Raw genomic sequence first — 122,466 nt, forward strand, 5'->3', positions numbered from 1 at the left:
TTTACTTGTACATATCTATCCTATTCATTTTATTTTGTTGGTATGTTTGGTTTTGTTCTCTGTCTCCCCCTTTTAGACCGTGAGCCCACTGCTGGGTAGGGACTGCCTCTATGTGTTGCCAATCTGTACTTCCCAAGCGCTTAGTACAGTGCTCTGCACATAGTAAGCGCTCAATAAATACGATTGATTGATTGATTGATTGATTAAAAGGGGGAGACAGAGAACAAAACCAAACATACTAACAAAATAAAATAAATAGCACTTTGCATATGGTAAGTGCTTAACAAATACCACAATTATGACCATTATTATTGTTAGGGTGCAGCCAGGAGGGTTGTCTCTGGGACACAAACCCCGGGGGGTGAAATTGTTTGAGGGAAGGGAAGAGATGCAGGTGGGGACTGCAGGTTTTCTCCATGGTTACAGAGCCCCCCTGGTTCCAAATTAGAGGGTTAGCCTGGGCGGTCTACAGGGGCTTGGGCGCCTGGGGAAGAGTGAGTACACATTCTCAGCGGTTTAGTCTTGGTGTGAGGCTGGAGTTCAGCAAAGCAGGTGGCTTCTCAGCGTGGCCCAGCGGAAAAAGCCTGGATCTGGGAGTAGGAAGACCTGGGTTCTAATCTCCAATCAACCAATCAATCGTATTTATTGAGCGCTTACTATGTGCAGAGCACTGTACTAAGCGCTTGGGAAGTACAAATTGGCAACACATAGAGACAGTCCCTACCCAACAGTGGGCTCACAGTCTAAAAGGGGGAGACAGAGAACAGAACCAAACATACCAACAAAATAAAATAAATAGGATAGAAATGTACAAGTAAAATAAATAAATAAATAAATAAATAGAGTAATAAATATGTACAACCATATATACATATATACAGGTGCTGTGGGGAAGGGAAGGAGGTAAGATGGGGGGATGGAGAGGGGGACGAGGGGGAGAGGAAGGAAGGGGCTCAGTCTGGGAAGGCCTCCTGGTGGAGGTGAGCTCTCAGCAGGGCCTTGAAGGGAGGAAGAGAGCTAGCTTGGCGGAGGGGCAGAATCCACTCCACTCCACTCCACCACTTACTTGATGTGTGGCCCTGGGCAAGTCATTTTACTTTTCTATGCCTCAGATCCCTCATCTGCGAAATGAGCATTCAGTGCCTTTCCTCCCTCCTACCTAGACTGTGATCCTCACGTGGGACCTAATTATCTTGTATCTACCACAGTGCTTAGTACAGTGCTTAGAGAAGCAGCGTGGCTCAGTGGAAAAGCCCACTGTGAGCCCACTGTTGGGTAGGGACTGTCTCTATATGTTGCCAATTTGTACTTCCCAAGCGCTTAGTACAGTGCTCTGCACATAGTAAGCGCTCAATAAGTGCGATTGATGATGATGATGATGAAAAAGCATGGGGTTGGGAGTCAGAGGTCATGGGTTCTAATCCGACTCTGCCACTTATCAGCTGTGTGACTTTGGGCAAGTCACTTAACTTCTCTGTGCCTCAGTTACCTCATCTGGAAAATGGGGATTAAGACTGAGAGCCCCATGTGGGACAACCTGATTACGTTGTATCTCCCCCAGTGCTTAGAACAGTGCTTGGCACATAGTAAGCGCCTAACAAATACCAAAATTATTATTATTACAGTGCTTGGCAGAGAGTAAGTGTTTAACAAATAACTGATTATTATTCTTTCTGCAAACAATTGTCATGTCAGTTTGTCATTTACAGAAATATGAGGTTACTTCAGCAAATGGTGAATTAAAATACCATGACAATATCATCTGCTATAATACAAGGCCAAGGTACCAAGGGGTTGGTTTTGTCAGGGTTGCAGAGGACTACAGAGGATAAGGCCCTGGTAGAGAGTCAAGAGGCTTGTATTCAAGTTTTAATTTCTGCCACTGATCTGCTGGGTGACTTCAGGTGAACGGCTTAACGTTTCTGAATTCCAGCTTCTCATCTGTAATATACAGACAGAATAGTTCTGACTTCCTAGCTCTAATACCCCCCAGTAAGAACATGTAACACACAGAAGGTTTTCTTCATTCTCAATCTTATGGGTGACAGAAGACTGACAAGCAATAATAATAATAATAATGGCATTTGTTAAGCGCTTACTATGTGCAAAGCACTGTTCTAAGCGCTGGGGGGGATACAAGGTAATTAGGTTGTCCTACATGGGGCTCACAGTCTTAATCCTCATTTTACAGATGAGGTACTAAGGCACAGAGAAGTGAAGTGACTTGCCCAAAGTCACACAGCTGACAAGCGGCGGAGCGGGATTCGAACCCATGACCTCTGACTCCCAAGCCCGGGCTCTTTCCACTGAGCCACACATTTGTACCCATATGGATAAAATAATGACAAGAATGAACCGAAAACCGGGAAGAGAGAGCCATAGCTGTGGTAGTAAATTGGAGAATAAGAGGGGTTAATCAGGGAAGTGGGGAAAGAGATGATAAAGTGGACAGTGGTAGTAGTGATAATAGTAATAGTAGTATTTATTAAGCACTTTTGGAATGTAAAGCACTTTACTAGGTGGTGCAAATAATACAGTTGAGAATGTTGCCAACTTGTACTTCCCAAGTGCTTAGTACAATGCTCTGCACACAGTAAGCGCTCAATAAATACGATTGATTGATTGATTGTTTACATATTCCTGTCTTTTGTGTTTCCATGTGTCTTTTCTACTAATCACATTTATTGAGCGCTTATTGTGTGCAAAGCACTGTCCTAAACGCTTGAGAGACAGCAGTATAACAGAGCTGGTAGACACATTCCTTGCCCACAATGTGCTTACTGTGGGAGGGAGGAACAGACATTAATCTAAATAAATAAATAAATTACAGAGAAGCAGCATTGCCTAGTGGATAGAGCACAGACCTGGGAATCTGAAGGACCAGGGGTCTAGTTCAGGCTCTGCCACTTTTCTGCTGTGTGACCTTGAGTAAGTCACTTAGCTTCTCTGTGCCACAGTTCCCACATCTGTAAAATGGGGATTAAGACTGTGATCCCCACATGGGACAACCTGATAACCTTGTATCTACCCCAGTGTTTAGACCAGTGCTTGGTACATAGTAAGCTCTTAACAAATGCCAGCATTAATTAATTAATGTGGAACAGGGTCTGTGTCCAATCCAATTTGCTTGCATCCTACCCCCAGTGCTTAGTACAGTGCCTGGCACATAGTAAGCACTTAACAAATACCATTATTATTATTATGTACATAAGTACTGTGGGGCTGATGGAAGGGCTAATAAAGGGTGCAATCCAGGTGCAAGGGCCACAGCAAGGATCTCAGGGTCTGGTTTTTTGGAGTGACAATTTTTTGGTCACCCTACTGACTCCTAAGCACTTAATACTGTGTTTGGCACACAGTAGGCAAATATTCTTAGAAATGGGGTTGAAACTGATCATTATTCAATTTCTCTCCTTGAGGAATTTATAATCCTTAGGCAGAAGGATAAAGGTAGTCATATAGTCAAGGCCAGGACTTTTTTTTAGTAGCAATACAGGGGATTGGAGTTCTGATACCTCCATTAATAGAGGTGATAATAAGGGATGTCTGATAGGAATAAAGGGGAATGGAGTTCTGATCACTCTGTTGATAGAGGTTTTAATAGGGGTGCCTGGTGCCAAATTCATTCTGGACAGAGGAAAGATCAGCTGAAAAATACACATGCACACTTGCAGCTCAATAAAGTCAATAAACAACAAGAGAAGAAGAGCAAATACCTAGGTAAGAGGTAAAGAGCCCTGAACGAGCCTAATAGTTTTAGGATCCATTTTACCCCAAGCTCAATAAGCACTTAAAAATATGAGCCCCCGAGGCCAAAAAGACCCCCCCACCAAAAGACTGTGAGAAGCTGACCCCAAATTTTTTTATGGGTGTGGCCTCTTTAAATTCTTGCTTTGCCCTCCAGCTCCATTACTAGTCTTCAAATGGCAGCACCTTGGTGTTTTCTGGGGCAGGAAGTTCTTTCTTCCCAAGTCATGGAGAGTCACCACTCCCCATTCCTTTCCTGGTGGTTAGTGCTATGAAGGATTTAGTGATCCACAAGACACAACAATGCTGCTGCCACCTTAAGCCTGGAATACAGCCCAGGTAGAGCCAAGTGATTTTGGGGCGGGATTGTGGAATGCTGTTGTGAGCCTAGTAGTTCCCACCAGGCCGGTGGTTTAACTTGGTTTAACTTTTCTTAGTTTAACTTGACCCGACCAGCTGGCCGGCTCATGACCCACAGGCCGCCCCGAAAGGGGCCCAAGAATCAGAGGGTCCTGGGTTCTAATCCTGCTCCACCACTTGTCTGCTGTGTGACCTTGGGCAAGTTATTTTAACGTCTCTGTGCCTCATCTGTAAAATGGGGATTAAGACTGTGACCCTCACTGGGGACATGGACTGTGTCCAATCTGATGACCTCGTATCTACTCTAGTGCTTTGTACAGTGTGGCTCAGTGGAAAGAGCACGGGATTTGGAGTCAGTGGTCATGGGTTCAAATCCCTGCTCCGCCAATTGCCAATTGTGTGACTTTGGGCAAGTTACTTAACTTCTCTGTGCCTCAGTTACCTCATCTGTAAAATGGGGAGCCCCCCCGTGGGACAACCTGATCACCTTGTAACCTCCCCAGCACTTAGAACAGTGCTTTGCACATAGCAAGGGCTTAACAAATGCTATTATTATTATTATTATTACAGTGCCTGGTACATTGTAGGTGCTCAACAAATGCCATTTAAAAGTGTGAAGGAGTCCTCATTGGCAAAAACAGTTCTTTAAACGTTTCAGCTCCATTATTGAGGTATTTCACCATTTGAAGCCCCAGAGTCTCCCTCTGCAATTTCAGGATTTCCTTTTGGCAGAAAAAACAAAGAATATTTAATAGGATAATCTACAAGATGAAATATGTATCTACACATGTAGATACATATGAATCTTTTGGTGATGGAAAAACCAATTTAACTATTGAACACTAATACTAGTAGTCTGTCTACTTTGCCGAAACGATGCCACTTGACTGACTTGGACCTATTCCCCCATCAGTAAAATGGAGTTAATTCCCATTCTTCTTACTGCCCAAGAATGCTATATGACAATTAAATAAGATCAGGACAAGGAAACAGTGAAGCCTAGTCCCCTTCTCCATCCCCCCCATCTTACCTCCTTCCCTTCCCCACAGCACCTGTATATATGTATATATGTTTGTACATATTTATTACTCTATTTATTTTATTTGTACATATCTATTCTATTTATTTTATTTTGTTAGTATGTTTGGTTTTGTTCTCTGTCTCCCCCTTTTAGACTGTGAGCCCACTGTTGGGTAGGGACTGTCTCTATATGTTGCCAATTTGTACTTCCCAAGCGCTTAGTACAGTGCTCTGCACATAGTAAGCGCTCAATAAATACGATTGATGATGATGATGATGATGATGAAAGAGCGTGGGCCCGGGAGTCAGAGGACCTGGGTTCTAATTCTGGATCTGCCACCTGCCTGCTGTGGGACCTTTAGCAAGTCACTTCACTTCTCTGTACCTCATGGACCTCCTCTATAAAATGGGGATTAAGACTGTGAGCCCCATGTAGGATATGGAACTGTTCAAACACTATTAAAAAAAAAGTGTTGAAGGTGAAAAAGAAAACCGGCCAGTGACAGAGACAATAAAACTCACCTATAGGTGACTGTGTGGTTGAAGAGGCCAGTGCAGGACCCAAAGTGTCTTTTGCATCGTGCCCGCAAAGACTGTCCTTTGCTGCAGTGTTGTGCTTGTTGTTGGCAATGTAGCGTGGTTCAGTGGAAAGAGCCCGTGCTTGGGAGTCAGAGGTCATGGGTTCTAATCCCGGCTCTGCCACTTATCAGCTGTGTGACTTCGGGCAAGTCAGTTAACTTCTCTGGGCCTCAGTTACCTCATCTGTAAAATGGGGATTAAGATTGTGAGCCCCACGTGGGACAACCTGATCACCTTGTATCCCCCCAGGGCTTAAAACAGTGCTTTGCACATAGTAAGTGCTTAATAAATGTTATCACCACCATTTACTGCTACCTTCTGATCTCACAATCCCTATGAAGCTTCTGCTTGACCTGTACGTCACATTGGCTGATCTGTGATAACTGACTCCAAGTTTTCAGCTAGAATGCGTCATCGTCCGAGCCTCTGTTGTACACTTGCCCACCAAAGAGCAGCTTCTCCATCTCCCTCATCTTACCTCCTTCCCTTCCCCATAGCACCTGTATATATGTCTATATGTTTGTACATATTTATTACTCTATTTATTTTACTTGTACATATCTATTCTATTTATTTTATTTTGTTAGTATGTTTGATTTTGTTCTCTGTCTCCCCCTTTTAGACTGTGAGCCCACTGCTGGGTAGGGACTGTCTCTATATGTTGCCAACTTGTACTTCCCAAGCGCTTAGTACAGTGCTCTGCACACAGTAAGCGCTCAATAAATACGATTGATTGATTGATTGATTACTTGGGTATCTTGATGTCAGTATAACAGTGCAGTCAAATTGTACTGAGAATAGTTTCGGTGCTAGAAGACTGACTTCGTTCTAGGGTCTAGTTGTTTATGATCCCGTCTTGCCACTGGAGATTGATGAAACTGCCCCAGTTGTTTTATGGGGCATCTGGGAAAAATCCAGTTTTCACAGAGGAAGAGAGGGTTGGACAGCCTGGGATCCTGGTACCTCGTTGCTGCCATCCTCTGTTTAATAGATGTTGGCCCTCCTGCTTTAAATTTTTTTCCGGTATTTGTTCAGTGCTTACTATATTCCAGGCATGTACCTAAGTGCTGGGGTACATACAGACTAATTGTGTTGGACACCTCCTCCAGGAGGCCTTCCCTTTTTCCTCCCCTCCTCCTCCTCCCCTCCCCATCACCCCCCTCCCTCCTTCTGCCCTTCCCCTCACCACAGCACTTTTGTATATTTGTACCATATTTATTACTCTATTTTATTAATGATGCATATATAGCTATAATTCTATTTATTCTGTTGGTATTGACACCTGTGTACTTTTTTTTATGTCTGTCTCCCCCTTCTAGACTGTGAGCCCGCTGTTGGGTAGGGACCGTCTCTATATGTTGCCAATTTGTACTTCCCAAGCGCTTAGTACAGCGCTCTGCACACAGTAAGCGCTCAATAAATACGATTGAATGAATGAATATGTTGCCCATTTAATAATAATAATAATGATGATGGCATTTATTAAGTGCTTACTATGTGCAAAGCACTGTTCTAAGCACTGGGGAGTTTACAAGGTGATCGGGTTGTCCCACGTGGGGCTCACATTCTTAATCCCCATTTTACAGATGAGGGAACTGAGGCACAGAGAAGTGAAGTGACTTGCCCAAAGTCATCCAGCTGACAAGTGGCGGAGCCCGGATTTGAACCAATGACCTCTATCTCCAAAGCCCGGACTCTTTCCACTGAGCCGTTCTGCTTCGTTTGTACTTCCCAAGCGCTTAGTACAGTGCTCTGCACACAGTAAGCACTCAATAAATACGATTGAATGAATGAATGAATGACACAGTCCATTTCCCACGTGGGGCTCACAGTCTTAATCCCCATTTTACAGATGAGATAACTGAGGCACAGAGAAGTGAAGTGATTTGCCCAAGAGTCTTATAGCAGACAAATGGTGAAGTGGGGATTAGAACCCAGGTCCTTCTGACGCCCGGGCCTGGGCTTTATCCATTTGACCCCACTGCTTCCCATTTCTTTCTCCACGTGGTCAGTGTACTGTCTAAATAACCAAATTCTGTGACTGTGCTTACTTCTGAGAAGCAGCGTGGCTCAGTGGAAAGGGCTTTGGAGTCAGAGGTCATGGGTTCAAACCCCTGTTCCGCCAACTGTCAGCTGTGTGACTTTGGGCAAGTCACTTAACTTCTCTGTGCCTCAGTACCTCACCTGTAAAATGAGGATTAAGACTGTGAGCCCCCCGTGGGACAACCTGATCACCGTGTAACCTCCCCAGCGCTCAGAACAGTGCTTTGCACATAGTAAGTACTTTATAAATGCCATCATTTTCTATGGTGCTAGTTTAAATTTTAGGGTTGTTTGCCTGGCTTCCCTCGGGCAAGTTGATCCATTTCCTTGGTTTTCTTTAGAATTATCACCAGCCCTTAGAGCCTGGATGATTTGTAATTCCAATCATGTACACATCTTCGTGGGTGTGCGCCTCTGGGGTGCAGTCATCTCTATTTAAAAATTTGTGAGTAACTGCCTCTAAGACTTGGGTGATGCTTAGAGCCTGATCGAGTGGGAAGAGTTTCTGCGAGGAAGGAACGGTGCTTTGCACATAGTAAGCGCTTAATCGATGCCATCATTATTATTATTAAAGCACATCTGGACACCTGTATCCACGTCTCTTGCCGTCTCCTCCAGCCCGGAATAAATTGAACAGGATGGGCCCCATTCTGCATTCCTGCTTTATTCCATTGGCTTTATCCCTTTTGTGACCAACCAATTTTAGGAATAAAGGTTTCTAGTGTCTAGTGGAAACAGCGTGGGAGTCAGAAGATCTGAGTTTTAATCCAACTCCACCAATTGCCTGCCCTTTGACCTTGGACAAGTCACTTCGCTTTCTGTGACTCAGTTTCCTCAACTGTGAAATGGGGATCCAATACGTGTTCTCCCTCTTCCAGAGACTGTGAGTCCCATGTGGGACCAGGACTGTGTCCAGTCTGATTAATTTGTATCTGCCCCAGGGCTTAGAACATTTTACAAATACCAGAAAAAAAACCCCAAAACAACACCGCCATACCAAATGTCACCCTCAAGCCCCAGTGCGTTATTTTCCCAATCAGAAAACGTCCCTCAGGTCAGAATACTCCGTGCAGTCCCTTGCATACTTTCCAAGACAGCCTTTATAAGACAGCATAAAATTATCTTTATAGGAATGAGTCACTATGCCTTTTTTCCTTTCCTGTTATTAATAATGATAAAAATGGTACTACCAATAACAATTGCGATAGTTGTTAAATGTTTATTATGTGTCAAGCCCTGCACTAAGCTCTGAGTTAAACTCACGTTAATCAGGTAGGACACAGTCCCTGCCCTATGTGGGGTTTATTCCTTGTTGCTTCTGACCTATTAATAATTGATTCAGGGCTCTATGCTGTCTGGTTTTTGCTCTGCGGCGGACCATCTGGTGGTTTATAATTTATTTATTTATATTAAAATCTGTCTTTCCTTCTAGACAGTAAGTTCTGACTGTGGTCAGGGAGCATATCTACCAATTTATTCATTTATATTAATATCTGTCTTTCCTTCTAGACTGTAAGCGCTGATTGTGGTCAGGGAGCATATCAGTTTGCAACTCTGTTGCACTGTACGGCCAAACATTTAGTACAGTGTTCTGCGCAGAGTAAGTACTCAATAAATACCCCTGATGATGGTGGTTCTTATGGAGTTTATTGTCTTTCCCTAAACTACTCCCAGGCCTCTGATGTGGCTGATTTCTCACCTGCTTCGAGGGGGAAGTTGGGCACTGGCCCTGCCAATCTCCTGAGGGGCTTTCCAGTTCCAAGAGTTGCTCTGTACCCAGTAAGCGCTCAAAAAAATACCATTGATTCCCTGCATTTCTTTAACCCTCGGCACATTGAGGTGAATTATAACCTAGGGTGTGTTTGTATGGTGTCAAAATCAGTTATCAAGAGTATGTATTATTATGCGAATGTAGCATTTTTAAAAGGACAATCCAAAATTTAGTAAATGTTTCCGATCACATTAGTGATAAGAAGCAGCATGGCCCAGGGGCAAGAGATGGGCTTGGGATGTGTTCTCATCCCAGCTCCACCACTTGTTTGCTGTGCGACCTTGGGCAAGTCACTTCACTTCTCTGTGCCTCAGTCCCCCAGCACTTATAGAGAAGCAGCGTGGCTCGGTGGAAAAGAGCACAAGCTTTGGAGTCAGAGGTCATGGGTTCAAATCCTGGATCTGTCAATTGTCAGCTGTGTGACTTTAGGCAAGTCACTTCACTTCTCTGTGCTTCAGTCACCCAGCACTTATAGAGAAGCAGCATGGCTCAGTGGACAAGAGCACAGGCTTTGGAGTCAGAGGTCATGGGTTCAAATCCTGGATCTGTCAATTGTCAGCAGTGTGACTTTGGGCAAATCACTTCACTTCTCTGTGCTTCAGTCACCCAGCGCTTATAGAGAAGCAGCGTGGCTCAGTGGACAAGAGCACAGGCTTTGGAATTAGAGGTCATGGGTTCAAATCCCAGATCTGTCAATTGTCAGCTGTGTGACTTTGGGCAAGTCACTTCACTTCTCTGTGCTTCAGTCCCCCAGCACTTATAGAGAAGCAGCATGGCTCTGTGGAAAAGAGCACAGGCTTTGGAGTCAGAGGTCATGGGTTCAAATCGCGGATCTGTCAATTGTCAGCTGTGTGACTTTGGGCAAGTCACTTCACTTCTTTGTGCCTCGGTTACCACATCTGTAAAATGGGGATAATAATAATAATAATAACAATAGCATTTATTAGCACTTACTGTGTGCAAAGCACTGTTCTAAGCACTGGGGGAGGTTACAGGGTGATCAGGTTGTCCATGTGGGGCTCACAGACGCTAGAGGATTACAACGGACCAAAGACACCCAGTTCATAATTTAAATAGATGAGACTAGCATAATCAAAAAGCACAAACACAGGGGAGAGTGTCTCTCCACACACTAAACTTAAGAAGACAAGTAGCACAGTGCTGAGTGAGGAGTGTTGGGAGATCTTCCTTCCTCTCTCCCCTCCCTTCTGTTAGATGGTACCCTTCCTGAGGGCAGAGATCGCGTCCACAACCTCTGTTGCTCTCTCCTAAGCGCTCAGCCCAGTGCTCTGCACACAGTAGGCTGATCAGTAGATACCATTGATTGATTTATGGACTGACTGATTGAGAGTGGGGCAGAAGGAATTAGTGATGGGTGGGGGAACATTGCCTTTCAGTTGAAGAAGTCTCCATGGAGCAGGTAAGCTGTGGGCCCCCTCCTCCCAGACTGAGCCCCCTCCTTCCTCTCCCCCTCCTCCCCATCCCCCTCGCCTTACCTCCTTCCCCTCCCCACAGCACCTGTATATATGGATATATGTTTGTACACTCTATTTTATTTGTACATATTTGTTCTATTTATTTTATTTTGTTAATATGTTTTGTTTTGTTGTCTGTCTCCCCCTTCTAGACTGTAAGCCCGCTGTTGGGTAGGGACTGTCTCTATATTTTGCCGACTTGGACTTCCCAAGCGCTTGGTTGGGTAGGGACTATCTCTATATGTTGCCAACTTGTACTTCCCAAGCGCTTAGTACAATGCTCTGCACACAGTAAGCGCTCAATAAATCCGATTGATTGATTGATTGATTGGTCCAGTGCTCTGCACACAGTGAGCACTCAATAAATACGATTGAATGAATGAATGAATCTCCACATGTTTTGTTTTGCTGTCTGTCTCCCCCTTCTAGACTGTGAGCCCGCTGTTGGGTAGGGACCATCTCTATATGTTGCCGACTTGTACTTCCCAAGCGCTTAGTACAGTGCTCTGCACACAGTAAGCGCTCAATAAATCCGATTGATTGATTGATTGATTGGTCCAGTGCTCTGCACACAGTGAGCACTCAATAAATACGATTGAATGAATGAATGAATCTCCACATGTTTTGTTTTGCTGTCTGTCTCCCCCTTCTAGACTGTGAGCCCGCTGTTGGGTAGGGACCATCTCTATATGTTGCCGACTTGTACTTCCCAAGCGCTTAGTACAGTGCTCTGCACACAGTGAGCGCTCAATAAATACGATTGAATGAATGAATGAATATCCACATGTTTTGTTTTGCTGTCTGTCTCCCCCTTCTAGACTGTGAGCCTATTGTTGGGTAGGGACCGCCTCTATATGTTGCCAACTTGTACTTCCCAAGCGCTTAGTCCAGTGCTCTGCACACAGCAAGCGCTCAGTGCTTAGAACAGTGTTTTGCACATAGTAAGCGCTTAACAAATGCCATCATTATTATTATTAATAAATACGATTGAATGAATGAATTAATGTCCACATGTTTTGTTTTGCTGTCTGTCTCCCCCTTCTAGACTGTGAGCCTATTGTTGGGTAGGGACCGCCTCTATATGTTGCCAACTTGTACTTCCCAAGCGCTTAGTCCAGTGCTCTGCACACAGCAAGCGCTCAGTGCTTAGAACAGTGCTTTGCACATAGTAAGCGCTTAACAAATGCCATCATTATTATTATTAATAAATACGATTGAATGAATGAATTAATGTCCACATGTTTTGTTTTGCTGTCTGTCTCCCCCTTCTAGACTGTGAGCCTATTGTTGGGTAGGGACCGCCTCTATATGTTGCCAACTTGGACTTCCCAGGCGCTTAGTCCGGTGCTCTGCATACAGTAAGCGCTCAATAAATATGATTGAATGAATGAATGAATGAATGTCCACATGTTTTATTTTGCTGTCTGTCACCCCCTTCTAGACTGTAAGCCTATTGTTGGGTAGGGGCCGCCTCTGTATGTTGCCAAGTTGTACTTCCCAAGCGCTTAGTCTAGTGCTCTGCACACAGTAAGCACTCAATAAATACGATTGAATGAATGAATGAATGTCCACATGTTTTGTTTTGCTGTCTCCCCCTTCTAGACTGTAAGCTTATTGTTGGGTAGGGACCGCCTCTATATATTGCTAACTTGTACATCCCAAGGGCTTTTTCCGGTGCTCTGCACACAGTAAGCGCTCAGAATGAATGAATGAATACGATTGAATGAATGAATATGATTGAATGAATTAACACCAAATGAATGAATACAATTGAATGAATGAATTAATGCTGAATGAATGAATATGATTGAATGAATGAATTAATGCTGAATGAATGAATATGAAAGAATGAATGAATATGATTGAATGAATGAATATGATTGAATGAATGAATTAACACCACATGAATGAATACAATTGAATGAATGAATTAATGCCAAATGAATGAATATGATTGAATGAATGAATTAATGCTGAATGAATGAATACGATTGAATGAATGAATGAATGCTGAATGAATGAATGCGATTGAATGAATGAATGAATTAATGCTGAATGAATGAATACGATTGAATGAATGAATGAATTAATGCCAAAGGAATGAATATGATTGAATGAATGAATGATGAATGAATGAATATGATTGACAGAATGAATGAATTAATACTCAATGAATGAATATGATTGACTGAATGAATGAATGCTGAATGAATGAATATGATTGAATGAATGAATTAATGCTGAATGAATGACTATGATTGAATGAATGAATGCATTAATGCTGAAATGAATGAATGAATTAATGCCAAATGAATGAATATGATTGACTGAATGAATGAATTAATGCTGAATGAATACGATTGAAAGAATGAATGAATGAATGCTGAATGAATGAATTTGATTGAATGAATGAATTAATGCTGAATGAATGAATACGAATGAATGAATTAATTAATTAATTAATGCCGAATGGATGCGATTGAATGAATGAATGAATGAATGCTGAATGAATGAATATGATTGAATGAATGAATTAATGCTGAATGAATGAATACGATTGAATGAATGAATTAATGCTGAATGAATTAACACTAAATGAATGAATTAACGCTGAATGAATGAATTAATGTTGAATGAATGACTACGATTGAATGAATTAATGAATTAATGCTGAATGAATGAATATGATTGAATGAATGAATTAATATTGAATGAATGACTACGATTGAATGAATGAATACGATTGAATGAATGAACGCTGAAGGAATGAATGCGATTGAATGAATGAATACGATTGAATGAATGAACGCTGAAGGAATGAATGCGATTGAATGAATGAATGAACGCTGAATGAATGAATACGATAGAATGAATGAATGAATGAACGCTGAATGAATGAATACGATTGACTGAACGAACGAATGAACGCTGCACGGTCCCGCCCCCCCGGGTCCCTCTAGCCCCGCCCCCGAGCCGGAGCGGCCCCGCCCCCCGGGGGCTCGTTGGGCCCGCGCGCCTGCGCGGTTTGTCCCGGCGGGGGAGCCGTAGGCGGAGTCCCCGCTGCGGTCCGCGTCTCCTCAGGGAGGGCGGCGCCTCGTGAGGAGAGGCCGCCATGTCGGGGGCTGAGGCGGCGCGGAGCGGGGCCGGCCCCCCGCCGGTGACCGTCGGCGACGTGCAGGAGCTGGTGCGCAGGAAGGAGGACATCGAGGCGAAGATCAAGGCCTACTATGACGTCCTGGAGGAGGTGAGGCGGGCGGACGCCGACATTCCCCCTCCCCTCCTCAGGGGGAAGGGAAGGCTTCTAGGAGGAGGTGTGCCTTCAGTAAAGGCCTGAGATGGGGGACTCCAGTGATCTGTCCGTCTGTGTGACCTTGGGCAAGTCACTAAACATCTCTGACCCTCAGTGACCTCATCTGTCAAATGGGGATGAACACTGTGAGCCCCACGTGGGACAGCTTGATCACCTTGTATCCCCACCAGCGCTCAGAACAGTGCTCTGCACATAGTAAGCGCTTAACAAATGCCATTATTATTAATAATAATTATAATCATTATTAATACATATTAATATTAATATAATTATACTGATATAATTATGTATTCGTCATCATTAATAATAATTATAATAATCATTAATGCATATTAAAATTATATTAATATAATTATATATTCATCATCATTATCAGTAATAATCATGATAATTATTAATGCACATTAATATTAATATTACATTGTTGTAATTATATATTAATAATTATAATATTATTGTAGTAATTATAGTGTGATTATTATTAATGATTAATGTTATCATTATTAAGGCATTTATTAAGCGCCTACTACGCGCAAAGCGCTGTTCTAAGCGCTGGGGAGGTGATATTTTTGTCACCTAAATAAATGCTTTTGTTATTTAATAAACTTATTTATTATTTAATAATCATAAAAGTAATAAATAAATAATTATTTTGTTAGTGTGTTTGGTTTGGTTCTCCGTCTCCCCCATCTTACCTCCTTCCCTTCCCCACAGCACCTGTGTATATGTTTGTACATATTTATTACTCTTTATTTATTTTACTTGTACATATCTATTCTATTTTTTTTATTTTGTTAGTCTGTTTGGTTTGGTTCTCTGTCTCCCCCTTTTAGACTGTGAGCCCGCTGTTGGGTAGGGGCTGTCTCTATATGTTGCCAACTTGGACTTCCCAAGCGCTTAGTACAGTGCTCTGCACCTAGTAAGCACTCAATAAATACGATTGATTGATTGATTGATTTGTTCTCTGTCTCCCCCTTCTAGACTGTGAGCCCACTGCTGGGTAGGGACTGTCTCTAGATGTTGCCAACTTGGACTTCCCAAGCACTTAGTCCAGTGCTCTGCACACAGTAAGCCCTCAATAAATACGACTGATGATGATGGTGATGACAAGGTGATCAGGTGGCCCCACCGGGGGGCTCACAGTCTTCATCCCCATTTTCCAGGTGAGGGCACTGAGGCCCAGAGAAGTGAAGTGACTTGCCCAAAGTCACACAGCTGACGGCGGAACTGGGATTTGAACCCATGACCTCTGACTCCAAAGTCCGTGCTCTTTCCACTGAGCCACGCTGTATATATGTTTGTACGTATTTATTACTCTGTTTTATTTGTACATATTTACTCCATTTTATTTTGTTTAATGTGTTTTGTTTCGTTGTCTGTCTCCCCCTTCTAGACTGTGAGCCCGCTGTTGGGTAGGGACCGTCTCTATATGTTGCCAACTTGTACTTCCCAAGTGCTTAGTACAGTGCTCTGCACACAGTAAGCGGTCAATAAATACGATGCCCTCCATCTGCCCATCCGCCAAGCTAGCTCTCTTCCTCCCTTCAAGGCCCTACTGAGAGCTCACCTCCTCCAGGAGGCCTTCCCACACTGAGCCCCTTCCTTCCTCTCCCCCTCAATCAATCAATCAATCAATCGTATTTATTGAGTGCTTACTGTGTGCAGAGCACTGTACTAAACGCTTGGGAAGTACAAGTCGGCAACACATAGAGACAGTCCCTACCCAACAGTGGGCTCACAGTCTAGAAGGGGGAGACAGAGAACAAAACCAAACATACTAACAAAATAAAATAAGTAGAATAGATATGTACAAGTAAGATAAATAAATAAATAGAGTAATAAATATGTACAAACATATATACAGGTGCTGTGGGGAAGGGAAGGAGGTAAGATGGGGGGGTGGAGAGGGGGACGAGGGGGAGAGGAAGGAAGGGGCTCAGTTTGGGAAGGCCTCCTGGAGGAGGTGAGCTCTCGGGCCTTGAAGGGAGGAAGAGAGCTAGCTTGGCGGGTGGGCGAAGGGAGGGCATTCCAGGCCCGGGGGAGGACGTGGGCCGGGGGTCGACGGCGGGACGGGCGAGAACGAGGTATGGTGAGGAGATTAGCGGCGGCAGAGGAGCGGAGGGTGCGGGCTGGGCTGGAGAAGGAGAGAAGGGAGGTGAGGTAGGAGGGGGCGAGGTGATTCATTCATTCAATCGTATTTATTGAGCGCTTACTGTGTGCAGAGCACTGTACTAAGTGCTTGGGAAGTACAAGTTGGCAACATATAGAGACAGTCCCTACCCAACAGTGGGCTCACAGTCTAAAAAGTGGGCTCACAGTGGAAAGTACAATTCAGCAACAGAGACAATCGCTACCCAACAGTCTAGAATGGGGGAGACGAACAACAAAACAAAACAAATAGACAGGCACCAATAGCACCAAAATAGATAAATATAATTATAGGTGTGTACACATCATTAATAAAATAAATAGAATTATAAATTTGTACAAATATACACAAGTGCTGTGGGACAGGGAAGAGGAGGAGGAGCAGAGGAAAAAGGGGGGGCTTAGTCTGGATTGACTGTGAGACAGGGACTTTGTCCAACCTGATTAGCTCCCATCTACCCAGCACTTAGGACAGTACCTGGCGTGTAGTAAGTGCTTAACAAGTACCATAATCAAACAAACAAAAACAAGAATAAACTGGGCAGCGGCTTGTTGGAATCAGTTTAAACCAGTATTCCATATTTCAGCATTGCTGGTTGGAGAGTGACAATATTTGTCCTTGTATGCATACAGAAAAATGTAGACGGATGGGCAATGATGATTTAAGTTTCATGAAATCTATGAACCGCATTTCTTCTCCAGCAAAAAGGAGTTGGGATGAATGAACCTCTGGTGGACACGGAGGGATATCCCCGGGCAGATGTGGACATCTATCAAGTCCGAACTGCAAGGCACAACATTATCTGTAAGTAATCTGTATGTAGAGCAGTTCCTTCCCCAAGTTTAGCAGGTTGAGGTAAACATTCCCTGTCAAATGTTAATGCCTTCAAATGCCCAACATCGCGGTTCTTTTGCTTTTGATTCCAGAAAGTGGTTAAAAAGAAAGGAGGAAAAGGAAAGTGTAAGAAATATTGAGGTGGTGGGGTTCAAACTTGGGGAAAGGTTGAAATCTAGAATCTGTAAATTCAGGGGAACACTTGTCTATATTGGATCAAATCCAAGATTAGGCAGAAAGCAGGGGAAGGCCCCTCTCTGTACTTCTCTGGATGTTGGCTGAGTCCAGGAAAGGGGATAGTCACTAGGGAGGGGAGTAAGCGCTCAATAAATACGATTGATTGATTGATTGATTTTGCTGTGAGCATGGATTTCTCCCCTCATATCTTAAGGTCGATTTTTCCTTTTTCCACTTTCATACATACTGTTGATTGATTAATTGACTGATTGATTTCACCTCCATTACTGAACCCCTTGTGGTTGCTAACAGTTTGTACATTGGAAGTAAAGTGTCTGGCTCAGCATTAGTGTAAGAAAGGGAAATGGGTCATAGATGGGCAGGAAGCTACCTCATTTTATGTGTCCCTCCATTTGTGTGACCTGTAAGAGGGGGCTTCTGGGAGAGTACAGTGCAGTAGAGGAGGTAGTCACTATTCCTGCCCACATGGGAGAAGAGAGAGTAGAGACAGAAAATAAAATAAATTGCGTAGGGGTATGTACATGAGCACTGGGGGAGGGGTAACTATTCAAGTGTTTAAGGGGTACAGACCAAGAGTGCATAGGTGATGCAGAAAGGAGGACTTAGGGAAGGACTTAGGCTTCATCAGGGAAGGTCTCTTGGAGAAGATGTGATTTTAGTAGGGCTTTGAAGGTGGGAAGAGTGGTGGTGTGTCAGGAATGAAGGGAGAGGGAGGCCAGAGATGGGATAATAATAATAATGATGGCATTTGTTAAGCGCTTACTATGTGCAAAGCACTGTTGTAAGTGCTAGGGGGATACAAAGGGATCAGGTTGTCCCATGTGGGGCTCAGTCTTACCCCATTTTGCAGATGAGGCAGCTGAGGCCCAGAGAAGTTAAGTGACTTGCCCAAAGTCACACAGCTGACAAGTGGCGGAGCGGGGATTAGAACCCCTGACCTCTGGCTCCCAAGCCCGGGCTCTTTCCCACTGAGCCACATTGTGGGCAAGAGGACGGTGGCGAGGCAGATGATATTGGGGTATAGTGAGTTGGTGTTAGAGGAGTTAGCGTGCCGGCTGGGTTGTAGTAGGAGATCAGGGAGGTGAGTAGGAAAGGGTGAGTGCTTCAAAGCCGATGGTAAAGGGGTTTTCTTTGATGTGGAGGTAGTTTGGTCCTACTGGGACTTAACTGTTGATGTGAGAGCAATGCTCCTCTGAATAGTAGGGGACCAGGAAAGATGCATTATTCATTTTCCTGGACCACATGTGCAAGTGGGCGAGAGAGTTTCTCTCAGAGACCCTCAGGTCACTGTGGACAGTGGGATTTTTATTCTTATTCTTTGGTAATGGTATTTGTTAAGTGCTTAGTTATGTGTAAAGCACTGTTCTAAGCACTGGGGTAGATGTAAATCAGTCAGGTCGGACACAGGTCCTGTCCAATATGGGGCTTACAGTCTAAGTAAGTGGGAGAACAGGGATTGAATCTTCATTTTTATAGTTGAGGAATCTGAGGCACAGAGAAGTTAAATGATTTGGCCATCATCACACAGCACAGGAGTGGTGGAGCCGGGATTAGAACCCAAGTCCTCTGACTCCCAGGCCTGTGCTCTTTCCACACAGCGCTGAAGGAGAACTCGGTTATAATATTTGATCATTATCATCATAAATCTTTATTAAGCATGCTACAGGGTGCCAAACTCTGCTGGGAAAAATACAGTGAAAATTAGCGGACACAATTCTGGCCTTCTAGAGGCATTGACAGTTTCAAAAGGAAATCCCCCCGCGTACTTAATAGAAGACACTTAAATTGGTACAATGCTTTAAAAAATGTTCCTATTATGTAGGGAGTCTCAGATGAATTGGCATTGTACTGTGAAAACTGCACTCAGTCCCAGTGTGTTAGAAATAACTAGATGCTGTGGGAAACCTGTTTTGGGAGGAAACATGGAATGTAAATGAAAGAAAGTTAGTGTCATGTTTCCAAGTTGTTACCTTGCTTTGACAGATTGGTTTTATGTAAATAAAGATTCCTTGTTCACTGAGGCAGTGGGGTCTAGATGCTAGTGTACTGAATTCAAAGTCTCATTTGTAGGATCTGTTTATGATTGGTCAATGGCTTAATAATAATAAAAATAATTATGGTACTTGTTAAGCTCTTACTGTGTGCCAAGCATTGTTCTAAACACTGGGGCAGATCCAAGTTAATCAGCTGGACACAGTTCCTGTCCCACACTGGGGCTCACACTCTTAATCTCCATTTTACAGATGAGGGGACTGAGGCACAGAGAAGTTAAGTGACTTGCCCAAGGTCAAGAGAAGCAGCGTGGCTCAGTGGAAAGAGCCGGGGCTTTGGAGTCAGAGGTCATGGGTTCAAGTCCCAGCTCCACCACTTGTCAGCTGTGTGACTTTGGTCAAGTTACTTCACTTCTCTGGGCCTCAGTTCCCTCATCTGTAAAATGGGGATTAAGACTGTGAGCCCCCCGTGGGACAACCTGATCACCTTGTAACCTCCGCACATAGTAAGCGCTTAATAAATGACATTAAAAAAAAAAAGGTCACACAGGAGAAACATGGTGGAGCTGGGATTAGAACCCAGGACCTTCTAACTCCCAGACCCATGCTCTATCCACTAAGTCACACTCCTTCCAGGGCTGCTTGCTGCTGCCTTCTGGCTACCAGCCAATTCTTGGCTAATCTCCCCTGTCCTTTGCTTCTACATGAAAAATGGTAATGACTGTAGTCAGTAGTATTTGGAATACCTTTTGAGGTCCATGTAGAGTCTTGCAGGAAAAGGAGGGTGTATCCTTTTAGCGTGGAATCACATCTCACGCCTAGTTGTAGAGGTTGGATTTTGAAGAAGTAGTTGTCAACTCAAAATAACCACTCTGTATACAGAGTGCTGCCCAATGGAAGATGCTTAAAAATTATATTCCTACTGCAACCCAGTCCACACACTTCTCTCCTCTAACACCAACCTACTCATTGTATCTCGAGCTCGTCAATCTTGACACCAACCCCTTGCCCACGTCCTGCCTCTGGCCTGAAATACCTTCCCTCCTCATATCTGACAGACCACCACTCTCCCCATCTTCTAAGCTGTATCAGAAGCACATCTCTTCCAAGAGACCTTTTCTAAGCCCTCATTTCTTCTTATCCCATTACATACTGCATCGCCATTACACTGGGATTTGCACCTTTCATTCACCCCCCACTCAGCCCCACAGCACTGATGTGCACATCCATAATTTATGTAATGTCTCTTTCCCCTTCTCGACTGTAAACTTGTGGGCAGGGAACGTGTCTACAAACTTTTATTGTACTCTCCCATGTGCTTCGTTCAGTGCTCAGCACAGGCTGGAAGTCAGAATGTCATGGGTTCTAATCTTGGCTCGGCCACTTGTGTGCTGTGTGGCCTTGGACGAGTCATTTTACTTCTCTGTGTGCCAGTTACCTCATCTGCAAAACAGGGATTAAAACTGTGAGCCCCAAATGTGACAAGTGGCTATATCATCATCATCATCAATCGTATTTATTGAGCACTTACTGTGTGAAGAGCACTGTACTAAGCTCTTGGGAAGTACAAGTTGGCAACATATAGAGACAGTCCCTACCCAACAGTGGGCTCGCAGTCTAAAAGGGGGAGACAGAGAACAAAACCAAACATACTAACAAAATAAAATAAATAGAATAGATATGTACAAGTAAAATAAATAAATAAATAGAGTAACAAATATGTACAGACATATATACTGGTTATACAGGCTATATCCAACCCGATTTGCTTGTATCCACCCCAGCGCTTAGTATGGTGCCTGGCACATAGTAAGCACTTAACAAATACCATTATTATTATGATTATTAATAATGATGATGATAAATATGATTGCTATTAAGGCAGAAGTAAAGCCTCCTCTCTTGGGATCTTCTAGCTTCCTTTACTGGGCCTTTTTCTCCTCCTAGGTTTGCAGAATGACCACAAGGCAATTATGAAGCAGGTGGAAGAAGCCCTGCACCAGCTGCACGCCCGCGAGAAGGAGAAGCAAGCGAAGGATGCCGCTGAAGCCCAAGACGAGGCCAGAAGCCAGAGCCAGAACCTCCCGCGGGCATTTGCCAAAGTGACCGATGTCACGGCCGGCTCTCCTGCAAGCAATTCGGTGAGCTTGGCCTTCGCCAGGCCTGGAACCCGGAGACCCTGTTGGGTGGGCAGGCTAATCCAAGATAATCCTTGCCCATATGAGTGCCCTGATTTCTTGATCGGAAAAACTGCAGGCGTTTGCGGCTGGTGAGCTCGCTCCTCTGTGTTTGGATTGAGTTGGATGATAATCCTTTCTGCTGCTGTGAGGGTGATTTTGGATGCGTTTGCCGTTTTTGATTCGCTTTCTGCCAGGTGCTGTCCTGCTGAGGGTCCAGGCAAAGCCAAACAGGCAGGAAAGGCAGGGAGAGCTAACGGATCAGCTTCTCTGCTGGGAGCAGGGATCAGTGAATGCCACTGCATGTTAACTGTTAAACCAAGCTGCCACCTGTCTGGACTGTAAGCTCCTTGTGGGCGTGGATCCTCTCTGCTGATTCTGCTGCCCTCTCCCAAGTGCTTAGTACCCTGTCCTGCACACCATAAGCACCCAATAGGTAATAATTGTGGTATTTGTTAAGCGCTTACTATGTGCCAGGCACCGTACTAAGTGCTAAAGTAGATATAAGTTAATTGGGTTGGACACAGTCCCTGTACCACCTGGGGCTCACAGGCTTAATTCCCATTTTACAGATGAGGAAACCGAGGCACAGAGAAGTGAAGTGACTGGTCCAAGATCACCCAGCAGACAAGTGGCAGAGCCAGGATTGTTACCCAGGTCCTCTGACTCCCAGGGCCATGTTCTCCCTCGTATTTAGACTGTGAGCCCCATGGGCAACCTGATTATCTTGTACCTATTACCCTAGCCCTTATTAGAGTGTTTGACACATAATAAATGTCAATACTACAATCATTATTATTATTATTATTATCATCCCATTGATTCGTTAATGATATTTGCAGTCAGTCTCTGCCAGTTCTTACCCCTTGGCAGTCTGTGTCCCACATGTTCTAGAATGTTCTCAAGCCAAGTAGAGGCCAAGGGCTTCTCACCAGAAACATAAAGAGAAGGATAATATTCCTACCCAATCCAGTGTGGACCCCACGGAGATGTGGCAATCTAGCCCGAGTCTTCATTTGTCACGTCCGTTTCCCCTGTTGTCCTCAAAAGGGGAAAAACTCCTTCCGCTTATCTTTAGGTCTTCCTTCCAAGTGTCATTAGAGCTGAAAAAAATATTTGCAGGGAAAGAAAAAAATCCAGCCCAGTTTGTGTTTTACGGTCTCCTCTCTCTTTCTCATCAGGGCCTGCAAGTTGACGATGAGATCGTTGAGTTTGGCTCTGTAAACGCTGACAACTTCCAGACGTTGCACAACATCAGCACTGTGGTGCAGCACAGTGAAGGGGTGAGATGGACACTTGGGGCATGTCTGTTCTGTCATATGGGAATCACCAAGGGCTCCTTGGAAACAGAATGTAATAGTGTCTTCATACGTACCTGGGCAAGCATGTTGTCCTGTGTCCCTGGGCTTTCCCACCTCAGATCGTTGGATCAGGACTCAGGAAATCACAGTTGCGGTGTGGCTGGGGACGTTGGGGCCATTATAGAAATAGTATCCTTAACCTTAAGCTAATGGGATGAGTCCTCAGATGACAGTGGTGGTGGGTGAGGTGGAGATAAGGGGAGAGGAAGAGGAGATCAGATGATGGGGAGAGGGGAAAGGGTTGAGAAGAGGCTCCAAAGCTGTGCTGATTCAGGATGGGCTAGCTAAGCCAGAGCTGCTGTTGGCAATTCTGGGCTGGGAAATGGGACAGTAGCTGAGTGGGCTCCCAGGGTTCCAGTAGCTGCAGCGGTCCCAGCAGCTGGGCACCCCTTCGCCTGTGAAACATTATACCCAGTCTGTCTAGGCAAGTTTGGGTTGAGGCTCATGTATGACTCCTTGGACTCTGAGGTTGGGTGGGAAGAGCCTGGAGCTTGGTGAGGAATTCTGTTAAGGAACTGGGATTGGGCTGGGGGCGGTTGACATCCTGGTTTCACGTGCGGCTCATTTTTGGGGAATCTGCCCAGCCCATAAAGCTGAGGGGGTGAAGCGGAGGGGTTTACCCCCTCAGTGCCATCCAGTGAGGATGATGTTCCCCCACGTCTTGCCATCATGGAGTTGGCACCTTGGATAAGACCCAGAAAATAGAGTGTAGTGAATCAGGTGGTTTTTTAGTGTCCAAAACCAGCAGGGTTCTGGCAAATGATTCGACTTCAGACCTGCCATTGGGTCACCCGAGTCCCTTGACCAAAGCCTCCACGGCCTTCCTTGGATCTTTGGAACAAAGACTTACCCAGCATTGGTCTGGATCCCCTGCAGTCCTTGCTGATGGGAACTGGTTCAGATGTGAGGATTTCAGCTTGATCAAACCTCCCTTGGACGTGGATCAAATTGATGGTCATTGAACGTCGAGAAACAGCGGGGCCCTGTGGCCAGAGCATGGGCCTGGGAATCGGAAGGACCTGGATTCAAATCCTGGCTCTGCCGCTTGTCTGCTATGTGACCTTGGGCAAGTCATTTCATGTCTCTTGAGTCCCAGTTCCCTCATCTGTAAAATGATTAAAATTGCAAGCCCCATGTGGGACAGGGACTGGGTCCAACCTGATTAGCTTGTATCTACCCCAGCGCTTAGTACAGTGCCTAGCATGTAGTACGGGGATTAACAAATACCATTTTCCTGCCGGCCCATCAGTGTCCAGCTGCTTTGTCCAACTGCTTCCTCCTGATTTCTAGGAAAGCTGGGAAGTATGTGGGGTCAGCTAACCTGGGCTAGGATTGAAGCCTTTTCCAGTCAAGGAGGTGATTACTTCAGGCTTGAGATGCTGGCTCATAGGGGGGAAAGGATATTAGCTCACCCACCCCCAGTAGGCTGTTCTGATCCTGGGTGGGTAATTAAGGCTTCATGTCCCTCATGCTTGCGTCTGCTCCTGGCTCTCCCCATTAGAGATGATGTCTCCAATCAATCATCATCATCATCATCAATCGTATTTATTGAGCGCTTACTATGTGCAGAGCACTGTACTAAGCGCTTGGGAAGTACAAACTGACAACATATAGAGACAGTCCCTACCCAACAGTGGGCTTGCAGTCTAAAAGGGGGAGACAGAGAACAAAACCAAACATACTAACAAAATAAAATAAATAGAATAGATATGTACAAGTAAAATAAATAAATAAATAGAGTAATATGTACAAACATATATACATATATACAGGTGCTGTGGGGAAGGGAAGGAGGTAAGATGGGGGGGATGGAGAGGGGGACGAGGAGGAGAGGAAGGAAGGGGCTCAGTCTGGGAAGGCCTCCTGGAGGAGGTGAGCTCTCAGCAGGGCCTTGAAGGGAGGAAGAGAGCTAGCTTGGCGGATGGGCAGAGGGAGGGCATTCCAGGCCTGGCACAATCAATCAATCAATCAATCGTATTTATTGAGCGCTTACTGTGTGCAGAGCACTGTACTAAGCGCTTGGGAAGTTCAAGTTGGCAACATATAGAGACAGTCCTTACCCAAAGGGCCTGGTCACAGACTGGCCATTCCAGCCCAACGGTCTGACGGATGTTTGTTTGCCTTCCAGAGCCCACTGAGTGTAACGGTGATCCGAAGTGGTGAGAGGCGCCGGCTTCGACTCACCCCGATGCGTTGGGCAGGAAAAGGACTCCTGGGGTAGGTTGTGGATTTCTGTCTCCCACCGAGCCGAATGATGGCCCTTTGGCCATTCCCCGGGGACAGTGGCACTTTTCCAAATTGGGCCTTCGCCACATAGTGACTGGCCCCTGTCTAGTACCAGCTGTCATGGCAATATGTTTATTCATTTAGTCGTATGTGTTGAGCGCTTACTGTGTTTAAAGCATTGTACTAAGTTCTTAATTCAGGGAGCTCTTTGGGACCTCCCCACTGGGCAGATAGGCAAACCGAAACAGACAAGTTATGTGTGGCTTAATGGAAGCGGTGTGGCTTAATGGAAAGAGCCCAGGCTTGGGAGTCAGAGGATGTGGGTTCTAATCCCGGCTCTGCTAGTTGTCTGCTATGTGGCTTTGGACAAGCCACTTAACTTCTCTGTGCCTCAGTTATCTCATCTCTAAAATGGGGATGAAGACTACTGTGAGCTCCAAGTGGGACAACCTGATTACCTTGTATCTACCCCAGCGCTTAGAACTGTGCTTGGCACATAGTAAGCACTTAACAAATACCATTATTATTATTAACTTAGTTTTACTAATAATGGTGCCTGCTCAGCGCTGATGAGCCTGTAAACAAGCTGGCTTCTCTGTACAACACCAGCCAAGTCAGCATCTCCCCACGGCCAGCCGCTCCAGCTCTGCCCTCCCCTCAGAAACCAGCCAGAACCCCCAAAGGTGCGACCCAAGGTTTTTCTGTAGGATCCCCTGGCCTACCTGGGAATGCTGGAAACATGGCAATGAAATCATGGTGTCCAAAAGAATAGGTTTTTCATTTAAAAAAAAAAAAAAAAGCTGCCTCTCTGAGGTGATAGCTTCTCTGTACTCACGCCACACCCCAGAACACAATAAATAAACAATTAGAAAATGTTTCCAAGCACTGTACTGGAATAGGCAAAGACCCTGCCTCACATAGGGCTCACAGCCAAGGCGGTGGGATTAATTTAATTTAATACCTAAAATTTAGTAACAGGTATTCATTAAATTTAAATTAAACTTTAAGTATTAAATTTGTCATTTAATCAAGCCATGAACCCCATGTGGGACGGGGACTGTGTCCAGCCTGATTATCTTGCATCTAGCCGCAGCACTTAGTACAGTGCCTGGCAAACACAGTAAACGCCTAACGGAAAGAAAATAAAGCATGCTGTAGTCCCCACTTTATAGATCAGGAAACCCAGATACAAAGTAGTTTAAGTGACTTGCCTGATAGCACACAGCAGGAAAATGGTGGAGGCAGAATTAGAACCCAGGTCCTCTGGTGCCCAGGTTCTTTCCATTAGACCGTGCTTCTCTTATGTAACATATTTGATAGATAAGGCAGTGATAGAGTTAGAAATAGAGCCCCAGTCTCTTAAGAATTAATCTCATTAAGCAGCATGGCCTAGTAATAGAGCATAGGTCTAGAAATCACAAGGTTGTGGGTTCTAATCCCTGCTTCACCACTTGTCTGCTGTGTGGCCATGGGCAAGTCACTTCACTTCTCTGTGCCTCAGTTATCTCATCTTTACTACTACTAATAATAATAATTGTGGTATTACTGTGTGCCAGGCACTGTACTAAGCTCTGGGCCTTGGACAAAGTCCTCATCCTGCACGGGGCTCACAGTCTTAATCCCCATTTTACAGATGAGGTAACTGAGGTGACTTGCCCAAGGCCACACAGACAAGTGGTGGAGCCGGGATTAGAACCCATGACCTTCTGACTTCTAAGCCTGTGCTCTATCCAGTGTGCCGTGTTGCTTCCGAATGGGGGTTGAGTCTGTGAACACCACATGGGACAGGGACTGTGTCCAACTTGATTTGCTTGTATCCACCCCAGCGCTTAGTACAGTGCCGGGCACATAGTAAATGCTTAACAAATAGCATCATTATTATTATTATTAATCATCTAGAAGGTCAGTGTATCTCAGGATGATCATTTTTGTGATCCAGATTCATTCGTTCATTCAGTCGTATTTATTAAGCGCTTACTGTGTGCAGAGAACTGTAATAAGCGCTTGGGAAGTACAAATATAGAGACGGTTCCTACCCAACAATGGGCTCGCAGTCTAGCAGGGTGAGACAGACAAAAACAAAACGGATAATATAGTAAAATTAAAAGAAGGAAAACAGCCGCCATGTTACTAGGAGATTAATTTTTATAAATCAACTACAGAGTTTAAGTAAATCCCTTCCCCCTTTGTTTTTTTTTTTTTTTTCCAGCTGCAATATTGTTCCCTTGCAAAGATGATTGCGTCTCGGAGAACAATAAAAAACAAGAAGTCACCTCCTGTAGCACCTTGGATTCTGTTTTGGTTTGAAATGTCCCATCTGCAAGGGCTGATGAGGCTTAGGGGTTTGAAACAGGTTTGATATCTTGAATTCCAAATGTTAGAGGTGCTGCACTTAAAAGGGTTTTGACCGGCGTAGCCTGACTCCATTGTGGTTACTCTCATCTTTATGCTTTTTGGAGGCTTGTGCTGCCCCTGCTTTGGCTTGCAGTGGAAATTAATGTTTTTTTTTGTGGGGAGAGGGAACTGGAGAGAAGTTTGCCAAATACTTAGCTACTCAGTATTCTGGAACTGCTTTTTTTCCTCCACAAACAGATCTAGTTTGCAAAGTGCCGACTGGCCGCTCGTAACAATTAAAAAAAGGCCATTTGGTCCTGTCAGAAGCTAAGCTGCAGCTGTCAGTAGGGCTTAGCTGCCCACAGCTTTGAGGTCAGAATATGGCCAAAAGTGTGTACCTCTAAAGACTGTCATCCTTTAGTAAGGGAGCTGTCAAAGTGAGGGCAATTCTGATGAGGTTGAATTTCAGAATCCAAGTTTTCTGGGAGGAGTGGTTTTAAGGTGCTGTATAAAGAACATCTGCAGCAGTACTGAGTATGCTCAGAATGCTTTTGTACATAGACCAAACCGTCTTTCATAAAGATGGGACTCAGTTTGGTCCTTGTGGCACAGATGAGGCCTAAGCTGTACAGAGACAGTCGTTAAACCCCGACTCAGTATTTGTCTGTGTCTCCGCTCTGTTTTTGTTCATCAAATTTGGGGATTAAAAGTATGCAAATTTGTTCGAAACGTGGTTTTGGTCAAAGGTGCCCGTCTTAATGAACTCTTGTGCCTCCCTTGCTTTCTCGTCCTTGCACAATGTTCAGAGCGTTAAGGTGACAATCCCAGCCCGGGGGACAGAATTGACACTATTCATGGGGACTTCAGAGTTAACAGATCTAGACATTTTAGGTTTGGTTTTCCTAGAACTCTTATGATGCATTCCAGTGATTTCAAGTTTCGGCATTCTTTCCAACTTAAGCCCAGAGCCTGCATTTTCAGGGTCCATGGTGTGCTTTTTGCCATTGTTGCTGCTCCCCTCTGGAGTGTTTGCTTGGATCAGATGTCAGAGAACATAATAATTAGATCCTTATGTGTGACGTTGCATTTATCTTGGGTTCACTTGCCCACCTTGGGGTTTGTGCTGTGTAATTCTCTTTCCCTCATGGCAGGAACATCAAGCTGCCAAACTTGGTGCAATTCATTCATCATCAACCTATTGTTTCCGCAAAAATGTTGCATTTACTACTGTGCTTTTTGAATTAGAAGAGTTCTGACTAATAAGTATTTTTTAGTGTCTTTCCAGTAGGTCCCTGTCAGTTTAATAAACACAAAGCTGAGTCATCCAATTTATTGAATCTGTCCATTTCCTTGAATAGGGGTGACGGTTAGGTCAGGAAAGGGAGTTGGTGGCCAGGGGGAAGATATGGGAGTTATTCAAATTTCCCTCTTGTGTAACGAATCTCTACAAAAAGTACCATCATCGATTACCTTGAGCTGGCCTTTGAGTTGCTGACTTTAACCTGTCTCTTTCCCTGTTGATCTCCCCTTGAGAAATATCTATCATTCGATCAGTTATTGAATACTTTGTGCGAAACACTGTACTAAATGGTGGGAAGAATATAGTACAATAAAGTTGATAGATATGTTCCCTGCCCACCTAGAGCTTACCATCTAGAAGGGGAGACAGACATTTGTATAAATTGATATGTACATATGTGCTGTGGGGCTGAGGGTGGGGTGAATATCAAGTGATTTAAGGGTACATTCTAAATACAGAGTCATCACAGAAGGGAGGGGGAGTAGGGGAATTGAGGGTTTAATTGTGGAGGGCCGCTTGGGGAAGATGTGATTTTAATAAGGCTTTGAAGGTGGGGAGAGTTGTGGTTTGTTGTATATGAAGAGGAAGGAAATTTCAGGCCAGAAGAAGGAGATGGGTAAGGGGTCGGTGGCAGGATAGACAAGATGGAGGTACCGTGAGTAGGTTGGTGTTGGAGGGGAGAAGCGTGAAGGTTGGGATGTAGGAGATCAGCGAGGTTAAGATAGGAGGCGAGCTGATTGTGTGCTTTGTGTGCTTTAAAGCCGACGGTAAGGGTTTTCTGTTGGATGCAGAGGTGGATGGGCAACTGTTAGAGGTTTTAGAGTGGGGCAACGTGGACTGAACAGTATTTTATAAAAATGATCCAGGTAGCAAAGTGAAGTATAGACAGGCAAGGAGAGAGATGAGAGGCAGGGAGGTCAGCGAGGAGGTTGATGCAGTAGTCAAGGTGGGAAAGGGTAAGTGCTTGAATCATTCATTCATTCGTTTGTATTTATTGAGTGCTTACTGTGTGCAGAGCACTGTACTAAGCACTTGGAAAGTACAATTCAGCAGTAGAGATAATCCCTGCCCACACCGGGCTTACGGTCTAGGGATCAGTCAGTTTGGATGGTGAGGAAAGGGCATATTTTAGTGACCTTGTGAAGGTAGAACTGACAGTATGCGGTGATAGATTGAATGTGTGGGTGGAATGAGATGTTTCAAGGATAAGGCTAAGGTTGTGGGTTTGTGAGACGGTGGATAGTGGTGTCTATAGTGAGGGGAAAAATGAGGAGGGAAGAGTTTGGGTGGAAAGATGAGGAGTTCTGTTTTGGACATGTTTGAGGTGTCAGCGGGCTATCCAACTACAGATGTCCCGAAGGCAGGAGGAAACGTGAGGCTACAAAGAAGGAACGAAATTGGGGCTGGAGAGGTAGATTTGGGAATCATCCACATAATGGTAGTCAAAGCCGTGGGAGCGAATGAGTTCTCCAAGAGTGGGTGTAGATGGAAAGGGACCCAAAACAGCCTCAGGGGACTCCCACAGTTAGAGGGGGAGGCAGAGGAAGAGCCTGCAAAAGAGACTGAGAATGGGTGGCCAGAAAGACAGGAGCACCAAGAGAGTACTGTATCCTATTGTTACCATGCGCAAAGCTATGGAGTAGATGTTAGGTAACCAGATCAGACACAGTGTCAATCCCAAGTGGGGGTTCACACACTAGAGGGTAAGAAAAGCAGGAAGCAGCGTGGTCTAGTGAAAAGAGCATGGGCATGGGAATCAGAGGACCTGCGTTCTAATCCTGCCTCTACCACATGACTTTTGTGTGACCTTGGACAAGTCACTTAACTTCTCTGGGCCTCAATTCCTTCATCTGTAAAATGGGGCTTCAGTACCTCCTACTTATACTGTGTGCCCCATGTGGGACCAGATGTTTTTACCCCAGCGCTTCATGCAGTGCTGGGCACAGTTACTATTTTACCTCCATATTACAGATGAGGAAATAGGCACAAAAAGGTTAAGTGACTTGCTCAAGGTCACACACTCCAGCAGGCCAGTGGCAGAGCTGGGGTTAGAACCTGAAGTGTCCTGATAGGAGAGGGAGTTCCAGGCCAGAGGAAGGAAATGGATGAGAGTTTTTAGACTGTGAGCCCACTGTTGGGTAGGGACTGTCTCTATATGTTGCCAATTTGTACTTCCCAAGCGCTTAGTACAGGGCTCTGCACGTAGTAAGCGCTCAATAAATACGATGATGATGATGATGATGATGATGATGATGAGAGTTCGGTGGTGAGTAGGTTGTTTTGGTACTGTTCTTCCCACTGAGCCATGCTGTCTCCCCATGGTCACAGTCCCTAGTAATTCACTTTTAGTCTCCTTTCCTCCCTGTACATTCAGATAACATAGATTCATTTGAAAACACGAATTGGGTAATTTTCCCAGATTGCCTTTACCTTTGTGGTATCTGGTAGTTATGCCACTGTACTTGTTTAGCTGCTTCGGTCAAAGATTCATCCAGGTTTAACTGACTGTCTCTTGTTCAGTGAGGGCTAGAGCCCACGGGCTCCCCTCAACCATCCTCCCTCTCCCCACTGTCATATTAATGTCTGAGAGGGAGTTCTGAGTCAACCTGAATTGGACACTAATCATCACCACAAGGTAAATACAGTTGTTTTTAAATTTTTGATATTGTGCTAGTTGTTTTTTGTTGTTTTTGGTAGTTGATGAGTAACGGTTTAAGGGCTATGATTGATAAAGACTTTACACTAAAACATTATTTGCAAGTAAAACACTGAAATGATAATTATGGTATTTGTTAAGTGCTTACTATCATCAATCGTATTTATTGAGCGCTTACTGTGTGCAGAGCACTGTACTAAGCGCTTATGTGCTGGGCACTACTAGGCGCTGGGGTGGATGCAAGCAATTCGGGTTGGACACAGACCCTTTTCCACCTGAGACTCCCAGTCTCAATCCCCATTTTACAGATGAGGTAACAGAGGCACAGAGAAGTGAAGTGACTTGCCCAAGTTCACGCAGCAGACAAGTGGCGGAGCCAAGATCAGAACCCATGACCTTCCGACTTCCAGGCCCTTGTTCTATCCACTAGACCATATAATAATAATGGCATTTATTAAGCGCTTACTATGTGCAACGCACTGTTCTAAGCGCTGGGGAAATTCCAAGGTGATCAGGTTGTCCCACGGGGGGCTCACAGTCTTAATCCCCATTTTCCAGATGAGGTAACTGAGGCCCAGAGAAGTGAAGTGACTTGGCCAAGCTGGGATTTGAACCCATGACCTCTGACTCCAAAGCCCAGGCTCTTTCCACTGAGCCACGCCATATGTACAGGGTGGGAAATGGGCAAAGCGGTCTTGGCTTTTCTGTTTGCGTTTTGGGGGTTGGGGATCTTCTAAGAGTCGTCTTGTATTCCCAAGGGCTATCAGTAGCCACCTTATGCTAACCCCCATATTCTTGCCCCATCAGTACCCATAGATAAATCTAGTTAACTGCTGACTTTTGTTTTTATCATTTATCTATATTCTTACTCCATTAACTCCTTAATAGTTGCTTGTCTAGCCTGTGAGCAAGTGACAGTGTATTTTCATTTCTTTGTTGTACTTTCCCAAGTACTGATAATAGAGCTCTGCTCACAATAGGTGGTCAATAAAGAGATGATTGTCTACCTAACCTAGGCATATATATTCGCTAGTAAACACATACACTCTGCTCAACACACTCACTACTTGATAAAGGTGATTGTCGTCTAAATAATAATAATAATAATGGCATTTATCATCATCATCATCAATCGTATTTATTGAGCGCTTACTATGTGCAGAGCACTGTACTAAGCGCTTGGGAAGTACAAATTGGCAACATACAGAGACAGTCCCTACCCAACAGTGGGCTCACAGTCTAAAAGGGGAAGACAGAGAACAAAACCAAACATACTAACAAAATAAAATAAATAGAATAGATATGTACAAGTGAAATAAATAAATAAATAGAGTAATAAATATGTACAAACATAAGTGCTTACTATGTGCAAAGCACTGTTCTAAGCGCTGGGGAGGTTACAAGGTGATCAGGGTGTCCCACGGGGGGCTCACAGTCTTAATCCCCATTTTACAGATGAGGTCACTGAGGCACAGAGAATTAAGTGACTTGCCCAAAGTCATTGTTAAGCACTTACTCCATGCCAAGCACTGTTCTAAGCACTGGGGTAATAATAATGATGGCATTTATTAAGCACTGTGTGCAAAGCACTAGTGTAAGCGCTGGGGAGGTTACAAGATGATCAGGTTGTCCCACAGGGGGCTCACAGTATTAATCCCCATTTTACAGTTGAGGTAACTGAGGCACAGAGAAGTGACTTGCCCAAAGTCAGCTGACAATTGGCAGACCTGGGATTTGAACTCATGACCTCTGACTCCAAAGCCCGGGCTCTTTCCACGGAGCCACGCTGCTTCAGTAAGCAGGTTGTCCCACATAGAGCTCACGGTCTTAATCCCCATTTTACAGATGAGGTAACTGAGGCACAGAGAACTTAAGTGACTTGCCCAACATCACATAATAGACAAGTGGTGGGGCTGGGATTAGAACCCACGTCATCCCAAACCCGTGCTCTTGCCACTTGGCAATGCTGCTTCTCAATCTGGGCATATATATTCGCTAAAAACACCCCCCCACCCCCCACTGCTCAATAAAGGTGATTTCTACCTAACATGGGCACATATATATATATATATATATATACACACACACACATTCTCTGTGCTCAATAGAGGTGATTGACTACCTAACATGGGTATATATATATATATATATGTGTGTGTGTGTGTGTGTATATATATACATATATATTCAATCAATCAATCGTATTTATTGAGCACTTAGTGTGCAGAGCACTGTACTAAGCGCTTGGGAAGTATATATTCGATACCAAACACACACACTCTCTCCCTCTGTGTGCTCCATAGAGGTGATTGACTAACCTGGGCATATATCTTTGCTAGCAAACACACACACGTCAATAAAGGTGATTGTTCACCTAATTTGGGTGTATATATTCTCTAATAAACACATATTCTTTCTCTCCCTCTCCTCAGTAAAAATGATTGTCTACCCTAACCTGGGCGTATGTATTCGTTAACAAACTCTCCTTCTCTTCCTCCTCCTGACATACACACACACACACCCCTCCGCTTGGCACATAGTAAACGCTTTACAGACACCATTATTATTATTATCATTATTATTACCTCACGATATATATATATACACACGCGCGCACACACACACACACACACACACATTCTCTGTGCTCAATAGAGGTGATTGACTACCTAACATGGGCATATATGTGTGTGTGTGTGTATACACACACACATATATACACACATATATATACACACACATATACACACACACATATATACACACATATATACATATATGTATTTGCTACTATATATAGTAGCATATATATATATGCCCATGTTAGGTAGTCAATCACCTCTATTGAGCACAGAGAATGTGTGTGTGTGCGTGTATATATATATATATATATATATATCGTAAGGTAATAATAATGATAATAATAATATTAATATTAATAATAATAGAGGTGATTGACTAACCTGGGCATATATATATTTGCTAGCAAACACACACACGTCAGTAAAGGTGATTGTCCACCCAACTTGGGTGTGTATATATATATTCTCTAATAAACACATATTCTTTCTCTCCCTCTCAGTAAAAATGATTGTCTACCCTAACCTGGGCGTATGTATTCGTTAACAAATTCTCCTTCTCTTCCTCCTCCTGACACACACACACACACACCCCTCCGCTTGGCACATAGTAAGCGCTTAACAGACACCATTATTATTATTATTATTATTACCTCGCGATCTGGACAAGGTGCTCCCTCTAGAGCGCAAGTGGAGTACTGCAGCAGGCCCGGGGTTCTCTCCCCCCCCCCCCCCCCGGCGCCGTCGGGCGCTGCATTCGTTCGCAGCTGCCGGCAGGGGGCGCCCTTCCGGCACTCACGCCACTTCCGGTCCTCTCCCAGGTCCCACGTGGGGCTCCGCCTGGCCCGCCTGCTTTACGACCCGTCGTTCCTCGCGGTAGCAACGGTAGCCCTGGCAACGAGACCCGGCAACAAGCCGTATCCACGGAGCAGCCGCCGGCGGCCGCAGCATCAGCAACAGCGGCCTCGAGGCCCAGCGGAGGAGGCCACAGGTGGGAAAGATGAGGAGAGATCAATCAATCAATCAGTCATATTTATTGAGCGCTTACTATGTGCAGAGCACTGTACTAAGCGCTTGGGAAGTACAAATTGGCAACATACAGAGACAGTCCCTACCCAACAGTGGGCTGACAGTCTAAAATGGGGAGACAGAGGACAAAACCAAACATACTAACAAAATAAAATAAATAGAATAGATATGTACAAGTAAAATAAATAAATAAATAAATATAGAGTAATAAATATGTACAAACATATACATATATACAGGTGCTGTGGGGAAGGGAAGGAGGTAAGATGGGGGGGATGGAGAGGGGGACGAGGGGGGAGAGGAAGGAAGGGGCTCAGTCTGGGAAGGCCTCCTGGAGGAGGTGAGCTCTCAGCAGGGCCTTGAAGGGAGGAAGAGAGCTAGCTTGGCGGCTGGGCAGAGGGAGGGCATTCCAGGCCCGGGGGATGACGTGGGCCAGGGGTCGACGGCGGGACAGGCGAGAACGAGGTACGGTGAGATTAGCAGCAGAGGAGCGGAGGGTGCGGGGTGGGCTGGAGAAGGACAGAAGGGAGGTGAGGTAGGAGGGGGCGAGGGGATGGAGAGCCTTGAAGCCCAGGGTGAGGAGTTTCTGCCTGATGCGCAGATTGATTGGTAGCCACTGGAGATTTTTGAGGAGGGGAGTAAGATGCCCAGAGCGTTTCTGGACAAAGACAATCCGGGCAGCAGCATGAAGTATGGATTGAAGTGGGGAGGTATGGATTGAAGTGGGGAGGTCTAATCCATAATCAGGAGGTCTGATTCTCTGGAGAAGACACTAATGCTAGGAAAAGTCCAGGGAAAACATGGAAGAAGCAGATCAGCAGCTAGGTGGATAGAAACCATAACAACAATAACAGAAGAACCAGTAGAAATAATAATGATAATAATGATGGCATTTGTTAAGCACTTAATATGTGCAAAATGCTGTTGTAAGCGCTGGGGGGGGATACAAGGTGATCAAGTTGTCCCACATGGGGCTCACAGTCTTAATCCCCATTTTACAGATGAGGTAACTGAGGCTCAGAGAAGTTATTGACTTGCCCAAAGTCACACAGCAGACATTTGGCAGAGCCAGGATTAGAACCCATGACCTCTGACTCCCAAGCCCGTGCTCTTTCCACTGAGCCACGCTGCTTCCCAAAGGTTGTGGGAAGGTTGTGGACTACGGCAGAGGATAGGACGTTCTGGAGAAAGTATATCCATGGAGTCGCTATGAATCAGAAATGACTCGACGGCACTTAATAATAATAATAATAATAATGATGTCTTCTCCAGAGAATTAGTCCTGATTATGTGTCCAAATATGCTAATCTAAGTCGAGGCATTTGGCCTTCCCAAGACCATTTTGGCTTAATTTGCTCCAAAATCTGTTTGGTTTTTCAGGCAGTCCATGGTGTTCGCAAAAACGTTCTCTGACACCACATTTCAACAGAACCGATGCTCTTTCTATCCTGTTTCACTGTACTTTACCCCTCCCGATACCATTCCGTCAGGCTCACCGGCCTCCCCTGATCCTGGTCTTGGGGACAAGCCTCTGAGCCTCCATTTGGCTATTTTCAAGGAGCCAAAATTCCCATTTCCTCACTCAGTTCCATTCACTTTAGGATTTAGGTCATGGGTTCTAGTCCCAGCTCCACCACTTATCTGCTGGGTGACCTTGGGCAAGTCACTTCACTTAATAATAAAAATAGTAATAATTGTGATCATTATTATTATTATAGTATTTGTTAAGCACTTACTCCGTGCCAGGCACCGTACTAACCTCTGGGGTGGAAACAAACAAATCAGGTTGGACACAGTCCCTGTCCCACACGGGGCTCACAGTCTCAATCCCCATTTTACAGATGAGGGAACTGAGGCATAGAGAAGTAAAGCGATTTGCTCAAGGTCCCACTGGAGGCAAATGGCGGAGCTGGGAATTGAACCCATGACCTTCTTACTCCCGGGACCATACTCAATCCACTACACCACACTGGGCCTCGGTTCCCTTATCTGTAAAATGGGGATTGAGAGTGTGCGCCCCACCTGGGACAGGGACCATGTCCAGCTCGATGAGCTTGTAGTGATAATAATCGTGGTATTTATTAAGCACTCACTATGTGCCAGGCACTGTACAGTACTGGGGAAGATACAAGATAATTGGGTTGGACACAGCCCCACTGGGGCTCCCAGTCTCAATCCCCATTTTGCAGATGAGGTAATGGAGGCACAGAGAAGTGAAGTGACTTGCCTAAGGTCATACAACAGACAACTGGGAGCTGGAATTAGAACTCAGGACCTTCTGACTCTCAGGCTCCTGCCCTATCCACTAAGCCTTGCTGCTTCTGTTGTATCCACCCCAACACTTAGTACAGTGCTTGGCCCATAGCAAGCACTTAACAAATACCATCATTACTGTTATTGTATCAGTTAATGTCTCCCACTCCTTACCTCCACACAGGAACCCAAGAATCCCCCCCAACAGCCCCACTTCTGCTCCCACCCTCAACTGAATGCTGATCTGGATGAAAGAGAACTGGGAGGATAGGGATGAGGTGAAAGTGACAAAATACATAAGAATCAATCAGTGGTATATAATGAGTGCTCACGATGTGCAGCACTGTACTAAGCACTTGGGAGAGTACAATACAACAGAATTGGCAAACACATTCCCTACCCATAATGAGCTTACAGTCTAGAGGGGAATACTACATAATATTTTATTATAATATTAAGAATATTAGAGTTTTAGTGACCATTTAGTGACCAGTAAAAAATAAAATACCATTCATTCATTCATTCAATTGTATTTATTGAGCGCTTACTTTGTGCAGATTGCTGTACTAAGCTCTTTAAAAGTACAATTCAGCAACAGATAGACAATCCCTACCCAACAATGGGCTCACAGTCTAGAAGGGGGAGACGGACAACAAAACAAGTAGACATCAATAGCACCTGTATCTTCGGAACCCGCTAAGAATACAGTGCTAAATCTGTCTTATCAACCTCCACATCCAAATAGGAAAAAAAGGAACAATAAAAGTATACAAAATCTGTAATTTGGCTCAATATTAGCCGCTAGATAGAGAGCCCCTAAATCAGAGATCATTAGGCCAGGAAGTTTGGAACATGTTTTCCTGAGATTGCATGTAGTCTTCTCACTGTTACTTGTAATTCTAGTGTATTTGAGTCCCTTCAAGTTATACACCTCAGCACAATCTTACAGCAGAATTGTATATGAAGTCCAGTATTGTTCAATCATAGCTTTGTGTGTTGGAAATTCGTATTGCTTACCGCAGTGTGACATGGTGGCAATTGTAATATATAATCTTTACAGGAAACTTCCAAAGAAGAGGATGGCAGATAATGAAGACAATGCTTTAGAGGGAACACTGGAGGAGAATACAGAAATCGATCAAAGCACCGAGCAGACAGAAGCACCCCCAGAAACAACACAAGAAGACGAACCAGAGATCATAGAAACTCCTATAGATGTGGCCCTGGAAGATGATCAGGCAGCAGTCAGTATGGAGAATGAATTGGTGAGTTCTGTGAATGGATTGAGTGCCATTGTGCTTAGTACAGTGTTTTGCACACAGTAACTATTCAATAAATATGATTGGCTGAATAATTTGTCCATTAGTAAGTATGGGGTATAGCAAATCTTACGCTCCACAGCCCCTGTTTCTAAATTCCTGAAAATCGGAACCAACATACAGTTGCTTTGAAATATTTTTTTAATATTGTGAAAACTTGATAATAATAATAATAATGATGGTATTTGTTAAGCGCTTACTGTGTGCAAAGCACTGTTCTAAGTGCTGGGGGGGCTACAAGGTCATCAGGTTGTCCCACGTGGGACTCACAATCTTAATCCCCATTTATCCAGATGAGGGAACTGAGGCCCAGAGAAGTTAAGTGACTTGCCCAAAGTCACACAGCTGACAAGTGGTGGAGCCGGGATTTGAACCCATGACCTCTGACTCCAAAGCCCGTGCTCTTTCCACTGAGTCACGCTGCTTCTCTAATTATACTTGATCGTATAATGGTTCAGTATTTACGTTATAGAAAGCTGAAAGGATATTTATCATGAAACCAGAAGAATATTGTCAAGACAGGGCTTCTGTGATCCTGTCCTTATCGCCTCTGGTGATTATGAGCTACTTTTTCTTATGTCAGATCAGACATTTTGACCCAGGGGAATCATCCGTGGTATTTAAAGTGGCATTTTTGGTGATGGGGGTATCCCCTTCAACTGGGAACAGGATTGAGATCCCCATGCTGATTCTTAAATATAAAAAAGATCCCAAGGTGCATTTTTAAAACAATATTTTAATGTTAACTAAGAGGATGTCAACCAAGTGAAAAATAGTTGTGCTAGCAGAAAATTGAATATTGGGTGGGGAATCAGTCAGTTTTATTTATTGAGAGCTTACACATTGAGTGCTTAGAATAGAGCAGTGTACTAAGTGCTTAGGAGAGTATAATACTACAGTGTTGGTAGACACATGTCCTGCCCACAGTGAGCTCAGAGTCTATAGGGGGAATAGTAATCCTTTTTTTCATGGTGTGTATATTTTGAAATTATAATTTCCTTTTTTTAAAAGGTGTCTACAGTTGATAGCAGTGAAACTGTACAAGAAGGAACAGAGGAAGACACAGAAATAACTGAACTATCCGAGGACATTACAGTAGGAAAAGAAACAACAGAAGAATCTTCTAAATTGGATAGTGACACTCTTAACGGCACACACAAACTTTCTCCTGAACTGGGAGACAGATCCCAAATGAATGGGCAACCTTACCAGAATGGTAAATTTATTTTTGTTGTTGTTATTATTGAATTTATTCAGTGCTCACTAATTTTGTGCCAAGGACTCTGATAAGCACTTAGGTAGATATAAGGTAATCAGATACGGCACAGTCCCCGTCCCACGTTGGGCTCACAGTCGAAGACGTATACCCATTTTATAGATGAGGAAACCGGGGTCACAGAGAAGTTAAGTGAGTTGCCCAAGGTCACAGAGCAGAAGAGTGGCTGAGCTAGGGCAATGACTCTCCCCACCTTTAAAGCCTTAATGAAGGCACATCTCCTCCAAGAGGCCTTCCCAGTCTAAGCCCTGCTTTTCCTCATCTCCCGATTCCCTTCTGCATCACCTTAACTTGCTTCTTTGCTCTTTTCCCCGACCCCCAAGCCCCACAGCACTTATGTATATATCTGTAATTTTATTTATTTGTACTGATGTCTGTCTCTCCTCCTTCTAGACTGTGAGCTCATTGTGGGCAGGGATTGTCACTGTTTATTGTTGTAATGTACTTTGTATTTGAATGAATGAATTATTAGAACCTGGGTTCCCTGACTCCCATCTCCATGCTCTTTCCAATAGATCCCACTGAAGAAGAATCAGAAGATTTAAGCAACATTGAAAACAAAAGTTTAAGAGTACAACAAAATCTTAACTTAGGAAAATCTCTCTGTGAAGCAAGACAAGAAGAAAGAAAATCTGTAGCTCTGAATGAAGAAAAAATGGAGCCCCCAGTTGATCAGTCAAATATCTCATTGGTGACCTCTTCTACACAGGAGTCTTTATTTGAAGAGAAGGATGAAAAAATCAAAACATATCCTCTGGTAAGTATTATGCTATATATTTAGCACTGTTATAGGCTTATATGATGAGGCACTAACAGATATGAAAAAGCATTTTTCATCAAAGAAAATTTCTTTTCATTTCATTATTTATGTTATGGCCTGTTCTATTTCAGTTTTTGTCTGCCCATTGCTGAAAAATGGAGATGGATTTCAGATCATGAAGTATAAAATCTGTGTCACTATTCAACGCCTTCTCCCTGCTGACAGGAAATTCCTGGCATATTTTGCCTATTACATATGGTGCTCTTTTGTTAGGGATCTGCACAAAATCTCATCTCTCCTTGAGTTCTGACACCTTTCCCTCATTCTTTTTTTGCTTCCTTTTCACTCTCTTCCTTTCTCCTGGCACCTTCCTTCCTCATGCTGTGAGATGAAAGGAGTGTAGAAAGGCCTTCACAATCTTAACTGCTAGGGTAATGGAAAGTGAGAAGTGTAACAAAACTCAAAACTGTTCTCCAAAGAGCTCACAGTGCCAAGGCTGAAAATATTCTTGGAGGAACCATCTGTCAGGAGCAACAATATTCTCATTCACCAAAAGAAGAAGTGTATGTGGTTAAAATCCGCGAACGTTTTGGAAAATTGTATGTTTACTTACCAGTTTCCAGAGCTATTCTCACCTTTTGTAGCTTTTGGAGTAACTTTAGTGCTGAAGAAAGGTCTTTAATGGAAAACTCTGAGGATGAAGCCTTGAATTGAGCAGCAAATCTGACTTGAGCGCCCTATTAGTGCTTACCTCAACTTGAGGTAGTCAGCAAATCTGAAGAGCACCAACAGAATGCTTAGCGCACTGTATTAGAGTACTTCTAGGGTGCCTAGTACTGTAGTAGGTGCCTGGAGGTCATGATAAAAATTCTTACAACTGGGGAACCTATTTAATAAGGAATAGTATGCAGACAAACATAAGATCTATATAAATATATGTAAATAAAGTAGATTTTTTGGGGAAAAAAAACCCATCTCAAATCCTCTCCCTTTCCCATCTCCCAAGCTGGTAAACTTGACTCCTCCCTCCCTTTCAACTCCTGCATTCAGTGGGTCCCCAAATCCAGTCAGGAGAAACAGTATGGCCTAGTGGATAGAGCATGGGCTCTAGAGTCAGAGGACCTGGGTTCTAATCCCAACTCTGCCATTTACCTGCTGTGTGACTTTAAGCAAGTCACTTTAATTATCTGTGCCGCCTTTTCCACATCTGTAAAATGAGGAGTCAGTACTTGTACTCCCTCCTGCTTAGGCTGTGGGACAGGGATTCTGTCCAAACCGATTGTACTGTCTCTACCCCAGCACTTAGTACAGTGCTTGGAACGTAGTAAGGACTCAACAAATATTATTATTATTTCTTCCTCCCACAACATTTCTAGCATACTCCTCTTCATCTCTGTCCCAACAGCCCCCTCGGGACCAAGTATTTGTCATGTACTTCCCAAGCGCTTAGTACAGTGCTCTGCACATAGTAAGCGCTCAATAAATGCGATTGATTGATTGATTGATTGATTGACTACTGCCTCAGCCTCTTTAATGATCTTCCTGTTTCCAGTCTCTCCTTTCTCTAGTCTAAACTTCACTCTGCTTCCTGAATGATTTTTCTGAAACACTGATCTTACATGCATTTCCCCACTGTTTAAAAACCTCCAATGGTTGCCCTTTCCTCTTCGCATCCAGCAGAAACTCCTAACCACCATCATCATCAATCGTATTTATTGAGCGCTTACTATGTGCAGAGCACTGTACTAAGCGCTTGGGAAGTACAAATTGGCAACATACAGAGACAGTCCCTACCCAACAGTGGGCTCACATTCTAAAAGGGGGAGACAGAGAACAAAACCAAACATACTAACAAAATAAAATAAATAGAATAGATATGTACAAATAAAATAAATAAATAAATAGAGTAATAAATATGTACAAACATATATACATATATACAGGTGCTGTGGGGAAGGGAAGGAGGTAAGATGGGGGGATGGAGAGGGGGACTGGGGGAGAGGAAGGAAGGGGCTCAGTGTGGGAAGGCCTCCTGGAGGAGGTGAGCTCTCAGCAGGGCCTTGAAGGAAGGAAGAGAGCTAGCTTGGCGGATGGGCAGAGGGAGGGCATTCCAGGCCTGGGGGAGGACGTGGGCCGGGGGTCGATGGCGAGACAATCAAGTCTCTCCCTCCTGCTTGTCCTCTCTCTTCTCTACTCCACCCCAACGCTCATTCATCATTCCTCTCAAGCCAATCTACTCCCTTCGGCTTATTCTCCTCTCTCTTGCCACCTTGTTGCTCATACTCTTCCTCCTGTCTGGAACTACCTCCCTTCACATCCGGTAGGTCACAGCTCTCCCTTTCTTCAAAGCTCTTCTTAACCTCACATCTCTTCCAGGAGGCCTTCCCTTAGCTCCCCATCCTATTTCCATGGCAGCAGATTTTTCAACCCTCCTATGTCACCTAAGCACTCATGTGCTCACGATCCACTGTAGCACTTCCTTGTTTGTTATGGTATTTGTTAAGCACTTACTATGTATCAGGCACTGTACCTACCCTAGCGCTTAGAACAGTGGGTGGCACATAGTAATCACTGGAGGCCTTCCCAGACTGAGCCCCTTCCCTCCTCTCCCCCTCGTCCCCCTCTCCATCCCCCCATCTTACCTCCTTCCCTTCCCCACAGCACCTGTATATATGTACATATGGTTGTACATATTTATTACTCTATTTATTTATTTATTTATTTATTTATTTATTTTACTTGTACATTTCTATCCTATTTATTTTATTTTGTTGGTATGTTTGGTTCTGTTCTCTGTCTCCCCCTTTTAGACTGTGAGCCCACTGTTGGGTAGGGACTGTCTCTATGTGTTGCCAATTTGTACTTCCCAAGCGCTTAGTACAGTGCTCTGCACATAGTAAGCGCTCAATAAATACGATTGATTGATTGATTGATTAACAAATATCATAATAATAATTATTATTATTATTACTAAGCTCTGGCATAGACACAGCTAATCAGGTTGGACACAGTCCCTGTCTACATGGAGCTCACAGTCTTAATCCCCATTTTACAGATGAGGTCCCTGAGGCACAGAGGAAGGAAGCAACTTACCTAAGGTCACACAGCAGACAGCAACAGCCGGAATTAGAACCCAGGTCCTTCTGACTCCCAGGCCCACGGTTTTTCCAGTCACGCTGCTCCTTCTTTCTAAAATTTATTATAAATTTAGATTATAAATGCCTTGAGGGCCAGGATCAAATTCTGTTGACCCTCCCAAGTGCTTCTTACAGTACTCCCTAAACAGTAGGTGCTTAGTAAATATTACTGATTGAGTTTAAATGGAAAAACGGCTTGGGTCACACAGGCAGATTGGAGGTGGATTCTCAACTGAAGAAAGTTTCTTGCCGTGGTATAGAATTGGTAGAATATTTGATTTAAGTTTGTCTTATATTTCTCTACTGGATAGGAAGATAATCATTTTTTTGGACCCATGAAATTCCTTTTCTTGACCCAGATTGCCAGTCAGAAGCCTCTTTAATCCCCTGGATAACAGTGATCTTTCTGATGAGGCCTCCTGTCCGCTTTGAGCCGATAATAATAATAATAATAAGGATGACATTTATTAAGCGCTTACTATGTGCAAAGCACTGTTCTAAGCGCTGGGGAATTTACAAGGTGACCAGGTTGTCCCACGTGGGGCTCACCGTCTTAATCCCGATATGAACAGTTCCCCTTTAGACTGTAAGCTTATTGTAAGCAGAGAACGTGACTCCCAATTCTGTTGCTTTGCACACATTAAGTGCTCAATAAACACCAATTGATTGAGTGATTCTCAATTTTTTGGTAGTCCACTAACTACCCAACAAATGGCAGTCATTTTTAACCCTTGTCTCTCCCTTGACCTGCCCACCTCCGATTCAATAAGGCATCTCCAATATCTCATAGCCAATTCCCTGAACTAACCAGGCTCAACATTTCCGTTTTTATCTCTTGGAATGCTAAGCCACGATACTGAAAACTATAATTGTACTTTACGAGAGGGAAGTAATTCATGATTCCCAAAGTGAGAGCGTAAGATTGCTCTTCCCATCTAAAGAACGAAAACAAGATAAGAAATTATGAATTGATTTGAGGGAGTTTTGGAAATACCAAGTGTAGTAAAGTCCAGTGTTCAAATGGAAACATTTTCCAAATCCCATTTTTTTTAGAAAGAGGTTGATGGTATGTATGCAGATTTTATGGGCTGCTGTAATTAGCTTATCTTTACATAATCAACAGTACTTATTGAGCACCAACTGTACATAGGGTAAGTTTTGGGAGAGTACAGCAGTTAATCAGTTGTATTTATTGAGTGCTGACTATGTGCAGAGCACTGTACTAAGCACTTGGGAGAGTACAATATAACAGACACACTTCTTGCCCACAGGCATTTTACAGTCTAGGGAATTTAGTAGAAGAAGATACAATCTCTGCCCACAGTGAATCTAGTTTAAGGATGACAGGCATAAAACCATTCATAAATAGGCAGAAGAAGTGCTCAAATAGAATAGTATGTAAAGCAGTTTGTTCAAAAATGCATAAAGAGGTAGTGAGTGCAAAAATATCCAGGTGATAGTAGGGGGAATGTGACATGGCTAGAAGAAAAAATTCTAAGGAAAGGCTTCCTAGATGAGGTGGGATTTCTTATAGGTCTGGAAGATAGGGAGAGCCATGGTCTGGTAGATTGAATGGGGAGGGAATGCTAGTCCCTGTGTGTAGAACACTGTACTAAGCGCTTGGGAGAGTGCAGTATAACAATGAACAGACACATTCCCTGCCTGAAGGCCATAAGGACATGAGACAGAGAGTGGAGGTGAGAGAGTCAAGAATGGGGCACAATGAGAAGAGGAACCCCAGAGGCATGACGGAGAGTGCTCAGGGAGTAACTTGAAGCTAATGATCAGGAGTTTCTGCTTGATGCAAAGATGAATGGGTAATGGTTGGAGATTTTTGAGGAGTGAAGAGGTTTTCTGCACAGCAAAGTTTGAGAAAGCTGATGCCAGCAGCAGAGGGAAGTATCGATTGGAAAGGGACTGGAGGCAGGGAGACCCGCGGGGAAGCTGACAAGCTGGGATTTGCTGAGGGGCCAGACCAGGCTGGTGGCCACTTGGGTGGAGAGGTGAGGGCCGATCTGGGAAATGTGGGGGCAAAAATAATAATAACTGCTGTATTTGTTAAGCACTTACTATTTGTCAATCACTGTAATAAGTGCTCAGTAAATATGATTGAATAATAAGCACTGGTGTAAATACAAGATAATCAGGTCCCACATGGGTTTTGCCATCAAAGTAGGAGAGAGAACATGTACTGAATCGTCATTTTGCAGATGAGGGAAGTGAGGCATAGAGAAGCTTAAATGACTTGCCCGAGGTTACACAGCAGGTACGTGGAAGAGCTGGGTACAAGGTCTTCCGATTCTGGTACCAGAACCCAGGTCCTCTGATTCCATCATGCTTTTTCCACTAAGCCACATTGCTTCTCACAGGATTTAGCAATACCATGTTCGTGAGAGATGAAAGAGTGCAAAGGATCTAGAATAAAGGCAAGGTTGTAGGCTCCAGAAACAGGGAGGATGGTGGGGTCAAACAGAATCTTTCTGGGTAAGTTTAACTTGAGTATCAGGAATATGAAATCATATTAAGCAAGGAACTTCGGTACAGAAGAAGGAAAACAAAGTTTTATTTTGTTCCATTTTATCTCTCTCTTTGAGTAGACACGATATGACAACTAAAGGCAGGAGCCTGGAAGATGCTGGTTCTTACCTGATTTTTCAGAAGCAGAAAGAAAAAGTAGCCATTTGAATAAAATACCTTTGAAAATTAACAAGCCCGCAAACATATAATTTTCATTTTCAAAAAGCCCACAACTGCCTGTAAAAGAGAAACTCAGTTATTTTAATGGTTCTGTTCCTGGAAGTTGCAGCTTGAGACAATTATGATTTCAAGATTCTATCCCGCCCACGCAATAGAAAGTCTAAATATAAGTTGCAGGGAAGCAGCAGATGGAAGCAAGAAAGAATGGGGACTGGGAAGTGTGGAAGGGAGAAAGGAAACCAGTTGCCCAGCTTGTCTGTCCTGAGGATTTCGAAAAAGGAAGAAGATTTGCAATCTAGGATCTATCCAGATTTAACCCTGGTTGGGCGAATCAGTTTGACAAAAACCTGCCTTTTTTCCTAAATCACAAATTACTGACTTTTTTGGCTATAATCTAATTTAACAACTATCTTTACATAGGGCCTTTAAGCTGGTTTAATGCCGAGCTTTAAGGAGAGTAGTGTTACATCCCTTGAGCCATTCCTGGGAACTAGTTCAGCTACTTAAAAAGAGAAAGGGTAGAATAACTTTATATCTAAAACCTGTATCACTTATTAAAAATAGTAATTATTTAATAGTTACTAAATGCTCTGGGTGGAATTACCATATAATGGCTGCATGTTGTTAATTATTTTGAAAATGATATTGGCAAAAAGCATTTCCTCAGTTCTGTCAGTCACCAAATCTTCTTGCCCGTAGAAAATGTCCTGTCCTTTCAATTGCTTTTGCTGAGAGAAAATTTTTAATTCCTATCAAAGAGGTTGCTGTAAGTGAATACTTTGATGATAATAATAAGATTCAAAATCGTATAGTGGGAAAATATTTTTGTGTCACCTCACAACGTTATTGTTAATTGTGAAATTTTATTACCAAGTCTAATACCTTTTGAAAGTCTGTGGTCTCTTACCATTAGAGACTGTTGTTGTTGTTGCTGTTGAGTGGCAATATTTTTTCCTGTACCACGTCTGAAATGTTGGTGAATAGGCTGAATAACTCAGTTCTGTGTGGATTTTTTTATAAATGTGTATTTGTATTTTTCAAGTTCTTGTCATTTTGCCTCTTAATTTTTTACAGAATTTGGCTTGGGCATTTGGATGGAATAGTACTTCCCCCGTTTACAATCTTCAGGATGAAGATCAGAGAGTGCTGCTCTATGCCTGTTCTCACACAGTTGTGATACATGACATTTTCAAGAATTGCCAGTACCATCTTCAGGTATGAAAGTTTCTCCTTGTGAAGTAAGGGAACCTTTGCTGAAGGTAGGTGAATAGCATTATGTCTCCAGTGCCAACTTTACTGCCCTTGTTCTTTAATATGTCTTCGCTCTCATTTTCAGCAAATTTTGCCTATATGCCAAAAGATTTTACCCTTCAATTTCAACCAGAAAATGTATATCAGTTCTGGAGATATGAAACATCATTTTTTTAGACTACTTCATTTACTAAAGTCTACATTATTGCCTCGTGCATATTTCCTCCTTGAAGGATTTGCCTTCTGTCCCCTAGTAATGGACAGGGCTTCCCTCAAAGACACCGAGAACATGAAAGTAATACGCAGAGAGGAGTGAACTGATGGAGATAGGTGACCCAGTGGTCTCTTGTCTTTCAAGAACAATTGTCTCCATTTCCACAGGGCCACTGTAGTGTTATTTCTTGTCTCTGTGTGAGCGAAGATAGAAGGTGGATTGCGACAGCTGACAAAGGACCTGAAAGTTTAGTGATTGTCTGGGACTCTTATTCTGGGTAAGTTTTGAATAATAATGCTTTTACATTTTTATTCACTACTGAGAAGAATTTGGACAGCTTACTTCATGATACCATTTTTACATTGTCAGGGGAGTCCTACAGAGATCCCTCCCTCTCTCTCTCTCTCTCTCTCTCTCTCTCTCTCTCTCTCTCTCTCTCTCTCTCTCTCTCTCTGTCTCCACACATATACACAATCTTACTGTCAGCTGGGTCATCTTTAAAAATAAGGCATAGCTCTCCCTATATAATAGAGATATAATATGTAGACATAGTATATAATAATCCAATGTCTATATGTTATATCTCTATTACATAGAGAGAGCTGTGCTTTATTTTTAAAGATGACCCAGCCGACAGTAAGATTGTATCCATGTGTGCCAGTGGGAGTGGGCAGGGAACAGGTCTACCAATTCTTCTGCATTCTCTCCTAAGTGCTTAGTACAGAGTTCTGCCCACAGGAAGCGGTCAGTAACGACCACTGATAGATTGAAAAAATAGAATCGGGAGCAGCTCATCCTCCATGTTGTTTGCACCTAAGGCAAGGCCCTTGCTGCTTGTCCCTTAATAATAACAATAACAATCATGGTGCGTGTTAAGTGCTTCCTATTACTTACACTGTTCTAAGCGCTGGAGTAGATACACGTTAATCAAGTTGGACACAGGCCCTGTCCCACATTGGGGTCACAGTCTTAATCCCCATGTTTTTACAGTTGAGGTAACTGAGGCACAGAGAAGTGAAGTGACTTGCCCAGGGTCACACAGCAGACAAGTGTGGGGCCAGGATTAGAGCCCATGACCTTCTGTCTCCTCAGCCCTGCTCTATCCACTACATCATGCTGCTTCTCTAAATGACCTGCCTCTGTTTCTGAGCCTGCTTCTCGGTATCCTGCTTTTCACATATCTTTGGCTCAAGGGGAGCAGACCCTAATAATAGTAGTTAATAATAATTATGGTATTTGTTGAATGCTCACTATGTGCCAGGCACCGTACTAAGCGCTGGGGTGGATACAAGCTAATCGGGTTGGACACAATCCCTGTCCCACGTGGGGCTCACATTCTCAATCCTCAGTTTACAGATGAGGTAACCGAGGCCCAGAGAAGTGAAATGACTTGCCCAAGGTCACACAGCAGACAAGTGGAGGAACCGGGATTAGAATCCATGATCCTCTGATTCCCAGGTCCGTGCTCTACCCACTACGTCATGCTGTTTCTCTTAGGATTGTTGTACCGCAGCCTTCTCTGAGCATTGCCCTGGCCTCCGACTAGTCAATCAATCAGTGGTTTTCACTCATTCGTTCAATAGTATTTAATTCATTCATTCAATCGTATTTATTGAGCGCTTACTGTGTGCAGAGCACTGTACTAAGCACTTGGGAAGTGCAAGTTGGCAACATATAGAGACGGTCCCTACCCAACAACAGGCTCACAGTCTAGAAGCGCTTACTGTGCTCAAAGCAGTGCTCTGAGCACTTGGGAAAGTACAATATACCAACAAACAGACACATTCCTGCCTACAGCGAGCTCACAGTCTAGAGGGGGAGTCAGACATATAAATAAATAGATAAATAAATAAATTACAGATATATAAATATGTGCTGTGGGGATGGGAGGGAGTGGGTGGTATGGTTCAGTGCTTACTGTGTGCAGAGCACTGTTTTAAGCATTTGGGAGAGTACAATATAACAGAGTTGGTAGCCACTTTCCCTGCCTGCTGCTCTATCACATTTATTTGAGATTTTTTTTATCATTAATTCTGCCGTCCTGGCTTATAGGTGACCCTTGTTAACTCTCTCTGTTCAACAACTGCTTTAGTATTGTGCTGTTATACCTCCTTCTCACCCGTATTCACCAGGAGAGTTGTATGCTTCAATGCTGGTAAACTGATGGTGTTTGTAATCATGTCATTCATTCATTCATTCATTCAATCGTATTTATTGAGCGCTTACTGTGTGCAGAGCACTGTACTAAGCGCAGCGTGGCTCAGTGGAAAGAGCCCAGGCTTGGGAGTCAGAGGTCATGGGTTCAAATCCCGGCTCCGCCAGTTGTCAGCTGTGTGACTTTGGGCAAGTCACTTAACTTCTCTGTGCCTCGGTTACCTCATCTGTAAAATGGGGATTAAGACTGTGAGCCCCATGTGGGACAACCTGATCACCTTGTATCCTCCCCAGCACTTAGAACAGAGCTTTGCACATAATAAGCGCTTAACAAATGCCATTATTATTATTATTATTATTATTATTATTATTATTATTACTATTATAATGTCGGCAACATATAGAGTCGGTCCCTACCCAACATACTCACAGTCTAGAATGTCCTGTCAGTGTCCTTTCATTTGGTGCTGGCTATGGTTGGGGAAACTGCTGTAGGAGCTGGATGTGTCTCCTTTAGTAAGTCCTTTTAAAGTGCCTCGTACAGTGCTCTGCACAAAGTAAGTGCACAATAAATACCATTGATGATGAGGATGATGGTGTTGGGGTGTCTTGGCCATATAGGAGGTTGGACACCACAACAGCTTTACAGACTTGTAACTTGGTGTGGTGTTTGATGCCCCTGTGTTGACCCAATATGTTTTGCTCTATGTTGAAAGCTATACTGGCTTTTTAAATTCTATTTCCTGTAGTTTACCTGTGCATTCATGGACAGTGTACGGCCTAGGTAGCAGAATTCAGTGACACAAGTTCTTTTGATGAAGACATTTGGTTGTGGGGAGGGTTGCCATATATGAGCGTATAACATAACTTCCATTTTCTTCAGACTTATTGTCAGCCCATCGTGCTGTACTGTACTCTAAATAATTTTCATACCATCATGTGGGTGTGTGGGGGTGGGCGCGTGCTCACATACACCTCAAGTGCACAGTCATCTGCTTAATGCAGTTCCTGGACCACTGCCTCAAAGATTCTGGAAGATGCTCAGAGCCTGTTGAGCTGAAAGATCTACATTTGGACTACAGGTGTGACTGGGAGAAGCAGAATGGCTCAGTGGAAAGAGCACGGGCTTCGGAGTCAGAGGCCATGGGTTCAAATCCCGGCTCCGCCAATTGTCAGCTGTGTGACTTTGGACAAGTCACTTCACTTCTCTGGGCCTCAGTTACCTCATCTGTAAAATGGGGATTAAGACTGTGAGCCCCCCGTGGGACAACCTGATCACTTTGTAACCTCCCCAGCACTTAGAACCGTGCTTTGCACATAGTATGCGCTTAATAAATGCCATTATTATTATTATAACAGGGATATCCCTTGTTGTATCCTCAAGCCCAGCAACCAAGAATAGGGCTAACATGATTGGACCTAACTCATAGTCCTGCTTCACTCCAGTGATCGTGAGGAGTCTGGCCATATACAGATAAACTGAGTTAATCCCAAAATGAGATTTTCATTTAAGGAGAAACTTTTAAGTCCAGCTGGAAACACTCATATTACTTCACTAAGCATTTTCCCTGTAGCTGGTCGAGGCAGTCGACTAGCACAAGAGCTGAGCAAGGGCATCCCTGGAGAACGTCGAAATTGCTTGATTGGAATTTGAAAATTTTCACACACAGGACAAGCTTTCATTTCATGAAAATGTTTGCTATGTGGTGTTTTTATTTATCATGTCTTCCTTTAGAGAAAGATTGCAGAAGATACTGTTTCACTTTATTCATGTGTCATTTCTTCCACAAATACATTCTTTGCAGATGTGCTTAGTTTTCAGAGCTGAGATTCAAAAGTGAATGCTTTATTATGGATTTGGCTTCTTTGAGTCGGCCGCTAACAGGATTGTAATCCTAAGCAAAAACTGTGGGAATCCCGCCAAGGATATGTTTCCCATCCCATCTCTCAGAGAACTGAAATCAAAGGACTGGCTAGGTCTGAGATCCTGAAATAGCTAAATCTTGCTTGATTCAACTCCTGACAGGTACTCTTTGTGTTCAGATCCTGGAAAAGAAGTATACCTTATACTGAGAGAAGCACCGTGGCCTGGTGGAGAGAGCTTGGACCTGGACGTCAGAAGGACTTGGGTTCTAGTCCTAACGTTGCTAAACTTGTCTGTGCCTGTACCTTATCTGCAAAATGGGGATCAAGACTGTGAGCCCCATGTAGAACATAGACTGTGTTCAACCTGATTAGCTTACATCTACTCCAATTCCACAGTCTGGCACATAATAAGTGGTTAACAAATATCTGAAGTCCCTAAGCCACATCACAAGTCAGTGAAGCCATGATCTAACCTTGGGTTTAAACCACAAGTTCTTAGTTGATAGTGGATAGGTATAATTTGATGAGCAACTGTCTTTCTATTTTGCAGCATTCCTGTGCATACCATTTTTGATAGCCATCCAGAAGGCAGCGGGGTTGCAGCTATAGCAATTTCACATGATGCCAAGTATCTGGTAACAGTTGGTGCTGCTGATGTGCAGGTAAAGGATACTTTTTCCCCCCCATCGTAGATGCTTGGCTATGAGAATGCTAAGATAGGTATTCTACTTAAATCTTTATTCTACCTGTTTGATGGAAAATTGATTCTTTATATGTATTTATGGCAGTGGCTTTGCGGAGTTAATAAATTGAGTTGTCCCATTGGCAAGTGGGTCATATTGAGCATACTGTTCTTCAGAAAACGTCTCTACTATTTCTCCCTTTTATCTTTTTAAAGAGAATTCGCATTTGGAAGTGGACTTCAGACACAAATATACCTGTGAGCAGTGCTGAACTCCTACCAAAGTTTGGTTTTCAGGTATGTTCAACTATTAGAAAGCATAGTAAGTAGAGGTTATCTTAAACAAACAAAGCAAAAAAAAAAAAAAAAAAAACCCTGGACCAGGACTATAAAATCAGTTTTCTACTAAAGGGAAAACTTTCTAACTTGAAGATACGATTTGATGTACCTTGGTGTAATACTTGACTCCGCTCTCATTCTCTCATTCAATAAATACGATTGATTGATACTAGACTGTGAGCCCACTGTTGGGTAGGGACTGTCTCTATATGTTGCCAACTTGTACTTCTCAAAGCACTTAGTACAGTGCTCTGCACACAGTAAGCATTCAATAAATACGGTTGATTGATTCACTCCACACATCCAGTCTGTCACCAAAACCTGCTGGTCTCACCTCCACAACATTGCCAATCAATCAATCAGTCAATCAATCAAGGTCTGCGCTTTCCTCTCCATCCAAACCGCTACCTTGGTGGTTCTATCTCTCATCCTATCCCGACTGGATTACTGCATCAGCCTCCTTTCTGATCTCCCGTCTTCCTGTCTCTCTCCGCTTCAATCTATACTTCACTCTGCTGCCCAGAATATCTTCGTACAGAAACGCTCTGGGCACGTCACTCACCTGCTCAAAAATCTCCAGTGGTTGCCTTTCAACCTTCGAATCAAGCAAAAACTCCTCACTCTCAGCTTCAAGGCTGTCCATCACCTCGCCCCCACCTACCTCACCTCCCCTCTCTCCTTCTGTAGCCCACCCCACACACTCCACTCCTCTGCTGCTAACCTCCTCCCTGTAGCTCATTCTCACCTATACCGCTGTCGACCCCCGGCCCATGTCCTCCCCTTGGCCTGGAATGCCCTCCCTCCACACACCCGCCAAGCTAGCTCTCTTCCTCCCTTCAAAGCCCTACTGGGAGCTCACCTCCTCCAGGAGGCCTTCCCAGACTGAGCCTCCCCATTTCCTCTCCTCCTCCTCCTCCTCCTTTCCCCATCGCCCCTTCCCCTCCCCACAGCATTTGTGCATATTTGTACATATTTATTACTCTATTTATTTTATTAATGATGTGTATAGAGCTATAATTCTATTTATTCTGATGGTATTGACACCTGTCTACTTGTTTTGTGTTGTTGTCTGTCTCCCCCTTCTAGACTGTGAACCTGTTGTTGGGTAGGGACCGTTTCTATATGTTGTTGATTTGTACTTCCCAAGCGCTTAGTACAGTGCCCTGCACATAGTAAACACTCAGTAAATACGATTGAATGAATGAATGAAGTAAAAATATTTGGGAGCATTTAATAGCTATTAAATGAATTCTGCTTGCCCAAATTTACAAATGGCCAACTAGAATTAGGGTTTCAAAGGTCTTTGTAGGATATATTTGAACCCTCTCACTTTAGGTCAATATTTTTTTCAAATTCTATTTTACATTGATTCCTTTGAAACTGCCTGTATATTCTACTTCATATTCCTGTATTATTGCTTACTTTATACATTGTAATTTTTCATATTTCCGAACCAGAAACAAATCATAATGGTTTTATGTGATGTTTGAAATTTCAGAGCTACATTATTTTTAATCCAAGGAATAATAAGGAATTAGTGAGCAACAGTCAGAGCCAAGTAATATTTTATGTGTGGGTAAGTAGAAAATGGGGAATTTTTGGTGGTTGGGACTATAAACTGTAAAGGTAGTTCTTGAAATCTCAAATTGTTTCATTGTCACAGTCAATTCAAAGAAATTGTCTTTCATTAAGAGACAGTTGTTATCCTTTATGTCTTTATGACAGTTACACGTTCATTCTAGGCCTGTGTGGAATGGCTTCTCCCTATTTTAATCCCCAGTCTTAAATTCCAGATACTGAGGCTGGGGATTATAGAGCTGAATTTGAAAATAAAGTGGCCTAACTCTTGTCATCTTGCATATCCCCACATAAATTTTCCTCCAGGGAAGGGGCCTGGAAGCTGTGGTAGTGCCCACTCCATGGGGAGGAAGTTGGGATTTGGGGGGCTGAGGGGAGGGGCAATGGCTTTTTGAGCTGGATTTCTACCCTTGTGTATATCAGGTCTTTGAAAATCAATCAATCAATGGATTGTATTTCTTGAGTGCTTACTGTGTGCAGACCATCATCATCATCAATCGTATTGAGCGCTTACTGTGTGCAGAGCACTGTACTAAGCGCTTGGGAAGTACAAGTTGGCAACATATAGAGACAGTCCCTACCCAGCAGTGGGCTCACAGTCTAAAAGGGGGAGACAGAGAACAAAACCACTGAACTAAGTCTTTGGGAGTGTACACTACAACAGAGTTAGTAGACGTGTTACCTGCCCACAGTGAGTTTACAGTCAAGATCTGTAAAGAGTTTCCAATTCAGAGTCAAAAGAACCCAAAATGGTGGCTTTCTGGCCTATTAATTATTTGAAGCCTGTCCCCTCCCAGTATCCCTGTCTCCTAAAATCCCTGCCTCTTTTTTACCTCCTCATTCAAAAGGAAAAGTTGACAGTGATCAGGCCCTTTGTTTTTAAATATTATTGATTGTATTCTGTGTAGGGTAAAGCCAATCCTAACAAAAGGCTAAGTTGAATCATTGCCCTGGGCCCCACACCATAAGGGGCTCAAGATGCCTGTGGGTATGGCATGGAATATAAGGATGTTGTCTTTCGCCTCTTGTCTTATTCCTTACCCACGAGCAGCTCTCTAGGGACCCATTCTCCCAGAGGGGCAGGCCAGAATCTCGCTGGTTGGGGCAGGGAGGCTAATGCTTCTGCCTCTCTGTCCCTCCTGGGGGCATTCCAGGCAGCAGGGATGGTTCCAGGGTGTGTGCGCTTGAGGCAAGAGCCCAAGTGGTCATCCCCCTCATTTGACCTGGTGACATCATGCCGCTTGTGATGCGTCACCTTATCACATCCCGCTGCCTATGAGACAAAAAAAGGGTGACTCTCTGGGGTCACTTGCTTCAATCCTGGGCAACATCTGGCCACCCACTGGACCCTTGGAGTAGTTGCCAGGCCTGGAGGGGTGGGGAGTGGACGGGCCCACCCAAGGGCACGGCGGTAGTGCTGGGAACTGGGTTGGCAAAATGCCCTCCCACCCCACGCAGCGTGACCCAGCTTCCTGGCTGTGCTCACCAGTTGGGGAGCCGAGACTCAGGAGAGGGGGCCACCAGCCACGGCCCCTCCTAGAAAACCTGCTTGCCCACCAGGATGGAGAAGTGCCCCGGCTTCCCCTTTTCTCCCTCAGACCTTGGCATTATCCTCGACTCCTCTCTCTCATTCAACCCACCTATTCAATCTATCACTAAATTCTGTTGGTTCTACCTTCGAAACCTCGGTAAAGTCTGTCCTTTCCTCTCCTCCAAACTGCTACCACTTTAAGCACTTATCCTGTCCTGCCTTGATTACCGTGTCAGCTTCCTTGCTGACCTCCCTGCCTCCTGTCTCTCCCCTCTCCAGTCCATATTTCAGTCTGCTGCCCAGTTGATTTTTCTACAGAAAAGTTCAGTCCGTGTTTCCCTACTCCTCAATAACCTGCAGTGGTTGTCCATCCACCTCCACATCAAACAGAAACTCCTTATCGTGGGCACTAAAGCACTCAGTCACCTTGCCCCAACCTACCTCACCTCGCTACTCTTCTACTACATCCCAGCCCTCACAGTTGGCTCCTTTAATGCCCACCTACTCACAAGACTGTGAGCCCACTGTTGGGTAGGGACCCTCTCTATATGTTGCCAACTTGTACTTCCCAAGCGCTTAGTACAGTGCTTTGCACACAGTAAGCGCTCAATAAATACGATTGAATGAATGAAAGGCGTCCCACGTCCTGCCTCTGGCCTGGAATGCCCTCCCTTTTCATATCTGACAGACAATTTCTCTCCCCACCTTCAAAGCCTTTTTGAAAGCACTAGGCCTTCCCTGACTAAGCCCTCATTTCCTCTCTTCCCACTCCCTCTGTGTCACCTTGCCTGTCTCCCTTTATTCACCACCCCCAGCCTCAAAGCACTTGCTGTGCACATAGTAAGTGCTTAATAAATGCCATTGTTATTATTATTACTTATGTACGTATCTTAATTTTTTTATTTATATTAATGTCTGCTCCCCTTCTAGAGTGTAAGCTCACCATGGGCAGGGATCATGTCCATTATATTGCTGTGTTGTACTCTCCCAAATGCTTAGTAAAGTGTCCTGCGCACAGTAAGTACTCAATAATGGCCCCACTCTCTAAAGCCACAACCAGCGCTTAGAACAGTGCTTTGCACATAGTAAGCGCTTAGTAAATGCCATTATTATTATTATTCCCCCCTTCCCTACCACTGTACTCCTGTCCACAACCCCCCCAGTCCCAGCTCCTGGCTCACCCCAGAGAGGAAGGCCACTCCAAGCTCCCAGAGTGCTCTGCCGAGTCCCCTCGGTGGCCAGTTTTTCCTTGGGCTGTCTCCCAGCCCCCAGGATCGGAGTGAGCGGGGACGGCAGCTACCGGCTCCAGGCCTGGCAGGTCCCGTGCTCTTGGGAATTCCTCCCTGGGGCCCGGCTTAGATGGACAGGGTCAAGGCTCCTGCTGGGCTTCCTATCCCTATATGTGCCCAGTTCCCAGGACTGGGGCAGAGCCATCATCATCATCAATCGTATTTATTGAGCGCTTACTGTGTGCAGAGCACTGTACTAAGCGCTTGTACAGCTTAGTGGACTCCGGCTCTCCACACTCACACTCCTCTCAGCACTTGCTATCACCCAGCATGGCCTAGTGGCACGAGCCCGGGTTTGGGAGTCAGAGATGGTGGGTTCTAATCCCGGCTCTGCCACTTGTCTGCTGTGTGACCTTGGGCAAGCCACTTAACTTCTCTGTGTCTCAGTACCTCATCTGTAAAATGGGGATTAAGACTGTGAGCCCCTCGTGGGGCACCTGATTACCTTGTATCTACCCCAGTGCTTAGAACAGTAAGTGCTTAACAAATACCATAATTATCACTATTATCACCCCACACCCACCCACTCCTCCGCTGCCCTTTCTTACTGTCTTGCTCCCGCTTTGTTCACGGCCATCTACCTCCCTGATCCAGCTGTGTAAATTAAAAAGAATGAGAAAGCAAAGAAAGCATTTTTATTTGAGGCAAAGGGAGGGTTGAGCGGGGAAGGTGGACCACTGAAAAAATGAAATCAGTATGCCCGCCACATGTGCTCAGGATCGGATAGGGGTGGTGGATGCTCTGTGCGTGGACATCATCCACCTCGAGTGGGTCAGGAGGCCCACTTCCATCCCTGCCGCATGTCTCCCCAAAGGGACTACCCTGCTTACTGTCTGAAGCTGGTTCTGCAGATGGCAGCAGGCCCCGTGTCCTAAGTGGGGACCCCCCCCCCCTCCAACTCCTCCCCGTGGGCTGTGGCCTTGCAGTGCAGCAGAAAGGGGAAGAGGAAAGGTGTGATTGGGGACCAGTGTACACTAGGAGAGGTAGGAAAGCAGCAGTTGGTAGCCGATATGGCCGGCTGCCGCTGTACGGTGGCAGTCGGGTCAAGGGTCATCCTTTAAACCTCCCTCCTGTATCATGCTAGGCACCCTGGGACCACCTCTCTCTAGGTACAGCCCTATTTAGGGGAGAGATTTTCAGGCTTTAAAAGAAACAATCGGGGAGATAAATGATCAGCTCGACATCTTGCAGCCCTGTGATTGTACTATTTAGACTAAAAGCTAAACAAACCCCCCACCTCATAACCCCAATTAAATAACTAGAGCAATAGGCTCCTAAGAGAATGAGGCGTGTCTTCATTGGTCTGGGGAAGGAATGTCAGAGCACCAGAATCTTTCCCAAATTAGATCAGTGAGCTTAGATGCGTTGACAGTGTTGGGAGGGCTTCACCTTGGTTGTTCACGCTACTGAATCAAAGGAAAAGTGAATAAGGACAACAAGGTGGACTACTCATGCAAGGTTTTTTTATCTTACACATTCATTCCCAGGAATTGGAAGGGGTAACGTTATAAAATGCCGTAGGTTTTAAGATCTCCTTTGCCTTTTTATATCCATTCAAAAAATAGCAGTAAATGTGTTTTAAACGGTCAGATTAGTGTAGTTTTCCTGTAACTTGTCAGGAAGGTGTCACCCATTCTGACACCACATGCATGCACAAAACCTTTTTCTTCCAATAAACAGTGATGACTGTTCCCTAATTCTGACACCACATGCATACACAAAACCTTTTTCTTCCAATAAACAGTGATGACTGTTCCCTAATTACCTAAAATTCTAGCTGGAAAAAAAGGGTACTTATATTTTACAATATATTTTAGTGCACTTGGAGAAGGTGGCAATTAAATAAATTTTTTCAGGTTTATTCAGGTGGAACTCTCATTAAAAAAAGAATTTGAGATAGAAATTGGGTTAAGTAGTAAAAACAAGCAATTTGTGAATTATATGTAGCAAGAAGTTTTTAAAATGAGCTTTTTTGTGCTCTAGTTGGCCAATATCATTAAATTGAAAGGGGCTTTATCCCAGACATTTAAGACTAATGGCAGACAGACTGCGAGACTAGTTTATACCCTTTGGCCACTACAGATCATCTAGATATTTTTAGTTCTGTATTGTGTGGTTTTAAGAATTTCAAATTTTATAATAATTATAATAAATATGGTATTTGTAAAGAACTTACTATGTGCCAAGCACTGTTCTAAGCACAGAAATAGTAACAGGGTAATCAGGTTGTCCCACGTGGGGCCCACACTTTTAATCCCCATTTTACAAATGAGGTAACTGAGGCACAGAGAAGTTAAATGACTTGCCCAAGGTCACACAGCAGACAAGTGGCAGAGTTGGGATTAAAATTTACATCCTTTGACTCCCAAGCCTATGCTCTTCCCACTAAGCCACGCTGCTGTGAGACTAGTTTAGAGTAAGTATTCACACCTTAATTTTACTACCTTTAATTTTATTCCATTCTTAATTATAGAGCACCACCTGTGTACATCTTGGAATATCTTATTTTATGATGGGTGTGTGACCAATCCCAAAAGTGACAAATGATTGGCTTTTAGTTTTAGGTCTGAGTATCTGTGTATTTTAATACATAAAAGTGATTTTGACCTGAAATACTTTTCTACATCATTTAAAACTGGCTTCCTGATTTTCATGCTTTCTTTTTGTCTGGGCACTGGGCTTTCATAGTGTAACTGTATTTTTGCAAGTTCCCAAATAGAGACTGAAAATATCCAGATTTTCTTCTAGACCAATGCATTAACCCTGTTTAGACTTTGTGTGTGTTTTTTCTTTTTTTTCCACTGCCTTTGGTTCAGAGGCTATTTTAGAAGTGATAACATTTACCTGTACTTATCAGGAGGAAGACAATAGCAAATTGGAGTATAGTGCACCATGTTTAACTGAGAAAGTAAGTAGAAACATTTTTGTGTAACGTGAGATGGTCTTTTGCTGTTTTTATTTGTTGTAATGTTTAAATACATGGAAGTACTTGGAAAATACGAAAAACCTTCTCCCTGGATCCGTCTTTGGTGTGAAGGAAGGTATTTGGTATTCCTTGGTATTTGGAGGAAACGGGGCACTCTGGATTTGGAGGAGAACGAAGGCCATGGGAAAAGCCACTCTCCAAAATGCTCAAGATTCCCCCAAACAAAAAGTTTCAGGATGTAGTCAAGAGAGCTGAATCATTTAGTCCTGTGTTCTGTCTCCAGCGTCCAGGTTTTCCCAAGTCCTCACTGGATTTGGAACTCCTTGGTTTCCAAAATGAATGATGGTATGAATTTTTAATTTAATCATTAGCAAAGACCATCATTAAAATCGGAGCACTCAGGCTCGTTCAAGCTGAAGCTGTTTCGAAACGAGTGGTTGAAATATGTTTGAGGGTGTGTGTTGCGTGCCTTTTCTTAATGGTCTTTACGTTGTCCTTGACAGTGCTTCTGCTGACAGGGTTGCTCATGCAATAATCATAATAATGATGATTATGGCAATTTTTAATCAATTACTATGTGCCAAGCACTGTTCTAAGCACTGGGGGGGATACAAGGTAATCAGGTTGTCCTACATGGGGCTCACAGTCTTAATCCCCATTTTCCCGATGAGGTAACTGAGGCACAGAGATGTGAAGTGACTTGTCTAGTCACACAGCTGAGAAGTGGCGGAGCCATGACCTCTGACTCCCAAGCCTGGGCTCTTTCCACTGAGCCATGCTGCTTTTATGGTATCTGTTAAGCACTTTCTACATGTCAAGCACTGAAATAGATACGAGTTAATCAGGTCGGACACAGTCCCCGTCCTACACGGAGCTCACAGTCTTAGTAAGAGGGGGAACAGGTATTTAATCTCCATTTTATGGTGGAGGAAACGGAGGCACAAAAAATGTGAGGTGACTTGCCCAAGGTCACACAACAGGTATGTGGCGGAGCCTGGATTAGAACCCAGGACCTCTGACTCCCAGGGCCATGCTCTTTTCATTAGGCCACACCGTTTCTTCTCTTTGGGTTAATCACTGTGGCTGAAAAGGCAGATGGGTGACTGACCTGATAATAGACCTGGAGTCTATTACTCCTTGAATGCTAGGTAGTCTGTCCTCTGAATATAATGGCCATTTGATGTTTCCCTCACTATCTAGCACTGGAAGGAAAAGCTTGTATCAAAAACCAGTCTTCCATTCGCGTTTGGGGAAACCCGTTTACGAAAAGGGCACACAGAAGATATTGTCATCCTAGCTACAGTTGTTTTTTTTTTTTTAACTGAACTGAAATGCGAAGGAGAAACAGTCTGTGGGAGTCAATTAGCCCAAAGGATGGTAAAAATATCTTTTATTTAAATAGCACTTTCCTTCTAAGAGCTTGAATCACAAGCTCAGTATGTAACATTTCAGTAACCCTCCCAATACACCCAAGAGATAGGGAACAAGGATTAAGATTCCCATGTAAAAGATGGGGAAATTGAGTCACGAAGATTTTAAATCCCTTAGATAATTTGGCTACTCATTTCCTCTTTGGTTTTGCAGATTATCATTAACGGGTTGCTTTACATGCTCTCAATGCAGTATTAAAATAATTCTTCAGGAGCTTAAATTTTTTGACTTTCTGTTGTAGCTTCTGTTTAGAAGTTGGAAACTTTAGCAGATCGATGACTTCTTTTTTGTGTACCACAGATTGTAACTGTGTAAACTTTCTCTTTTAAATGCAGACATTCAGCAAGACTGTGGGGAAAATTAGTCAGTCCATCTTTCATTTTAACCCATCACAACTGCTTTCTGCGACAATGGAAGGGAAGCTGGTTGTCTGGGATGCCATCTCTCCTCCAAGTCCTTCCTTGAAACCTGTAAAACTGCGTAATATCAAAGCTATTAAACTGATTCAGTTGCAGACAGATGGCATAACTGTGCTTACCAGTGTCGATGGGTAATGGACTAAGTACATTCCTGTTAATGATCGTAAAATGGGACATTTAAAAATCCCCGGGAGTGTGGCCGAAATGAAAAACAACTTTAAATATTTTTTCTCTGGCAGTACTTGCGTATGATTGCTTTGCATATGCAGTAAAAGTACGTTAGCTTTTATCATAGTGCAAATACAGGACAGAACGTCACCTAAATTTTATAAGAAGGAGATACAATCTGGTGATGAATGAATACCCTGTCCTTGGACTTTGGAATTGCTGCCCAATCTTCTCACTGCTACAGTGTCTGTGCCCCCAAAACTTAGATCAACGATGCACTTCTTAAAGAATTTTCAGAACTTCAAATAAAACCTACCAGCCAAAGGGCAAATTATTATTGGTAATGTTTATGGCTGTAATCTGCAGTGCTCAATCCTCCTTTGGGAATAATAAGACAGAGAAACCGTAGAGATTCAGTTTCTTATGTAATAGATTTTGAATTAAAATGGTACCAGATCATTTCCTAGGCTTCAAAGTAATGGCATCCTGAATGGTTTATAGAGCTTTGGGAGTTTTAACATGACAGTTTGGGATGAGGATTCCTTCAGGGTCTGATTTTTCTACCTGAGTTCTAACTTACATTTACCCAGATGAGGGCAGTGATGGATATGTGAGTCCTTTACATTACGTCACACAAAGCGTGCTTTTCTTTCCAGCATTGCTTGTGAGTTGTATTTCTCCGTGAGTATTCAGCCTGAACTTGGGAACTGATCGCCCCTTTCGATTAGAATTTTTCTACATGATGTGGTTTTTTTAATGAACCCAAAGATTAATTACAAAAACAAGTGGAAGAACTTCACCATTTGACATTTTTTGACCAAAGGAACTTTATCTGTTTATTTCCAGTAACGCTTACCTTTTTAAGCATTTGTTTTCTCCACGAGAAGTGTTTAAAGTGACTTATAAACTGGCACGTGTAATTTAAATATACTGACTAAATGACCGTACTTTCAGCCATATTAGTGGAGTGGTAAAAGCATAAATCATTCGTTGCTTCATTATATGTTATAGAATCTACCGGGGGATGGGAAGGGAAAATATTGTAGAATAATATACACTGCCATTCTTGCTTTCAGATATGTTGTAACGGGTGATATTAGTGGTCATATTAAATTCTATAATAGCCAGCTGCAACTTGTAAACTGGTACAGCCATTTGAAACTGAGTCCTATAAAGATGCTGTCTTTTTCGAAGACCCCTCCACTTCCTCCTACCGATAAATCCAACTACCCTACAGATTGTTCCCTTCATGGTAAACATTTCATCGTCAGGTAAGTTATTAATGAGACATACCTAATACCCTAGCATCATTAAAGTGTTCAGATCACTGTTGGCACACAAAGTAAATCCATTTGGGAACTCTGTTCTTTTCATGATTTCACATCTGCATCATGTTTCTTGGATTGTAAAATATTGGCGGCATTGTTTCCTATGCAAATAGTGTGCACATCTCTTTCCAATTTTTAAAGGACTCCCAATTGGCTGATAACTGTTATATAATTGCTTTAAAAAAATCAAACTTTATTTGGCAGTATGCATCGTTGGTTTTACTAGATTCATAAAGATATTGGGATGTTGGAGCTCCTTCTTGTGAGGAACAAATCTCCTTTCTTTGTCTCCCATTAGTCTGTTTTTCTCTTTTCCTCCCTTAAATTCTTCTATCTTTTTGGAAGCCTTAGATAGGGTCCAGTGTTTCCCATGCAATTCAAGGATCCACCATCCTGCAAATTGGAAGCTCCCCACAGCCATTGCATTTAAAGACATTTCACAATTAATAGACACAAATTTTCAAGACCAAGTTGCCATTGAGCCTGCTTAACTGCCCCTACAGTATTTGCAGGCACATCTGCTTACGTGCACAAAACTTCACATTTGCATACACAAATGGAATTTTGCACGCGCAGATTAGTTAATTGCTCGCCGGACTGTCCAACTGCATACCAAGTGGCTTGATTTGCATGTAGAAATGCGGACTGCTCCTCTTGCAAACGGATCCTGGAGTGGGTATTGGGGCTGTAAAAATGTGTTTTTAGGAATGCGAGGTTAATAATGTCAGTAAATTGCAGGTGACAGAGTAGTCTCATATGCGGTTAGAAATGGAGTAGCAGGTAAGCCCCGCTTTCCGCAAATGCTGACACTGTTCTGTGTCTCTTGACAAACAGAAATTTTATCATTGCCACATCTGATGCCAAAGTGCTCCATTTGACAACAGACGGGACCAAGCTTGAGAAGTTGCTCTTGGAACCCAATGATGCCATTTATGCCATCACGTGCCACCCGTATCAGCCCCTCATTGCTATCGGGAGCCTCTGTGGGCTGCTCAAAGTGTGGAACTACAGGGAGAGAAAGTACCTTGTCAGCAGGATCTTTGAGAAGGGTATTCGGTCCCTGGCGTACAATTCTGAAGGTATTTCCACTTCAGGATTCAGACCACGAGAGGTTTCAAATGTGAAACGGCATTGGAGAAAGGGCCTGATAAGTCACTGTTCTCTGGCCTCTTTTTTCTAGGGGCCCTAATAGGGGCTGGATTCATCGATGGGACTGTTTACATTCTTGACGCGCTGTCATTAGAAAATGAAATTCCCGAGCCTTTCAGATATTCTCAAAGCGCTGTGACCCTTGCCAGCTTTTCCCATGACTCTCAGTATTTTGCAACGGCTGTAAGTTTTTTTGCTAAGGAGAACCCCAGGGAAATTTTGACAATTCATTTCAAATTGACATGAGTGAAGTTAGGGAGGAGAGCAATCTGGAATGAACAAAGCTAAGATCCAGACGCTAACGATCCCAAGTTCTGGTCCTGACTCACTCTGTTTTCCTGCAAATGATGTGATTCATTCATTCATTCAATCGTATTTATTGAGCGCTTACTATGTGCAGAGCACTGTACTAAGTTGGTAACATATAGAGACGGTCCCTACCCAACAGCGGGCTCACAGTCTAGAAGGGGGAGACAGACAACAAAACAACAATGTTAACAAAATAAAATAAATAGAATAGTAAATATGTACAAGTAAAATAGAGTAATAAATCTGTACAAACATATATACAGGTGCTGTGGGGAGGGGAAGGAGGTAGGGCGGGGGGGATGGGGAGGGGGAGAAGGACAAGAGGAAGGAGGGGGCTCAGTCTGGGAAGGCCTCCTGGAGGAGGTGAGCTCTCAGTAGGGCTTTGAAGGGAGGAAGAGAGCTAGCTTGGTGGATGTGTGGAGGGAGGACATTCCAGGCCAGGGGGAGGACGTGGGCTGAGGGTCGACGGCGGGACAGGCGAGAATGAGGCACAGTGAGGAGGTTAGCGGCAGAGGAGCAGGGGGGTGCGGGCTGGGCTGGAGAAGGAGAGAAGGGAGGTGAGGTAGGAGGGGGCGAGGGGATGGACAGCCTTGAAGCTGAGAGTGAGGAGTTTTTGCCTGATGCGTAGGTTGATTGGTAGCCACTAGAGATTTTTGAGGAGGGGGAGTAACATGGCCAGAGCGTTTCTGCACAAAGATGATCCGGGCAGCAGCGTGAAGTATAGATTGAAGTGGGGAGAGACAGGAGGATGGGAGATCAGAGAGGAGGCTGATGCAGTAATCCAGTCGGGATAGGATGAGAGATTGAACCAGCAGGGTAGCGGTTTGGATGGAGAGGAAAGGGCGGATCTTGGTGATGTTGCAGAGTTGAGACCAGCAGGTTTTGGTGATGGATTGGATGTGAAGGGTGAACGAGAGCAGAGTCGAGGATGACACCAAGGTTGTGGGCTTGTGAGACGGAAAGGATGGTAGTGCCGTCAACAGTGATGGGAAAGTCAGCGAGAGGGCAGTGTTTGGGAGGGAAAATAAGGAGTTCAGTCTTGGACATATTGAGTTTTAGATGGCGGGCAGACGGCAGGCGGCCAGATGGAGATGTCTTGAAGGCAGGAGGAGACACGAGCCTGAAGGGAGGGAGAGAGAGCAGGGGCAGAGATGTAGATTTGGGTGTCATCAGCGTAGAGATGATAGTTGAAGCCGTGGGAGCGAATGAGTTCACCAAGGGAGTGAGTGTAGATAGAGAACAGAAGGGGACCAAGAACTGACCCTTGAGGAACCCCTACAGTAAGGGGCTGGGATGGGGAGAAGGGGCCCGCAAAGGAGACTGAGAATGAACGGCCAGAGAGATGAGGAGAACCAGGAGAGGACGGAGCCTGTGAAGCCAAGGTTGGATAGCGTGTTGAGGAGAAGGGGGTGGTCCACAGTGTCGAAGGCAGCTGAGAGGTCGAGGAGGATTAGGATAGAGTAGGAGCCGTTGGATTTGGCAAGCAGGAGATCATTGGTGACCTTTGAGAGGGCAGTTTCCGTGGAATGTAGGGGATGGAAGCCAGACTGGAGGGGGTCGAGGAGAGAGTTGGCGTTGAGGAATTCGAGGCAGCGGGTGTAGATGACCCATTCAAGGAGTTTGGAAAGGAATGGTAGGAGGGAGATAGGGCGATAACTAGATCTTTCCTAGCCTGTTTTCCCATCTGGGGAATGGACTTTAGGCCTCAGGCTGACTTTGGAGAGGATTGAGGAGGGTTAGGGGATAATTTTGGTGAAACATTTTAAAAAGAATACCACCAAGAGACCTGAGGAGTAGAATTGTTGTCCAGATGAGGCTAAGAGATAGCGGCGGGTGTGCACATTAGAACAGAGACAGAAATCCTCTGCTCATTGAAATGACTTAAATTCTGTGTTTCCTTTTCAGGATGCAAGCTTCTCTGTGGCCATTTACAAGCTGATGGTCAGGAGTGGACAAAGGGTCTGGGAATATTTAGCAAGACTTCGCTCTCACCACAAGACCATCCAAACTCTATTGTTTGGCGTAAAGCTGGACAGCAACGAACCCAGGCTGTTAAGTCTCGGAAATGACAGGATGTTGGTAAATTACTTTCTGTTTACATTCCACTTTGAGCATACCATTTAACCCTCTCTAGCTAATTTTGCCCATAAAATGGGTTTGCCTTTGAGCTATGCCTGTCGGACAAGGGAGAGGAGGGAGATCGGGCCTCTGTTCAAGAAGAGTGATGGGGAGAGGTCAGTGGAAAGAAACACAGGACTGAGTTCCATTCCTCTTATAATGACAATAATTAGGGTATTTGTTAAGTGCTTACTATGTGCCAAGCAATGTTCTAAGCGCTGGGGTAGATACAAGGTAATCAGGTTGTCCCACGTGGGGCTCACAGTCTTAGTCCTCATTTTACAGATGAGGTAACTGAGGCACAGAGAAGTTAAGTGACTTGCCCAAAGTCACACAGCTGATGTGGCAGAGCCGGGATTAGAACCCATGACTCCCAAGCCTGTGCTTCTTCCATTAAACCACTCTTCAAAGAGCCCCTTCCTCAGTTTGCAAGAAGCTTTGCAACAAATCCCTTGTCTTCTACCACAGAACAAGTAAATTAACCTATTTTAAGAGAGGTCAGGAATGACTGATCAGCCCTGGTTCTACCTACTTCCTAAGACTGTGATAAGAAATAAATGAATGATCAATCAATCAATCAATGGTATTTATTCAGTATTTATTCATTCACTCAATCGTATTTATTGAGCGCTTACTGTGTGCAGATCACTGTGCCAAGCGCTTGGTAAGTACAAATCAGCAACATAGAGAGACGGTCCCTACCCAACAACGGGCTCACAGTCTAGAAGGGGGAGACAGACAACAAAAGAAAACAAGTAGATAGGTGTCAATACCATCAGAATAAATAGAATTATAGCTATATACACATCATTAATAAAATAGAGTAATAAATATGTACAAATACACACAAGTGCTGTGGGAAGGTGGAGGGGGGGCGATGAGGAAGGGAGGAAGAGGAGAAGGAGAGGAAAACGGGGGGGCTCAGTCTGGGAAGGCCTCCTGGAGGTGGTGAGCTCTTCGTAGGGCTTTGAAGGGAGGAAGAGAGCTAGTTTGGTGGATGTGTGGAGGGAGGGCATTCCGGGCCAGGGGGAGGACGTGGGGCGGGGGTCGACGGTGGCACGGGTGAGAACGAGGCAAGGTGAGGAGGTTAGCGGCAGAGGAGCAGAGGGTGCGGGCTGGGCTGGAGAAGGAGAGAAGGGAGGTGAGGTTGGAGGGGGGTGAGGTGATGGACAGCCTTGAAACTGAGAGTGAGGAGTTTTTGCTTTATTCGAAGGTTGATAGGCAACCACTGGAGATTTTTGAGGAGGGGAGTGACATGCCCAGAGCATTTCTGTACAGAGATAATCCAGGCAGCAGAGTGAATTATAGACTGAAGCAGGGAGAGACAGGAGGACAGGAGATCAGAGAGGAGGCTAATGCAGTAATCCAGTCGGGATAGGATGAGAGATTGAACTAGCAAGGTAGTGGTTTGGATGGAGAGGAGAGGGAAGATCTTGGTGATGTTCTGGAGGTGAGACTGGTAGGTTTTGATGATGGATTGGATGTGTGGGGTGAATGAGAGAGCAGAGTCAAGGATGACACCAAGGTTGCAGGCTTGTGAGACGGGAAGGATGGTAGTGCCATCTACAGTGACAGGAAAGTCAGGGAGAGGGCAGGGTTTGGGAGGGACGGTAAGGAGCTCAGTCTTGGACATGTTGAGTTTTAGATGGCGGGCAGACATCCAGGTGGAGATGTCCGGAAGGCAGGAGGAGTTACAATCCTGGAGGGAGGGAGAGAAGACAGGGGTAGAGATGTAGATTTGAGTGTCATCAGCGTAGAGATGATAATTGAAGCCGTATGAGCGAATGGGTTCACCAAGGGAGTGAGTATAGATGGAGAACAGAAGGGGACCAAGAACTGACCTTTGAGGAACCTCTACAGTAAGGGGATGGGAGGGGAGAAGGAGCCCCTGAAGGGGACTGAGAATGAAATGCAGGACACCGTACTAAGCACGTGGGAGAGTATGGTTGCAGTGTGGCCTAGTGGAAAGAGCACAGGCCTGGGAGTCAGAAGACCTGGGTTCTAATCCTGGCTCTGCCACTTATCTGCCCTGTGACCTTGGACAAGTCACTTAACTTCCCTTTGCCTCAGTTATGTCTTCTGTGAAATGGGGAATAAGACTGTGAGCCCCATGTGGGACGTGAACTGAGTCCAACCTGATTAGCTTGCATTTACCCCAGCCCTTAGCACAGTGCTTGGCACATAGTAAGTGCTTAACAACTACCGTAAGAAAGCAATAGAGTTGGTAGACACGGATCCCTGCCCTCGAGGAGATTGCAACCTAGTGAGAGACGGTAAAATATTATTCACAGCTAGGTGAATAATAATGATTATGGTATTTGTTGAGCACTTACTATGTGCCAGGCACTGTACCAAGTGCTGGGGTGGTTAGAAGCAAATTGAGTTGGACACAGTCTCAATCCCCATTTTACAGATGAGGTAACTGAGGCACAGAGAAGTGAATTGACTTTCCCAAGCTCACACAGCAGACAAGGATTAGAACCCACGACCTCTGACTCCCAGCCCCAAGCTCTATCCACTACACCATGCCGCTTCTCTGTGAAGCCACAGAGGGTAAGGAAAGATAAACAGGACTGCTCTTATGAGGGTTGAGTATCTAAGTGCTTAGGAAATAGTCAAATGCAGGGGTAATACAGAAGGGAGGGAGAAGAGCGTAATGATGGTATAAGATGTGACCTTGATCTGCCAGCCATAAAGATGCACCAAGTCCTATTGTTTTAATCCCCAGCCTTTTCTCTGGGACTGGTTTGTGACACCTCCATCTCTCTCTCTCTCTCTCTTTTTTTTTTTTTTAAATTTTTTAGGTTGAGTACGACCTCTCCCGCAGTACTAAGGACTGCCTGGAAGTACTAAGCATGGATCGCACTGATCAGGGGGCCCTCCCCAAATACATGGTCTGGTACCCACCTCTCACCAAAGAATCATTCTTTCTCATTTGCAACAGTGTGAACAAGCTGAAACTCTTTAATTCCACCACTAAAATGTGCAGGTAATAAAGACAGTTCCCCAGAGACTTTTTTTTTTTGTTTATCATTCCTAAATGATGATGATGGCATTTGTTAGGCGCTTACTATGTGTGAAGTACTGTTCTAAGCCCTGGGGGACAATACAGGGTTATCAGGTTGTCCCACGTGGGGCTTACAGTCTTCATGATGACTTCCAACTTCCAGGTGGTCCTAACTATTTTTTTTTATGGTATTTAAGTGCACTGTACTAAATAATAATAATAATAACGATGGCATTTATTAAGCGCTTACTACGTGCAAAGCACTGTTCTAAGCACTGGGGAGGTTACAAAGTGATGAAGTTGTCCCCTGGGGGCTCACAGTCTTAATCCCCATTTTACAGATGAGGTCACTGAGGGACAGAGAAGTAAAGTGAGTTGCCCAAGGTCACCCAGCAGAAGCACAGAAGCAGCATGGCATAGTGGAAAGAGCACAGGTTTGGGAGTCAGAGGTCATGGGTTCTAATCCCGGCTCTGCCACTGATCAGCTGGGTGACTTTGAGCAAGTCACTTGCCTTCTCTGTACCTGTTACCTCATCTGTAAAATGGGGATTAAGACTGTGAGCCCCACATGGGACAACCTGATTACCTTGTATCTCCCCCAGCGCTTAGAACAATGCTCGGCACATAGTAAGCGCTTAACAAATGCCATCATTATTGTTATTCTTATGTGGCGGAGCTTAGTAATAATAATAATAATAATGTTGGTATTTGTTAAGCGCTTACTATGTGCAAAGCACTGTTCTAAGCGGTGGGGTAGATACAAGGTAATCAGGTTATCCCACGTGGGGCTCACATCTTCATCCCCATTAGTACAGTGCTTTGCACACAGTAAGCGCTCAGTAAATACAATTGAATGAATTAGAACCCAGGTCCTTCTGACCCCTAGGCCCATGCTCTTTCCACTAGGCCACGCTGCTTCTCCAAAACTCATTTTTATCAGGTTAGAGAATTCTGCCAGCTTTGACTATCCTGCTGTTGGAAAGGGAACAGATTAGTCACTTTCATGATATTTGGTGCTATTTGGTAAAATTTGTAGTCCGTAACTGGGGCAATAGGCTGTACTAAGGACAGAAGGAGAATAAGATGAGTTCCTACTCTTGAGAGGTTTACAATTTTAGAAGCAATAACAGTGCAACCCAAAATATGTGTACATTCAGCTGTCAGGCATATATTTATATAAAAGTGCTGGAAAGGCTGTGGTGGATGATGAGGCCAGGGGAGCAAGAGAAGTCTTTTTCTGTAGGAGATGGGTTTTGAAAAAGCGCCGCCATTTGTCCTCTGTGTGACCTTAGACAAGTCATTTCACTTCTCTCTGCCTCAGTTGCCTCATCTGTAAAATGGGGATTAAATACCTGTTCTCTCTTCTGCTTAGACTGTAAACTCCATGTGGGACATGGACTATATCCAAAATGATTATTTTGACTCTACCCCAGCGCTTAATGCAGTGCCTGGCATATAGTAAGTGCTTAACAAATGCTATTAAAAAAAGATGGGAGTAGAAGTTTTGTGAGCAGATGAGCTTCCTGAGGGAATGAGTATATATGGAAAAGACCTAGGGAATCCCTTATTGACACCCATGCCCATCACCCCCGCCAGCTCTTCCGTACATTCAACTCCCTTCTCAGGCCCCCGGTTCCTCCCCCTCCTCCTTCCCTCACCCCCAACGATCTGGCCTCCTACTTCATTAACAAAATTAAATCCATCAGGTCCGACCTCCCCAAAGTCTCTTCCCCCCTTTCTCCAACCCCCCCGGCTCTCAACATTCTCTGCTACTCTCCCATCCTTCCCAGTGGTATCCTCAGAGGAACTCTCCTCCCTCCTCTCAAGTGCTACTCCGGCCACCTGTGCTTCTGACCCCATTCCCTCTCATCTTATGAAATCTCTCGCTCCATCCCTTCTCCCCTCCTTAACTTCCATCTTCAACCGCTCACTCTCCACTGGTTCCTTCCCCTCTGCCTTCAAACATGCCCATGTCTCTCCCATCCTAAAAAAACCCTCTCTTGACCCCACCTCACCTTCTAGTTATCGTCCCATATCCCTCCTACCATTCCTTTCCAAACTCCTTGAACGAGTTGTCTACACGCGCTGCCTAGAATTCCTCAACAACAACTCTCTCCTCGACCCCCTCCAGTCTGGCTTCCGTCCCCTTCATTCCACGGAAACTGCGCTCTCAAAGGTCACCAATGACCTCCTGCTTGCCAAATCCAACGGCTCATACTCTGTCCTAATCCTCCTCGACCTCTCAGCTGCCTTTGACACTGTGGACCACCCCCTTCTCCTCAACACGTTATCTGACCTTGGCTTCACAGACTCCGTCCTCTCCTGGTTCTCCTCTTATCTCTCCGGTCGTTCTTTCTCAGTCTCTTTTGCAGGCTCCTCCTCCCCCTCCCATCCTCTTACTGTGGGAGTTCCCCAAGGTTCAGTGCTTGGTCCCCTTCTGTTCTCAATCTACACTCACTCCCTTGGTGACCTCATTCGCTCCCACGGCTTCAACTATCACCTCTACGCTGATGACACCCAGATCTACATCTCTGCCCCTGCTCTCTCCCCCTCCCTCCAGGCTCGCATCTCCTCCTGCCTTCAGGACATCTCCATCTGGATGTCCGCCCGCCACCTAAAGCTCAACATGTCGAAGACTGAGCTCCTTGTCTTCCCTCCCAAACCTTGTCCTCTCCCTGACTTTCCCATCTCTGTTGACGGCACTACCATCCTTCCCGTCTCACAAGCCCGCAACCTTGGTGTCATCCTCGACTCCGCTCTCTCATTCACGCCTCACATCCAAGCCGTCACCAAAACCTGCCGGTCTCAGCTCCGCAACATTGCCAAGATCCGCCCTTTCCTCTCCATCCAAACCGCTACCCTGCTAATTCAAGCTCTCATCCTATCCCGTCTGGACTACTGCACTAGCCTTCTCTCTGATCTCCCATCCTCGTGTCTCTCTCCACTTCAATCCATACTTCATGCTGCTGCCCGGATTATCTTTGTCCAGAAACGCTCTGGACATATCACTCCCCTCCTCAAAAACCTCCAATGGCTACCGATCAATCTGCGCATCAGGCAGAAACTCCTCACCCTGGGCTTCAAGGCTCTCCATCACCTCGCCCCCTCCTACCTCACCTCCCTTCTCTCCTTCTACTGCCCAGCCCGCACCCTCCGCTCCTCCACCACTAATCTCCTCACTGTACCTCGCTCTCGCCTGTCCCGCCATCGACCCCCGGCCCACGTCATCCCCCGGGCCTGGAATGCCCTCCCTCTGCCCATCCGCCAAGCTAGCTCTCTTCCTCCCTTCAAGGCCCTGCTGAGAGCTCACCTCCTCCAGGAGGCCTTCCCAGATTGAGCCCCTTCTTTCCTCTCCCCCTCGTCCCCCGCTCCCTCCCCCCCGCCTTACCGCCTTCCCCTCCCCACAGCACCTGTATATATGTATATATGGTTGTACATATTTATTACTCTGTTTATTTATTTATTTATTTATTTTACTTGTACATTTCTATCCTACTTATTTTATTTTGTTGGTATGTTTGGTTCTGTTCTCTGTCTCCCCCTTTTAGACTGTGAGCCCACTATCGGGTAGGGACTGTCTCTATGTGATGCCAATTTGTACTTCCCAAGCGCTTAGTACAGTGCTCTGCACATAGTAAGCGCTCAATAAATACGATTGATTGATTGATTGATTGATCTGAACTGAGTCTGGAAAGATGCCCAAGGTAAAGGGGTGAAAGAGGAAGACAATCTAGCAAAGGATTTGAGAAATAGTGAAATGGTAGGAGGAGCAATAGGGTAATATTGTAGTTTGAAACTTAAGCCAGAAAGAGTTTTGAGGAGTGTGAAGTCAACAGTGTTGAAGGCCGTGGAAAGATCAAGAAGGATTAAAAAGAAGTAGTCCTTGGATTTAGCCAGAAGATAGCCATTGTTTAGAACATATTATATGTTGCCAAATTGTACTTCCCAAGCACTTAGTACAGTGCTCTGCACACAGTAAGCACTCAATAAATACGATTGATGATGATGATGATTTACTGATTGTAGTGCATGAATTTTTAAAGAATATATAGTACCGTTTGGGGAGATAATTATTAGGTTTTATTCTTTTTCCAAGTAAATTTCCAGGTAAAACTTAGGTATAATTTCAGGAATTTCAAAAGTTTCAAAAATTTGGGGAGTTAATTGTATAACTTAAATCAATCACATTTGCATGGCAAGTGTTTTTTTTTTTTTTTGAAGCTATTACTCTTCCTTGGCACTTGCAAACAGTGCAAATGGCTAAACAGTCAATCAGTTGCATTTACTAGGTGCTTATAGTGTGTACTAAGCACTTGGGAAAGTGCAAGCCAATAGAGTTGGTAGTCCCATTCCTGCCCACAAGGAGCTTCCAGTCTAGAGGGAAGGCAGAGATTAAAATAAATTACAGATAGGGGAAGCGGCAGAGTGTAAGGATGTACACAAATGCCGTGGGACTGAGGGTGGGTGAATATCAAGTTCTTAAAGGGTACAGATCGAAGTGCATAGGCGATGCAGAAGGAAGAAGGAGAAGGGGAAATGAGGGAGATGTGAGGCATTGAAGGGAGAGTGGCACTCAGTCATTTATGAAGGTTGGAGGGAGTTCTAAGATAGAGGGTGGATATGAGGAACAGATCTGTGGCAGGATAGGGGAGATACGGGCTCAGAGAGTAGGTTGGCATTGGATGAACAAACATTCATAGAGCCATGTTAAGGCAATCTTGTTCAAGTACGTCATTGGACATGAGCACCAATCCGTAACTTAACAGTCAAATCTCAGTTCTGAGGTGGAATGAGAAGAATAATGTCACACAAGAGCCAGGCAAAAACGGAAAAGGGGGCCTGTTATCGAAGCAAACTCCAAGCTTTTTACAGAGTGGGAGGACTGGAAATCCCCCCAGATGTACCTTGAAGTACCAGATTTTCTAGATTTCACATTCTAAAGATAATGACAATTTATCACAAAAGTGCATTCAATTGATTTTAAACAGCTATGGAAGAATTAAGAGGGATTCATCAATCGACGTAAATGAACTTTGACAAGGAAAATGTTAAAGCCCAATGATTTAGAATATAGTAATATTCTTTGGTTCTTTGGGGATTTTAACCTTAATTTATAAAAACCAATTTGGGTGGTTAAAAATTGGATTAAATGGGACAATGATCTTTCTCCATTCATGCGCACACACACGCTCGCGCGCACGCCCCCCTCTCTCCCCTCCCACACACATCCTCACCAAAACCATACCCAAACTCAATGGTATCACTTTGGCCTTAAAAAGTTAATAAGTCAAAATGGAGAACATTATACTGCCTTCTTCCTGTTAGGTTAGGATGGTGATGTCTAAATGACCACTCCCTCCTGTTTTGATTTAATTACCCCATGGAGCCTTCAGAGTTCAATCTCAGCTGGTGGTAATGTGGAGCTGTTGCACACTCACCCCTAAATATTTGCATAGCTGTGGTCAGTGTATCGTGCTACTGTCTTCCACGGATCCTGGGCCTCATATAGTCGGCGCTTACTGTGCCGTCCCTGAAGCTCCGAACATGGAATAGCATGTTCTGAAGAGATCCATTTGCCTTCTCTTCCCCAGCGGAGAGCAGCAGCCAGTGGGTTTGGCAGCCAGATGTGAGAGGGAAGAGAGCAAAGGATCCATGGGGATGAGAATGGAAGAAAAGGAATAAACAGGAAGTGAGGATGATGGAAAGAACCACCCATTCACAGAGAGAAGAGTCAGAATCTGGCAGGGGTCTGTTTACAATTCCCAGCCCAGGGTCAACTGGATTTGCCTTCCCATGGTGAGGAGGCTTTCTGCTCTATTGGATACCAGGATCATTTTCTAAAGGTTTAGAGAACAAAACAAAAACTGGAGAGCAAAGGGAAAAGGGAGCTGGGAAATGCCTCCCTCAGAGAAGCTGGAGGGAAGAGGGCAAAAGGAAATAATCCAGAAACCCTTTTTTTCCCCCTTGCCATTTAAAGCCTTGGGAAAGAAAAGATTGAAAAAAGCATTTATGAGGAAAATTCTACATATTTTCAAATATTTTAGAAACTTTGTAGGGTACCTTATTCATAATTATTCTACATATGTATTTACTTTTATATCTGATGTAGTGTATGATGTATCTTGGCCTCTTGGGAGACACAACACAAAATAGCTTAACCTATGGGAAAGGGCTGATACTTGGCAGTTTACTGTTGTCATCCGTATGTGTCGCTTTCTGACTGCTGTTTAAGGTTCAAATTTCCCCAAATCCCAACCCGACAGCTCCCTCCAGCCTATCTGGAGGAAGGCTAGACCTCGCGACCGCTGTTAAGTCCTGAAGAGCTTTCCCCACAAGTGCTTGCTCATTGAAGCACTTCCGCCAAGCTAGCTCTCTTCCTCCCTTCAAGGCCCTACTGAGAGCTCACCTCCTCCAGGAGGCCTTCCCACACTGAGCCCCTTCCTTCCTCCTTCCTCTCCCCCTCGTCCCCCTCTCCATCCCCACCATCTTACCTCCTTCCCTTCCCCATAGCACCTGTACATATGTATATATGTTTGTACATATTTATTACTGTATTTATTTATTTATTTATTTATTTTACTTGTACATATCTATTCTATTTATTTTATTTTGTTAGTATGTTTGGTTTTGTCTCCCCCTTTTAGACTGTGAGCCCACTGTTGGGTAGGGACTGTCTCTATATGTTGCCAATTTGTACTTCCCAAGTGCTTAGTACAGTGCTCTGCACACAGTAAGCGCTCAATAAATACGATTGATGATGATGATGATGCAGTTGAACCAGGCTTTCTCCTGTTAAAGGAATCAGTCACATTTATTGAGCGCTTACTTTGTGCACAACACTGTACTAACCCCTTGGGAGAGTACAATATGCATGGCCTGGTGGATAGAGCTTGGCCTGGGAGCCAGAAGGACCTGGGTTCTAGTCCCAGCTCTTCCACTGTCTGCTGTGTGACCTTGGGAAAGTCACTTCACTTTTCTGGGCCTCAGTTACCTCATCTATAAAATGGAGATCAAGGCTGCAAGCTCCATGTGGGACAGGGACCGTGCCCAACCCGATTTGCTTGTATCCCCTCAGTGCTTAGTACAGTGCCTGGAACAAAGTAAGAACGTAAATACAGCAATTATTATTATTAATGTTATTATTATAACTGAGTTAGTAGACAAGTTCCCTGCTCACTAGAGGGGGATAGCCAGTAGTGGTGGATTGAGTGTACTAATAAGTAAATAGGGGAGCCAGGTGATGTGATGAGAAGCCACATGGCCAAAAGAACCCAACATGTTAATGTTTTTTTTAAGCCCACAATAAGGCTACTGGAAAAAGCCTGTGTTTTTCTTTGGATCTGAGGAATAAAAAATGCCCTGCTTTTTATTGTTGCTTCAGGAAGACGCTTCTTGGGCCGACATATGGTTCCCCCATTGAGCAGATGCAAATCCTCCCAGCCCTGACCACTGATGACTTACAGAAACGATATTTGGTATTTATAAACAAAGACAAGGTACTCAGCCCTTCCGACTTCCATTCGGTGTAGTTATCGCCTGTGCGTTAATAATGGTACATTTCGATCTGCCTGGAGACAAGTTTCAGCGTGGCCTAGTGAAAAGAGCATATGCCTCAGAGTCAGAGGACCTGGGTTCTAATTCTGGCTCCACCACTTGCCTGCTGTGAAATCTTGGTCAAGTTACTTTCCTTCTCAGTTGCCTCAATTGCCTCATCTGTAAAATGGAGATTAAAGTCTACCCTCTCCTACTTAAACCTCCCAAGCACTTAGTGCAGAGCTTTGCACATAGTAAGCACTCAATAAATATGAATGGATGAATGAATAGACTGAGCCCCTTGTGGGAAAGGGCATGGCTCCAACACGATTATCTTGTATCTACCCCAGCGCTTAGTACAATGAGCCAAATTCCATAATGATTATTATTTATTTACATTTACTCCATATGTCCAAACTGGATTGCTTCCAGTTATTACAGAGTCAGTGAGTTGAACATTTAGCAAAAACTTCTGGGTAAACTGCAGACCCCAGAGCCCTGTCAGGGAACTTGAAAAAGCACCAGGGCAATTAGTCTCATGGGGGAGAATGTATTCTGGGGGAGTCGTATTTAGCATTCATTCATTCAATCATATTTATTGAGCGCTTACTGTGTGCACAGCATTGTACTAAGCACTTTGGAAGTACAAATAGGCAACATATAGAGATGGTCCCTACCCAACAACGGGCTCACCTAGCATGTTGGGTTGGGAACAGGCTTGAAATTGACTGGCAGGATCTAGGCTGGTACTACTCCGTATCCTTGTTGAAAGGGGGACAATATGCAGGCAGTTACAGTATGTGAAAGTAAAAATAAATGTCTTCATCTCTCCTGTAAGGTTGGGTTGCAGATTCTACCCATTGATGGCAATCCTCACAAGACCACTGCTATTATGTGTCATCCTGATGGTGTCACCAACTTGACCCTTTCTTATGACGGATGCTATGCTTTCACCGCCGGAGGGAGTGACCGGAGTGTGCTGCAGTGGGAAATTAATTTAAAGTAGGTGCTAGAACTTCTTGCTCACCTCCAAATTATGAATACATCCCAGGATGCAATATCATTGCCTATTAAGAGACGTAAAGCCTTTTTAAGATCACTAGATATTCTTACCGCCTTTCACAAGAGCTTGTAAGGGAGCAATTGAATTATCCTCACAATTTTTCCTCTCAGTGCCACTGGAAGACATTATTTTGCTCTTATGAACCTATTTCCGCCCTCTTTAGTGTCCATTTTTTAATATTTGTTAAACGCTTACTAGGTGCCAGGCACTGTACTGTGCTGGGATAGATAGAAGATGGACACGGTCCCTGTCCCACATGGGGCTCACAGTCTTAATTCCCATTTTACAGATGAGGAAACTGAGGCCCAGAGAAGTTCATTCATTCATTCAATCATATTTATTGAGCTCTTGCTGTGTGCAGAGCACTGTACCAAGCACTTGGGAAGTTTTGTCAGCAACGTATAGAGATGGTCCCTACCCAACAGCGGGCTCACAGTCTAGAAGGGGGAGACAGACAACAAAACCAAACAAGTAGACAGGTGTCAAAATAGTCAGAACAAATAGAATTAAAGCTATGTGCACATCATTAATGAAATAAATAGAATAGTAAATATGTACAAGTAAAATAAATAGAGTGATAAATCTGTACAAATATATACAAGTGCTGTGGGGAGGGGAAGGAGGTAGGGTGGGGGAATGGGGAGGAGGAGAGGATAAAAGGGGCTCAGTCTGGGAAGGCTTCCTGAAGGAAGTGAGCTCTCAGTAGGGCTTTGAAAAGGAGGAAGAGAGCTAGTTTGGTGGTTGTGTGGAGGGAGGGCATTCCAGACCAGGGGAAGGACGTGGGCCAGGGGTCGACGGCGGGACAGGCGAGAACGAAGCCCATTGAGGAGGTTAGCGGCAGAGAAGCAGAGGGTTCGGGCTGGGCTGGAGAAGGAGAGAAGGGAGGTGAGGTAGGAGGGGGCGAGGGGATGGACAGCCTTGAAGCCGAGAGTGAGGAGTTTTTGCTTGATTTGTAAGTTGACAGGCAACCACTGGAGATTTTTGAGGAGGGGAGTGACATGCCCAGAGCGTTTCTGTACAAAGATCATTTGGGCAGCGAAGTGACTTGCCCAAGCTCACAGAGCAGACAAGTGGCGGAGCCGGGATTAGGCTCCAAGTCCACCATGTCCAGGTCCATCAAGAAAACCCAGGTGCTCTGATTCCCAGGCCCAGATTCTTTCCACTAGGCCAACCTGTTTCCCTATGTATATATGCATCCTCAATTTTTCAATTTTACCACTCTAGTTGTAAATAGTCTCCCGTGTTAGAGTGTAAGCTTCTTGTGGGCTGGGAAATTGTCATTTTGTTATTCTGTTCTTCTCAAACACCTGGTACACTGGACTGAACCAAGTGAAGCTCTACTGAGGCTTTGCTACTAATAATAATGATGGCATTTATTGAGCGCTTACTGTGTGCAAAGCACTGTTCTAAGCGCTGAGGGGATACAAGGAGATTAGGTTGCCCTCGGGCGGCACTGCTGCTGCTACTACTACTGTGGTTACCTCTACTATTTACCATTAGATCCTCTATTGGAGAAGTGGGTTGGGCTGAAGTGGCCACCATCTGCTTCTCTGTGGAGACTTCCAGTTTCACAAATTTAAATGATGTGAACACTTGTAACAAAAGGTCAATTTCCAACCTGAGGCTGGGAGAGATCTACCCTGTCAGTCAAGGTCAAACTGGGCAAGTATGGCTGTTTCTTCTCCTGCTTAAGCCAATAACTTTTAACCTTTATTCCACTTGCCCCCAAACTGACTGTTTAACCCAACAAGAAGCTGAAGCGTTGAAGTCCAGGTGCAAGTTTTAGGGTCTGTTACCGCTGAATGCTTTCTAAATTTGCATCTGGTCCCTGCTTGTCAAGTTGGTCATTCTCCCTAGTAGTTTCACATTCTCAAACTGTGAAAAGAGTACCTAGTTCTTCACCTCTTGAGAGCGGGCTTTATCACTGACCCCAGTAAAATTCCCCAGACCATTGCCAAATGTGTTTCTTTTTTAATATTAGGGACCGAAGCCACCCATTTTAATTTGATTATAAGCTTAAACACCTATGGCAAATTCTCCACAGGGAAAGATTTCAAAAGACAAAAATCTGCCAAGGTAACATTTACATATAATTACCATTCACCAGTAGACATAATAGTTTGTTCTGATAAAAATGCCAACGCAATTTTAAATTAAATTCAGTGGCAGTTAATTGGGGAAGTGGCACAGAGTCAATCAATTGGTTTTTATTGAGTGCCTTCTGAGTGCAAAGCACTATATTAAGTGCTTGGGAGAATGCAGAAGAAGTAAAACACAAGTTCTTTGCCCTTGAGCAATATACAGTCTAATGGGTAGATGCAGGCAGACAAAAATGATTTACAAATAGTGGAAGCAGGAGGAAAAACAAGGCTGTAACAGGTAGTGGAACCAGTGTCAGGATGAGATAGAAAGTTTAATATGCAAAATATTCTTAAGTGTGGAGGGTGGTCATAAAAATGTAAATGCTAAGGGTGGTTTTAAGGGTGAAGTGCTTGGGAATTCAGAATTAACTGGGGAAGGCTTCCTAGAGGAGGTGCGCTATTAGCAGGGCTTTTAAGATAGAGTTGTGATCTGGTGGATTTGAAGAGGGAGCAGGTTCCAGGGAGGGAGAACGGTGTGAGCAAGGGATGGAAAGCACGAGCACAGAAGTGGGAAATAAAGAAGCAGTCACCTTATCAACTAGCCTTTTAAAGATTTAATGCGAGGTAGCTCTTGCAGTAGATATGTTGCAATAGTTATGTTGATGTAGTGTGGCCTGGGAAGACACAGCATGGCCTAGCGGATAGAGCATGGGCCTGTTAGTTAGAAGGACCCGAGTTCTAATCCTAGCTCTGCCACCTATCTGCTGCGTGACCCTGGGCAAGTGCCTTAACTTCTCTGGGCCTCAGTTACCTCATCTATGAAATGGGGATCAAGACTGTGAGCCCCATGTAGGACAGGGACTCTGTCCAGCCCTATTCGCTTGTATCCATCCCAGCTCTTAGTACAGTGCCTGGCACATAGTAAGCACTTGACAAGTACCGCAGTTATTACTATTTAATGTTGACTGACTGAAGATTCTCAAGTAATGAGAAATCTGAAGAAAAAAATAGGGAAATCATGTACATTGTAGATTTACATTAAATCTGTGTTAATAATAATGATAATTATCATTATCATTATTATATTCATTAAGGGCTTACTATGTTCCAGGCAATGTTCTATGCGCTTGAGTGGATCGGGTTGGGCACAGTCCCTTGTCCCACGTGGGGCTCACAGTCTCAATCCCCATTTTACAAATGAGGATGAAGTGAAGAGAGAAGTGAAGTGACTTGCCCAAGTTCACACAGCAGACATATGGCAGAGCCAGGATTAGAACCCAGGTCCTTCTGACTCCCAGGGCCGTGCTCTGCCCACCAAGCCATGCTATTTTATTTACCTGGTGGCTTACTCTGCTTCTGACCGAGCTGCCCTGGTCTATAGTAGCTGGGCGGACCCAGAACATTGCTGCCTCCTGCTGTGGAGCCAATTTTTTCCTCTCGTCACCACAGAGATTTTAAAATCTGAGTTTAATTACCTATCAAAAAATGTTTTTAGAAGCATTTATGAAAAATCGGAGACTCCAGGGATCTAAGCCTTCTTATTTCCCAAGGATTCAGTGATTCGAAGAAGCAATTTTGATAATGACATTTTCTGGGCATGCAACTACAGAGCTTTGTGGAGTTACTCTCATGAGTTAAGTTGCTTTCAGAATCATGATGGTTCTGACCTACAGAGCACACATTGAAAACAGTCAAGTGCCTACCAATGCTTTGAAACCAGCCTCTCCAAACAAGAGTGGAACTCCATGGATGGAATGGTAGAATTTAAGGATCAGACCATCCACTTCCCGGTAATACCATCCAAAACCTAGCCATCACGATTACTGTAAGGATGTAGCTTTTCAATCTTGACACTGTTAGAACAGATGAACCAGAGGTGAAAGAGCAGTTTACTTAATTACCATTTTTGCTTCTTTCTGAGGTTCAGTTTTAGGAGAGCTGAAAAGACAAGGAAAGTTCTGTAAGTGTGTCTTTGTGATGTTTAGTATGGGTCCAGGCAACTGAGAATTTCATTTTGTATTTTTATTCTTTACAGACACCATAAACTAAATTAGCACTTTATGGTTAAGTAATAGTAACAATTGTGGTACGTGTTAAGCACTGACTATGTGCCAACCACTATACTAAGCGCTGGAGTAGATACAAAATAATCAGATCCCTCATGGGCTTGAAGTGTAAGTAGGATGGAGAATATGTATTGAATCTCCTTTTTCCAGACGAGGGAACTGAGGCACAGAGAAGTGAAGTGAGTTTCCCAAATTCACACAGTAGACAAGTGGTGGAGCTGGGATTAGAACCCAGATCCTCCGACTCCCAGATCTGGGCTCTTTCCACTAGGCCATACTTCTTCTCCATTCATTCATTCAGTTCTATTTATTGAGCGCTTACTGTGTGCAAAGCACTGTGCTAAGCACTTGGAAAGTACAATTCAGCAATAAAGAGAGACAATCCCTGCCCACACTAGGCTTACAGTCTAGAAGTCTCTAGCTCTGATTCCTCATATCTAATGTGTTCTGAGTCCAGTTAGCAACAAGGAAGGCCAGAAAAGGACAAGTAAACAAAAAACTTTCAAAAAGGCCCATGGAGTGCTGCAGAATGAAAGTACAGGTTATAAATCAAATCATATTATGATGTATTCCAGCACATTATTACAGGGGTGATGCTGTAATTTCTGCATATCCCAGCTTCCCCCTACATCATGATATTCATGATATTCAATGTAATGGTTGAAGGCATTTATTGAGCACTCTCACCTTTCTCCTCTGAGTCTTCCCTGCCATCCTTTTCCATCACCCCCTCATGCATTGCATTACATTGTGGATTTACATTTAATCCAAGTGTTAATAATAATGCTATTATTATTACTATGGTATTCATTAAGCACTTACTATGTGCCAGGTACTGTTCTGTGCGCTGGGGTGGATACAAGCAAATTGGGTTGGACATCGTCCCTTGTCCCCATTTTACAGATGAGGTAACAGGCACAGAGAAGTGAAGTGGCTTGCCCAAGTTCACACAGCATACAAGTGGCAGAGCCAGGATTAGAACCCAGGTCCTTCTGACTCCCAGTCCCACGCTGTGTACCCCGAACCCCCTTCATTTGTGTCTCCCCCTTCTTCTTCTCCTCTCAGTTCTTTCCTGTACCCGTCTCTCCCTCCTTCTAGACTGTGAGCTCGCTGTTGGGTAGGGACCGTCTCTATATGTTGCCAACTTGTACTTCCCAAGCGCTTAGTACAGTGCTGTGCACACAGTAAGCACTCAATAAATACGATTGATTGATTGATTGATTGACTTCCTTTCTTGGATCCCTTCCCTGTGACGACTGCTCTCATCACCCCTTCTTTGTGGTGGGCAAGGTCTCCTTTCCACCTATTGTCAGCTGGGTGGATGCGGTGGGACGGTTTAGAGCCTTGGAAGCTCTGAGCTGAGGATTCCCTTCCACTGCCTTCAAGCTCAGCCTGGTTCTGTTCCCAGACCTCACATGACTAAAATTATTTGGCAGGTAGCTGGGCTATTTTTAGTCCCACTGAGCTCTGAAACCAGGTGAGAGGTGAGTAGAGACAGAGGGTTAGCTTCATCTCCGTGTCTGTTTGTGGAACGAACCTCCCATCCTGTTCGGTTGGACTAGCCTTGGTTCTAATTCTCTTTGGTGCCTAGGAAAGTATTCTGCTTAGAAGAGACCTTTAGTCCGTTCTCTTGGACTGATCCCGATGTCGATAATGAGGAAGGTCCTTTTTTTAAAAAAAAAATTGGGAATGCAGACAGTTCTAAGAGCTGGGGCCTTAAGGAAAAGGGGATGACCTCCCCAGTGGAAACAAAGCCGTTAGCTTTTCTGTACAGGCCGGGAAGTTCTAGGTGGCTGGCTCTGCCCCTGGAGCCAGAAAGGGACTAGGGGAAGAGTCAGGATGGCAGCTCCTCCACTTTCCCAAAGCCAACAGGAGAATTAGGTAGAGCACGTGTCTGGGAGTCAGAAGGACCTGGGTTCTAATCCCAGCTCTGCTACATGTCTGCTGTGTGACCTTGGGCAAGTCACTTCACTTCTCTGGGCCTCAGTTACCTCATCTGTAAAATGGGATTAAGAGTGTGAGCCCCATGTGGGCCAGGTACTGTGTCCAACCTAATTAATTTGTATCTATCCCAGTGCTTAGAACAGTGCTTGACACATAGTAAGCACTGGACAAGTACCATAAATAATAATTATTATTATTAGAGGTTGCTATCACCGCTGCTTCTTTTCAGATCCTTCCAAGGGGCACTGGGGTTGGGCACCAGAGATGTCTAAGCACTGGGGTATGTACTTTTTAAGCACTTGATAGTCACCCCACCCTCAGCCCCATAGCACTTATGTCCATATCTATGATTTATTGTAATGTTTGTCTCCCCTTGTAGAACATAGCCTGGTGGCAAGAACACGGACTTGGGAGTCATGGGTTCTAATCCTGGCTCCACCACTCATCTTCTGTGTAACCTTGGGCAAGTCACTTCACTTCTCTGTGCCTCAGTTACCTCACCTGTAAAATGGGGATTAAGACTGTGCGCCCCATGTGGGACAGGAATTATGTCTAACCTGATTACCTTGTACTTACCCAAGTGCTTAGAACAGTGCTTGGCACATAGTAAGTGCTTTAACACATATTGCATTTTTTTTGTTTTGTGGCCAGGGATCATCTCTACCAACACTTTTGTATTATTCACTCCAAAGCACTTAGTACAGTGTCCTGCACACAGTAAGAGCTCCGTAAATACCTTGGATTGCTTCCTCTGGTCTCCATCCTGGGAGGATTGGATCAGACCCAGCACCCAGGGGTGCCGAGAGCGGACGCTGTGAGCTGATACGAGCTTCTGGCAGATCTTTGATTCAAACCGTTGAGCCCCATGTGGGACAAGGTCCGGGTCTGACCTGATTATCTTGTATCTTATCCTGCCGGTTAGCACAGTGCTTGGCAATTAAATACCACAACTAGCATTATTATTATCATTATTATATCAGGCTGACCAGGTAGATCAGGCTGAGATGAAGCAGGGGCTTGGCTCTTCTTCCTGGGAATTTGGAGTGGGAAGCCCTGCACTGGTGGTCAGAGGGGTGGGGGGGCATTTGAAGTGACAAGTAAATGCAGCCTCCACTTTCTTTCTCTCCTTCCCTCCCTCATTTCCTCTCTTCCCTCCCTTCTTCCTTCTTTTCCCCTTCTTCCCCCCCAGCCCCCACCGCTTCTATTGTCATCATCATCATCAATCGTATTTATTGAGCGCTTACTGTGTGCAGAGCACTGTACTAAGCGCTTGGGAAGTACAAGATGGCAACATATAGAGACAGTCCCTACACACCAGTGGGTTCACAGTCTAAAAGGGGGAGACAGAGAACAAAACCAAACATACTAACAAAATAAAATAAATGGAATAAATATGTACAAGTAAAATAAATAGAGTAACAAATATGTACAAACATATCATCAATCATATTTATTGAGTGCTTACTATGTGCAGAGCACTATACTAAGCACTTGGGAAGTACAAATTGGCAACATATAGAGACAGTCCCTACCCAACAATGGGCTCAACATATATATGTTTTATATATATAAAACATATATACATATATACAGGTGCAGTGGGGAAGGGAAGGAGGTAAGATGGGGGGGATGGAGAGGGGGACGAGGGGGAGAGGAAGGAAGGGGCTCAGTCTGGGAAGGCCTCCTGGAGGAGGGGAGCTCTCAGTAGGGCCTTGAAGGGAGGAAGAGAGCTAGCTTGGCGGATGGGCAGAGGGAGGGCATTCCAGGCCCGGGGGATGACGTGGGCCGGGGGTCGATGGCGGGACAGGGGAGAACGAGGTACGGTGAGGAGATTAGCGGTGGAGGAGCGGAGGGTGCGGGCTGGGCTGGAGAAGGAGAGAAGGGAAGTGAGGTAGGAGGGGGCGAGGGGATGGACAGCCTTGAAGCCCAGGGTGAGGAGTTTCTGCCTGATGCGCAGATTGTCCTATTGTCCTTCATTCCCCCCAAAACCCAACCCCCTCCAGTTCTGTGCCCGTAAGTTCACACCCTTGTCCAAAGCAAAAAGTTGACATCCCTGCGGTCAGTTGTTCTGTGATAGTGAAGTCGTGCTCCCTTACACCCTCACATTCAGGAGAACTTGCACAGAAGTACTTGGGCCCTGACTGACACTGCATACGTGGCCAAAGCCGTTCCTTCTGATGCTGCATTGTGCTCTATCCAGAACAGATGCATATTGTTGAAAGAACATCCCCAAATTCCTCCACAGCCTTCTGTCCAAATCATGTCCTGAAAAAAATGCCTTGTAGAAGACTTGAGTCCATAACCTATGAGCCCCATGAGGACCAGGGACTGTGCCCGCCCTGATTTTCTTTTAACTCCCCCAGTGCTTAGCAATCAGTGAACACTTAACGAATGCCGCAACTACTATTAATTATTATTGTATTTGCCAATAAGCTAGTATTTTTTTTCCTGAAGATCAAGTTTACTTTTCACTTCAAAACATTTTCCAGCATAAGAGATGCAGAAACATTGTAAGTTTTGTTTCTGATGATCTAAGATCATCAGAGATGACCCAAAGGTATGTCTCATATGCTGGCAAGTAAGTTTATTCCCCATTCTGCAAATGCCCGTTTTGTGCTTTTAATACTATTCTAAATGATTTCTCATTAGTTGGTCCATATGCTTAACAGAGGCAGGTTTTCACTCACGATCTGGTTGTCTTTTTGTAAAAGCAAGCTGCATATTACAAGACTTTTGGGATGCTTTATTGGGATCGTTTCCTTCTGGTGTTCTGGAAGCAATTGCAGTAGTGGCAGCCCTCTCTACAATCCTCCACTCCTTAAATTGCAGCCAGTGTGTGGATCTGATTTTCAGACTAAAACTAATGGTCCTGGAGCACTTTGAGTTTCAGAGCAGTAGATCAGCCTTATTTTTTTTCTTCCCGTAATTCAAAAAAGGCCCAGTTCTCTTCTGCAACAAGATCTGATCCATGGGAATCTGAGCAGAATTGGTCCCAGGGATGGTGTTCTGGCATCCTGAGAATTAAAGCTGTTGCTGTTCAGTGCTTAGTAAAGTGCTCTACTCACAGTAAACGCTCAGTAAATACCATTGATTCAATTGATTGATTGTTGCCTTAGAGTTGCAGCTCCTAGTCTTGAAATGGAATTTCACTTCTGTTGATTTGGAAGGGACTTTTCTTAGCAAATTTACAATGTTCCTAAATGCTCCTCATGTAATAACATTCAGCAGTCATTAATGCTATGGCAGACTACCATCTGAAATCTGTTCTCGCATGAATGCTTTCTAATAGTGATGTTTTTGTTATTGTTCCAGTGCTCTGGAGGCAGCTGTTTCTCTGGGGGGTGACGATTTGATCCCTTTCTATAATCAATTGGATGGTGGCAGAGAAGGAGAATTCTACCGGGTAATTGTATTCTCAGTAAACACCACCTGGTAACATCTAGTCAAGTTTGTAAAACAAATGTTCCTGGCTCTAAACCTACCCATTGTATCCAAAGCACTTCTTCCCCACAACTCTAAAAATTTGCTTCCTCAAATACGTACACAAGTTTTTTCTTTGAGGGCCTTCTTTACTGAGCCCCAAATTTATGCCGTTTCATTTTTATTTCCACTTAGGAACTGGAAGACTATTTTTATTATTCTCAGCTCCGTTGTCAGGGTATTGATACAATGGAGACCAGACAGATGTCAACACATATTCCCTTGACAGAGCTTCCTTTTGTAATGAGAGCAATTGGCTTCTATCCTTCAGAAGAGATGGTAAGTAGAAAAGAAGATGGGGTGACTCTCGGGTGGATTTTAGTTTTATTGTCCAAAAAGCTATTTTCTCGAGAACAATATCCGAGGGTCAGAAAAGCTGATTTTGAAACTCAGCTGCAGGACACTTTTAATTAAGATTCTAGGAGAATTTTAGTCTGAAATGATATTTATTGAGCATTTGCAAGGACGGAAGAAGTAAAAGACCCTGCCCTCAAAGAGCCTACCGTCAAACAGTATTAATAATAAAAATAACAATTGTGGTATTTGTTAAGCTTTTAATATGTGCCAAACACAGTACTAAACACTGGGGTAGATACAAGCTAATCAGATCCCACATGTGGCCCACATTTTAAGTAGGAAGGTGAACAGGTATAGAGTCCCTATTTTGCATATGAAGGAATTGAGGCACAGAGAAGTGAAGTGACTCGCCCAAGGTCACACACAGGCAAGTGGCAGGGCTGGGATTAGAAACTAGGTTCTTTGACTCCCAGACATGAGCCCTTCCCTCTAGGCCATGCTGCTTGTCTCCCTCTCCCTTCAAAGCCCTACTGAGAGCTCACCTACTCCGGGAGGCCTTCCCAGGTTGAGCCCCCTTTTTCCTCTCCTCCTCTCCTCCCCTTTGCCCCCACCTCCCTCCCTGTTCCCCTCCCCACAGCACTTGTATATATTTGTAAATATTTATTACTTTATTTTACTTGTACATTTTTACTGCTGTTTTATTAATGATGTGCATATAGCTATAATTCTATTTATTCTGACGGTTTTGACACCTGTCTACTTGTTTTGTGTAGTTGTCTGTCTCCTGTTGTTGGGTAGGGACCGTCTCTATATTCATTCATTCATTCAATCATATTTATTGAGCGCTTACTGTGTGCAGAGCACTGTACTAAGCGCTTGGGAAGTACAAGTTGGAAACATATAGAGACGGTCCCTACCCAACAATGGGCTCACAGTCTAGAAGGGGGAGACAGACAACAAAACAAAACATGTGGATAGGTGTCAAGTCATCAGAACAAATAGAATTAAAGCTAAATGCACATTATTAACAAAATAAATAGAAGAGTAAATATGTACAAGTAAAATAGAGTAATAAAACTGTACAAACATATATACAGGTGCTGTGGGGAGGGGAAAGAGGTAGGGCGGGGGGGAGGAGGAGAGGAAAAAGGGGTCTTGGTCTGGGAAGGCCTCCTGGAGGAGGAGAGCTCTCAGTAGGGCTTTGAAGGGAGGAAGGGAGTTAGCTTGGCGGATGGGTGGAGGGAGGGTATTCCAGGCCAGGGGAAGGACGTGGGCCGGAGGTCGACGGCGGGACAGGCGAGAACGAGGTACAGTGAGGAGGTTTGCGGCAGAGGAGTGGAGGGTGCAGGCTGGGTTGGAGAAGGAGAGAAGGGAGGTGAGGTAGGAGGGGGTGAGGTAATGGAGAGCCTTGAAGCCGAGAGAGGAGTTTTTGCTTGATTCGTAGGTTGACAGGCAGCCACTGGAGATTTTTAAGGAAGGGAGTAACATGTCCAGAGCGTTTCTGCATAAAGATAATCTGGGCAGCAGAGTGAAGTGTAGACTGAAGTGGGGAGAGGCAGGAGGATGGGACATCAGAGAGGAGGCTGATGCAGTAATCCAGTCGGGATAGGATGAGAGATTGAACCAGCAAGGTAGCGGTTTGAATGGAGAGGAAAGGGCAGATCTTGGCAATGTTGTGGAGGTGAGACCAGCAGGCTTTGGTGACGGATTGGATGTGTGGGGTGCTCTATATGTTGCCGACTTGTACTGCCCAAGCACTTAGTACAGTGCTCTGCACACAGTAAGCACTCAATAAATACAATTGAATGAAATGATTGAATGTCTTCTGGGAGGTAGAGGAACTTTCTTGAGGTGGATCAGGGGAGTTGCCATCACTCCTTCCTGTAGAGTCACCAGAAATGCAGAGCTGAGTGAGCTGTATAAAGAGCCCCAAATAGCAGTGGAGGGGGTAGGCATCTATGGGAAAATCAATCAATCAATCAATCGTATTTATCGAGCGCTTACTGAGAAGGACCTGGGTTCTAATTCCTGCTCAGCCAGTTGTCTGCCGTGTGTGTGATCTTGGGCAACTTGCTTCACTTCTCTGTGCCTCAGTTCCCTCACCTATAAAATGGGGATTAAGACTGTGAGCCCCACATGGATAATAATAATGATGGCATTTATTAAGCGCTTACTATGTGCAAAGCACTGTTCTAAGCACTTGGGGGGGGGGGGTTACAAGGTGATCAGGTTGTCCCACGTGGGGCCCACAGTCTTAATCCCCATTTTACAGATGAGGTAACAGAGACCCAGAGAAATTAAGTGACTTGCCCAAAGTCACACAGCTGACAAGTGGTGGAGCTGGGATTAGAACCCATGACCTCAGGCTCCCAAGCCCGGGCTCTTTCCACTGAGCCATGCTGCTTCTCTTTATAGACAATATCCAACCTGAGTAATTTATATCTATCCCAGTACTTAGTATAGTGCCTAGGACATAAGTGGCTCAGTGGAAAGAGCATGGGTTTGGGAGTCAGAGGTCATGGGTTCAAATCCCAGCTCTGCCAATTGTCAGCTGGGTGACTTTGGGCAAGTCACTTCACTTCTCTGTGCCTCAGTTCCCTCATCTGTAAAATGGGGATGAAGACTGTGAGCCTCCCGTGGGACAACCTGATCACCTTGTAACCTCGCCAGCGCTTAGAACGGTGCTTTGCACATAGTAAGCGCTTAATAAATGCCATTATTATTCCCTTTTAGACTGTGAGCCCCCTTTTAGACTGTGAGCCCCCTTTTAAACTGTGAGCCCACTGTTGGGTAGGGACTGTCTCTATATGTTGCCAATTTGTACTTCCCAAGCGCTTAGTACAGTGCTCTGCACATAGTAAGCGCTCAATAAATACGATTGATGATGGTGATGAGTGCTTAACAAGCTTCAGGAAGACCTGGAGAACTGCAGGCCTCCAAGCCTTAAGGCTTGCTTGAGAGGAGGCTGGACAGCCCTCAAAATTGCTGTCTGCCACCTCAAACCACCCTTAAATGGTGTTGCTCCACTGACCAGCATAATTCATGGAGTGATGGGAGATACAGGCCTCAGGAAAGGAGACCTATCTCTCTCTCTCTGTCCCTCTCTGCACTGAGTTCATTCTGAGGGCAAGTGGGATCGTCTTTCTTATCTCCAGCTCCAATTTCAACATGCTTAAACTGGCAAAATGGGTTTTAACACTTTTAAGCAGTGGGTTCTCCCTCCAGAGAGTAGGGTTACTAACACTAATGTGCAGCTGGTACATTTCAAAAGATTTGGTTGTGACTCACAACTCCCCTCACAACTCCCCTCCCTTCCAGCCCTATGCTCACACCATTTTCCCCCCTGCCTAGAACCAATTGACAGTATTTATTAAGGGTTTCTTCTGCGCAGACCGCAGACTGTGAGCCCGGTGGAAGTCAGGGACTGTGTCCAATCTGATTGTATTGTGTCCACCCTAGTTCTCAGGAAACCTTTTGACACTTGCTAAGCAGTTGTCATTACTGTAGAGCACTGTGCTAAGTACTTGGAGACACGATTCCAGCCCTCAAGGAACCGGCCGCCTAGCACAAATTACAGTTAGGGGGTAGCAACCATGTTTAAAGATATGTACCTAAATGCTGCTGGGGGCAGGGGAGGAGTGAGTAAATAAATGCTTAGGGCATGAGGACTCAAGGAGCATGAGGACTCAACTGCATAGGTCACATAGTAGGGGGCAGAAATGAGAGAGTGGCTGGGGAAGGCTCCCTAGAGGAAATGTGATTTTAATAGGGCTTTGAAGATGGGGAGGGTAAGTGGTCTGTCATGAAGAGGAAGGGAATTTCAGGTAGGAGGCTGGGTGAGACTCCAAATACTCTAGAACAGAGCTCTCTCCATCTTCAGGGCCCTCCTAAAAGCCCACCTCCTCCAAGAAGCCTTCCCTAGTTGATTTTCAGCCCCCCAGATTATGTCAGTCTTGAGCACTCATGTATGTAGGGGTATTCAGTTGTATATTTAATAATATATTCAGTTGTCCCAACAGTCAGTAGTATTATCCATTAGGTTCTTTTTTTCCACATGCTCCCAGTAGCTGTAGAAATAATTTTAAAATTGCCTCTCTCCTGCATTAGATATTATTATTATTATTATTATTGCATTTGTTAAGCACTTACTATGTGCCAAGCACTGTTCTAAGCACTGGTGGAGATACAAGGTAATTGGGTTGGACACATTCCCTGTCCTACATGGGGCTCACCATCTTCATCCCCATTTTACAGATGAGGGAACTGAGGCCCCGAGAAGTGAAGTGACTTGCCCAAGGTCACACAGCAGACAAGTGGCAAAGCCGGGATCAGAACCCATGACCTTCCGACTCCTAGGCCCGTGCTCTATCCACTAGTCCCCACGGCTCCCAAAGTTGAGGGATTGTGTCTTTTGCTTCTGTGGTGCTCCCCTGAGTGCTTATTGCAGTGCTCTGTACTCAGGAGGTGCCCAATAAATACCACTGAAGCTGATGATATGGTTGATGATGCAGACATTACACTTTTTCACTTCTGAACAGTTTAGAAGCTTTGTACAATAATTTTTATCTTTAAAGTGTAACCCTAACTGGGGGCACTGCAGCCAACTGGACCCCACAGCGCAGAGCCTAGAATTTTAGTGAAGGACCAAAAGGAAAACTTATGTTTTTATGATAATTTCCTCACAGGAATTTAGAGTCTTTTTTTGACACAGAAAAGCGAGATTGTCGATTTTTAAGATCTCATCCAGGAATCCACAACGCAAAACCTCTGCCAGAAGGAGGAGGGCTGCAGGCTCTTCTGAATGAGTGATGACGTCAGGTTAGGGAGGGTGGAATTCCCAAGCCCACGCTGACGCTTCCAAACCCCTCCTCCCCTCCTCCCCTTCCCAGAGGTGTGGCTGGAGTAAATTCTCCAGTGATGGAATTAAGAACAAAAAGACACATATCTACTTATTCATTCATCTAGACAGTATTTATTGTGTATATGAAGAGCACTGAACTGAGCCCTGGGGAGAGGTAATGGGATGGACATTCAGACACCCCTTGGCCTCTGCCCCCCTGCCCCCTGCCCCGACCCCCGGCCCACATCATCCCCCAGGCCTGGAATGCCCTCCCTCTGCCCATCCGCCAAGCTAGCTCTCTTCCTCCCTTCAAGGCCCTGCTGAGAGCTCACCTCCTCCAGGAGGCCTTCCCAGACTGAGCCCCTTCCTTCCTTTCCCCCTCGTCCCCCTCTCCATCCCCCCCATCTTACCTCCTTCCCTTCCCCACAGCACCTGTCTATATGTATATATGTTTGTACATATTTTTTACTCTATTTGTTTATTTATTTATTTTATTTGTACATATCTATTCTATTTATTTTATTTTGTTAGTATGTTTGGTTTTGTTCTCTGTCTCCCCCTTTTAGACTGTGAGCCCACTGTTGGGTTGGGACTGTCTCTATATGTTGCCAATTTGTACTTCCCAAGCGCTTAGTACAGTGCTCTGCACATAGTAAGCGCTCAATAAATACAATTGATGACGATGATGATGATGAGGGGCATGCCAGGGGGCATTCAGTTAGAACAAGTGGGGTGGGGGGGGGCAATAGGCACACAAGGGAAAATGGTAATAAAACTAGAAAAACAGTATGAGGGCAAGGACAACAAAATATACAATGGGAGCAACTGTAAATCCCAGCTAAAGGGACAGTTTTTGAGGTTTTCCACTGCCCCAGAATCCAACAGCCACAACAACCTTCTAAATGTTCCCAATATTAGGTCTGTGTATGCTGTTGCTGCCCCTTCCGCCACCCCCGTCAGAGTAGGACCCCCCGAATGATGTCGGAGTGAGGGAGGACTGATGTTTTTCCCATTCATTCATTCATTCAATCGTATTTATTGAGCGCTTACTGTGTGCAGAGCACTGTACTAAGCGCTTGGGAAGTACAAGTTGGCAAAATATAGAGACGGTCCCTATCATTGGCTGATCATTGAGGATTCCGTCGGCATCAGGGGTCCCAAAATGTGTTATATTGCTGACGGGGGTAATTTCATGAGTCTCTCCAAGAAAACAGCAAGTAGACAGGCAGCTTGCTCTCTCCATTGCAATGGGTGGACTGATTAGTCGCTAAGTAAGAAAACCAGTGTGGCTCAGTGGAAAAGAGCACAGGCTTTGGAGTCAGAGGTCATGGGTTCAAATCCCAGCTTCGCCAATTGTCAGCTGTGTGACTTTGGGCAAGTCACTTAACTTCTCCTCATTTTACAGATGAGGTAACTGAGGCCCAGAGAAGTGAGGTGACTTGCCCAAGGTCCCACAGCTGACAATTGGTGGAGCCGGGATTGGTGGAGCCGGGATTCGAACCCCTGACCTCTGACTCCAAAGCCCAGGCTCTTTCCATTGAGCCATGCTGCTTAGTACAACACTTGGCACATACTAATCGCTTAACAAAAGCCCCCACCCCCTCCTCCCCCCTCCATCCCCCCCACCGCCTTACCTCCTTCCCTTTCCCACAGCACCTGTATATATGTATATATGTTTGTACATATTTATTACTCTACTTATTTATTTATTTTACTTGTACAAATCTATTCTATTTATTTTATTTTGTTAATATGTTTGGTTTTGTTCTCTGTCTCCCCCTTCTAGACTGTGAGCCCACTGTTTGTACTTCCCAAGCACTTTGTACTTCCCAAGCGCTTAGTACAGTGCTCTGCACACAGTAAGCGCTCAATAAATACGATTGATTGATTGATTCTCTGTGCCTCAGTTGCCTCATCTGTAAAATGGGGATTAAGACTGTGAGCCCCCCATAGGACAACCTGATCACCTTGTAACCTCCGCAGCGCTTAGAACAGTGCTTGGCACATAGTAAGCACTTAATAAATGCCATCATTATTATCATTATTATTATTATTAAAAGGCAAGTGCTTTGATTCCGTCCCACTTACAGACAGTCTTCCACGGCTGGGGAAGGAGTGATCCATTGCATTAGATATACTTACTGTGGGAGGAATAAGGTTAACTGTGAGTCACTGAAGGATACATAAATAACAAAGGATGTAATAAGATGCCTCCAGATACTATTATATCATCCAACTGTACAGTTCTGGAGCCATGTTTCAAAACCCTACCCTTGATGTCCTCCAGAAAGCAGGCCAACAATCAGTATTTTAAATACTAAAAGGAGGGGAAGGAATCCGTTTAGACTCCTTAAGTAGGTCCTCACCTTAGTTTGTGATTCTCTTTTAGTACTTTGACCCTGAAGGAAGAAGAATTTAAATCCTGGGGCAGGGACTAGGGTGTGAAAATCAGTATGACAAGCTTTTGGGAGAAGGGAAGGGAATCTTACTCATGATTTCACACATACGTGGCCAACTACTACTACTTTCCCCACTCTCTAGGGAAAACATAAGCAGCTGCATTTCTTGGTTAGGCTAATGGTCCATTCAGCTCGGTGGCCCGAGGATGCCTAAAGGACCTGGGCAAGTCTGTTCCCTAGCAACAATCCTAATATTTAGGGATGGATCATAACTTTCCCTCTAGTAACCATTATGGACTGCTCATCCTTGAATTTATTCAAACCCCTATTGAACCTACTGTTTTTTTCAACCAGCCCAACTTCCTGTGGTAATAAATTCCGTATGTTTACCACTCACCGGGTGAAGAAGTGTCTCCTTTGGTTTGTTTTTAATGAACCACTCTTAGGTAGAGGAGCAGCATGGCCTAGTGGATAGAGCATGGACTTGGGAGTCAGAATGACCTGGGTTCTAATGCCTGCTCTGCCATTTGTCTGTTGTGTGACCATGGGCAAGTCACTTCACTTCTCTGTGCCTCAGTTCCCTCAATGGCAAAATGGGGATTAAGGCTGTGAGCCCCATGGGGGACAGGGACTGTTTCCAACCTGATTAGCTTGGATCTATTCCCGTGCTTAGTACGGTGCCTGGCAACATAGTAAGTGTTTAACAAATACCATTAAAGAAAAAGCTTCAGTGGGTGTCCATTTCCTTCATTAAAAAGTAGGATCCTAGCCCAAATTCCTCCCATCCTAGGTGTCCTCCTTAGAGTCCCACAAATTAAAGGCAAGGATCAGAAGGGGCAGCAAGAAGGACCACCAAGCCTAAATCAATCAATTGTATTTGTTGACAGCTACTGTGTGTAGAACACTGTACTAAGTGCTTGGCAGAGTATAGTGCAGTGGAATCAGTAGCCGTGTTCCCTGCTAACAAGGAGCTTAGGGTCTTGGTTGGGGCACAGACACTGAAATAAATGACTGACAGAGGAAATGGCAGAGTTTAAGGATATGTGGGGTTGAGAATGGGGTGAATGTTAAGTGGTATTTGTGGTATTGGTATTTGTTAAGTGCTGTGTGCCAGGCACTGTAGTAAGCACTGGGATGGATACACGCAAATCGGGTTGAACGCATATGAGGCTCACAGTCCCAACCCCCATTTTACAGATGAGGGAACTGAGGCACAGAGAAGTTAAGTGACTTGCCCAAAGTCACACAGCTGACAAGTGGCGGAGCCGGATTAGAACCCATGACCTCTGACTCCCGAGCCTGTGGTTTATCCACTAAGCCAGGTTAGGTGATGCAGAAAGGAGAGGGAGTAGGGCACAGTTAGGGCTTACCTGGGGAAGGTCTTGGAGGAGTTGTGATTTTAATAAGGCTTTGAAGGTGGGGAGAGTGATCGTCTGTCAGATGTGAATGGGGAGGGAGTTCAAGGCCAGAGGGAGGATGTACACAAGGGGTTGGCGGAGAGGAGATAAATCAACTCTACATCTTTTGGAAGTCTCACCTCCTGTCTGTACAGGAGGAGTCTGAATACTTTACCCTTTTTGCTCAATATTCCGACATTGCCTCTCAAGCATAAACTTTGTTTAGACGTGCATGTAGCAAGGTTTCCCATTCTAACCAACACTCAGTAATCTATGTGCAGTGGACTTTTAAAGAATCATCAGTTAGCACGGTAGTCAACTGTTGACTTCTCGAGTGATCCTTGATCGGCTATATGGAAAATGAAGTGCAGCAGATAAATCATCTTAAAGACTGGTTGGTATAATGCTTGCTGGAAGCATTCCCAAAGAGCTTCCTAAATCACTAGGTACAGCTCTTTGCTTTTGTTCATTCAACCTGCAATAACTGGTACCTTATGGAGGGGAGTACAAAATTGGTGAGATTATTTAGGAATCTACCAAAATATGGGTCATTTTAAGAATGGTGGGTGAATAAGGTAAAATTATTTTGGATTCTAATTTTAGACTTTTTAAAAATAAATATAAAGACTTTTTAAAAATAAATATAAGATTACCAAAATGTAATTGTTCCCTCTTTTTTGATCACCATTAAAACTGTATACTTTAGGACTCGCACAATCTGAGCAATCAAAACATTATCGTGTTAGGTTAGTGACCTGAATCCTGAAGTAGAAATCAAATAAGTGAACCCGCTCAAATTGTTTAGGCGGCAAACATGCATATGAAGGGCAGAGGCCTGGTTTAGTTGATTCAGTATGAAACTGAATTGGATTTTAAAATTTAAGTTTAAATTAACCCTTCTTAAATGGTATTGGTGAAAGCATAACAGACCTAACTATTTTAAGACTCTAACTGGGAATCGACTATCCTGAGTTTTACTCCTTTTGCTATTCACTTTATTTGCTTGGGGCACCAGTGTGGCCTAATGGTCTGGGCGTCAAGGGACCAGCTCCCAACTCTGCCACGTGTTGCTGTGTGACCTTTGACGAGTCATGTCACATCTGTGCCTTAGTTTCCTCATCTGTCAAAAGGGGTTTCAGTACCTGTTATCCCTCCCACTTAGACTGTGAGCCCCATGCAGGGACCGTTTCCAATCCAATTATATTGTATCTTCCCCAGTGCTTGGCATACAGTAAGCATTTACCAACTACAACAATTACTATTGTTCAAATAACTTACCTTCTCTATGTCTTCATTTCTGCCTCCTTATAATGAAGTCATACCCTGCCTTAGAGGAAGCTGTAAAGACTGTGTAAGGATGTTTAAGGTTGGTAAAGTACTTAGAGAGTTTTGGATGAAAGGTGCCAAAATAAATACAAATAATAATTGTTAATATGAATTCTAATTCTACTGATACTTTTGGGCATACCTTAAGTATGCAAACAGAAGCCATGTGTATGCACGAAACAAGTATAACCGTAGGTTAAAAACAAATCATAGAATTTTCCTGCACCTTAATGGTGTTACTGATTATTATATTATTTGATAAGTGCTTATTGTGTGTTAAGCACTGTTCTAAATGCTAGGGAAGGTACAATCCCAAGTGGGGCTCCCAATCTAAATAAAGTGTGGCCTAGTGGACAGAGAAAAGGCCTGAGAGTCAAAAGGGCCTGGCTTCTAATCCCAGCTCTGCCATTTGTCTGCTGTGTGACCTTGGGTAAGTCGCTTAACTTCTCAGTGTCTCAGTCACCTCATTGTCAATCAATCAATCGTATTTATTGAGTGCTCACTGTGTGCAGGGCACTGTACAAAGTGCTAGGGAGTGTACCACACAACAATAAAACACACACTTCCCTGCCCAAATGGAGCTCACAGTCTATAAGGGGAGACAGACATTAATATAAATAAATACATTGCAAATATATACGTAAGTGCTGTGGGGCTTGGGTTGGGGTGGGTAAAGGGAGCAAGTCAGGGCGATGCATAAGGGAGTAGGAAGAGAGTAAATGAGGGCTTAGTCTGGAAGCCCTCTTGAAGAAGATGTGCCTTAAATAAGGCTTTGAAGCAGGGTAGAATAATTGTCTGTTGGAGCTTTATTTCTATTTATTTATTTTACTTGTACATATCTATTCTATTTATTTAATTTTGTTAGTATGTTTGGTTTTGTTCTCTGTCTCCCCCTTTTAGACTGTGAGCCCACTGTTGGGTAGGGACTGTCTCTATATGTTGCCAACTTGTACTTCCCAAGCGCTTAGTACAGTGCTTTGCACACAGTAAGCGCTCAATAAATACAATTGATTGATTGATTGATTCTATTTATTCTGATGACTTGACACCTGTCCACATGTTTTGTTTTGTTGTCTGTCTCCCCCTTCTAGACTGTGAGCCCGTTGTTGGGTAGGGACCGTCTCTATATGTTTCCAACTTGTACTTCCCAAGCGCTTAGTACAGTGCTCTGCACACAGTAAGCGCTCAATAAATACGATTGAATGAATGAATGAATATGAAAAGGGAGGGTATTCCAGGCCAGAGGCAGGATGTGGACCAGAGATCGGCAGCGAGACAGACGAGAACGATGATCCTGCCTATATAGCCCAAACTGCCACTAACATAAATCACTTTTCAAGTTTAGAGTGGCCTTAGCAAATTTCAATCAAAACCAGAATTTACTGTTAAAAAATGATCTTTAAAAGTATTCATTCCTTTTAATATTAGGCCAAAATGCCTGTTTTCATTTTACTAAAGATAATTTTTTTAACCTTGCATTTCCTTTAGATTGAGGATATGATGAATGAAATCAAATTCAGTAATTACGTAGTCACCGGAAAGCTAGTTACAGAAATCAGCTTACCAGATTTTATAAAAGTATACATAAATCATCGGCCAGCTTTTGGTCAAACAATGAGTGACATCATAAATTCTTTCCATGTTCTTGGTTATACCAATAAGAAGGGAGAAAAAGCTATTAAGAGAGGCGACTTCCTGAAACTGCTGCAAACTAAAGGTGAGTGACTTCATTCCTAGTAATCAATCAAGCAATTCATCAGTGGATTTTATTAAGGGCTTACTTTGTACTGAGCAGTTGGAAGAGTACAATACAGTTGGTAGATACAATCTCTGCCCTCAAGGAGCTTACAGCCTAATAGAGGAGACAGTTATTGGCTCAGTGGAAAGAGCACAGACTTGGAAGTCAGAGGTCATGGGTTCTAATCCACCACTTGTCAGCTGTGTGACTTTGGGCAAGTCACTTAACTTCTCTGTACCTGTTACCTCATCTGTAAAATGGGGATTAAGACTGTGAGCCTCACATGGGAGAACCTGATTACCTTGTATCCCCCCCAGTGCTTAGAACAGTGCTTGGCACATAGTAAGCACTTAACAAATGCCATAGTATTGTTATTATTATATTAAAATGAATTATAGGTTAAGGAAGCAACCAACTACAAGACTATGTACACAAGTGCTCTGGGGATTGTGGAGGAGCACTCAAGTGTTGCAGATGGATTAGATGCATGAGAAAGACAGTAGGGAGGGAGAATGTGGGGCAGGGATGAGAGTTAGTCTGGGAAGACTTTCTGGAGGAGATAAAATTTCCATAGGGCTTTGATGACAGGGAGAGTGCTGGCCTGTCAAATAGGTAGGGGGAGGGAGTTCCAGGCAGAAGGGAGGACATGAGGAAGGGTTCAATGGGGGGTGAGGTGAGAGCAAGGGACAGTGATTAGGTTGGTATTTAAAAGAGCAAAGTGTGTGGGCTAAATTGTAGGGGAAGAGAGCTGATGGTGAGATTTTTCTTGATATGGAGATAGTGGACAACCATTGGAGATACTTAAGGAGTGGGGAGACGTGCAGATTATTTTTTTAAAATAGTCTCAGCAGCATAATGAAGTATGGGCTGTGGAGGGGAGAGGCTGGAGACAGGGAGGCCAGTGGAGAGGCTGATGCAGTAGTGCTTGAACCAGTGTGATAGCAGTTTGGATCGAGCGGAGAGAGCAAATTCTGGAGGTGGGTTGGCGATAGACTAGACAAGATTTAGTGACTCACTAAGTATGTGGGTGAAAGAAAAGAGGTGAGTCAAGGATAACGCCAAGAGTATGAATTCATGAAGTGGGAAAGATGGTGGTGGTATCTATGGTGATGGGAAAGTCACGGGGAGGAGAGGTTTTGGGAGAGAAGATGAGAAGTTCAGTTTGTACATGTTGAGTTTGCAGTGACAGTGGGACATCCAAGTAGAGATACCTTGAAAGCAGGAGGAAATGCAAGATTGTACTGAAGGAGAGGCTGGGGAGGTAAATTTGGAAATCATTTGGGGAGAGATGGTAGTAGAAGTTGTGCCCACTGTTGGGTAGGGACTGTCTCAATGTGTTGCCAACTTGTACTTCCCAAGCGCTTAGTACGGTGCTCTGCACACAGTAAGCGCTCAATAAATACGATTGATTGAAAGCAGATTAGCTCCCCAAGGGAATGGTTGCTTCCCTAACCTGTAATTCATTTCAATATAATAATAATAGAAGGAAACTCAGAGCCTTGAGAGACCCCTACGCAAACTCTCTCTCTCTCTCTCTCTCTCTCTGACCAAAAAAGAATGGCCAGAGAGGTAGGAGAAGTCATTATCAGCAAAACCACCATTTGATAGGGTTTCCAAGAGAAGGCAGGACGGGTGGGTCTTCAGTTTCAGAGGCAGCCGAGTGGTCAAGAAAAATTAGAATGAAGTAGATTCCATTGGATTTGGCAAGGAGAAGCTCATTAGTGACTTTGGAAAGGGCAGTTTCTGTGGAGTGAAGGGAGAGGAAGCCAGATTTCAGGGGATCTAGAAGGATTTTGGAGGATTGTAAGTGGAGACACTAATACTTTGAAATACTAATACCAGTCATTCATTCATTCAATCCTATTTATTGAGCGCTTTCTATGTGCAGAGCACTGTACTAAGTGTTTATGTACTTTGGAGTTGAATAATGAAAGAAAAGAATGGTCCATTGAACGTGGGAGGCAGTATTCCCAGATCCAGCCTCCAGTTCTGCCACCTTGAAATTGATTTGGATGGGTTTCTCAGTCTCCGCTAATTGGCTGCTCCCCTGGTGATTCGCAGATTTTTCTCATCACTTTTAGTGACTAAGCCAGGCAAGTGGTTGTCTCAGGCCGAGTCTGCAAAGGAGCAAACACATGCTTTGAATGGATGTTTTTGCTGGAAATATTTGTTGTGTGGAGCAAAACAAAAACTTGTGAAGGTATGGAGGTTATGCAGACAAGGAAAATACTTTTGACAAATACATGCCAATGGTCCCATCTTCAAATTCACCCCAAGAGCTGGACATCAGGAGAAAATTCAGATCCACATTTCTACCTTGTTTTTAACACCACAGATGAGGCATTGGCCGTGGTATTTTGATACATTTTATACTCTTCAGCTGACATGCCCATAAGCTTGAAGTTTGTACCCACAGCTTATTTTATGTGAGCCTGTGGTTCTTGACTGTCTTGCAGTCTGCTCAATTGTTCGTTGTGGCCTGTGGAGGCCCTGGAAGTACCCCAAAACCTCATAGAACAGGATAGTTAAAAGCAGTGTTGAGTGTCGACATTACCTAAGTCCTTTTGAGACCAAAATGGGAGCCTAGGGGTACTTTGTGCTATTTCCTGAGGCTTCATCATATGGAGAAGATAGAGCCAAACAGCAGCGGGACTCTCTAGCAGGAAGGTGACACTTTGTGAGTGCAAAAAAATAGAATAAAAGGACAAGACTGAGGTGCTAGGGAAAAACATGAAATATAAACTGCCAGTCAGGTTCAGATGTTCATGGGCAATGGTCCCTAGGCAGACTCTGAAGCAGAATTCACGGCCTGAAGCCACAAAATCATTTATTTTTTCTGCACAGTGCCATCCCCACAAATATTGGATTGGGGCCGTGGGTTTGATTTGCCCTGTGCAAATGGAGATCAAAAATGGGTATTTTCAGTCAAAAAAAGGCATTCTCAAAAATATGCCTGCCCCTTGCAGATTTTGATAATGAGCAACTAACTGAAGGATTGGTTGTCCTACAGAGAGGAAATAATGCAAACAGTACTCCTGAAGTGCTACATTTTTATTTTCTTTCCCCAGGTGAACATATGACTGAGGAGGAACTCTCGGAGTGCTTTGCCACTCTGTTTGGCCTCAATCCAGAGGGTTGGGGATCGGAACCTGAGACTTTTGATATGCAAGGTATTAGAATTAGTTTTTTTTTTTCCAGGAATGTAGACGTTCTTCTCTTATTTCTTGTAGTATGCGTCCCTTTTTGGGGGATAGTTTGGACTCTGACAGTGACCTCTGCCCTGCCTCATATGACAGGGGAAGATTCATTACGTATTAAGGCATAAAGGATGGGAAACTTGATACACCTGGTGGATGAGATCATTTTATAAATCACATATTCCTTATTTAATACTGCTTTTTTTGGCCTTTCCTTCTGAATTCTTCTCATCCCCATGCTTAAGGGAGGGTGAGGGGGTTTTGTGGATTACTGCCGATTAAGAGGCTTCCTGAAAGGAGAGCCTTCCTAAGAAGGATTTGAAAGAGAAGTGGGTGTTATCTAGGAAACCTGAAGACTTCCAGGGGATAGAGCTAGTTAGCCAGGACCCTGTGATGACGACTCCTCTTGTTCCTCGGCCGATAGCAAATGGTGCCGATAGCAGGTGACCCCCGTTATGTGAACAGAGTCAAGTTCATCGCCTGGGTCCCCTGCAGCCCCTTGTCTCCACTGCAGAGTGCCTCTTTCTCCCCAAAGACCCAGAACCCTGGCACGCAGACCGCTCCCCCGGCGGGTAGTCCAACATGCCATGTCCGAGACACCCCACCCACATCTGGGCTCTGATTTTACCACCCACGGTTCACATGAGCACTGCCCAGAGGGTGGAATGATGTTGGTCACTTCCTTCTCTGTCCACACTGTCCTCTGCGCAAGGTTAGTACGGGCTGGCATGCACCATACACTTGGCATGACCGGATGGCGTGAGCCTCACCACTTAAAAAATCATCATCTTCCCCACTGCACATGTCTGGTTGCTATGGCAAGGGCACAGGTCAGCTCCCAGGTGGTCAACTCCACCTACAACCAGGCAGGATGCCTAGTCAATTCCTAATTGGTGCCAGCAAGTCTGTTTTTGCATTGTCTTAGATATGCACAGATCACTATCTTGGGGAGCTGGTTCCCCCAAGAAATGAGACACCCCTCCCTTACCCCAATCAGGAACACGTCAACATTAACTCTTTCCTTCCCCAACAAAGCTGCCCAAGACTTCAAAGGTTAGATAAAAAGACACACCTCAACCCTCTCCAAGTGTCTGGTGAAAATATAAGACCAACTGGAGATCATATGAGAGGTCCCCCCTCCCTCCTCAACTCAAGTCCTGTGGCTCTGTCTTGCAACATGGGGCTCCTGAGCTGACCAACCAGATAAAATTATCAAATTTGTTAAGCACTTAGTATATGCCAGGCAGTCTACTAAGCCCTGGGGTAGATACAAACTAATCAGATTGGACACAGCCGCTGGCCTACATAGGGCTCACATTCTTAATCCCCATTTTAATAACAATAATTATTAAGCGCTTACTATGTGCCAAGTACTGTTCTAAGCTCTGGGGTAGATACAAGATTATCAGGTTGTCCCACATGGGGCTCGAAGTCTAAGTCCCCATTTTACAGATGAGGGAACTGAGGCACAGAGAAGTTAAGTGACTTGCCCAAAGTCACACAGCTGAGAAGTGGTGGAGGCAGGATTAGAACCCATGACCTCTGACTTCCAAGTCCATGCTCTTTCCACTAAGCCACGCTGCTTCTCTTTACAGATGAGGTAACTGAGGCCCAGAGAAGTGAAGTGACTTGCCCAGGGTCACATAGCAGACTAGTGGCAGAGCCGGAATTAGAACCCGGGTCCCACTCTCGGGCCCACTTTCTTTCCATTAGGCCACGCTGCTTCTGGGAAAGATGGGTCCTTCCCGTAACCCTGAAAGTTAAACACAGGGACGCCACCTGACTTATTTTCTCCTCCTTCTCCCTTTCCCACCTTTTGTCGCTGCCTTGGCATATGAGAGTGGAAATGAGAAACAATACCTGGAAAACCCCCTGGCAGCCTGCCCCTTGGTTAGTTTTTCCCTCTCAGCCACCAGTGTAACTGAAGCCTTGGACCTCCCCTTTGATGCCCATTCTGTTCCAACTTCAAAATTAGGACAATCGAAAATATTATTCACCAAGGTCCTGGGTACGAACCAGTTCAGAGCAGTGTCTGATGGAGGATTTCCACCCCAGACCCAGATAGTAAACTCCCCAGTGAATCCATAATTGCTATACGTTGGTCTTTTTTCACTCCTAAGTAACTTGAAACAGAAAGTCAATGTTGCTGTATATTTAAGGCTGTTGAATGAGGTTTGCAGAAATTTGATTAAGAGCACTCAATACGGCAAAGATGGGATTTTAACCAACTTCCCCGCCGTGACTTTCAAGGAATGGAAATGTAGCCATAGATCAAAGCACTTTTTATGTTTCCTTGTTGTAGTTTTACCGAATTCTTCTGAATTGGAAACCTGATCATTTTCAGAGTGTCTGGCTTTGTTTTGCTTTTTCTTGTTTGATTAGGTCCAAAACTTTGCCTTGAACAAGAACTTCCTGAAGAAATCACTGCAGAAATATTCACTACTGAAATCCTTGGTTTATCTATTCCTGAAGAAGATCACATGGTCCCTTAAGGGCAGGGATGGTAGACTTATAAAGAATATTCTATTTTCCCACTTTCCCTCCCTACACAACTCCCATAGAACTGTTCTAGCATTAAAGAAAAATTTCTGTGAATAGTTGCTGGACATTCTGGTATTTTTCTAAGTGCAGCGTACATTTCAGGGCAAGTAAAACAAATTGGGTTAAGACATGAAAAACATGGGAGTGTGGACTAAAATTGAAAATAGCTATAGAGTCTGCCTGTCTCAGCATTCTGAATCTAAAAGCCGTGCTGCCGGGAAGGGAAAAGGGGATTTGGGAACTCAGTGCTGGGGCTGTCTGTGCTGGAGAAATGTTGTGTAGAAATGGCCTTTGGGGTCAGAAAGCACTTGGTGAGGCGAAATAGCAATTTCTCCTGGAGGCTATTGCAGGACACAAAATACCTGGGGGCAGGTCACTGGGAGAGCTCTTTCCCTAGACTGTTCCACCAGGAATGAATCTGAACTAATGTGCCTCCATCCCCTTTAACTCACTGCCTGCGGAAATCAGAAGTCGGCATATATTTTGGGAAGGTGGGAGTAGTTGGTATCGTTTCTAAATAGAACAACCAAGGTTGAGGAGGGGAAAGTAGCGGGAAGGACATACTGCTTTCTGGGGGACAGCTAAACAATAGTTTTAGCTTGCTTCAATGAGATTTAGCAGCCACATTTGAACTGAATGAAACTGCAGTAGCTAGTCAAAAACACAAAAAGGGGAAGTGTTGATGCAGGAAGCTCCATCCACATGCTCTGCACCTGGACTTCAAACCACAGTACCAGGGGCAGAATTTCAGTTGGTCTCCCCCATCTCCCTCCACAGTTTGATTTCCTTCTTCACTCCCTTCTTAGTATTAATGGTACTTAGTATTGAAACCAAAAAGCAGAGGCCCTGGCCGCTCTCTTCATAGACACCAAATTTCCATCAGTCCCTCAAATGATTAGTTAGGGTGAATGAATCAAAGCTTTATTCTAATTTACAAGTGCAGACATAGACTATGCAACAATAAATGGACACATTTCCTGCCCACAATGAGCTTATAGCCTAAAGGGACCCATGACTGGAGGTATTTGAACCCCCAAGAGTCATGGGGTGCTTTGGGGAGTCTTCCATGGCTGGCTGGCATCCTGCAGGCTCATCGGCTGGCTGGTGAAGACAGCTAAGGGTCTCAATGCCCTCTCCAAATCCATAACGTGATTTCCTGGGGCAAGTGAAACAGCAGGACCTTGTGGATAGAGCATGGGCCTGGGAATCAGAATAATAATAATAACTGTGGTATTTGGTAAGTGCTTACTCTGTGCCAAGCATTGCTCTAAACGCTGGAGAGGATACAAGCAAATTGGGTTGGACACAGTCCCTGTCCCTCTTGAGACACAGTCAGGAGGATCCAGTTTCTAATTCCAGCTCCCCACTTGTTTGCTGTAGACCTTGGACAAGTCACTTTACTTCTCTGTTTCTCAATTCCCTCATCTGTAAAATGGAGATTAAGACCATGAGCCCCATGTGGGACATGGACTGTGTCCAACCTGAGTACCTTTTATCTACCCCAGCACTTAGTACAGTGCTTAACAAATACCATTATTTAAAAAAAAAAGAAAAAAAAGCGAGTCACACCCAGACCAGCAGCACAGACAAAACCCTCTTTACAGAAAAGGGATACTATAGTATTTAGTTCGTATTCAAAGCATCCAAGTCAGACCCTCTGGTCACTCTTAACCAGGGAGACTGAGGACCAGCGTGGTCTAGTGGAAAGAGCTCAGGTCTGGGAATCAGAGGACCTGTGTTCTAATCCTGGATCCTCTACTTGTCTGCTTGTCTGCTGTGTGACCTTGGGCAAATCACATAACTTCTCAGTGCCTCAGTTCCCTCATCTGTAAAATGGGGATTGAGACTGTGAGGCCCACGTGGGACATGGACTGTGAACAACTTGATTAGGTTGTATCTACCTCACTGCTAGCACAGTTCATGGCACATAGTAAGTGCTTAACAAATACTATTAAATATTTAAATACTATTAAAATAAAAAATGTTTATGAGGTGGAAGCTACAACCATTTGCCCACAGTGGCTTTAAAAATAAAATCCTGGTTTAATCACAGACTGCCTGGTCCTTACTTTAACCGGGATTGTTCCCAGAAGTTAGCAACGCTCACTTATCTCCTTGAAAAAGCCCCTGCAGTGTGATGTTTGTGACCCTAAAGACACAGTGCGTGTTTCTACTGTTGAGGGAAAGGCAGAGAGGGAGCAAGCCCCTTGAGTCTGTTCATTTAGTCCCCTTTTCTCCCTTCCCCTCTGTCCCAGTCCTTTCTTGGAACCGGCTGAGTCCCAGCTGATGTCAGCAGGTAGCCTATCCTCTCCAAGAGTGACTCAACTGGCATGCAAAAGGATTTGCCCTCCTGGCCAGCTGGCAGTTTCCCCTTACTGTTCTCTGTAGGTCTATACCGCCTCAGAAGCTGTAAGTGACAACTCTGTCGCTTCCCCCAGCTGTGATTTACTTTAATGCCTGTCTCCCCTACTAGATTGGAAGCTCTCTGAGGGGAGGGATCATGTCTCCCAATTCTACTGTACTCTGCCAGGAGCTTAGAACCCATGGCCTTCTGTCTCCCGTGCTCCATCCACTTTGCCACGCTGCTTCCAGAACTGACATTGACTCTGGGGCTGAAAAGACCCCAAATCAGGTCTTTCTGACAGACAGCGTTTGATCTAATAGTCCCGCACTTAGCACACCGTTCGCTCCGCATGTAGTAAGCACTTTATAAATAACATTACTGCCACTACTATTGTTAGATCTTTGACACGTGCCAGGCACTCGGGCCTTATCCTTCTTGCTCCTGTGGCCCCATTCCAAGTGAAAAGTCAGCACTTTCTGAAAAATCCTCAAAAAGGTGCCCACACATCCAGAGGTACCTGTCCAGTTGGAAAGCCAACATTGGTAAAGAGTTTTTGCCCCACCTTTGAACTTCAAACACAGTCACTCTATGTCACAGTGACCCTGTAGCAGTGTAAACCCAAGGTTCCCCGGACAGTCGCTGGATTATATAATTGAGCCTTAGTAACAGTTCAGATTTTGGACTTTTGTTTTTAAAATGTTAGACTGGAATATGCCAATGAAGGTTATAGTGAAAAAAAAAAACACTTTAAGATACCTGTTGGTAGCTAATAATTCTGTTTTGTTGTCTAGTTGTTACGTTTTTGCCTCAGGAGATTAAAATCGGGGTCACTTTTCTGTGACAGTCACCGTATCAGGTGAGCATCAAAATCAGCCATCCCATATTTAGGACCACTGGATATATATATATGTATATCTGTATATATGTTTGTACATATTTATTACTCTATTTTATTTGTACATATCTATTCTATTTATTTTATTTTGTTAATATGTTTGGTTTTGTTCTCTGTCTCCCCCTTCTAGACTGTGAGCCCACTGTTGGGTAGGGACTATCTCTATATGTTGCCAACTTGTACTTCCCAAGCGCTTAGTACAGTGCTCTGCACACAGTAAGCGCTCAATAAATATGATTGATTGATTGATTGGAGGAAGATATGGGAATTGAGAACTTCAACCAGGATCCAATTGAGGATTCTGGCCCAAATGAACCAAACCCTCACACCAGATCAGATCAAAGTCAGGATTTAATTAGTAACACAAATGGGAAAAGACTATTGAAGACAAGGATTGTAAGGTAACATTTGAGGCTTAAGACCGTCAGGACCAAGCTGAGGATCTGACTGTAAACTTGCTGTGGGCAGGGAATGTGTCTGTTTATTGTTGTTTCACACTCTCCCAAGTACTTAGTACAGTGCTCTGCACACAGTAAGCACTCAGTAAATATGGCTGACTGAATGAATGAAACTGATTAACTGAAGTCATGAAGTCGTGGGAAGCAGCATAGTCTAGTAGAAAGAATACAGATCCGGGAGTCAGAGGACCTGGGTTCTAATCCCAACTCCACCATATGTCTGCTGTGTGACTTTGGACCAGTCACTTACCTTCTCTGTGCCTCAGTTTCCTCAACTGTCAAATGGCGATTCAATACCTGTTCTCCCTCCTGCTTAGATTGTGAGCCCCATGTGAGACAGGGACTGTGCCTGACCTAATTATCTTGTTTCTACAACAGCGTTTAGAACGGTGCTTGACACATAATAAACGCTTAACTACCACCATTAAGAAAAAAGAAAGTTTTGCTTCAAGAAAAGGCTGAGGCATAGGGTTTAGTATGAAACACCCAAATTAACCCGCTCTAGCTTCCTTTTTACTCAGGTATATTTTAGGGAAAGAGAAAAAGATTTTCAGCTTGGGGATCTTTGACTCACAGAAGTAGGCAGTGAATCCTTCAGAGCCAACAGGAAGGTCTCACTCCTTCGCTTCGAGTTCACTCAGCTCTTAGAAGAACCTGGCTCTGCTTCCAGGGAGAGCAGAGCTTTCTCCCTGTTGGCAGAGAGAGAGAGAAGTCAGCCCTCTCCTAATCAATCCATCCATCAATCAATGGTATTTATTGAGCATTTACTGTGTGCAGAGCACTATACTAAGTGCTTGGGAGAATACAGTAAAATAGAATTGGTAGACATGACCACAAGGAGCTTAGAGGCTATATGGGGAAAAACATTAAATACATTACAGAGAGGGGAAATGACAGAGAATAAGGATATGGACTATCGTGTTGTGGGGCTGGACTGATGTTCCAAATGACTCTGGGGCTCCCAAAATATTCCAAGCCATTCTGTTTGGCAGACGATAGCAATGGTATTTATTGAGCACTTACTGTGCGCAGAACACTGTGTATTAAGCACTTGGAAAAACACAGTACAATAGAGTTGGTAGACCCATTCCCTGCCCACAAGGAGCTTTCAGTCTTCAGGGGGAGGCAGATATTTCATTAGATTAGGGATAGGGGAATTAGTAGAGTGCTGTGCAAAAGTGCTGTGGGGCTGGGGTGAGTATCAAAGTAAATAGTGAACACAGGGGTGGGCAGATGGGGGAGAGAAAGGGCTTAGTCTGGAAAGGAAAATGTCCTTTATCCAGGCCTGTGACCTTGTTGCCTAATAACCACTGAGCTATCAAAAGTTTAGGTGATATTTTGGGACGAGGACAATTTTTGGATAAGCTATTCTGCATCATCAGCATGCTTATTAAGCATGTCGTGTTAAGCACTGTAATACTGTGGGGGAAAAATTTAGCAAGAATTAGAAGATATGTTTCCTGCCCTCAAGGTCAGTCAGTCAATCCTATTTATTGAGTGCTTACTGTGTGCAGAGCACTATATTAAGCACTTGGGAGAATATAATATGACAATAAAGAGACATATTCTCTGCCTACAACAAGCTTACAGTCTAGTGTACAGTCTGCACTCTATTTATACTCTATACTCTATTTATTTATCTTGTATATATCTATTCTATTTATTTTATTTTGTTAGTATGTTTGGTTTTGTTCTCTGTCTCCCCCTTTTAGACTGTGAGCCCACTGTTGGGTAGGGACTGTCTCTATGTGTTGCCTACTTGTACTTTCCAAGCACTTAGTACAGTGCTCTGCACAGAGTAAGCGCTCAATAAATACGATTGATTGATTGATTGATAGAGGAGGTAATAATCGAAATGGCAGAACTGTTTCTGGTGTTCTTTACTAGTTACTGTGTTAGTCACTGAAGCTATCTGAAACAGTCCTTAGACTGTGAGCTCATTGTGGGAAGGTAACATGTCTGCCAAGTCTGTGTTATTGTATTTTTCCCAAGCACTTAATACAGTGCTCCGCACATAGTAAGTGCTTGATAAATGCCAATGATGATGATGAAACTGTACTGTGGTCTGACCTATCTCGTATCTTCCCCAGTGCTTTGGATGGGATTTGGCACATGTATGATAAGCCTGGAACAAATACCACAGTTTTAAATTATGATTAGTCCTCTGACCTTGTGGAAAAAAAAATGTTTCACAACTTTCCATCGGGATTCAGAGGTGTGCTTCTTTTCACATTTCTGAGGAGGACAGCCTCTAGAGGATAGCAGAGAGAGAGGGTTAGGGAAAGTGGGTCCTTCCTCAGACCCATAACTTCATCATCATCATCATCAATCGTATTTATTGAGCGCTTACTATGTGCAGAGCACTGTACTAAGCGCTTGGGAAGCACAAATTGGCAACACACAGAGACAGTCTCTACCCAACAGTGGGCTCACAGTCTAAAAGGGGGAGACAGAGAACAAAACCAAACATACTAACAAAATAAAATTAATAGAATAGCTATGTACAAGTAAAATAAATAAATAACTTGCCATGTTCAGGGGAATCTGGGCACTACACAGTGGCAATAGTACTTTGTAAGCACTTACTGTATGCAGAGCACTGCTCTAGGTGCTGGAAGAGAATATACAGGTGGGAATTAGACATGTTCCTGCCCCTCATGGGGCTCACAATCTAAAAACAATGAACATCCTGCCTGTCAACTGTTATATTGCTATAATGTACACTCCCAACCACTTAGTACGGTGCCCTGCACACCGTAAGTGCTCAATAAATACAACTGATTGATTGATCTCTTCCTGTTCTCCACTAATTTGGTGGGGCAGCCTCCTCTGCTGTTTTTTTGTTTTTTTAAGTGGTATTTGTTAAGTGTTCACTATGTGCCGGACACCGTAGTAAGCACTGTAGTAGACACAAACTAATCAGGTTGGACGCAGTCCTGTTCTACATAGAGCTCACAGTCTTAGTCTCCATTTTACTGCTCCATGAGAAGCAGCGTGGCTCAGTGGAAAGAGCCCGGGCTTTGGAGTCAGAGGTCATGGGTTCAAATTCCAGCTCTGCCAATTGTCAGCTGTGTGACTTTGGGCAAGTCACTTCACTTCTCTGTGCCTCAGTTCCCTCATCTGCAAAATGGGGATTAAGACTGGAAGCCCGCTGTGGGACAACCTCATCACCTTGTAACCTCCCCAGCGCTTAGAACAGTGCTCTGCACATAGTAAGCGCTTAATGAATGCCATCATTATTATTTTACAGACAAAGTAACTGAGGCAGAGAAGTGAAGTGACTTGCCCAAGGTCACGCAGCAGATGAGGATCAGAATCCAGGTCCTTCTGATTCCCAAGCCCATGATCTTTCCACTAGGCCATGCTGCTTCTCTAGGTTGTAGAAGTGAGTGGCCGTGGGGGGATATCTCCTTATGGGCAGGGAACGTGTCTGTTAATTCTGTGGCATTGTACTCTCCCAAGTGCTTAGTACAGTGCTCTGCACATAGTAAGCACTCAATAAATACCATTGATTGAAATTTCACCTCAGGTCTCACCCCTGTGACTATTAGGGCTGGGGGAGAACTGCTTGCGCTCTGGAGACAAACTAAAGGGTTCTCTGATTAATAACAAAATGAACTCCGATTTTCTCGTCCGCAAAATACAGGCGATAACTCACGGTGGAGCCAGCATCCAATACCATGATTATCTGGGTTGAAAAATCTGTCCTTTCATAGAACTGCAGTCCAATTCTCTTTCCTCGCTCTGAAATCCCACATAATAAGAAAGTTCAACACAGGGTTCAGCAGCTCATACAAGATAAAGATGACAATGTTCTCCAGAAAGGACCGCGGCAGGAACCATTTAAATGACATTATTCCACGAGCAGTGCCTGGTCTCACAGACAGCTATACTAATGCCTCATGTTATCTCAGTGGTGGCACTATATAAAAGTGGTGCATCATTTCTTTGCTTGTTTAACAAAAGCTGAGAACAATAGTTGTGCAACTTTACCTTTCTGAGGCCCTGAGAGGCCCCTTTTTGCATCTTCTCTCCTGTCAATCCCAGCCTGCTTATGATGATGGGATTTATTTAGCACTTATGCTGTGCCGTGGGCTAGGAAAGAAACAAAAGAAGATAAGTGACTTATTTATGGTATTCGTTAAGCACTTACTATGTGCCATTCCCTGTCCCACATGTGTCACTGTGAGCCCGTCTCCTAGACTGTGAGCCCGTTGTTGGATAGGGACTGTCTCTTTATGTTGCCGATTTGTACTTCCCAAGCGCTTAGTACAGTGCTCTGCACACAGTAAGCGCTCAATAAATACAGTTGAATGAATGAGTGAACATGGGACTCATGGTCTTAATCCCCATTTTACAGAAGGGTTACTGAAGCACAGAGAAGTGAAGTTACTTGCCCAAGATCACCCAGCAGACAAGTGGGGGAGATGGAATTAGAATCCACGTCCTTCAAACTCCCAGGCCTCCGCTCCATCCACTAGACCTTGCTGTGACTTACTCAAAGTCACCCTGCGGGGTAAGAGGCAAGAGCTGGGAAAAATTAATTCCTGTCATTTTTCTCCTTTGGACCAAGGACTAGAAGCAGGCCTCCTGACTCCCAATCTTATGCTCTTTCCACTTGGCCATGTTGCTCTCGTAATAGGAAAATATATTCCCTGCCAGTGATCACATATGACCTCAGGGCTGATAGGGATCTGGAGGTGTTAGTCTGATGGTTTTGACACCTGTCTACTTGCTTTGTTTTGTTGTCTGTCTCCCCTGTCTGGACTGTGAGCCCGTTGTTGGGTAGGGACTGTCGCTATGTGTTGCCGACTTGCACTTCCCAAGTGTTTAGTACAGTGCTCTGCACACTGTAAGCGCTCAATAAATGCGACAATGAATGAATGAATGAAAGGGACAGTGGAAAGATAACAGAGGGAGAAAAGAGGCAGAGGAAGGGAAGAGAATATTTATCCACTGTTACTGGTCGTTACCAGCTTAGTAATAGTCCAAGAGGCCTCCCCAGACTAAACCCTTTATTTCCTCTCTTCACCTTCCCCTCTGCGTTGACTACGCACTTGTCTGTGGCACCCCTTGAGCATTTGGAGACTCACCCCAACCCCACAGTAGGGAGGCAGCGTGGCTCAGTGGAAAGAGCCCAGGCTTTGGAGTCAGAGTTCATGGGTTCCAATCCCGGCTCCGCCAATTGTCAGCTGTGTGACTTTGGGCAAGTCACTTAACTTCTCTGTGCCTCAGTTACCTCATCTGTAAAATGGGGATTAAGATTGTGAGCCCCCCGTGGGACAACCTGATCACCTTGTAACCTCCCCAGCACTTAGAACAGTGCTTTGCATATAGTAAGCGCTTAATAAATGCCATTATTATTATTATTATATGCAAACTTCCAGGTAGGCAGCATCCTGTCTTGGAGAATTACAACACTCTACTGGTGGATTTCAAATGCCAGTCCTTCTGCTGGAAAAAAGAAGAAAAGCAATACAGCCCCAGTGAACAAAAGAAGGAATACCCCCATTCAGTGTTCAATTTGGTTTGCAAATCCGTACTCGACACAAAATGCTGAGCTTCAGATAATGTTATTTTGGACAGGTTTTTATTGGTTAGCTTACAAAATAAACACAGCACTCAGAGAGGAAGCTTGTTAGTTTCAGGGATGGTAGTGATGACGGTGCCAGGGTCTCTGAACAGCCACGCCGCTTCCAAGGCGGGGCCGTATTCAGGGGTGAGGTAAATGGCCACGTCAGGGTAGAATGTTGCCCGGGTAGTTGGGTAGGGACCGTCTCTATATGTTGCCAACTTGTACTTCCCAAGCGCTTAGTACAGTGCTCTGCACACAGTATACGCTCAATAAATATGATTGATTGATTGATGTGCCCCCTTTCCTCCCATGTTGGTCGCCACTTGAGACATTCAAGATGGCGCCCCTCCCAGAGACCTCAAGTGCTTAGTGCAGTGCTCTGCACACAGTAAGCGCTCAATAAATGCGATTGAATGAGTGAATGAAAGTATATATGTATTTATTACTCTATTGTATTTGTACATATTTATTCTATTTTATTTTGTTAATATGTTTGGTTTTGTTCTCTGTCTCCCCCTTCTACACTGTGAGCCCACTGTTGGGTAGGGACCGTCTCTATATGTCGCCGACTTGTACTTCCCAAGGGCTTAGTACAGTGCTCTGCACACAGTAAGCGCTCAATAAATACGATTGAATGAATGAATGACTGCCTCACCTATGCAGAGTCCCCCCCCCCCCCGTCTTCATTCCCTGCTGCATGATCAGCAGCCATCTTGAATTTTTTACAGGGATCCCCTGCCTCTCCACCCTCTTTTGCAACAACTCCCACTCCCTCACAAAATAAAGGAATCTATCAAAGGGTTAGTTTTTTAAAAAAAAAATGTATGGTATTTGTGAAGAGCTTCCTATGTGCCAAGCACCGATCTAAGTACCAGGGTAGGTACAAGTAAATCAGGTCAGAGCCTGTCCCTGTCCCACGTGAGGCTCCCAGTCTAAGTGAAAGGGAGAACAGATGTTGAATCCTCATTTAAAAGCAGAGGAAACTGAGGTGTAGAGAATCAATCAATCGTATTTATTGAGCACTTACTGTGTGCAGAGCACTGTACTAAGCGCTTGGGAAGTACAAGACAGCAACACATAGAGACAGTCCCTACCCAAGAGCGGGCTCACAGTCTAGAAGGGGGAGACAGAGAACAAAACCAGCATACTAACAAAATAAAATAAAATAGATACGTACAAGTAAGATAAATAGAGTAATAAATATCATCATCATCATCATCAATCGTATTTATTGAGCACTTACTGTGTGCAGAGCACTGTCCTAAGCGCTTGGGAAGTACAAGTTGGCAACATATAGAGACAGTCCCTACCCAACAGTGGGCTCACAGTCTAAAAGGGGGAGACAGAGAACAAAACCAGCATACTAACAAAATAAAATAAATAGAATAGATATGTACAAGTAAGATAAATAAATAAATGGAGTAATAAATATGTACAAACATATACATATATACAGGTGCTGTGGGGAAGGGAAGGAGGTAAGATGGGGGGATGGAGAGGGGGACGAGGGGGAGAGACGAGGGGGAGGGGGAGAAGTTAAAATGACTTGCCCAAGGTCACACAATAGGCAACTGGCAGAGCCAGGATTAGAACCCAAGTCCTCTGACTCCCAGGCCTGTGCTTTTCCCATGGGGTCATGCTGCTTAGTTATTTGTTTTTAATGTGTTTGCTTATTTAAGTTCCTGAGAGCTGTGGGGTAGCAGGAAGCAGGGTCGTTTGGAGTGTTCCAGAGGATTTTCAGGGGGTTTGGGCTTGGACCGATACATCTGACCTCCTTCAGCCGAAGATTGGCTCTCCCCCCGGGTGGCCAAGGGGCCCTGGGGTGCATGCATGGGTTATCGGGGCAGAGGCAACAGATAAGCAGCCTGGAGCTGAGAGAAGCCGGGGTGTCTGGCATCCAGTGTGCCTCACTCAGGTCAGGCTGAGGGACAGACTGATGCTACCTCGTGACAAACTTGATGTCCGGTGCAGCAGAAGTTGGAGCTGCAGCATTTCTGTGCAGAGCAGGGCCAGCTCCAGCAGTCAGAAACAGTGGGCATCCTGAGGACAAATCTCCGTGCTCCTCCACGGTTCTCTCTCCTAAAGCCCATCTAGCAGACAAAGCATCCGGCTTGGGTTGCCCACAGTGGGTCCGTGTTCCAAATTACCATTGCCCATGCCAGGGAGCTTGAGGCTTGGGCTAGGGGGCATCCTGGAGACTGGAGACTGAGGTCAGGGAGAGCATGGGGCTGCCCGTGGGGTGGACCAGAAGTGGGAATAATAATAATTGTGGTATTCATCATCAATCGTATTTATTGAGCACTTACTATGTGCAGAGCACTGTACTAAGCGCTTGGGAAGTACAAATTGGCAACATATAGAGACAGTCCCTACCCAACAGTGGGCTCACAGTCTAAAAGGGGGAGACAGAGAACAAAACCAAACATACTAACAAAATAAAATAAATAGAATAGATATGTACAAATAAAATAAATAAATAGAGTAATAAATATGTACAAACATATATACATATATACAGGTGCTGTGGGGAAGGGAAGGAGGTAAGATGTGGGGGATGGAGAGGGGGACGAGGGGGAGAGGAAGGAAGAGGCTCAGTCTGGGAAGGCCTCCTGGAGGAGGTGAGCTCTCAGCAGGGCCTTGAAGGGAGGAAGAGAGCTAGATTGTGGTATATATATAAATGGTATTCATTAAGCGCTTATTATGTGCCAGGCACTGGATCAAGCACTGGGGTAGATACAAGGTAATCAGGTTGGATACAGTCCCTGCCTCACGTGGGGTTCACAACCTTAATCCCCATCTTACAGATGAGGGAACTGAGGCACAGAGAAGTGAAGTGACTTCCCCGAGGTCACCCAGCAGCCAAGTGGCAGACCTGGGGTTAGAACCCAGGTCCTTCTGATTCCCAGGCCTAGCCTAGTTCTAAGTTAGGACCTCCAGCCTCCGCCCCGGGGAACCGAGCCCGCAGTCTGCATTCTTCTGCTGGTGGGTCCTGGCTGGAAAATGTCAGGACATGGGTGTCCCTATGTGACTAGAGCAGGGATACCCAACACCCCTCCTCAAAAATCTCCAGTGGCTGCCAGTCAACCTACGCATCAAGCAAAAACTCTTCACTTTGGGCTTCAAGGCTGTCCACCACCTCGCCCCCTCCTACCTCACCTCCCTTCTCTCCTTCTCCAGCCCAGCCTGCACCCTCCTCTCCTCTGCCGCTAATCTCCTCACCGTGCCTCGTTCTCGCCTGTCCCACCATCGGCCCCCGGCCCACGTCCTCCCCCGGGCCCGGAATGCCCTCCCTCTGCCCATCCGCCAAGCTAGCTCTCTTCCTCCCTTCAAGGCCCTGCTGAGAGCTCACCTCCTCCAGGAGGCCTTCCCAGACTGAGCCCCTTCCTTCCTCTCCCCCTCGTCCCCCTCTCCATCCCCCCATCTTACCTCCTTCCCTTCCCCACAGCACCTGTATATATGTATATATGTTTGTACATATTTATGACTCTATTTATTTATTTTACTTGTACATATCTATTCTATTTATTTTATTTTGTTAGTTTGTTTGGTTTTGTTCTCTGTCTCCCCCTTTTAGACTGTGAGCCCACTGTTGGGTAGGGACTGTCTCTATATGTTGCCAACTTGTACTTCCCAAGCGCTTAGTACAGTGCTGTGCACACAGTAAGCGCTCAATAAATACAATTGATTGATTGATTGATTGATTGATTGGAGCGAGGCAGGCCACAGTCTGGAGTCCCTCCAGGCAAACACTCGGTTCAGGGTTCGGCCCGCCCGCCATGCGGCAATATACACTTGCATGCCTGGTCTCCCCGTAATGTCACACTGGACGCGAGGTGGGACAACAAGTTTTCCCCACCTCAGGCGGCTCAATGTCTGAAGCCAGTCCTGTTTGTGAAGCTAGAAAAGGCTCGTATCTCCCTTATTGATACTCACTCTTTATTGTTCCTATTAGCAAGGATCATATCTGAGCCTTCTAACCTGGACCCAGGCAGTCGACCAGAAGCACTGCCATTATCAGGTTCAGACCAATCCAGAAATCTGTCTCTGACAGTGGCAATGAAGGAGGCTTGGAGCAGCAATGATATAATCGCACTTAGGGGGACTCATCCACTATATTGATAAGCAGCGTGGCTCAGTGGAAAGAACACAGGCTTTGGAGTCAGAGGTCATGGGTTCAAATTCCGGCTCCGCCAACTGCCAGCTGTGTGACTTTGGGCAAGTCGCTTAACTTCTCTGTGGGAAGCAGCGTAGCTCAGTGGAAAGAGCATGGGATTTGGAGTCAGGGGTCATGGGTTCAAATTCCAGCTCCACCACTTGTCAGCTGTGTGACTTTGGGCAAGTCACTTAACTTCTCTGTACCACTGTCCCCTCATCTGTAAAATGGGGATTAAGACTGTGAGCCCCCTGTGGGACAACCTGATCACCTTGTAACCTCCCCAACGCTTAGAACAGTACTTTGCACATAGTAAGCGTTTAATACCATCATTATTATGATAATTATTATTAAATTTTTCCCTCTAATAATCTAGACTGTAAGCTCATCCTCTAGACTGTAAGCTCATTGTGGGCTGGGAATGTGTCTGTTTACTGTTACATCGTACTCTCCCAAGTGCTTAGTACAGTGCTGTGCACACACTAAGCACCCAATAAATCCAATTGAATGAATGAACAAATTAATTATTGGGCCTTCTCTAGACTGTAAGCTCATTATGGCATGGCTCAGTGGAAAGAGCATGGGTTTGGGAGTCAGAGGTCATGGGTTCTAATCCCGCCTCCGCCACTTGTCTGCTGTGTGACTTTGGGCAAGTCATTTAACTTCCCTGGGCCTCAGTTACCTCATCTGTAAAATGGGGATTAAGACTGTGAGCCCCATGTGGGACAACCTGATTACCTTGTATCTATCCCAGCACTTAGAACAGTGCTTGGCACATAGTAAGTGCTTAATAAATGCCATTATCATTATTATTAGTAGTAGTAATAATAAGTGCTAAACAAATACCACTATCATTATTATTATTACTATGGGCAGGGAATGCGTCCACTAATGCTGTTGTATTGCACTCCCCCAAGTGCTTAGTACAATGCTCTTCCTATAGTAAGTGCTCAATAAATACCACTGATTCTAATATTCATACCTCTCTCCTAGAACATCCCTAACTTGCCATTTAATAATTTATTCTCCATCTAGCATGCATAATTTGTCCATACTATTCCCTCTCTGGCTGTAAGGCAGAATGGCCTGGAAGAATGGCCCAGCAGAAAGAGGCCAGACCTTGGATCATTGTAGTAGCAGGGTGGATGGAGAAGAAAGGGAAGATTCTAGAGATTTTGTGAAGGTACAATCAACAGGATTTGGTGACTCTTTTGTATTGGCAGATAACCCAGAGCAACGAAGGTACAATTTCCAGGCAATGTCCCCAGCAATGTCCAGCCATTAGTTTCACCTCCACCTCAAGAATTTCTGGCTTCCTCTATCTAACCTGACTGGGCAACACAGGTCTCGATGAAGTAGGGGGAAACAAATTAACTCTCTCCCAACAAGTACAAATAGCCACATCTCAAGAATCATCCTACCACTCATTTCACCTCTGTAGCCTTGCCTCCTCCATTACATACTCTGGTTTGGTTAGGGGAAGGCCTCAGTGACTGCTTCCGTGAGTGGGGAAATGAAAATATCAGTGACCATTCTGATAACCTCTCATTCTACCAGTTTCATTGGTGGAGGTTTAGGAAGAAAATAATTTTCAAGTGGAGAGGAAAACAAGAGTGATATAAGTCCAATTCAGTTCTAGGAGTTAATGATTACCTGTGTCTATTGCTTTATGTAAAGAAAAAAAACCCCAAAAAACTGAAGCACTACTTTTCATTTGATAAAGTCCCTGGTCCAGAGCAATAATAACTATTGTATTTGTTAAGTGCTATGTGCCAAGCACTGTACTAAGCACCTGGATAGTTGTAAAATAATGAGGTTGGTCATAGTCAGACACAAAGGCTAACAGAAAAGGCTACATGTGTATATGCTGTTGTTTGTATGTGTGCTTTGTTAATATTCATGTTAGCCAAAATGTAAAAAACTCATTCAAAATTCTGTATGGCAAATGTTAACATAAATCAGTTTTCTGACATTTTAACATAAATTTTAGTCCTACTCTAATCAATTTACCTTCTCTTATGATTTTACAGTATTGTCCTTTAATTTCCCATGTTATCCGTACATCAGTTCATGAGAGTTCCTTCTAGCAGTCAAGACACGATTACTTTCAGATTTGGTACCTGAATGAGGTTTCAGTTATAAATGTCCTTGAGTAACCTTTATTAATTTGGGAGCAGTATGGTTTTAATGTAAACTCACAGTCTGCAATTTTAATAGCAGGACCAAGATGGCGGCCATCAACTTTACAGCATTGGTAATGCTTTTATCACTGCTAATGAGGTAAAAATGTATTGAGTGGTAAATTGCTTTAAGCATTTGGAGTTGCACACACACACACACATACACACACCAATTACGTCTCAGAAAATTCTGATGCAACCCCCAAATAAAGACATTATCCATTGCTTAGTGTGATTTTTAAATGCTTTATTTTCCTCTGTAGGTTTTTCTTTTTTCAGTTCTAATTAATGGTGAGATCCCCAAGGCAAACACCATAGCACCTACTGTTTACAAAAACAAAGTCATCCTGCTAACTCAAGTTGCTAGGGGAAGACCAGTGCAGAAGAAAAACTGTGAATGCTTTTTTCTCTCTTTAATGTCACCATAATCATCACCATCATAAGCACTCCCCCTCCCACACCGAAAGGTGAAGGAATATTTCCCAGTCTGGGACAGTGACCATTTACACTCTTACATATGAATACATTAAATGTTAATAAAGAAATCATTAGCATTTAATTTGCTAACATAACTAAACGGGTAGGTGAATTTTAGGCAATGTGAGTGGAGGAAGCCTTG

The 122,466-nt window shown here is 44.4% G+C and overlaps 2 protein-coding genes across 2 annotated transcripts; both read left to right on the forward strand.

Moving 5' to 3' along the window:
• Positions 1–14,049: 14,049 nt before the first annotated feature.
• Positions 14,050–28,900, forward strand: PSMD9 (proteasome 26S subunit, non-ATPase 9). Its single transcript, XM_038763159.1, has 6 exons — positions 14,050–14,239; positions 17,156–17,258; positions 21,425–21,618; positions 22,836–22,937; positions 25,144–25,232; positions 27,451–28,900. The coding sequence occupies exons 1-6, from the start codon at positions 14,108–14,110 to the stop codon at positions 27,476–27,478; spliced, it is 648 nt and encodes a 215-aa protein (XP_038619087.1). The 5' UTR covers positions 14,050–14,107; the 3' UTR covers positions 27,479–28,900.
• Positions 28,901–34,911: 6,011 nt separating this feature from the next.
• On the forward strand, positions 34,912–106,275 carry CFAP251 (cilia and flagella associated protein 251). Its single transcript, XM_038763613.1, has 23 exons — positions 34,912–35,101; positions 38,453–38,657; positions 39,723–39,927; positions 40,503–40,744; positions 47,656–47,796; positions 48,214–48,323; positions 52,617–52,728; positions 52,965–53,045; positions 54,586–54,663; positions 60,343–60,393; positions 62,178–62,392; positions 63,506–63,700; positions 64,592–64,836; positions 64,938–65,089; positions 67,121–67,294; positions 70,138–70,322; positions 77,722–77,836; positions 78,712–78,875; positions 88,340–88,430; positions 88,643–88,786; positions 100,255–100,483; positions 103,573–103,674; positions 106,084–106,275. The coding sequence occupies exons 2-23, from the start codon at positions 38,472–38,474 to the stop codon at positions 106,191–106,193; spliced, it is 3,327 nt and encodes a 1,108-aa protein (XP_038619541.1). The 5' UTR covers positions 34,912–35,101; positions 38,453–38,471; the 3' UTR covers positions 106,194–106,275.
• Positions 106,276–122,466: the final 16,191 nt, after the last annotated feature.

This window comes from Tachyglossus aculeatus, chromosome 21, assembly GCF_015852505.1.
Source record: "Tachyglossus aculeatus isolate mTacAcu1 chromosome 21, mTacAcu1.pri, whole genome shotgun sequence".
NCBI classification, from domain to species: Eukaryota; Metazoa; Chordata; class Mammalia; order Monotremata; family Tachyglossidae; genus Tachyglossus; species Tachyglossus aculeatus.

Coding starts and splice junctions, on each gene's coding strand:
- CFAP251 (XM_038763613.1), top strand. CDS start 38,472: ATGGCAGATAATGAAGACAATGCTTTAGAGGGAACACTGGAGGAGAAT. Junction 63,701..64,591: donor GGTAAACATTTCATCGTCAG/GTAAGTTATTAA, acceptor CTTGACAAACAG/AAATTTTATCATTGCCACAT. Junction 65,090..67,120: donor CTCAGTATTTTGCAACGGCT/GTAAGTTTTTTT, acceptor TTTCCTTTTCAG/GATGCAAGCTTCTCTGTGGC.
- PSMD9 (XM_038763159.1), top strand. CDS start 14,108: ATGTCGGGGGCTGAGGCGGCGCGGAGCGGGGCCGGCCCCCCGCCGGTG. Junction 14,240..17,155: donor ACTATGACGTCCTGGAGGAG/GTGAGGCGGGCG, acceptor TTTCTTCTCCAG/CAAAAAGGAGTTGGGATGAA. Junction 21,619..22,835: donor GCTCTCCTGCAAGCAATTCG/GTGAGCTTGGCC, acceptor CTTTCTCATCAG/GGCCTGCAAGTTGACGATGA.